The sequence below is a fragment of the Neoarius graeffei genome, chromosome 16, assembly GCF_027579695.1.
Source record: "Neoarius graeffei isolate fNeoGra1 chromosome 16, fNeoGra1.pri, whole genome shotgun sequence".
NCBI lineage: Eukaryota > Metazoa > Chordata > Actinopteri > Siluriformes > Ariidae > Neoarius > Neoarius graeffei.
In genome coordinates, this window is record NC_083584.1 from 35,333,396 (window position 1) to 35,477,574 (window position 144,179).

General features: G+C 40.7%; 1 protein-coding gene across 6 annotated transcripts; it reads left to right on the top strand.

Moving 5' to 3' along the window:
• Positions 1–45,547: 45,547 nt before the first annotated feature.
• On the top strand, positions 45,548–111,224 carry fam49al (family with sequence similarity 49 member A, like). 6 transcript variants are annotated; one of them, XM_060942830.1, is made up of 12 exons: positions 45,548–45,779; positions 81,058–81,150; positions 90,800–90,879; positions 94,354–94,475; positions 94,818–94,923; positions 95,795–95,931; positions 96,084–96,161; positions 96,264–96,380; positions 96,519–96,598; positions 98,452–98,578; positions 108,948–109,018; positions 109,272–111,224. In XM_060942830.1, the coding sequence occupies exons 3-12, from the start codon at positions 90,807–90,809 to the stop codon at positions 109,333–109,335; spliced, it is 975 nt and encodes a 324-aa protein (XP_060798813.1). In that variant the 5' UTR covers positions 45,548–45,779; positions 81,058–81,150; positions 90,800–90,806; the 3' UTR covers positions 109,336–111,224. The 6 variants fall into 6 exon arrangements, with proteins under 6 accessions (XP_060798813.1, XP_060798815.1, XP_060798814.1 ...); XM_060942832.1 differs by lacking the exons at positions 45,548–45,779; positions 81,058–81,150; positions 90,800–90,879 and adding exons at positions 83,468–83,693; positions 90,373–90,453; XM_060942829.1 differs by lacking the exons at positions 45,548–45,779; positions 81,058–81,150 and adding an exon at positions 83,470–83,675.
• The last annotated feature ends 32,955 nt before the right edge of the window (positions 111,225–144,179 follow it).

The window sequence follows — 144,179 nt, forward strand, 5'->3', positions numbered from 1 at the left end:
GATGCCTCCTGGGCAGTATAATCTAATATGACAAAACAAACAGAAATCCAAATCATTGCACAGGCTTGGGTGGCACAGTGGTGTAGTGGTTAGCACTGTCACCTCACAGCAAGAAGGTCCTGGGTTCGAGCCCAGTGGTCGAGGGGGGCCTTTCTGTGTGGAGTTTGCATGTTCTCCCCGTGTCCACGTGGGTTTCCTCCGGGTGCTCTGGTTTCCCCCACAGTCCAAAGACATGCAGGTTAGGGCTAATTGGTGGCTCTAAATTGACCGTAGGTGTGAATGGTTGTTTGTCTCTATGTGTCAGCCCTGTGATTACCTGGCGACTTGTCCAGGGTGTACCTCGCCTCTTGCCCATAGTCAGCTGGGATAGGCTCCAGCTTGCCTGCGACCATGCACAGGAAATGGATGGATGGATGCACAGGCTTGACTTTCTCACGTATGTTTTCCTCCAGATAGTGTATGAATATGTAACAGAAAAGGTAATGTGTTGTGACAGCACTAGAGGGCGGTAGAGATCAGTGTTTAAACTGTATTCTCTCATTTTCTACTGACAGTGCTATTTTGTGTTGTGAAAAATAAGGTCAAATCTAGAACTACAGTATATGGTTGCCTTAAAGATTATATGTGTAACTCTACAGTAGAGTGTTTCAGAGTAGAAGAACTTTAGGAAACTAAGAATCCTTAATTGTCTAAAGACACCTTGAAGAACCTGAGATAATCCCTATTAGTGTATAGAGATATTATTTGTCTCATTCCTGAAGTTTCTCTTAAAGCACCTGAACTTTCGACTTTGTCTAGACCTAATCAAATAATGATGTGTATTTCATTAACTTTTATTTCACTCAATTTGTATTTCATCAAATTCATCCCCAGATGCACTGACAGATCTGATGATCAGGATCAATTTTTTTTCTTTCTTTTTTTTGTCACTGTGTGCAGCACAAAACCTCATGAATGAAAACCAGCATAATAAAAGGTCACATGGGGACTTCACTTAACTGTATTAGCTACAGTGACAGCAACAGCAAAAAAAATGGCAGGCACTAAACTCCATCTGTTGTCATGTTTAAAACTGTCACTGTACATTGTTTTAATATGAAACATAATTCATGGTGAAGTTTCCATGTTCATATTGGTCTCATGTGGGTCGAGCTAGCGAGCTGTGATGTTACTGTCCTGGACTACTTGGCATTGTGTTGTTGCCATAACAACCAAGCATACAGGAATATAGTTCAAACAAATAAATAGAATTTGGTCACTTGTAATTTTCAAAATGAAAAAAATGTCATTTATTTTGATATATTTTTAGCCATCCCTTTGTAGTGCCCTGCTGGCAAATTTTCCGGTTGCATCTGTTGCACTGAACTGTGCCCAGTAGCATGTGGATGTTTCTCAAGGGCTGTTTGTTTTGCCGTCTGGCCTGCTAAAGACTCAGCTGTAGGGTAGAGAGCAAAACTCAGCTTGGTTAACTGAATAGAGACATCTGCATGCAAGGACAGAACAAGAGTAAGAGAGAAAAAGAGCATGGATCTCTGGGTGAAGACACTATGTGATGTTTTTGTGAGAAAGAAAGGATGGACCGAGTGTGCCACATGGAGATGAGAGGGGAAATGAAGAGCAGTGGCTACTGCCATGTCTGGGGGAGGAGAAGCTGGCAACCGTAACCCTTTCCCTCTTTCCAGACATACAGGCACACTAGTGGAAGGTTGCCAGCCTCCTGCAGGGAAGCAGGGTGTGTGTGTGTGTGTGTGTGTGTGTGTGTGTGTGTGTGTGTGTTAACTGCCCATTCAAATATTATCTGTAAAAAAAAAAAAAGCAGGCTGCAAATTTAGTTCTGCCATGTTTTGTGTCTAAGTGTAAAAGGATTGTGGAATTTGTGGGTCTTAATTCATGCTCATTAGCATTTTTTAAATTTGTATAATAGCTCACATCCAGAAGGACATGCCCTGAGGATCAACATAGTCAAAGAAATGCAGACCATCTTATTCTCTGGTCATCTGTTTCCTGTCCTGTCCCACCTTATGCTTGTCTGCCTTCACTTCCATACAGTATTCACATGCACATGCAGCTTGGGTGGGAATATATTTACTATATACTTTAAATTGGGGAAATCGAAAAATGTCTTTTTTTTTTTAAAGTGGTATTAATATGATAGGACAATAAAGTCAGACCGTGATACTATGGATAAATCTAGAACCAGTTTTACAAAATCACCATAACATTATTTATTTATTTATTTATTTATTTTTATATACAGTATACATACAAGGACAGACTACAGACCAGGCCACTGAGGCCTTGGATAACAATTTATTATAATACAACCCCAATTCCAAAAAAGTTGGGACACTGTAAAACATAAATAAAAACAGAATGTGAAGATTTGCAAATCATGGAAACCCTGTGTTTCATTGAAATAGTACATACATATAGTACAACATATCAAATGTTGAAATTGAAAAATTGTATCATTTTTTGAAAAATATGCGCTCATTTTGAATTTGATGTCAGCAACACGTTTCAGAAAAATTGGGACAGGGGCAACAAAAGACTGAAAAAGTTGTGTAATGCTTAAAAAAAAACCTATTTCGTTAATTCGCAACAGGTCAGTAACATGATTGGGTATAAAAAGAGCATCCCAGAGAGGCGGAGTCTCTCAGAAGTAAAGATGGGGAGGGGTTCAACACTGTGCAAGACTGCGTGGGCAAACAGTGCAACAATTTAAGAACAATGTTCCTCAATGTAAAATTGCAAGGAGTTTGGGGATCACATCATCTATGGTACATAATATTCTGAAAAGATTCAGAGAATCTGGAGAAATCCCTGTATGCAAGAGACAAGGCTGAAAACTGATATTGGATGCCTGTGATCTTCAGGCCTTCAGGAGGCACTGCATTAAAAGCAGACACGTGTTTGTTATGGAAATCACTGTATGGGCTCAGGAACACTTCAGAAAACCATTGTCTGTGAAAAAAGTTCATTACTGCATCCACAAATGCAAGTTAAAACCAGATATAAACAATATCCAGAAACACTGCCACCTTCTCTGGGCCTGAGCTCTTTTACAATGGACTGAGGCCAAGTGGAAAACTGTCCTGAGGTCTGATGAATCAAAAGTAGAAATTCTTTATAGAAATCATGGACACCACGTCCTCCAGGCTAAAGAGGAGAGGGACCATCCGGCTTATCAGTGCACAATTCAAAAGCCAGCATCTGTGATGGTATGAGGGTGCATTAGTGCACATGACATGGATAGCTTGTACATCATGGGAAGCCTCCATTAATGCTGAATGATATATACATGTTTCAGAGCAATATGCTGCCATCCAGCCAAAATCTTTTTCAGAGAAGGCCTTCTTTCTTTCAGCAAGACAATGCCAAACTGCTTTCTGTATGTATTAAAACTGCATGGCTCTGTCGTAAGAGTCCAGGTGTTAAACTGGCCTGCTTGCAGTCCAGACCTGTCTCCCATTTAAAACATTTGGCGCATCAAAAGTAGAAGCACAAAATGTGACAAAGGAGACCCTGAACTGTTGAGGAACTGAAATTGTTTTTCAGGCAAGAATAGGACAACATTTCTCTTTCCAAACCACAGTAACTGGTCTCCTCAGTTCCCAAACATTTATATAGTGTTGTTAAAAGTAGAGGTGATGCAACACAGTGGGAAACATGCCCCTGTCCCAACTTTTTTGAAACGTGTTGCTGACATCAAATTCAAAATGAGCATATATTTTTCCAAAAAAAAATTTTCTCAGTTTCAGCATTTGATTTGTTGTCTTTGTACTATTTTCACTGAAATATAGGGTTTCCATGATTTGCAAATTATCACATTCTGTGTTTTATTTGCAGTTTACACAGTGTCCCAACTTTTTTGGAATTCGGGTTGTATTAGAACCTATTCAGCCAGTATTCGTTATCATTTAATTATAATATAAATGAATAATTTAATCAACTACAGATGCTACTCTGTGAGTTTCTTACCATCTGTATCAACATTGTCAGTTTATTTTCTCTCAACAAACCTTAAAACCACAATATGTACTGTTTTCAAAGGAATCGATATGGGGTGATAATTTAGCCTTTTGTGGATGGATGTCTCTGCCATTTTACAGGCAGATGCTTCATCTTTTGTTAGAAAATGTTTCTTCACTGTCATCACATCCCCTTTGTTTTAAGTTGCTGGGGAAAATGTACAGATTTCAGCACACTAGGTGAATGAATAAAAAAAAAATACATCAGTGATCTGAGCATGCACACACACACACACACACACACACACACCTTTACATATATTTAGTTTACATGAAGGACACCCTAATTTATTCTATCCACATTCACTGAATATGAGCAATTGCACACTCTGATTGGCTACTCTACTACTAGGCTATCAGCTCATATACCATGAGTAGAGAAAAACAAAATGGTGGAACGCATCAAGTCAGATATATCACTTTATTATCAAGTATTTAAAAGAAACAGAAATAGCTAAAAGAATATATATATATATATATATATATATATATATATATATATATATATATATATATATATAGTTGCCCCCCAATAGCTCCCGTTCCACACTCCAGCCCAGTCGGTGGTGGTAATGCACCTTTAGGTTTGTTTGCCAACTGCCAAAAAAAAAACCCTAAAGAAAAGAAGAAGAAGAAAATGGTGGAGTGTGTTACTGAACCAACCAAGTACGAAATAAAAACTCTACTTCAGGGGTCACCAAACTTTCTTCTCTGGGGGCCACATTGTCGTTCCTGACTGTGATGGGGGGGCGGGTCAGCTATATAACATAGAATTGTATGACCCAGACAAATATGACCACCAGCATGCCTCATTGTGTAGTAGAGATTACTAGCCTGGCCAGCCATCCCCACTACTATATCCCCACTACTATATCAACACTTGATTCCTGGCACATATTTGTTTATCTTTACTAGTGGTTTGCAAAAGTAGTAATCGAGTCTTCACACTTTGTTTTAATTTCATACATGTCAACCTATACGGAATGTCCGTATTTTATACGGATTTGATTCAATAAACGTAGTATACGGGCGTATAAATAAAGTTATACGGATTCTTTAAAAAAAACCTTCAATATTTATTTAGAGTCATAATCAATTCCCACGATCATAAAAGAGCGCATAACATTTACAAACATACTGTACATCACAGACAGCCAATAAAGAGTCTTATGAAATCGCGCGTTATCTTGTGGTAGCGAGACTTCGTTCCACTTTTGATCATGCACACACCGCATTGTGAGAATCCTGCCAACCGGGAAGTCATAGACGCCGGCTTCTGCGTAGGATCATACGTCATCCTCGCCCGAGAATAAAGATGCCTCATTCATGTGCTGCGTTTAACTGTACCAACAGGTTTACCGTCCAAACGAGATCACATGGGATTACCTTTCACAGGTGAGACTGGAAAAATACTTTTCATTGTATTTGGTCATTATAACGTAATTTTATGAACAGATTTTCCTGACTTTGTGGCTAATATGAAGTCTCGCGCATAATAGCCGCTCGGTGAAACCTGTCTCCAAGCAACGAAGTATTTCCTTCATAACTACGCTGATAACACTTTGTGTTTTTGTCAAACATTGGAGCTTTGTATTCATTCTGAAGGTTTATTGTTGTTAATATTGAATAAAAAGTAACTGGGATATATCATTGTTAATTATCATTCAAATTTTAGGTAAATTATTTTAATTTGCATCTTATACGGATTTTATAAGGGAAATATGGATTTTGGAGGTTGGTTATACAGGTTTGATTGACCAAAGGTTGACATGTATGTAACTTGAAATACCACAGATTTTCCATTTATTTATTTTCTAATAAAAATAACATCAAAGCTGTCAAGGTAAGAAACATCTGCCTAGTTGAGGTGATTGACACTGGCAAAGGTGAGTGGAAAATTATAAATTGTAGGTAGGCCTGTTGATATTATTAATAATGTTAATAATAATTGTGTGCAGCACTTAATAAAGGTCAAATAAATAGGCCTATAAAATAAATACATTTAAAAAAACAGTGAAATTATAATAATATGAGCAATAGATCAATAGATCACAGCAGTTGTGCTGTGTCCTGCACGTCATTGCTCTCATCCATGGCCAAAGCAAAAAACTCGAATTCTGACGCTTTCTCATTCAGCTGGTCATACACGTTGTTCCCCAAATCTTCGGTTCTCCTGGTCATAGTAGGTGCGGAGAGACTCACCGCGCTGAGCGCATCCTTCTTGTTGGGACACACCTCCTAGGCCACAGCAAGCATGCATACTTTAACAAAGTCCCCATCAGTAAACGGCTTTCCATGGGTAGCTAGTAGGTGAGCTACCTTTATAGCTAGCTCGGACAGCAGTCTGGTTGATCTGGGTTTGGCGAAGGAATACATTCTGTTGTGCAGCCAGTCCGCATTTCATCCTCCGAATCCTGTCTTCTCTTGTTTGCCCTCGCAAACTAGCATACTCTTTGTGGCAGGTTTCGTAGTGACGACGCAGATTATATTCTTTGAAAACCGACACACTTTCTTTACATACAAGACAAACTGCACGGTCCTTACACTGAACGAAAAAATAATCGGTGGTCCACTGTTCTTTAAAAACTCTGCACTCTCTGTCAACTTTTCGCTGACCGCTAGCCATTTTGCTGTCCTGAACACTGACAGTTCTCTGCGCGTGCGCTGCCTATCATTGCTTGATCGCAAGCATATGACAAAAATTCGGAAAATATGAACAGTTCATTTTATAACTAAATATCAATTTTAATTGATAAAAATCAACAAAATACAAGATGCAGACATGTTATTATTTGCCAAAAAGCAATTAAAAAAAAATAGGCCATGACCACTTTTGGGGATTGCCTCATAGGGCCGGTTCAAGTGGTGGGGGGCAGATGGACTGGGGGGCCGGTCAAAGGGGGGTGGCGGGCCGGAGTCGGCCCGCGGGCCGTAGTTTGATGACCCCTGCTCTACTTGAAAACAAAACCCCCAAAAATACAAAAAAGCAACAAAATATGGAATGAAGGTATTTCATGGTAAAAACGTATCTTTTTTTATTTTTCAAGAATTATTATTATTATAGCATTTTTCACAAATTGTTACTGTCATTTCACCAGTTTGTTTACATTCTAAGCAGAAATTATTTTGCCGGATGTTTTGTACAAAGTTTTATTTAACAAATTTGCAAAAAAATTTAAATAAAAATGCTCTGCTTCTGAAACTCCAGTGAATGTGGATAGAATAAAACAGTTACCGTATTCCACTCAATCTCGTTGTACATGGCTTATAGCCGACTCGGCGCTACGTGCCTCATTGGCTCATGTACGATTCGATTTTGTGGAATAACTATCTCACTATCACATTATGCAGGTAATGTGATAGTGAGATAGTGAACCAATAAAAGGATGGCAGTCTGTAGTCAGATGCAAGGAAAACAGTAAATGAATATATTTCAGTAAAGCCAGGTTAGAAGTGTTTAGGTCAGAGATTTGTAAAAAAGAAAGAAGGTATTTTTATTATCATCAAAATTGGCATTAAATGTGCAAACAAAATAAAAACTTGAAATACAACAGAACATTATTTACATACTGTATGTAACTGTGCTACTATTAACTCCCCAATAATTGCCTTGAGCAGTGAGAATCACCTGGATTCCTGCTTGTGCTTGTGTGAAGCTCTCTGTGCACAATAAAGCCATCTTTCCCTGGAATTTTCTTGCCAAGTTACTGATGTTTCAGCATGACTACTGTTTTATTTCACCCCTCATGGCCAGGAGTGGGGAACATCACCTTGATACTGTATGCCAGAAAGTCATGAGGAACCAAAACACTTTAGGACTAACTGAAAGGGTATTCAGAAATGAACATAAAACTCGGGACACTGGTAGGGGTAATGTTATTTGACAGAATCTGAAGGTTTTACAAGGTATGTAGGAGCAACATCCATCCATCCATCCATCCATCCATCCATTATCCATAACTGCAGGGTCGCAGGCAAGCTGGAATCTATCCCAGCTGACTATGGGCGAGAGGTGGGGTACACCCTGGACAAGTCGCCAGGTCATCACAGTGCTGACACATAGAAACAAACAACCATTCACACTCACATTCACACCTACAGTCAATTTAGAGTCACCAGTTAACCTAACCTGCATGTCTTTGGACTGTGGGGGAAACCAGAGCACCCGGAGGAAACCCACACAGACACAGGGAGAACATGCAAACTCCACACAGAAAGGCCCCGTCAGCCACTGGGCTTGAACCCAGAACCTTCTTGCTGTAAGGCGACAGTGCTAACCACTACACCACCGTGCCGCCTGGTAGGAGCAACATGCCTCTAAGTAATGCTCATGAGAAGGAGATGTACTTTGCCAGGTCAGGATAGGGGCTGGGGGTCCACCCTGCCTTTAGGGCATAATAATGCTGTCCAACACCCAGTGGGCCAGCCACTCTTTCAACAAAGGATAACATTATGTCCTTCCTTTGTGACAGATGAATAATTGGTCTGAGGATCAAATAGCTGCCATCTGGTTTAAATAGTATTCTATGGTACAACATGGACTGCTTTCATGGAATGTAACATGATCAACTGATTAATTTACAAAATTAGGTGATATGAGGTTGGCAATAAGAAATGCTACGTTCAACTACATTGTCACCCAGAGTTCTCCCACTTTGTCACTGAAGTGATCACTAGCAAAAAGACACTTTTTAGGGACACCCATTTCAGTTCAGCCTTCATAGGCTCTTATGGAGAGAACTTAAGGGACTCCAGCCTTCCAAGTAATGTTCAGGAATCAGACACAGTCTCAGCATTTAAGTCTAGGCTGAAAACATACTGTATCTGTTTAGTCAAGCATTGTGTTAATGGTGTTTATGAGGTAAAGGTGTAAATCTGGAGGGTCCTCAGACATAGAGTGTTTTGGTAAACTGGGATGTATGGATGCTGTCAGTCCCCCACTCGCTTGCTCACTCGAGTTTGTTGACGGTGTAGTGGCTGGCTGCTTTATGTCCCGGGGCTCCCTCATGCCTGTGTTAGCTTCTGGTTCTCACCTTTTAGTTATGCTGTCATAGTTAGTTGCCGGAGTCCCTGCTTGTACTCAGTGCAATATGTAAACTGTTCCTACTTATTCAGGTGAAATTGGGCATACCTAACAACCTATGTTTTCTCTCCCCCCCCCCCCCAAATCTGTCCCTCTGAGTTACATGTCAATCCTGAGATCGAGATGCTGACCTCTTCTGCTCCTCGGACCTGCCTGATCCATCCTGGTGCCCTGTGTCTGGTTGGAGTCTCATCGCATCGCTCCTGTGGAGGACGGCCCCATGTGGACAGTTGAAAGTCACACCTGGAGGACGCTCTGGACACTTACAGTAATGCTTTTATGGCTGAGGACTGACTTGCTAACTTTAGGACTGCAGTTGTCATGAACAGTTTTGCACTCAAGTTTCCATCAATGAAGAGTTATAACATCAACGAAACTGACTTCATGTTAAAACAGTTAATGTTATAGTCATGTTGTCTGTTGTTGCCCAAATGAGGATGGGTTCCCTTTTGAGTCTGGTTCCTCTCAAGGTTTCTTCCTCATGTCGTCTGAGGGAGTTTTTCCTTGCCACCGTCGCCACAGGCTTGCTCATTGGGGATAGATTAGGGATAAAATTAGCTCATGTTTTAAGTAATTCAAAGTCTGTAAAGCTGCTTTGCGACAATGTTTATTGTTAAAAGTGCTATACAAATAAACTTGACTTGACTCCAGCACAAGGGAAGATCCCATGCCAAACTCTTAAGGAACCATGGTGAATGGAAGCACCTCACCCTTTCCAGAAAGGTCATAAAGTCCCAAGAGAGATCTGTGATGCACTGCAATGGCCACAACATACACCATTAGTGTAGATGGGGCATGCTGCTGTCGAGCAGTCCTTGAATAAAAGTTAGTATTTTGTGACTTGAGCCATGCACTGAATCCAGTCAATGAAGTACATACCATCCATGGAACAGTTGTGTTCAGGAATGTTTCATGGACTGCTAGGTCAGAGTCCTCAAGTCATGATTCAGTATGAGGGGCCAAACCAACAGACTTAAGTGACCTGGCAGAGGGTGCAGAATATCTCTATCCGTTTGGAGAGTAATTCTGCTTGGGGAGGAAGCCAGCAGTGGAAATCAACGTCTTGCCATGCTGGTTGCAGTGTGCACAGATTGTAGGAAAGTTACACAAAAGGGAATGTTGATGAATTGAACTTTTTGTGAATAGTAGTGTGTAATCATTTCAGTAGCACACCACACAGAAAACACTGTTCAAGGAGAGTGGGAGAGTGATCGAATAAACATACAGGAGTAACTGGGTTCAGGTGTGCCACAAAAGTTATTACCCCTCTAGCTCATCCCCATATGAGCTAAACCACCCAGATATGCTACACACTGTGTTCCAAAAAAGTATACAATACCAGAAATAAAGACAGAACCCTCAGAGCTTGATTGTAAAACGTCTAATAAATCAACTAAAATCAACTATATCTTTCTTAATCAACAGTACTAGGGCAACAATTTATCCTCTGTTTTAGGTATATTATTATTATTATTATTATTATTATTGCACCCATATTTTTACCTGCCCATGATGGTGCCCCCTGCTGACTATGGTGTCCTGAGCAGCAACATAATTTGCTTTTATATTTTCATGTCTTTTATCTTTAAGCCCCTGTTCTCTTTTTCTGTCAGAACTCTTTGTGCTGAAGCTAACAGATGGGCATAGATCAGAGTTCAGCCACATGAAATTTCTGGCAAAGCTTTCATATAAAAGCACCTAGGTCATGTATATATAGAGAAAGCATCATTCAGGATCATATCACACACTGCTAGGAATGTTATAAATATAAAATAGAAAAACTGTGTGCATTATGTTTGGATTGTGTGCATGAGCAGAGCTGTGTACAGAGTATGTGTGTATATGTGTGAGAAGGTAAATGTTCTATACAAAGCAGCATACAGACAAGTGTAAGGAAAGACATGAAAACTCGCTTCACTGCTAATCCTAATCTACAGTGTCTTGCAAAGGCATTCATCCCCCTTTGTGTTTCTTCTGTTTTGTTGCATTACAAACTGGAATTAAAATGGATTTTGGAGGGTTAGCACCATTTGATTTACACAATATGCCTTCCACTGTAAAGATGAAAATTGTTGTTTAATTGTGACACAAACAATAATTAAGATGAAAAAACAGAAATCTGAAGTGTGCAGAGGTATTCACTCCCCCCAAAAAGTCAATACTTTGTAGAGCCGCCTTTTGCTGCAATTACAGCTACAAGTCTCTTGGGGTATGTCTCTATTAGCTTAGCACATCGAGCCACTGGGATTTTTGCCCATTCCTCGAGGCAAAACTGCTCCAACTCCTTCAAGTTAGATGGGTTGCGTTGGTGTACAGCAATCTTCAAGTTACGCCACAGATTCTCAATTGGATTGAGATCCGGGCTTTGATTAGGCCATTCCAAGACAGTTAAATGTTTCCCTTTAAACCACTCCAGTGTAGCTTTAGCAGTATGTTTTGGGTCATTGTCCTGCTAGAATGTGAACCTTCGTCCCAGTCTCAAACCTCTGGCTGACTCAAACAGGGTTTCCTGCAGAATTGCCCTGTGTTTAGTGCCATCCATCTTTCCTTCAGTCCTGACCAGCTTTCCTGTCCCTGCAGATGAAAAATATCCCCACAGCATGATGCTGCCACTACCACACTTCACTGTAGGAATGGTGTTCTCAGGGTGATGGGTTTGTGCCACACATGGCATTTTCCATGATGGCCAAAAAGATCAATTTTAGTCTCATTTGAACAGAGAATCTTCTTCCATGTGTTTGGGGAGTCTGACACATGCTGTTGGCCAAACTCCAAATGTGTTTTCTTAAGTAATGGCTTTTTTTTTTGGCCACTCTTCCATAAAGCCCCACTCTGTGGAGTGTACACTGTAAATGCAAATATTCAAATTAATTAGAAATGATTAGTGAATCAAACTTAGAAATCATCAACCTGTTGTCAACACTAATATTAAATAAATAACTGCTAATTTCAAGTTGGAGAACACGCTTAACTTAGTGTACTCCACTTCAGTTAAATTAGAAAATATAATTTATTGTCCCAGAGTCCTTTGGGCGTTGTGTTTAGACATGCGCAGACCTGCCCCATCTACGCGCGGTCTTTTCAGCACATGCACCAGGATTAACAAAAGTGGAACATGTTTCCAGAGCCTTAAATGATGCGTTGTTTAGCATTTAAAATAAATGTTAATTGCAAAGTAAATCCAATGTGTTCACCATTCATTTTGTTTGGGGGCTCATTACCTTGTATTGTGTGTTTTTTTTTTTTTTTATTAAATTAGCATGTGTCCTATTGTCTTTCGCAAAACTCTTTGGTCAAGAAAATTAAAGTTAAATTGGCCTCAATATGAAGGATGAGTAAAACTAGAGAATTAAGCTTTCACAATTCATGAATATTAAGTTAAATTTATGAAAAAAGATATCTGAAAGCCATTGATTTGAGTACTGTAAACTTAAAATAAATAAGTTAATGTAATCAAAATTATATAAGATGAGTACTGCAAACTCACAATAAATAAGTTAATGTAATCAAACTAATCTAAGTTAATTTGAGTACTGCAAACTCACAAAAAATAAGTTAACCCAATCTAATTTATCTAAATCAACATAAATGACTTTTTTTGAGGCAACGACTTTGCATATTTTTTTTAAGTAAAGTCAACTTATTATATTTTACAGTGTACGGCTTAAAGTGGTCCTATGGACAGATACTCCCATCTCCACTGTGGATCTTTGCAGCTCCTTCAGTGTTATCTTTGGTGTCTTTGTTGACCTCTGATTAATGCCCTTCTTGCCTGTTCTGTGAGTTTTTGTGGGCGGCCTTCTTTTGTCAGGTTTGTAGTGGTGCGATATTCTTTCCATTTTGCTATAATGGATTTAATGGTGCTCCCTGAGATATTCAAAGTTTGGGATATTTTTTTGTAACCCAACCCTGATCCATACTTCTCCACAACTTTGTCTCTGACCTGTTTGGAGGCTCCTTGGTTCTCATGTTGCTTGCTTAGTCGTGTTGCAGAGTCATGGTCCTTCCAGAACAGGTTGAGTTATACAGACATCATGTGACAGATCATGTGACACTTTGATTGCACACAGGTGGATCTTAATCAACTAATGATGTGACTTATGAAGTGAATTGGTTGAACCAGGCCTTATCTGGGGGTTTCATATGAAAGGGAGTGAAATGCACACTCCAGATTTCAGTTTTTTTCATCTTATAATTATTGTTTGTGCCACAATAAAACAACAATTTGCCCCTTTAAAGTGGTAGGCATGTTGTGTAAATCAAATGGTGCTAACCCTTCAAAAATCAATTTTAATTCCATCTTGTAATGCGACAAAACAGGACAAACACCAAGGCGGATGAATACTGTTGTAAGACACTGTATTTCCATAATAGCTTTACAGAGAAACTTTTGTTATTATGATATCAGCAGACTGTTGATTTTCATACTGCAGTGCTGCCTTTTATTATTGCCAGTAGAAATCTAATTAAATGAATTATTTCCAGGGAAGAGGGTCAGCTAATGGTTTATAGCAATATAAGTGTGGCACTACAGAAAAAAAAGAAATATTATGGGAGTGCCTGAGCTATGGGTCCATATGGAGTATACAGCTTCGGAGCATCTGCTTTCTGCTAAGAGTGTGCCAAGCCTAATTCAGCCAGCTAACACACACACACACACACACACACACACACACACACACACACACACACACCTAGATACAGTCAGACAACTCAAATGAACACTCACACACCCCAAATATAATGTGAGCTCAGAATAGTAATGACTCCATTTCAGCGTCTACCTTTATTATATTCCAAACACAGACTGCATGTTCCCTGTTTTGTGTGTGTGTGTGTGTGTGTGTGTGTGTGTGTGTGTTTTAATGGACATAATTTCTAGATATCCATGACAAAACTACTTTATAGTTTGTTTGTGAACCTGACCTCACACCAAATATAAATGAATGAGGAGGATATGGTAGGATATTATTTGAAACATAGCATGGTGAAAACGTGAACATGTACTAACCATAAATTTACCATAAATTTTCATATGAGCTGATACATGCTCATGAACATCTTACATTTCTGGTTGGCTCATTTTCTAAATACATTCCAAGTAGAAGATAATTCTAGGACAAATATGGCTGAGCTGTGAATTATTCTGGAAATATGGTTTCCTCAAAGTTGTGCTGTTTCCCTGGAAGGCCAAGTTTCCAAGTGCATTACCATAATTTCATGGTGGTATGTGGGCCAGAAGAAAGTGGTCAGCACTGGGCCATCATTTGTTTGCTACCAGGGATTTGTTAGAAGACAGGAGGAATAGTGGCGCAGTGGGTAACATTGCCACCTCACAGCTCTGGGGTTCTGGGTTTTATCCTGAGCTCAGGTTACAGTCTGTGTGGTGTTTTGCCTGTTCTCCTTGTGTTCCTGTGGATTAGGTCCATTTGAGAGAGAGAGAGAGTGTGTGTGTGTGTGTGTGTGTGTGTGTGTGTGTGTGTGTGTGTGTGTGTGTGTGTGTGCGTGCGTGCACGGTGAGTTGGGATGGACTGGTGTCCCATCAAAGGTAAATTCTCCAGCTTTGTGCCCCTGGGATTGGCTCTGGTTCTACTGTGACCCAGACCAGGATAAAGAAATTACTGAAGATTAATGAATGATAGAAGATATGAATTTGCACCTACTTACAGAGAGATGTAGAGACACGCTGGAAGGTTGTGAGTTCACTGTCATGCTCATTGGCCATTAAGCCACCACTTCTAATCTCTATGCCAAGTTTGGATTCTATGCCACTTTAGATAAACTCTCCCAAATTAAAGTGGCACTTCCTGGTTCATGTATAAGCACAGATGTCTTTCATAGTCTTTACTCTGCATTCTGTCCAAGAATAGTTTCAAGCCTCCAATCTCTCTCTCTCTCTCTCTCTCTCTCTCTCTCTCATCACACTAACATTTCATATTTTACATATGTAATATGTACATATGTATTTCAGTAATTCATTCCAACTAGGAAACTAAGCTTTGGTTCAATTTCAAGAGGAAACCATCCATCCATCCATCCATCCATCCATCCATCCATCCATTATCTGTAGCCACTTATCTACAGGGTCGTAGGCAAGAGGAAACTAATCAAGCACATTCTGCAAAGCAGAGGTTTTGGTAAGATACCAAGCTGCTTGGAGACTCTCAAGTGGGGCAACAGAAAAGTGTTCGCCCTATCATCTGGACATCGCAAGTTCCTAATGATGCCACAGCCATCAGGTGTGGCATAATCTCTCTCCCTGTCAGTCATAGTAACACTAGCCAATCGTTTGAGCTCATGTATGTAGAAGTGGGTGGATAGACCTTTCCTCCAATTGTGTTATGCTGCCCCCTGACGTTGGAAAACAAACGGTCAGCTGGCTTCCTGTGCCTCAGAGGAAGTACATGATACCTGGTTGGTAACTTTAGTGTGATAGAGGAGAGCTGCCTGGTGGAAGGGAACTGGCCATGACTAAATTAAAATAAAAATAATAATAATAAAAAAAAAGCTGCCATTGATTTTTCCAAGGATACTCTCTCTCTCTCTCTCTCTCTCTCTCTCTCTCTCTCACACACACACACACACACACACTTTTGTCTGAAGTAATACTTAGTAATACATATTACAGCCCACATATTTCAATCTGTATACTGTACTTCCTTCCTGACATCTCTTTTAAGAATTTCGTGGTGAGAGATCTGAATCACAAAGAAACCACAAATATCATACACAGACATCCTCAGGGACCCAAACAGCAACAGTCATTTGCTCACCATCCTTTTTTTTGTCACTCTTGAAGTTAAGAAGACAAAAAACAGCTTGTCATATTACTGAGAAGCCAGAAATGTCTTCCATCCTGAAGACTTTCCCATGATGGAAAGTTGAAGTTATAGCTTTAATTCTGACTATTACAAACATTCTGTTACACCTGGTACTCCTTCATCCATCCATTATCCGTAACCGCTTATCCTGTGCAGGTTCGTGGGCAAGCTGGAGCCTGTCCCAGCTGACTATGGGTGAGAGGCGGGGTACACCCTGGACAAGTCGCCAGGTCATCGCAGGGCTGACACATAGAGACAAACAACCATTCACACTCACATTCACACCTACAGTCAATTTAGAGCCACCAATTAGCCTAACCTGCATGTCTTTGGACTGTGGGGGAAACCGGAGCACCCAGAGGAAACCCACGCAGACACGGGGAGAACATGCAAACTCCACACAGAAAGGCCCCCATTGGCTGCTGGGCTCAAACCCAGAACATTCTTGCTGTGAGGCGACAGTGCTAACCACTACACCACCGTGCTGCCAATACTCCTTCAATAAATGCAAAATAAATGTCTCCACACATATCAATGATTTTATATATAATTGGATTAGGAATCTCTGAGCTGCTATGGAAAATTAATAAACACCTTCTGACCAATTGGAATCAAGAATTCAGCATTGTAGTATTATGTAGATCCTCAGACCTCTGCTGATGTGTGAGAACAGTATTTGAGGCTTAATTAATAAGCACACGGGTATCATACTGAGCAGTGTTCCTCTCATTATCCTCTGCAATAGCTGTTTGTGTAGTGTAAGCCAAGCCTGTGGTGTGCACTGAAATCTGATTTAAAGCGGTCAAAGCCAAAGCAGAATGAGTTACTGTGACACCATTCCAGTGATTTAGCTGTGTAATAAAAAACCAGCATTGTAAACACACACACAAAACATACAAACACTATGTATACCCATAATACCCATAAACACAATTAGAGCATGATACTGGTTGCATAATAGAATTATGAAAATAACCCAAATGTGTAATTTTAAACTATTATAATAATCAACTAGAAAAGCACTCGGAGAGCGCAGACCTCCGCCAAGAATCCTTTAAAAAAATCCGGGCTCCAGAAGCTGATCCGGATCACCGCCAAAATTTAATGGATTGTTACTTGTGCCTAGTCACACCTCTGGAAAAAAATTTCAGAGCAATCTGTTCATAACTTTTTCCATAATGTTGCTAACAGACAAACCAACAAACAAACAAACCAACGCTACCGAAAACATAACCTCCTTGGCAGAGGTAACTATGTTGAAAAATAATCATAATAATATTTAATGTTAATTTTAAAGCCTAAGTACACCTTCTTGTTTACCTATATAAACAAAATGCACAGATTTATTATAATGTATGACATGTTAATGAGAAACAGCCTCCTGCCCTTCCCCTTATTATAAACAAAGATAAGCGGCAATGTAACAGTGTCTGTGTGAAATGGGGACTTGCATACAAATTAAGGTGTACCATAGTCCATCTGTACCATCCATCCATCCATTATCTGTAGCCGCTTATCCTGTTCTACAGGGTCACAGGCAAGCTGGAGCCTATCCCAGCTGACTATGGGTGAGAGGCGGGGTACACCCTGGACAAGTCGCCAGGTTATCACAGGTCTGACACAAAGACAAACAGCCATTCACACTCACATTCACACCTACGGTCAATTTAGAGCCACCAGTTAGCCTAACCTGCATGTCTCTGGACTGTGGGGGAAACCGGAGCACCCGGAGGAAACCCACACAGACACGGGGAGAACATGCAAACTCTACACAGAAAGGCCCCCGTCAGCTACTGGGCTCGAACCCAGAACCTTCTCACTGTGAGAAGTTGATTGATTTTTGAAGGCCCACTATTCCTTTAAATATCCATCCATCCATTATCCGTAACCGCTTTTCCTGTGCAGGGTCACAGGCAAGCTGGAGCCTATCCCAGCTGGCTATGGGTGAGAGGTGGGATACACCCTGGACAAGTCGCCAGGTCATCGCAGGACTGACACACAGAGACAAACAACCATTCACGCTCATATTCACACCTACGGTCAATTTAGAGTCACCAATTAGCCTAACCTGCATGCCTTTGGACTGTGGGGGAAACCGGAGCACCCAGAGGAAACCCACACAGACACGGAGAACATGCAAACTCCACACAGAAAGGCCCTCGCTGGCCACTGGGCTCGAACCCAGGACTTTCTTGCTGTGAGGTGATAGTGCTAACCACTACACCACCGTGCCGCCCCCCATCTGTACCATTTTCTTTTAAACCAAAGTCAGGACAAGTGTTAATTTTATCAAGTGTCAATGTAGCAGAATGGTAAGTTCAGTTATCATATATTTCCTCACACTGTTCTGTCCTCTTGTAATACAAGTGTACTTTACTGCAGACAAAATTAGCACATAGCTGCCCATCTAGCTAACTGTTCATTAAATAGCTTAGCTATTTCCATATACGAACATGACTGAGGCATGATCTGCATTGTCATATCTTCAGTAGTTTGTATAACATTAGCCAAACAAGTCAAAACAGACTTGAACAAACACAAATTATATTCACTACTAAACTTGTCTACATTGGCTAGCTCGGTAGTTTTGTGTGCAGGCTTTGTGGATGAAACATTTTTGGTTACCATCTTGTTATCCTTGAATAATCTGCATATCCTATGTGATAGGTTCAAATCAATGGAGCATATTTTGTGACGTCACAAAGCTCATAAGCTCATATGTAATTCTCCTCAATCTGTTCTCACTAAAGTAATCTAATAGAAAACTAGAAAAGCACTTGGAGAGCGTAGACCTCTGCCAAGAATCCTTTAAAAAAATCTGGGATCCAGAAGCTGATCCGGATCACCACCAAAATTTAATGGATTATTACTTGTGCCCAGTCACACCTCTGGAAAAAATTTCAGAGCAATCCGTTTATTACTTTTTCCGTAATGTTGCTAACAGACAAACCAACAAACAAACCAACGCTACCGAAAACATAACCTCCTTGGCGGAGGTAAAAAAAAAAAAAGCTTCATTAAAGGTCCTTTGTTTGGACAGTTGAGGGATGTTTGCTTTGTAAAAAAAAAAATAATAATAATAAGAAAAGTTTTTTGGGGTATAGTGACAGTCTCTGATGTAGGGTTCTACCCAGAACCTGTCCTTGTTAAGGTTCTAGATTTGACTATTTACTGATTCTATTGAAAAAAAAAGTCTGTTGTCAATGAAACATGCTTTGAAAATAAGAAATTTACCTAAACACAATTAACCTTTAGTTTATGTGTGTGTGTGTGTGTGTGTGTGTGTGTGTGTGTGTGTGTGTGTGTGTGTGTGTGTAAGGCTATGTTAGGTGAAAACAGGATCTGTGGATATGTAGGTTAATACAAACCGGCTGCAGGCAATGTTCACTCATTATTTTTGATTCAGTTTGTACTCCTTGTGGTGGGAGCATTGGTCTATCCACGTGCACACTCATTGACTTTAGAGCTTAGAGCAGTGCATTTATTATGAATTTTATTATATATGTATATATTGTAACTCTTATTTGCAGCTTAAACATTACAATGTGCATGATCCAATGTGTTCCTAATGTTAATCCCACATACTCTCCACTGCACATCATTCTCTCTCGCGTTACAGTGGGAATCTCTGGGCGCTGTCCTTTCAGGACCAGCTTCTCTTTCTCTCTCTTGTTCCCTCTTTCTCTGTACTTGATAGAGCTGCTGCACCCCTACCTGCCTGTATAAGCTGGTACAGCCCCTGTTCCCTGTCTTTCTCAATGCATTTTGCCCTTATAAGGAGAGAGTGAGAGCAGTGAGCGGGGGCGAGAGAGCGTGCAGTTGGACTATACTATCTGCAAACACGTTGCAGGGGTGTGTAGAAGAGCTGGAGGAGGCAAGTGATGGTGAGTAACACAGCTTCTTTTGAGGCTGCAAATGAAGGGCCAAAAATAGGCTATTGGGGTGAACTGAGCAAGAGCGTGGGAGGAGGAGAGAGGGAAAAGGAAGAAGGGAAGAAAAAGAGAAAGACAGAGAGAGAGAGAGAGGACACAGTAGAGTAAGCAGATCTCTGTGGGATGATGGCACATTATAGAATGTTACACAGGGTTATTTTCAGACACGCACTTACAGTGTCAGTGCAGAAATGAATACATCAGTGACTGAAAAGGGCTACATCAGATTGTTCCACATACTATAATAGCCGAGAACAATAATTCCAGAGAATCACTGATTTGCATATTTTTTCAGTCTTTCTTGCTCTCATACACCCTATTCAAGCAAATCACTAATTAAAAAAATGCGCCTGAAATATGCAAGGCCAGGGCACAAGCAGAGACAAACTCCTCTCCAACCCCTCTAGCTGAATACAAAATGAGCAAGGGAGTGAGTTTACAATTATGACTAAAGTCTTCATCATGACCAGGCCATTTAAATTACAATTCACACCACAATCAATCAGAGAAACACCCTGAACTGTAGTTCTGCAATAGTTTTCTCCCACTGCACAGCTGCCATCATGCTTAAAAACACTGAGCTTAGTTCAGTAGAAGCCATGACCTAATGGTTAGAGAAGCAGCTTTGGGACCAAAAGGTTGCCAGTTCAATTCCCTGGACCAGCAGGAATGGCTGAAGTGCCCTTGAGCAAGGCACCTCACCCCCAGTTGCTCCCCAGTCTTTTCTGGGTACAATACGTTGTATTTCACTCTGGCTAAGAGCATCTGCTAAATGCCATTAATGTCATGTAATACAGTAGGTGGGTGTGAATTTTTATTGCAAATACCCTCACACGGTGCTTACTATTTCTTTGGTGCTCATTTCACACATTTTTGGGAAAGATGAAAGACCAGTGGACCTCTACTGTTATGTTATAGAGCTGCACACAGGGTTGGACAACTCATCTCATCTCATCTCATTATCTCTAGCCGCTTTATCCTGTTCTACAGGGTCGCAGGCAAGCTGGAGCCTATCCCAGCTGACTACGGGCGAAAGGTGGGGTACACCCTGGACAAGTCGCCAGGTCATCACAGGGCTGACACATAGACAACCATTCACACTCACATTCACACCTACGGTCAATTTAGAGTCACCAGTTAACCTAACCTGCATGTCTTTGGACTGTGGGGGAAACCGGAGCACCCGGAGGAAACCCACGCGGACACGGGGAGAACATGCAAACTCCGCACAGAAAGGCCCTCGCCGGCCACGGGGCTCGAACCCAGACCTTCTTGCTGTGAGGCGACAGCACTAACCACTACACCACCGTGCCGCCCGGGTTGGACAACTGACCCAATAAAATAATGGATAGAACATTAATTATGAATGGCTCACAAAAATTCCCTGAAAGAAATATTTGAACAAATAGACCAGATTACACTCTGTATACAAATGTATAACTGTTACCAAAAACCATGATGCAGTGTTGCATTATAACTAATGAAATTTCTTCTACTACTTGATGGATTTGATCGCTGTACATAATAGTTGAACCGTGCAGTCCTTCAGGGTGAAATTAATGCAAATCTTCACACTACAGTACCTACCATGCATAGAATTTTATTGCTCCCTTATCAAGCATTAAGAGCTACTTACAAAATGCTCTTATCATCATAAAGTCTGTGATGCTCATAGTGAGCATCCTTTTGTAGAGTAGTGATTTATAATCTCACTATCTAGTATCACCCAGAAGAAGATGGGGTCCCTTCAACTCTGGTTCCTCTCAAGGTTTTGTCCTTATGTCATCTCAGGGAGTTCTTTTTCACATCTTGCTTGCTCATTAGAGATCTAAATAAAAAGCTACATATGGATTTATTTAAAGCTGCTTCGTGATAGTGTCTACAGATTACCATGATCTTCCAGATAGTCAAGTTTATCCAAACCAGAGCTGGCTCAGCTTCTCTCTTGCTTGCTGAGAGGAGATTAGATGGCAGAGGTTCATGCTGTCTCTTGGGTTCACTGGGAGGTCACTGATTGAAAAGACCACGCTCAGATAGCTGTGCTTTTGCAGTTTAACTGGCCATGGTAATATTCAGGTCACTGGAATAATAAGATAAGTGATGGGGTAGAGCATTAATCTGATGAGTAGGCCTGTTGTTTTAAAACAATGTTCAGATGGAAATAATGTTATATGATGCTTAACGTTAATTGGGTCTGTCTCTAACTGTCAGAGTGATAACACATGTTTACTATATGTATTTTTGGAGTCATTTTTCATTCTGAAACTGATGAAAATAGCCAAATCACTGACAAATCCATGTGTTCACGCATCAGTTTCAGCTATTAACAACTGAGGTAACTTTCAATACAACAAAAACGAGTGGCATGATAATCATGAGTGGTTAAAAGAGTGCTAGAAAGAGTTGTGAAAAATCATACTCAAGTAAGAGTACTGTCACTTATCAAAAAAAAAGTGTATTGTGAGTAGATTAAGCGTGCCCATTCTAATAGATAGCTTATTTTTAAAAATAAGGGCTTTTTTGTGAGTGCTATTACTATTATAGCTCAAACTAACCTATTTAGCATAAAACCCAATCTTACCTGTCAATTAGAGGTCTGAATTATTCCACAGCGGGCTTTAGAACACATAGCAAACATGACATGAGGACACTTTTGCCCTTCATGGTCTTGACTTTGAAAAGCTCTTGCAGGTGCAGCCATGCACATTATGGTGTTTGAAAGTTTATACTGCTTGAGGTATCCTCCACATCTCCTCCCACAACCTCCGTAATTATTAGCAGATGGCATCAGTTGTACTGTTGAAACACACATTTTCTATGTGATTTGATATGATTGCCTAGGAAGAAGAATAATAAGAGGAAGGGTCTAGTCACTGTCAGTGTAGTCTAAAGAAGTGGAAAAAATAAACAAATGTATAAAATAAGGAGAGGGAAGTAGCATGTACACTTGAAGGAAAAATGGTCAAGTGAACGTACTGTTAAATTGTACTCAAGTAAAATTAGACCCATTTTATATTAAAGTACAATTCCTGAGAAAACCATTTAATTACAGGAGCAAATGTATTTGTAATTCGTTAGTTTAGACCCCTGATTTTTTAAAAAGGTGAAAGCGAAAGTGTGTAATGCCAGTGTTTTCTTTGTGGTAGGTAAAAAAAAAAGTGATATTTGTGCTTAACCACCCATATTTCACTTCCTATCAGACATGTTATCTGCCCAGCATGGCTCAAATGTGTCAGAAGAAGAAAAAGAAGCCTTTATTTGTCACATGCACACTCAAGTACAGTGAAATTCATCCTCTGCATTTAACCCATCTGAAGCAGTGAACACGCACACACACATACCCAGATCAGTGGGCAGCCATACTACAGCACCCGGGGAGCAGTTAGGGGTTAGATACATTGCTCAAAGGCACGTCAGCCCAAGGTCGCCCCATGTTAACCTAACCTGCATGTCTTGGACTGTTGTGGAAACTGGACCACCCGGAGGAAACCCACGCAGATATGGGGAGAACATGCAAACTCCACACAGAAAGGCCCCCTGTCAGCCACTGGGCTCGAACCCAGAACCTTCTTGCTGTGAGATGACAGTGCTAACCACTACACCACTGTGCTGCCCATAAAGTATATACAGTGGTGCTTGAAAGTTTGTGAACCCTTTAGAATTTTCTATATTTTTGCATAAATATGACCTAAAACATCATCAGATTTTCACACAAGTCCTAAAAGTAGATAAAGAGAATTCAGTTAAACAAATGAGACAAAAATATTATACTTGGTCATTTATTTATTGAAGAAAATGATCCAATATTGCATGTCTGTGAGTGGCAAAAGTATGTGAACCTTTGATTTCAGTATCGGGTGTGACCCCCTTGTGCAGCAATAACTGCAACTAAATGTTTCCGGTAACTGTTGATCAGTTCTGCACACCGGCTTGGAGGAATTTGAGCCCATTCCTCCATACAGAACAGCTTCAACTCTGGGATGTTGGTGGGTTTCCTCACATGAACTGCTCACTTCAGGTCCTTCCACAACATTTCGATTGGATTAAGGTCAGGACTTTGACTTGGCCATTCCAAAACATTAACTTTATTCTTCTTTAACCATTCTTTGGTAGAACGACTTGTGTGCTTAGGGTCGTTGTCTTACTGCATTGCCCACCTTCTCTTGAGATTCAGTTCATGGACAGATGTCCTGACATTTTCCTTTAGAATTCACTGGTATAATTCAGAATTCATTGTTCCATCAATGATGGCAAGCCGTCCTGGTCCAGATGCAGCAAAACAGGCCCAAACCATGATACTACCACCACCATGTTTCACAGATGGGATAAGGTTCTTAAGCTGGAATGCAGTGTTTTCCTTTCTCCAAACATAACGCTTCTCATTTAAACCAAAAAGGTCTATTTTGGTCTCATCCATCCCAAAACATTTTTCCAATAGCCTTCTGGCTTGTCCACATGATCTTTAGCAAACTGCAGACCAGCAGCAATGTTCTTTTTGGAGAGCAGTGGCTTACTCTTTGCAACCCTGCCATGCACACCATTGTTGTTCAGTGTTCTCCTGATGGTGGACTCATGAACATTAACATTAGCCAATGTGAGAGAGGCCTTCAGTTGCTTAGAAGTTACCCTGGGGTCCTTTGTGACCTTGCCAACTATTACACGCCTTGCTCTTGGGATGATCTTTGTTGGTCAACCAATCCTGAGGAGGGTAACAATGGTCTTGAATTTCCTCCATTTGTATACAATCTGTCTGACTGTGGATTGGTGGAGTCCAAACTCTTTAGAGATGGTTTTGTAACCTTTTCCAGCCTGATGAGCATCAACAACACTTTTTCTGAGGTTCTCAGAAATCTCCTTTGTTTGTGCCATGATACACTTCTACAAACATGTGTTGTGAAGATCAGACTTTGATAGATCCCTGTTCTTTAAATAAAACAGGGCGCCCACTCACACCTGATTGTCATCCCATTGATTGAAAACACCTGACTCGAATTTCACCTTCAAATTAACTGCTAATCCTAGAGGTTCACATACTTTTGCCACTCACAGATATGTAATATTGGATCATTTTCCTCAATAAATAAATGACCAAGTATAATATTTTTGTCTCAGTTGTTTAACTGGGTTCTCTTTATCTACTGTTAGGACTTGTGTGAAAATCTGATGATGTTTTAAGTCATATTTATGTGGAAATATAGAAAATTCTAAGGGGTTCACAAACTTTCAAGCACCACTGTAGCAGATAAAAGAATAGCCCAGGCAGTCAGCAAATTACTGGGTTTTATCACACTTCACTTCTTGATTGATCTCATAAGCTGGACCATCAGGTGATATATAGGGGTTTCCTATGATTCCTCAATATTGTGGCCATAAGACAAGCTGGTCCATGTATTTTCATTTTTGTAGAAACTGAAACTGAACTTCTGTTTGTTTACACCCATAAATAATTTCCACAAAAAGCAATAACAACAATAGTCACAGGACAAGCCATGACTCAAAATAAACTGCTGTAAGCATGCATTTCGAATGAAATTCATTACATTCCTATGTATAACAGTGTATGCGATCTTAGCAGTGAGATAAGCAGTGGCAAACAGCAAAAAACACTGTTATAATTAGATACATTAAAAGCATTTGTCATGCACATCTCCCCGTAAAGTCTGTGGGAGTTACCCTCTCGGACAATTTGAGGCATTTTCTGCAGTTGTAAAAATGACTTATGATTCAGTCGAAATGATTCATTGTGTTTCAATACCAGCTTTCGAGATCTCACATTAGTGAGGTTTTAAAACCATTGGGAGTACACACTGACTCATTCACAGTGGTGGTCAAACTTTTCATTAATTACCCACCCATTTTAAAAGTCTGTATGCTCCATCACAGTATGTTCTGGCTAACAGAAGGGCAAAAACTTACACTGTGTCGGAAATCACTCACTACTCACGATGTAGTGGACTATTGCTGGGTTTCACGTGACATCACATCCGCCTCATTAGTTATTCAAAACTTTAGCTGGTGGTCTACCAACGCTCAGTTGACAAAGCGTTTCTACGGAGAAGGTGCATCGCTCGCATGAAAAATGCTTTACGCTTGCATTGTTTTAGGTTGTTTGAATCGATCAAACCGTGAAACTGATAAAAGTTTCTTCAGGGTTCCTCATGAGCTAATAAGAAAAGGGTGAATGAACACAGGATTTCACAAAAAGACATCGAGAAAGGTGGCTTTTGAACCTCTCACTGAAATCGAAAGGAGCGGAGTTGAAGTATGCTCGAGTTTGCAGTGATCACTTGGTGAAAGGTTTGTATCTCCCTCTCAGTGATGTCCTTAGTGATTTCCAAGTACTGTTCTTGCTATGTGTCGTTATTTTATGGTACTTTTTTTCATCACGAAGCGCTTAAGTCCCCAGCTGTTTCTTTGTTTACTCCTCACAAAGTCCATATGCATGAAGGTGACGACAAAATTCTTCCCCAGCCGTACAGTTACAATGCGCCGTGATCACTTCTCCGTCTTGTTTAACTAAGATCCAGGTCTATAAAGGGGTTTCTGATGATCTTTGTGAATGATTTACCTGAGAGATAAGAGCCAACACAAGTGAGAATCAAGCGAACTGTTGTTTGTTTACACTTCAACTTGCAGTGCTTTGTTGTAAAGACATGAACGAAAAGCTTTATAAAAACATACTTACCGGTACACGAGCAAAAACAATACAGGATTCATTCGGCAGTGACTCGATACTGAGGTCCTTTACCCAGCCATGTACAAAAAAGTTGTAAGCCTCCATACTCTTCCACGCTTTCATCTGTTTTGCGGTGTAGAAGGACGTCTGCAACACCAGATAGTTTGAGATGTCGGGGAACTCGACTGAAGGGTAGTTTTCGAGATCGTATGACAAATCCTTCTTTCCCAGACTGTAGGGGTCGATTCCATTGCACATAGCAATCTGCTGAATATATCTAAAGTGAGCAGTGGCTTCTAGATTACGAGCGTACTCTGATAAGTTATCGCTAGTTGTTTGCATTGCAGCAGCTGTTTCAACCACCAGCTATTTCACTTCCGGTAAAACCGCTAAGAAAAGTCACGTGACTGAAACCCAGCAATATAGTGAGTTGTCTGAATGTATAGTGAGAATTATTACACCCTATATAGTGGACTCATAGTGTCCCACAATGCATCATGAAAAGTAGTGTACTAACCAAGCAATATATACCATCATGCATTGCGGTCATGCTGAAAGAAAAGCTGTAAAAGCTGTTTCATAAGGAGCATTAAGTATTTTAGATCGAGTATAGCAGTAGTTTGTTTTTCTTTATGACAACAGGCACGAGACAAATTTATAAGTTGTGGCACAAAAATACCATGTAGCAGTTCGTATGGGTGGGTGGAGCACAGAAGGACGGCATGCCAGAACTGAGTTCACAAAACTCTTTTATTTTCACTTTTCAGTGCAAATTTCACTCTCTCAGCCACACATGCACGCACACACTCAGGTCGTCTGGTTGGGGAGACAGCTCCCTCTGCTCTCGCTCTCTCTCCTTAAATAGGGGGCAGTCACTGGGAAGACACACACAAACAGGTTAATTCATGTCAGGTGTAGTGATTCTGCCACTTACCTTCCCTGACTCTGCCCTTTTGTCACAGACCGGCGCTTGACCACACCCCCGCTGCCACATACCCCCACCACCCGACTCAGGCCGGGCAGCCGTCCGGCCTGCAGCCAACTCCCCCCCCCTTGACGGGAGAGGAAGTCCGCCACGACCATCTGCGCCCCCGGCCTGTGGACCACCTTGAAATTAAAGGGTTGGAGTGCCAGATACCAACGGGTGAGCCACGCGTTGACATCCTTCATGCGGTGGAGCCACTGGAGGGGCGCGTGGTCCGAACAGAGGGTGAAAGGGCGCCCCAGTAGGTAGTAACGGAGGGCGAGGACCGCCCACTTGATGGCCAGACACTCTTTTTCTATTGTGCTGTAGCGCCCCTCATGCACCGACAGCTTCCTGTTGATGTACAGGACGGGGCGGTCCTCCCCCTCCACCTCCTGGGACAAAACAGCCCCCAGCCCTCTGTCCGACGCATCGGTCTGCAACACAAAGGGGAGAGAAAAGTCAGGGGAGTGTAAAAGTGGCCCCCCACACAATGCAGCCTTTACCTCAGAAAAAGCCCGCTGGCATTGCTCTGTCCACTGGACCGGATCTGGTGCCCCCTTTTTAGTGAGATCAGTCAGCGGGCTGGTGACTTCCGAATAATTAGGTATAAACCTACGATAATAGCCAGCCAGCCCCAGGAACTGTCTCACCCCCTTTTTGGTCTTGGGCCTCGGGCAGGCTGCAACTGCTGCAGTCTTATTAATTTGGGGACGCACCTGCCCGTTGCCCAAGTGGAATCCCAGATACCGTACTTCCACCCGCCCAATCGCACACTTCTTCGGGTTGGCTGTGAGACCCGCTCGCCTCAGCAACCTAAGGACGGCCCTTAGGTGTTCAAGGTGCCTCACCCAGTCATTACTATATATGATGATGTCGTCGAGATAGGCGGCCGCATAGGTGGCGTGGGGGCGGAGGACCCTGTCCATCAGCCGCTGTAATGTAGCAGGCGCCCCAAACAGCCCAAACGGAAGTGTGACGAATTGGTGTAAACCAAACGGTGTGGAAAAGGCCATTTTTTCTCGGGATAGTGGAGTCAAGGGGATCTGCCAATATCCCTTCGTCAAATCCAGTGTCGAATAAAAGCGAGCCGTGCCGAGTCAATCGAGCAACTCATCAATACGAGGCATTGGGTACGCGTCAAATTTAGACACCTCGTTGACTTTTCTATAGTCCACACAGAACCGGACCGACCCATCGGCCTTGGGTACCAAGACCACCAGGCTGCTCCAGTCACTGTGGGACTCCTCGACGATGCCCATTTCGAGCATGGTCTCAAGTTCTTCCCGAACCACCTTTTTTTTGTGTTCGGGTAGCCTGTAAGGGTGGCTACGCACTACCACCCCGGGGGGCGTCTCTATGTGGTGCTCTATGAGGTTAGTGTGACCGGGCAGGGGTGAGAACACATCCGAAAACTCGGTCTGCAACTGGGCGACCTCCGCGAGTTGGGTCGGGGAGAGGTGGTCTCCACAGGGGACTGGAGAGGTACGGGATGCCAATGCCCCTTTTTGAACCTCCGGCCCCAGCTCCGCCTTCTCCGGAACCACCGACACCAACGCCACGGGGACCTCCTCGTTCCAGAGTTTAAGCAGATTGAGGTGGTAAATTTGTAGCGCCCCACCCCTGTCCGTTCGCCTCACCTTGTAGTTGACGTCCCCGACTCGCTGTGTGACCGCAAAGGGACCTTGCCACTTGGCGATCAATTTGGAGCTCGACGTGGGCAACAGTACGAGTACTTTATCTCCCTGGGTGAACTCCCTACGGCGCGTACCCTTGTTGTACAGGCGGGCTTGCCGTTCCTGGGCCTGCCGCAAATTCTCCTGAGTTAGGTGGGTGAGCGTGTGGAGTTTTGCGCACAGGTCCATAACGTATTGAATTTCGTTCTTGCTTTGTGAAGGTCCCTCCTCCCAATTTTCCCGCAGCACGTCTAGGATGCCGCGCGGCTTACACCCATATAATAATTCGAACAGGGAGAACCCTGTGGAGGCTTGGGGAACCTCTCGCACGGAGAACAACAAGGGTTCGAGCCACTTATCCCAATTACGTGCGTCCTCACTTACAAATTTTTTTTTTAAACTTTATTTTGCAATTTTTCTTTAACAAACAACAACTTACAAAAATAAACAATAAACTCACACAGAAAAAAATAAAAATAAAAATAATGTATCCCCACCCCCACCCTCAACCCCAAGACTCTTAAACAGAAATAAAATTAAATAAACAGAAAAATACAGGGACAAATACGATGTATCATTGAAAGGAAAAATCTTCTACAAATTCTACAAAGGGACTCCAGGTCAGGATGAAGTTTTTGCGGGCCTTACATATCTTGTATCTCAGTTTCTCTAATGGTAGAAAAGATAGTACATCCCTTAACCACTGCAGAAATGATGGGGCTGAATTTGATTTCCAATTAAAAAGTATGAGTCTACGTGCAAGCAGGGAAGCAAATGCTAACGCATTTGTTTGTAAGTTTGAGACTTTGCAGCCTGGAGGTGGTACACCAAAGATGGCCGTGTGGTAATCAGGAGTCTGACCACAGATTTTAGAAAAAACATCAAATATCTGTCTCCAATAGTCGTTAAGGGAGGTGCATGACCAGAACATATGTCCTGCTGTGGCTGGTACATAATTACATCTCGGACAACCCAAATCTGTAATGGGAAAGAGTTTAGACAATTTATCTCTTGAATAGTGCAGACGATGGAGTACTTTAAATTGAGTAAAACAATGTCGTTTACACAATGACGAGGTATGTATACGTTTTAGACAATGTTGCCACGTATCTTCAGAAAGCTCAACCCCCAAATCTTTTTCCCATGCCATTTTAGTTTTATCCCATGATATTGGTTTCAAGCCTCTTATCATATTGTAAATTACAGATACACGTTTCTTCTCATAGGGATCCAGTGCTAAAATTTCATCTAAAAGGTTCTTAGGTGGTGTGGAAGGAAATGAGGGGAACTTTTCTCTGGTAAAGCTACGTATCTGAAGAAACCTAAAAAAATGCGATCTGGGTATATTATGGTCCTTTTCAAGTGTTTCAAATGAAATAAACATGTTATCAGGGTACAAATCGCCGAAGAATATCAACCCATTTCTATGCCAATATTGAAATGCATTGTCGAACCTAGATGGAAGAAAGAAATGGTTATTTGCTACTGGAAAGTAACTGCTATACTGCTCCAAATCAAAATGTCTTCTAAACTGTAACCATATCCTTAGTGAAGCTTTGACAACTGGGTTTGTGAACTGTATATTACTGTTGTGTGGTAGCGATGTTGTGAGTGTTGGTAGAGGATTAGATAATAGTTCCATGTGGACCCAGTCTGGACCCTGCTTATTCTCATAAGTGTAAATCCAATGGGTAAGTTTTACTATGTTTGCTGCCCAATAGTACCAGAGAAAATTGGGTAATCCTAACCCACCAGCATCTTTAGGAACCTCCAGGTATTTCTTTCCCATTCTAGGATTAGATTTGTTCCATATAAATTAAGAGATTAGTCTATCTAACTGTTTAAATGTTTTCAGAGGGGTAAATACGGGGATCATCTGAAACAAATACAGAAATCTAGGTAGAACTATCATTTTAACTATATTAATACGACCTGCCAGCGAAGTCGGTAATGTTGACCATTTCCCAAGATCCTGTTTTGTTTGTTCTAATAATGGCCTGAAATTTTGTTTCTCCAAATTTTCCATCTTGTGGGTGATTTTAATTCCTAGATATGTAAACATATTGTGTTCTATTTTAAATGGAAATTTGGAATATTCTCCTTTTGTACCATTGATTGGAAAGAGCAGGCTCTTTTTATAATTCAATTTATAACCTGAGAGGTGACTAAAGTTTTCTAGCATCAGCAATAGCTTTGGTATCGACGCTGTCGGGTTGGATATATACAAAAGCAGATCATCTGCATATAGCGCCACCTTATGGACTTTACCACCGCGAGAGATACCTGTAATATCTTCCTCTGCTCTAAGGGCTATAGCAAGGGGTTCGACGGCCAGATCAAACAAATATGGGGAGAGGCTGCAACCCTGCCTGCAAGATCTGTAAAGAGGGAAACAGTCAGAGATGTTGTTATTGGTCCGTACAGCTGCAGTAGGTGCATCATATATTATTTTAATCCATGTCAAGAATGATGATCCAAAGCCAAATTTTCCTAAGACAGCAAACAGGTACCGCCATTCAACACGGTCAAAAGCTTTTTCGGCATCCAAAGAGATCACCACTTCTGTGATCCCCCCAGATGCCACATGCGGGGTATACAGGACATTGAACAATCTACGCATGTTATAAAATGATTGTCTACCTGGAATGAAACCTGTTCGATCTGGATCAATGACCATTGAAATTACACTATCTATACGGGTGGCTAATATTTTTGTGAGAATTTTATAGTCGCAGTTTAAAAGGCTTATTGGGCGGTATGAGCCACATAATAAGGGGTCTTTGTCCTTTTTGTGCAGCACTGAAATTATGGCCTGAGTCATGGTTTGTGGCAATCTCTGTTGTTCAAAAATGCACCGGTACAACTGGCTAAGTATTGGCACAAGCTTATCAGCAAATTCTTTGTATATCTCGATTGAAAACCCATCAGGCCCCCCAGCCTTACCACTCTGCATTGATTTTATTGCTTGCATTATTTCATCTGCTGTGATCTCTCTATCTATCTGTAAACTGTCCTCTGGGGTGATCACTGGAATGGTCAGTCCCTCTAAAAATTTAGTGATATCTGTCGGGTCGTCTGGTGGTTCTGACCTGTAGAGAGTCATATAGAATTGTTTAAACTCATCATTTATTGCAATCGGGTTAGTGGTTTTCTCTCCCAGTTTTGTTAGGATCTCAGGAATTGTGTTAACAGCTGCGGACTGTCTAACTTGGTGGGCTAAAAGCTTTCCAGCTTTCTCCCCATGTTCATAAAATTTTTGTTTTGATTTAAAAAATAACCGTTCAATTTGTTGAATAGAGAGGTTATCGAATTCAGTTTTTAACAGTAATTTTTCTCTGTAGAGCTCAGGCGTTGGGGAGTCAGCGTATTTACGATCCATCTCTGCTATATCGTGAGACAGGTCGCTTAAGCGTTGTTTGCGCTCCTTTCTCTCATATGCTGTATAAGAGATTATCTGGCCCCTAATATGGGCCTTGAAAGCCTCCCATACAGTAGTTAATGGTATTTCTGGTGTAAGATTGAATTCCAAAAAAATATCAATTTGTTGAGAGATGAATTTCTTAAAAGAGTCCTTAGATAACAACAGAGGATCAAACCGCCACGTACGGCATGGTCTGGTACACTCTGGAAAACATATGTCCAGTTGCACTGGGCCATGGTCAGAAATAACAATACTATTATACTGGCTATCCTTGACCATAGGTAAAGTTCTACTATCTACAAGAAAAAAGTCGATCCTGGAAAAAGACTGGTGAACTGGGGAGAAGAAGGAATATTGTCTAGTAGTTGGGTTGTCTCTCCTCCAGGGGTCAAAAAGTGCATATGTGTCTATAAATGACTGGATAACCGCTCCAGAGTTTGAAATCTTGCTATTAGGTCTGGGGTTTGATTTGTCTAGTTTTGGGTGTAAAACACAGTTAAAATCACCCCCCAGTATCAACTGGTTATTACTGAGGTCTGGTAGTGCTGCTATGAAATTAATAAAAAAAAGTGGGTCATCCCAATTGGGTCCATATACATTGGCTAATGTTACTTGGGTGCTATACAGTTTGCCGGTCACTATAACATATCTACCCCTGGGATCACACACAGTCTGTGATGGGATGAATGGGATGCCTTTTCTAATCAAAATAGCTGTACCACGCACTCTATCCTCATTTTTTGAACAAAATAATTGCCCTATCCAAGCTTTCTTTAGCTTTGTGTATTCACTTGCTCGTAAATGAGTCTCCTGTAAAAACATGACATCACTTCCTAATGTTTTTAAATGTGCAAAGACCCTACTTTGCTTGACTGGGTTATGGAGTCCCTTTACATTCCAACTCAAAAAGCGAATATGGCCTGACTTTTGAATATCAGATATTGTGCTTCTAGACTAAATAAATAAGATAAAAAGGCGCGAAAAAGTCCCTGTCTAACTACAAAACTAAAACTGAGTCTTAAATCCCTATGCTGATCTACTGAACCTGTCGAGATCGCACACCCCTCTTCTAGCATTGTGCTGCAGTTAACCTTCTAACCTATCCTCCTAACAGGCCCCAACCGGGGCAAACCATGGTATATATAAATTGTATAAAACTTAGGATGAAAATTATTTACACATAGCCAACAACAGAAAACAAACCAAAGTGCTTTTATATGACCCACCTCTCCCCTTTAAATTGTTTTTCATGTACCTTTCACACTTGGACCCAACAGTTCATTATTAACATCTAGTCTCCATTGTCCATTTGGTTAAATCAACCTACAGTGTCCTTAGGCTTCAAGTTCTCTTTAATATATTCCACCGCTGTCGCTGGATCCTCAAACTGCCTCTCCCGACCAGCTGAGTCGGTAACGCGGAGCACCGCTGGGAACCGGACACCGAACTTGACATTCTGGGAGCTCCGGAGTAAACGCTTAGCCTCGGCGAAGGCTGCTCTCTTCCTCGCCACCATCACCGTGTAGTCTGGAAAAATGCTCACTCTCTTGTCGTGCAGGGTCAGCGGCGCCAAACGAGCTGCTGTACGGAAAACCTCATCCCGTTCCCGTAGGTAGTGAAATCTGATCACAATGACTCTGGGAGGGCCCCCTTCGTTAGCACGTCGGGCGCCGCGATATGCTGCATCCAGGTTTGGGATGAAGTTTAAACTCAACAGCTCCTGCAATAGTTCAGCGATACTCGCAGTTGGCCGCCGCCCCTCGCTCGATTCAAAACCTTCTTTTATTCCGATTAAACGCGCATTGAATCGGCGCTGTCCCCCGTCGATTTCTTCCATTTTTTGGCGGAGTGAGGTGACTTCCGCTTTTAACATGGCTACCTCGTTTTCAGTGGTAGCCGTCCTGTCCGAGTATGTATTCAGGCCGGACTCCAACTCGTTGAGACGGACCTCCTGCTTCGCCGTATCCTCCCGGAGCGCGTCTATTTTAGTGTTCAAGTCAGCTATGCTTGAGTCTATTCGTGCCAAAATCTTGTTTTCGCTGCTTGCAATAGCAGCCATGACGGCAGATAGGTCTATAGTTTCCTCGTCTGAAGATTCCTCATATACGGACGAGGTTTCAGCGGTGTCCGAGGCTTTAGCGAAGGCCTCCTTCTTGCAGCATTTTCCCTTAGGCATTTTGTCGTCTAGTTGTATGTTGCGAAAAAATGAAGCTATTTATATGATGCACTGCTATTACTCAGTTATCAGGGATAAACATGGTCTGTCTAAAGTTGTTTTATAAAACTATTATTTTTAAAAAAAGGTTCGCCCCGGTCGGGAGCCCCGTACAAACACGTCCTCACATATCACTGCTCGCTAGCGCTCCCCACAAATTTTTTAATGATATTTTTGAGGGTGCGATTGAACCGTTCCACTAAACCGTCTGTTTGTGGGTGATACACACTGGTGCGGATCGGCTTAATCCCCAATAACCCATACAGTTCGCGCAGTGTTCGTGACATAAACGTGGTGCCTTGATCAGTCAGAATCTCTTTCGGGATTCCGACTCGGGAGATAACGCGGAAGAGCGCCTCTGCAATACTGCGTGCTGAGATATTGCGCAGAGGCACTGCTTCCGGGTATCGCGTTGCATAGTCCACCAGAACTAATATAAAGCGGTACCCTCGTGCTGACTGATCTAATGGCCTGACGAGATCCATCCCAATTCTCTCAAACGGGGTCTCGATCAATGGAAGAGGGCGCAAAGGCACTTTTGGAATGGCCACTGGATTTACTAACTGGCATTCGCGGCATGCCATACACCACCTACGAACATCGCCGCGAATCCCCGGCCAATAGAATTGGGCCATTATTCGGGCTAGTGTCTTATCCTGTCCTAAGTGTCCAGCCATGGGATTAAAGTGAGCTGCCTGGAATACCAATTCCCGGTGGCTCTTCAGAATCAAAAGCTGCGTGACTCGCTCTTTAGTTTGAGTGTCCTGCGTCACTCGGTATAACCTATCCTTCGTAATTGCGAAGTAGGGGAAGGACGGGGTGGCGTTCGGCTGGAGCGTTTGACCATCGATTACTCTCACTTGGTCAAACGCATGTCGCAGAGTCTCGTCTCGCGATTGTTCTAATGGGAAATCCGCGAGAGATTCCCCAATAGAGAGAGGAGGAGCCGGCGGCTCCTCACTCTGACGCGGAGATGACGTAGACGGCTCTGTGACAGCTGCTCCCGCCAAAGCGACACCGGGACCTCCCCCTGTCAAATGGCAGGACCCACTCTTTACTAAGCGTGTCATTAAACCCTGAAATCCCGGCCAATCAGTCCCCAAAATTAAAGAGTGGGTAAGGCGAGGATTAACCGCCGCCTTCACTATACATTTTTCCCCTCTGAAAAAAATGTGGACCGACACCAAAGGGTAGCTGTGAACATCCCCGTGCACAGACAACACCTTCACCCCCTGTGCTCCCCCCAATGCCTCATTTTGCACCAGGCTTTGGTGAATTGAGGTCTGGTTACAACCAGAATCCACCAACGCCTGGTATGTATCCCCTTGGATACTCACCGGTATGCGATACGCTCAAGCCCGATCGAGGGCAGCCTCTGGCGCGTCGGGGATCCGAACCACCGCGCCCACTTCCATCGCCGTGCACTGCTGTTGAAGGTGGCCCGGCTCCCCACAGAGCCAGCAAACCGGCCCGGGCTTTCCCTCTGCACCGGTGATCTGGGGCTCACTCACCTGAGGTGGGGGAGAGACAGACACAGAAGGGAGAAACGGGAGGGCACCGCGGGTGCGGCGGGCTGGCTGGGGTGGTGCCGGCCCCCACCTCCGCAGTGGGGGAATGGGGCGAGGACGGGACACAGGAGGATGGGGAGAGAGAGAGAGAAGAGAGAAGAGATGCCATCTGCTGTCCTGCCGCCGGGACAGCTGCCAAATGGTCCTCCGCCAGCTCGACTGCCTGATCCAGCGACGCCGGGCGGTGGCACTGGACCCACTCCGCAGTTCCTGCTGGCAAGCGAGCGATGAACTGTTCCAGCACCACCTGGTCGATGATTCCCTTGGCGTCGCGGTTGTCGGCCCTCAACCACCGCCAGCAGGCGTCCTGGAGCTGCTGGCCAAACGCGAACGGCCGGCCGACTTCCTCCAAGCGCAACGCGCGGAAGCGCTGGCGCTGCTGCTCTGGGGTGCGCCCCACGCGCTGGAGGACGGCCCGGCGGAGGCCCGCGTAGGCCAGCCGGCGGTTGGCGGGGAGCTGTAGCGCAGCCAGCTGTGCCTCTCCCGTTAGCAGGGGGAGGAGGCGCACCGCGCGCTGCTCCATCGGCCACCCCGAGGCTTCGGCAACTTGCGCGAAGAGTGTGATGAACGCCTCGGGGTCGTCCTGTGGGCCCATCTTGGTGACGATGAGGGGAGACGGGCCTGCGGTAGGAGCGCTGGTGGACCCCGCCGACACGAGGAGGTGCCGGAACGCCTCCCGATCTTCTTGTTGGGCCAGCACCAGGGCCTCGAAGCGTCGCTCTTGCTCCTTCCGGAGGGTGACGAGCGCCTGGTGCTGGCTTTGCTGGGCCATGGCGAGGGCGTGAACCAGGTCGGCGAACAGGGAGGACTCCATGGGGCTGCTCGGCTGGTGCCCCACTTTCCCGGGTTTCGGCACCACTGTAGCAGTTCATATGGGTGGGTGGAGCACAGAAGGACGGCAGGCCAGAACTGAGTTCACAAAACTCTTTTATTTTCACTTTTCAGTGCAAATTTCACTCTCTCAGCCACACACGCACGCACACACTCAGGTCGTCTGGTTGGGGAGAGAGCTCCCTCTGCTCTCGCTCTCCTTAAATAGGGCGCGGTCACTGGGAAGACACACACAAACAGGTTAATTCATGTCAGGTGTAGTGATTCTGCCACTTACCTTCCCTGACTCCGCCCTCCTGTCACAGACCGGCGCTTGACCATGCCCCCGCTGCCACATACCAATAATACTGTAGTGTGTTGGGGTAAATGGATGGAAGGAAGAAGCACATTATAAATGGACATTCAAGTACAATTAAAAATAGTAAGAAAATAAGCTAAAATAGAATAAGATGGATAAAATACAAGAATAAAAGTAACAGTGCAGAGCAAGGAATTAAACTTATACCACCGTGCCATGGTGGTGTAACTTTTATTCTTGCATTTTAAGGGTGGTGGGTGGCACGGTGGTGTAGTGGTTAGCACGGTCGCCTCACAGCAAGAAGGTTCTGGGTTCAAGCCCAGCAGCCAGTGGGGGCCTTTCTGTGTCGAGGTTGCATGTTCTCCCCATGTCTGCGTGGGTTTCCTCCAGGTGCTCCGGTTTCCCCCACAGTCCAAAGACATGCGGTTAGGTTAACATGGGACGGCCTTGGGCTGAGGTGCCCTTGAGCAAGGCACCTAACTCCCAACTGCTCCCCGGGTGCTGTTAGCATGGCTGCCCACTGCTCTGGGTATATTGTGTGCTCATTGCTCATGTGTGTGTGCATGTGTGTGTTCACTGCTTCAGATGGGTTAAATACAGAGAGGAATTTCACAAGCGTGTGATGAATAAAGCTGTTCTTCTTCTTCTTAAACAAAAGCCTCAAATTTGATTTAATAAAAGGCAAAGAAGAAAGTATTCAGCCTTGATTTAAAAGAACTGAAAGATACAGTAGACACAAAGTACTTTGTATTTATTAATGTGGGAAATACACTCAGTATAATATATATTTATCACAACAAATACATGCATGTATTTATTATTTTGAAAACCCACCAGCCGACTGATCTGGCACGTTTTAATTGTGTGACAGTAATGACGTAAATAACGGCACGGCGGAGTAGTGTCTGAAAGTTTTTGTTTTGCTTTGTTTTTTCATTTTACCAATGAGCTCACTATATACTCCTCTATATAGAATTCCATACATGTCAAGTTATACGGTTTCCCCATATTTTGTAAGGGAAAATGCAATTTTTTGGCTAATATGGCGTACACTGATTTTCATACGGGAAAATTACATTTTGTATCAGAGATTTTTTCCGTTACTCTGAGAATTTTCTTAGCATCCACCATTTATTTTTTCAAACACGCATGCCCAATGAAACATAATTTTTTGATTTATCTGGTTTTATAGTTGCACGTGGTTTTCTCGGTCATTTAAGTACATCGGCTCGGACTGCCCAGACTTCTGTGACGGCTGCAGAAGTTATGTTCTGCCAATTTCTCGTGGAACACAACATCCCCCTGACTGTAGCAGACCATTTTTCGCAGCTAGTGAAAAAAAATGTTTCCCAATTCAAAGACTGCACAGGTAAGCATTTTTTTTTTAAGTTCTTACTGTTTGCATGTAGGAAAGCTTCCTCCATTATCATGACAATTTAGGAAGGTGATACTGGGAGTCACCATTTATACAGTGGCAACTGTAGTTACCCGGCGATTTCAGGTTTCGCTTCCCTAAATATTTTAATTGCTGATAGACATTATATGTAGACACAGATGACCAACACCCGTTACTACCATCAGTCGTCAGTAAACTGGAAAAGTATTGAATGAAGAGTAATGGTGGTAACGATTGTTGGTAACCTGTATCTAAAATGTGTAGTAGGGGATGGAAGCAATTTAACACCATCTACATGTTTGCCGTGCTCTGATTTTATTTTATTGACCAGAAAAATAATAGATGTATATTGGGGAAAGGTCTTCGATGTATAAACTGCTCTGGGTGTTGCCAGGTTTCCAATGCTGAAACAACGTTTTACTGCTTTGCTGTGCCTCCCACATAGCAATGCAGATAGTGAGAGGGCTTTTTCATTGGTTAGGAAAATTCATACTGAGGACAGAAAAAATATGGCTGCAGACACATTAACTGCATATCTGCAAATTAAAATGAACTGTGATGAGGAGCTACAACTGCCACCCAAGCAGTGATATTATAGCTTGTGCCAAATCTGCAGCATCTTTGTACAGCAAAGAACACTCCAAAAAGGAATAAGATTTAAATTCTTGTTATAAATTACTGGGAAGATTTTCAAATTAACTTCATAATTTATTAATATTTTCACTTATCCTTGTTTACATAATAGACGATGTGGTTCAATCATTAGTTGGATCTAACACTGCTTGCGGTGTCAACACTTTTTTTCTCAAATGGAACTTTTACTAACCTTCTTTTACTGTTTGACATGATTATATATAATTCATTACATGTAACCTACTATTTTAATTAACATACCTACTTAGTACTGCTGTTATATTTCAAGTAATTTTCTTTGGTGGAATGTAATATTGTAGGTGATGTCAACACTTGTCAAATAGAACTTTGGGTAATTTCTATGAATTATTTAATATTAATACATTTTATTTGCAAAATTTACATCAATAATTCTGGTATTACTGATACAATATATATTAAATAATTAAGTTTATAGTTCAGTCATTCTCTTTAGTAGATAATTGTTTACTTGACTGTACATATAGTCCTTTTTAATTCAGTTGTTTTCTCTGGGATCTAAAATTTCTTTGGTAACACTTTAGAATAACTGTCACTTATAAAGCATTAGTAACACTTAGTAAATAATTAACTACTTACATATGAACAAGACATTAACAAATGTTTGTAGATGAGTAAGAAATACTCATAAATAGTGTGGTAAAGTATTGATAAGACTTATAACAGTCACTTATAAAGCATTACCTTTAACTTGATGCAGTGTGGTAAATATGCCTATTACAATAGGAGTGTATAATGTGGAATAAAACAATCGGTGCTTTGGATTATATATTGGAATTTTTTCTCGTGTATAAGGGCTCATGGGTGTATGTAAGGGAAAAGTACAGATTTTGTAAGGGCATGGGTAACTAAAGGTTGACATGTATGGAATTCCCTAATTAATGAGTAGAGAGTAGTGAATGAACGAGTGATTTCAGACACAGTTCATAGCCTCCATGGTAGATCTGATCAAGTTGAAGAGAATCTAGAGCAGTCCTTTCCTGTCATGAACCAATGATCACATACCCAAACTGGTATAAGTACTGTACTGTAGTCTTATGCTGAGACGTGGCATATAATAGGTGGCAGATGTCTGTCTTTGTAAAAAATAACAGGTATATTTGAATCAGGAAAAATTCTCTCTCACAAAGGTATCACAAATATCTCAGAAATGTGACAGCGAGGCATCGAGGACCATTCGAAACTGGTCAAATTCTCACTTCCTGTCTTGTAAGATGCCTTCAAACTGCCCCCAGAACATTCCTTTTTGAAGGGATATATAGGCATTCATATAAAAATGTCGCTTTTTTTTTAGCATTTTCACTTAAATTTTTTGAAAAGTTATCGAGAAATAAAAACTGTACTATCTTATAACCCCATGACTGTAACAAAAGTAAATTTGTTTGATATAATTTGTGAGGCATCTGTTAGCCAATTAGCTAATGTTAGCTAGCTTTATACAGTATGCTAACATCACACATTACTATAAATGATATCCTAAAAGTTCCTTCAAAACAAACGTTGTTAGAAGATGGCTGTTGTGCTGCCTGTCAGTGGAGCAACAAGGCAGCAACCTCTGTTTGGAACGGACCCAATTTCTCTGTGATACTAAGTCTTCTGAAAATCATACACATGCATTAAATACTGCGCCACTTACTAGTATCTAGTTAGTTATACTATGCAGGTGGGTGTGTGAGGGTGTGTAGGCGTCTTCCGGAGAATGTTTTAATCTTTCTCTGTTTCAGTTTTTCTTCTGCACTGATTCACTTGGATCAAAGAAGGCTTTCCCCTGCCAGCCCCAAATGCTGATTGAACATGCTCAGTTGGAGTTGAAAACTACAGGCAATGAGCAACCGACAGCTGATGATAACGGACAACTCATGGCCAACAGTTGCCTTGGTGTGTCAGGGACCTAAATTTTTAGACTAACGTCATGAACGTGCATGCTTTGTGATACCTTGCAATATTGTATGGACCACCTGAACATAATGACATGGTTTTTTTTCCCTTTCCTTGGCTCACAGGGACTAAGGGCCCGGTCCTACAACACAGATAACTATACCTTCCAGTCTGGAGCAGTCACACCACAACTATAATCCCGACTATAATATCACTTGGTCCTGACACTCAGGTAAATAAATGCATGCAACTTCGGAATAGTCATGGAAGTTTTTTCCAAGTAGTAGCACATTATTCCAGGTCATACTGTACAGCTTGGACTTCAGAACAACCCATGTACATACTCCGGTGGCTGATAAAAAATGGATAGGTCAGGGACTATGGAAATATAATAAAAAAGGATACAAAATACGGAGTGGTTACAGACGTTTCAGTATATTACAGATTGGTTACCGATTTCATATAGATGATGCATCACGGATAAAAAATTAAGAAGTCTAAAACAATTAAATGTTTGGACTGCTGAACTTCATAATTAAAATATCTTACCTGCATTTATATGTTTACTTTGAATTTTTTTTCCGTGAATCTGTATTCCCTGACTTCATGATGCAACAAGGATGCCTGGGGAAAATAGTACAGTGGGGCAAAAAAGTATTTAGTCAGCCACCAATTGTGCAAGTTCTCCCACTTAAAAAGATGAGAGAAGCCTGTAATTTTCATCATAGGTACACTTCAACTATGAGAGACAGAATGGGGGGAAAGAATCCAGGAAATCACATTGTCTGATTTTTAATGAATTAATTGGTAAATTCCTCGGTAAAATAAGTATTTGGTCACCTACAAACAAGCAAGATTTCTGGCTCTCACAGACCTGTAACAACTTCTTTAAGAGGCTCCTCTGTCCTCCACTCGTTACCTGTATTAATGGCACCTGTTTGAACTCGTTATCAGTATAAAAGACACCTGTCCACAACCTCAAACAGTCACACTCCAAACTCCACTATGGCCAAGACCAAAGAGCTGTCAAAGGACACCAGAAACAAAATTGTAGACCTGCATCAGGCTGGGAAGACTGAATCTGCAATAGGTAAGCAGCTTGGTGTGAAGAAATCAACTGTGGGAGCAATTATTAGAAAATGGAAGACATACAAGACCACTGATAATCTTCCTCGATCTGGGGCTCCACGCAAGATCTCACCCCGTGGGGTCAAAATGATCACAAGAATGGTGAGCAAAAATCCCAGAACCACACAGGGGGACCTAGTGAATGACCTGCAGAGAGCTGGGACCAAAGTAACAAAGGCTACCATCAGTAACACACTACGCCTCCAGGGACTCAAATCCTGCAGTGCCAGACGTGTCCCCCTGCTTAAGCCAGTACATGCCCAGGCCCATCTGAAGTTTGCTAGAGAGCATTTGGATGATCCAGAAGAGGATTGGGAGAATGTCATATGGTCAGATGAAACCAAAATAGAACTTTTTGGTAAAAACTCAACTTTTTGTGTTTGGAGGAGAAAGAATGCTGAGTTGCATCCAAAGAACACCATACCTACTGTGAAGCATGGGGGTGGAAACATCATGCTTTGGGGCTGTTTTTCTGCAAAGGGACCAGGACGACTGATCCATGTAAAGGAAAAAATGAATGGGGCCATGTATCGTGAGATTTTGAGTGAAAACCTCCTTCCATCAGCAAGGGCATTGAAGATGAAACGTGGCTGGGTCTTTCAGCATGACAATGATCCCAAACACACCGCCCGGGCAACAAAGGAGTGGCTTCGTAAGAAGCATTTCAAGGTCCTGGAGTGGCCTAGCCAGTCTCCAGATCTCAACCCCACAGAAAATCTTTGGAGGGAGTTGAAAGTCCATGTTGCCCAGCGACAGCCCCAAAACATCCCTGCTCTAGAGGAGATCTGCATGGAGGAATGGGCCAAAATACCAGCAACAGTGTGTGAAAACCTTGTGAAGACTTACAGAAAATGTTTGACCTCTGTCATTGCCAACAAAGGGTATATAACAAAGTATTGAGATGAACTTTTGTTATTGACCAAATACTTATTTTCCACCATAATTTGCAAAAAAAATATTTAAAAATCAGACAATGTGATTTTCTGGATTTTTTTTTCTCATTTTGTCTCTCATAGTTGAAGTGTACCTATGATGAAAATTACAGGCCTCTCTCATCTTTTTAAGTGGGAGAACTTGCACAATTGGTGACTGACTAAATACTTTTTTTGCCCCACTGTATGTGCTCAGACAATGTCACATGTAAACAATTACCTGATTGATCAGATCTTTTATTGGATCAGGTCCAGGCCTGGAAAAATCGCTCCAGAAGCGACCTCACCGATACGGATAAACCCAGGCCTGGGCTATAGGTATCGTTATTGTATGTAGTGGATGTTCATTATGTCTAACTATTACAGATATTTTAAGTTCGTTTCTTAGACAAGGATTTTTTTTAAGCTTGTTACCTCGTTAACAGTTTCGGCGAGAATCTCCCCGAATTTTAGAGGCAGTGGAGATACGTAAGCGGGCGCAGAGGACGATGAACCGGGATGAGGGAGCGTACGCGCTGTTGCACACCTGGAGCGCCATCCTGGAGGAGCGACCTGACAGTAGGAGGCGTGAACTACCTGTCAAATTGGGCGGGACGTTCACGCCTCCATAACGCAACATCAGCTGATAAGGCACGTCACCACTCGACATCTGGTGACTGTTTCTGAAGAAGGCGGGAGATTCTCGCCGAAACTGTTAACAAGGTAACAAGCTTTAAAAAAATCCTTGTTTAAGAAACGAACTTAAAATATCTGGTATCGTTATTGGTCTGGTGTGACCACCAACCACATAAACTGCAGGGGACCGATTTATTTATAGTTATCAGTATTGTGGGACCATGCCTTAATACTTCTGATTTATTATTATAAGTCTAACTTATTATTTTCTGTCCAAAGACTGGAAAGTGTTGAATGTTTAGACCCTGTTTCCTGGCCACCGATAAGTCCTCTGCTCCTGTTATACAATGTCATCTTTTTTGCCATTTGATCCTTAAAACTAACATGGATCTTCGAACAAACTCTACACTAAGAACACAAGACTATATAAGATTCAAAACTAATGATCAGTCAAACACTGTGAAGCAATCACTGCTGTTGACAATAATAAATAGTGCTACATCATCTAATGTTAAAAATCGTTGATCACACAAAGTTGTCATGTTCAAAGTTGTCATGTTCAAAAGACAAGTCAAATTTAACAACATGCAGTCATTCAGTATGAGTAAGATAGATGATAGCACTGCAGGAGACCACTGTAAATAACTAGCATAGTCCCAGCGCATTCTGGAGGCATAATGCAGAGATGATAATGATGAAGCCATGAATCATATATGAGCTGAATGCAAATACACATCTAATACATGAGCTAATGAACTACCCGTACGAGCATGCCTTTAAAGTAGGCCAAGTGCTACATCGTACCAAATACTCCAGCTTCAGAGGTGTTGAGATACCACTGTGGTCCATGCTAGGGTGTGTGTTGACCCCAGGCTGGGAAGAATGAAGTGAGGAGGGGTGCAAAGAGACAGAATGAGTATGAGGTAGGCTGGTGAGTACAAACAATGGCCATTTTGTTCACACACCCCAAGCAAGACACAGATCGTTTGGACGGTGACATCATTACAGAGACCAGTCTTGGGAGACGGCTCACACACACCTGCTATGAGGGAAGGCAAATTGCATGGCAAAGGGTTAAATAACACCATAAATGCATAAAGCGCACATACTCACACACTCCCCCACTCATGCTTGTAGGCTTTGGAGATGTCAGTTGTTAGTCAGGGGGAGGGGGTGTGAATGGGATAGGCTGGTGGGGGTCTTTGTAAGAGTGAGAGACAGAGAAAAGAATATGAGAGAAAGAGAGGGAGGGAGGATGGAACGGAGCGTACTATTTCTCAGCTGCTAAGCAGAGAGTAGAGTCTTGAGTGCAGAGACAGTCAGAGCAAGAGAGATCATTTGGTAACTGAGCAGGAGGAGCGCATGAGCAAGCCAGAGGCAGACAGGGAAAGGAACTGACACACACACACACACACAGAGTGTGAGGTTGACTCTAGTCGTGCATTCAGGGAAGTACACACAGCAGCTCACAGGGGAAGTGAAAGGAGTGCTGTTTTTTCACCCCTCATACTCTTCCTTTGTATTCTCCAAACAGGGGTCTGCTTTGATCCTTTAGCTTCTCTATTTTCTCTTTTTGTCACCTATTTCTTTTTCCTGAAGACAGAGCAGGAGCACCACTGCCTCCCTGTAACCCTTCTTGCCGGTAAGCATCATCACGAATGCTCTTTCTCCATGTTTTCAGTTCCTCTATCTGTCCCTTCCTCATTTGTGTCTCTTTCTTTAATTCAGTTGGTAACATTTTAGTTGCAGCACTGCTGTAGATGAGGGTAGAAGGTAGCACATGGCAAGTGATGGCAGCCGCTCTTGTTGCCATGCCGGCAACCTCTTCAGCCGGACTGTAGAGAATTGCACCGGTGGAAAGAGAGAGGGAGGAAGAGACAGAGAGCAAAACTGAGAGGTGTGCTGCTTTCCTAGGGCTCGTCCTCTTTCTCAGCAGTGCATTGTAGTGTTGCAAATAGACACATTCTCACACACACACACACACACACACACACACACACACACACACACGCTCAGCAAAGTCTGGGATGTACCTACCATATCCTGCACAATACAACTTACACTACACACACATTCTTTATGGTGCTGTAAAATTATAGCACAAAAAGACACCTAAGAGTGAAGTGAAAAAGGTGTTTCCGGCTTTCTTCTTCTTCTTCTTTTTTTGTTAAAACCAGCAGTTCCCATAACAACAGACAGTCTGTGCTGCATGTCAGCTATTTCCTTTTTCAAATGCAACCATTTCACCCTGCACACCAGGTATTGAGTGAGTACCCCATCCTAGCTTTCTTAGACATTTTATGGCTCATGTGACATTTAGATTGGCATGCAGAGCATGTAGAGCTAATTAGCTTGTGTGTGGGTGTGCATGTGTTTTAATCCCATATATTCTCACACCTACCTAAAACCAGCATCCTTGCAAAAAGGGAGGAAACAAATAGGGAGAAAAGAACGAGAGAGAGAGAGAGAGAGGGAGGGAAAAATGAATGAGATGGTCAGTGGAGGAATGAACCACTCCTTTTTCCACTCATTTCCCTGGTAGCTGTGGTTTATTCAAACCACAAAAAAGAAAAAGACTAGATGTGTTAATGAAGTGGCACAACAAGAGAATATGATGGGTTTTGCCTGGATGTCTCAAAAGCAGGCCTTTCAGGATGTGCAAATGATGTGTGCTTTTCCCTTAAGCCTCATGATCAGATTCCCAGAAGTGTAATAAATGTGATGGAGAATTTATATTGAATATTTTATCCCCCTAATATTAATGTAGATGTACAGAAATTCACATAATCACTTGGCATAACACTGGTAACCTTATCAACTGCATCCAAATATTGGACAGTATAGTGAAGAGATAGCTAGGAAATATCTATCAATATCTGTTACTTAATGATATTTGAAGGAAAAAAAAACATGCCTTTATTCTGTATCTAAATACTCTGGATAGCTGAACCTCGGGCAACAAATAGATACTAACAAGAAATATGTAATCCTATGAAGCAAACTGTCTCAGGAGAACATTCCCCCAAATATACAAAATGAAAAGAGCCAGAACAGATATTTACTCGTCTGTTGCTAGGACACTCCCTTTGAACATTTTATAAGAGCGTCCGGATTGGCTGATGCAGATGATGTAGCTTTCTTACCCCAAATCTCTCCCCTTCGCCCATGGAAACATGTCTGCCTGCGCTTCTCCTTCCATTCCTCTCATTTTTCTGCTAGTGTCCATCTGTCTGTCTGCTTCTCATCTCCATCCTCTCTTCAATGTATCTGTCTATCTGGTCATCTTCAAGCTGTCTCATTGTCATTATCACACTCCTGTTAGAGACACAGAACTGTTTTGGGTTTTTTTAAATGCATTTTTAATAAGGTATGTCTGTTCAATTCAGAAGTCATGAATAATAGCTCATATTTTACTTTTTGTGGAAAAAACCCCGTCTTGGTTTGACATGATGTAAAATGCACATTATATACATCTTCCCTCCTTTCTGCCTTATTACTATTTATCAGTCTTTGACTCAGACCTGTGTAAGCTAAGAGGTGCGGTGACAGAGCATGGGACAATAGATACCATACTGTATACAATGAGGAACAATTTATAATGAAGAAAAAGCGACACACAAAACATATACCATCATAGAAGTCTGTACTGTGTGTACATATAGTATGTACTTAAATAGAGTCAAGTTAATAACAACTGCAAAAAGATGTAGCAATGATGAATGTCCAGTAAATCCATCCATCCATCCGTTATCCATAACCACTTATCCTGTACAGGGTCGCAGGCAAGCTGGAGCCTATCCCAGCTGACTATGGGTGAGAGGTGGGGTACACCCTAGACAAGTCACCAAATCATCGCAGGGCTAACACAGAGACAAACAACCATTCACACTCACATTCACATGTACGGTCAATTTAGATCCACCAATTAGCCTAATCTGCGTGTCTTTGGACTGTAGGGGAAACCAGAGCACCCAGAAGAAACCCACGGAGACACAGGGAGAACATGATGTCCAGTAAATTGTCCAGTAAATTGCAACTGAATGTGGAGAGGACAGAAGCACAAAAGTGCTGGTTCTGATGCTATATATTGCAAAATTTAAAAAAATCCCAAGCATTGATTTCAAAGGGAGGGTATGAAGGCTATCATTATTCTGTATTTGTTTAGAATGCGTCATAGGCATCATTGTTAGAGCAAACCTCACCTCATATAGCATGATCCTGTTGGAGGAGGAAGACGCAGAGCCAAATTAGACCGTGGTCGATGTCATAAGACATTCATTTATAACTTTGGAAGAAAAGTGGGTACTAAGGTACTTATGCAGTACTTTTCCACTGCATAAGTTACTGGAACCTTTTGCCCCAGAAACCTGGAACTAATGGTGCACAAGAATGAGATAAGCAGAACTGGGGTGGGTTTCCCAAAAGCCTCTTAATGCTAAGAGCATCTTAACTAGGAGAGAGAGTGTTCATTGTGATGCTCGCTCTACCATTTAATGATGATCTTTGGGCTACAATGCTTTTTGGGAAACCCACCCCTGTTAATTGTTGATTGACTATGCAAATTTTGTCACAATGACTGACTCCATATACACAAATGAACAGAAAATTTAAAAAAAACAAAGTGTATATCCTTTTTCACTTCCCAACTGACAAACAAGAATTTTTATGAGATAAACACAGCATGGATTTAAAAAAAAAATACTTTTGTTTTCTGATCACATGCCATGGATGCCAAACATGTGGTGTAGTGGTTAGGACTGTTGCCTCACAGCAAGAAGGTTCTGGGTTCGAGGCCAGTGGCTGACGGGGGCCTTTCTGTATGGAGTTTGCATGTTCTTCCCGTGTCTGCGTGGGTTTCCTCTGGGTGCTCTAGTTTCCTCCACAGTCCAAAGACATGCGGTTAGATTAACATGGGGCAGCCTTGGGCTGAAGTGCCCTTGAGCAAGGTACCGAACCCCCAACTGCTCCCCGGGTGCTGTAGCATAGCTGCCCACTGCTCTGGGTGTATGTTTGTGCTCATTGCTCACTTGTGGGTGTACATGCATGTGTTCACTGCTTCAGATGGGTTAAATGCAGAGGACGAATTTCACTGTGCTTGAGTGTGCATGTGACAAATAAAGGCTTCTTCTTCTTCTTCTTCTTCTTCTTCATGGAGGTTTTTAATTGATTGAAAAACATCGTGGAAGCACAAATAGTATTCATACTTCCAATCTCCAGGATTTGATACTAAATGAGTTTCTGTGTGGGCTTTCACATGGTTGTTCTGCATCATGTTGGTTTACACTGGTTTCTTCTCACTTCCCAAATACATGCCAGGAGATGGACAGGCAAAATTTCAATTGCCCCATAGGTATGAAAGTATGTGTAGGTGTACATATGTGTGTGTATTCTCGCCTTGCACCCAGTTTTCCTTGGATCCACTGTTCCACCATGACCCTGACTAAGATAAAGCAGTTGCTGAAGATGAATGAGTGCCAACATCCTAATAATGTCATTTTCATTTTCACTCTGATATCAACAGTCATTTCAAACCTCTTTAATTTCATCACCAAGCAGATTTTAAATCTTGTTATTATTCATTCATCCATTGATTTTCAGTGACTACTTTATCTTAGTCAGGGTGGCAGTGAATCTCAGGAATATTGAACATCGCAGAGCACTATGAACACACACACACACACACACGTACCTAGGTGCAGTTTAGTGTAGACAATCAATTTACTGGCATGTTTTCAGGAGATGGGAGGAAACCAGAGAACCCAGATGAAACCCATGCAGACACAAAAAAACCAGTTCCACACTGACAGTAATCTGAGCTCAGGATTGAACTAGAGCTATGAGGCAGCAGTGCAACCTGCTATATCACCATCATGTCTTCTTGGCATTACTATAGGCAAAATAAATAAATAAATAAAAACACTAGAGGCAAAAATCAACTTCGCGAAAAGAAAAAAGAGAGTCTGAACTCTCTGCTGTTCATATTAAAGTGTTCAACTCCTATGCCATTGAAGAAGTATTGTAGATGATCTGGATTACTGAGTTTGGTTGAAAGGGATTGTTTTAGAGGGCGTCTGAAAGAACAGGCCCAGTGGGCTTTGTAGAGCTGGACTAAGATGGATTTTAAGTGCTCTGTTTCCTGCACAAAGGACATGTACTGCTGTGTGTACTCAGTTGAGAGAAGATGTACTGAGCAGTGGTTGCTGGTCCCATGAACTACCCCTGTGCAGAGAGCATAAGCTTAGCAGGTGTGGAGGGTGAGAATCTAGAGAGCAAGTTGGGGGTGGATGCAGTGGGGCATGTCAAGGGGTCTGTAGTAACCTTGAGATCAGCTTTGACTGTCACTGCTGCAGTGTGTGTGTGTGTGTGTGTGTGTGTGTGTGTGTGTGTTTGCATTGCTAGCTATAAGAAGGGCCATGTAGAGAACATGCAATGGAAAGCACATACATTCCAGATGCTCAAAATCTTGTGATGAGATGTAGTACAAGACACACATCATACTATTAAAGAACAATAGATCTAAAAAAAAAAAAGAAGTAACATAAAACACATCATAGTAAATTTCCCTCAGGGTCAATAAAGTATGTATGTATGTATGTATGTATGTATGTATGTATGTATGTATGTATGTATGTTTGTATCTATCTATCTATCTATCTATCTATCTATCTATCTATCTATCTATCTATCTATCTATCTATCATACAAATAGTAAAATGGGAAAATGGTAATTGAAACATAAACCCATAAAAGAAACTCAAATTCATCATTAACATGCTCCAACAATACATTTCTGCCACTAGCCTTAGTTCACATACAGTGGTGCTTGAAAGTTTGTGAACCCTTTAAAATTTTCTATATTTCTGTATAAATATGACCTAAAACATCATCAAATTTTCACACAAGTCCTAAAGGTAGATAAAGAGAACCCAATTAAATAAATGAGACAAAAATATTATACTTGGTCATTTATTTATTGAGGAAAATGAGCCAATATTACATATCTGTGAGTGGCAAAAGTATGTGAACCTTTGCTTTCAGTATCTGGTGTGACCCCCTTGTGCAGCAATAACTGCAAATAACATTTCCGGTAACTGTTGATCAGTCCTGCACACCGGCTTGGAGGAATTTTAGCCCGTTCCTCCATACAGAACAGCTTCAACTCTGGGATGTTGGTGGGTTTCCTCACATGAACTGCTCGCTTCAGGTCCTTCCACAACATTTCCATTGGATTAAGGTCAGGACTTTGACTTGGCCATTCCAGAACATTAACTTTATTCTTCTTTAACCATTCTTTGGTAGAACGACTTGTGTGCTTAGGGTCATTGTCTTGCTGCATGACCCACCTTCTCTTGAGATTCAATTCATGGACAGATGTCCTGACATTTTCCTTTAGAATTCGCTGGTATAATTCAGAATTCATTGTTCCATCAATGATGGCAAGCTGTCCTGGCTCAGCTGCAGCAAAACAGGCCCAAACCATGATACTACCGCCACCATGTTTCACAGATGGGATAAGGTTCTTCTGCTGGAATGCAGTGTTTTCCTTTCTCCAAACATAACACTTCTCATTTAAACCAAAAAGTTCTATTTTGGTCTCATCCATCCACAAAACATTTTTCCAATTGCCTTCTGGCTTGTCCACGTGATCTTTAGCAAACTGCAGACGAGCAGCAATGTTCTTTTTGGAGAGCAGTGGCTTTCTCCTTGCAACCCTGCCATGCACACCATTGTTGTTCAGTGTTCTCCTGATGGTGGACTCATGAACATTAACATTAGCCAATGTGAGAGAGGCCTTCAGTTGCTTAGAAGTTACCCTGGGGTCCTTTGTGACCTCACCGACTATTACACGCCTTGTTCTTGGAGTGATCTTTGTTGGTCTACCACTCCTGGGGAGGGTAACAATGGTCTTGAATTTCCTCCATTTGTACACAGTCTCTCTGACTGTGGATTGGTGGAGTCCAAACTCTTTAGAGATGCTTTTATAACCTTTTTCAGCCTGATGAGCATCAACAACACTTTTTTCTGAGGTCCTCAGAAATCTCCTTTGTTCGTGCCATAATACACTTCCACAAACATGTGTTGTGAAGATCAGACTTTGATAGATCCCTGTTCTTTAAATAAAACAGGGTGCCCACTCACTCCTCATTGTCATCCCATTGATTGAAAACACCTGACTTTAATTTCACCTTCAAATTAACTGCTAATCCTAGAGGTTCACATACTTTTGCCACTCACAGATATGTAACACTGGATGATTTTCCTCAATAAATAAATGACCAAGTATAATATTTTTGTCTCATTTGTTTAACTGGGTTCTCTTTATCTACTTTTAGGACTTGTGTGAAAATCTGATGATGTTTTAGGTCATATTTATGCAGAAATATAGAAAATTCTAAAGGGTTCACAAACTTTCAAGCACCACTGTAGGTGAATACTGTCACAGACAGGCTGTGGAAGAGAGCGACCATGTCAGCAGTGTGTATAAAGTTTCTGTATTCACAGCTGGATGCTTAAAATAACAGATCATAAAGCTGTCCAGAGTAAAAGCATATCTGTCAGTAGAAATGTATTCACTATTCTCTGGTGTCAATCATGCATTCAAATCTTTAAACAGATTAAATATAAAACTAAAAGTAGGCATTTGACTATTAATGGGCTTACAATCAAAATAACATATTCAAGCTAGTATTGCATTTTTCAATTCCTTTGTATAGTTCTAATTGTTTTGATGGCTGTCTATTTTTTTTTCTTTCCAACATCATATTGGGGCCATTATACCATAGGTTAAAAAATAAAAATAAAAAGACAGAGCTTGGTGTGTGCGTGTGTGTGTGTAATATTCCATGAAAAAACTCAGAATTTCTGAGATTAAAGTTATAAATTTATGAGGGGGGAAAAACACGGATATTCTCTCAGATTATAGTCATAAATTTAAAAAACTCAGAAATTCCAAGAATAAAAAGTCATACTTTCCAAGAAAATAATTTCAGAAAAATAAAGTTTTGTGTATATTATGGAGCTGAGGGAGGGGATAATATTCTGAGGAATTTTTTTTTTAATTCTAAAAGTTTAAAAAGTCACAAATTTATGAGGGAAAAAAACCACAAGGTTTTTTTTGTTTGTTTGTTTTTTTTGTGTATGTCAAGGGACCACACTGCTTCACTTTGCAAGTTTGGATCAACCTCATCACACCACAGACACCACAGCTGAGACGAGAGTTATATGAAATGCAGTCTCTCCTCCTCAATCACACAGTATAGAAGAATAAAGTGCTAAGAAAGTTACAGCTACATTTCACAGACTGTACTGCAGCCCAGAAGCCACTATGCATGTGATTACAGTGGGATTATTGGATACAATGGGAAATTAATGTATAAACCACACAGCTTTGTTTATCCATGTCGTTTTTTTTTTATCTTGGCTGTTTATAAATTCACCCCTTTCTCACATCCCACAATCTACTGCACAGTTGGGAACTTCTGGTGGCCAGGCCCAGGCTGCTAATAATGGTACAAAAACCAATATTGGGCTATATAATCAGTTTCAATGTTCAAATATCAGATGCAAGCTGAAATGTGATGTTATTAAATTGCTTTTATTTGTCTAGTTATTGGTTCCATGGTATTTTTCGTCAGCACAGAAGCTTTTAATCGGTCATCCTTATATTATCGCCCATCCAGCCCTTTCATTTTCACTCTCCACACTGTTTACACGAAATACATGTTCCAACTACTCAGCACTATAACTCTGGCCTGCAACATTAACCGTGTACATTTACACTGATGACAGATTGTAAATGTGCAATCATTTGGAGCAGTATTAATCTTGAAAAAATCTGAGAGACCATGTAAACCTGTAATAATATTTGAACATCTGATATCTGAACATCGAAACTGATTATACAGCCCAATATTGGTTGCTGTACCATTATCAGCAGCCTGGACCTGGCCACCGGAAGTTCCCAACCCTGTACTAGATTGTTGGATTGTGGGAAATGTGTAAGGGAAGAATGTAAAATTACTGTGCAAGAGCAGTTTCCCGTTACTTTCAGTGAATGAATTCTTCTCATCTGCCCAAAACTCTGTCATGTTGAAACGGCTGAGCCGAGAGTTATAGGAAATGCAGTCTTTCCTCCTCGATCATGCAATATAAAAGTATAAAGGCTAAGAGATTTTCTCCTACATTTCCCAGAATGCACTGCAGCCAGGAAGAATGTGATTGTTTCTTCAGAGAATGTCTGTTGTCGCTGGGGGTTTTTTCCTCTCACAAATTTATGACTTTATAAACTCAGAGACTATTCAAGTTTTTTTTTTTCTTGTAAATGTCTCATCTCATCTCATTATCTCTAGCCGCTTTATCCTGTTCTACAGGGTTGCAGGCAAGCTGGAGCCTATCCCAGCTGACTACGGGCGAAAGGCGGGGTACACCCTGGACAAGTCGCCAGGTCATCACAGGGCTGACACATAGACACAGACAACCATTCACACTCACATTCACACCTACGGTCAATTTAGAGTCACCAGTTAACCTAACCTGCATGTCTTTGGACTGTGGGGGAAACTGGAGCACCCGGAGGAAACCCACGCGGACACGGGGAGAACATGCAAACTCCACACAGAAAGGCCCTCGCCGGCCACGGGGCTCGAACCCGGACTTTCTTGCTGTGAGGCGACAGCACTAACCACTACACCACTGTGCCACCTCTTGTAAATGTATGACTTTAAATTTAGATTTGGAGATTTTTCTCGGAAGATTACCCCCCCCCCAGCTCTGGTGGTTTGTTTGTTTGTTTGTTTGTTTGTTTGTTTTTAACCTATAATGGCCCTAATACACCATTGTATTAGTATATGATTGGGAAGAAAAAAAAACAAACAACATCTTGAATTTGCTAATCGTCAGTATCTAAGCATTTTGCTAATCCTAACTTGGCAGTTTCCCATAGCTTACTTATCATTAATATTAAATAAGTTGAATTAAATTGCTAAAAAATATAACTGAACCATTAGCACATTTCACACCACACTAAGCCTAATTACACTGACAGAAATGGCCAATTATTGTTCATGCTTATACAGTATTACGCAGTATAAAACCACATAAGTAAAGCGTTTACAGTTTTAGTTGGCCATCGGCCTGATACACAGCTGATCCACTTGAAGCAGCTTGTGGTCGTCATGCAACGGTCTCTTCTATTAATATGGAAATAATTTTTAAAAACTGTTTTTATTACCTGCGAATAATCAATTATTTAACCGTAAATTCTACTGCAGTGATGCAACAAAGGTTAATTGCAAAGATATGTGACCTTCTAGTTTTTAACTCCTGACACTGAGTGGTCAAGACAGAGAGCTACTCCACAAGCTTTGAGCTGTCAGTCTTTGGCAAGAAGCTCTGTTTCTGAGTCCAACACACTTGGACAAAGCAGAAAGAGCAGGTCTGAGAAGAGAGACACTTCTACAGGAAGGGCTAAAAATGGCCATGTCTGATAGAGACAGAGCCAGAATGCAGCATGCTGAGGACACACATTTCCCAAGAGCTAGTGATGATACAGGATACTGCACATTATCACAAACAGTGTCTTCAACCTTATATGATCTTCAGGTCTATCAGCAAACACATTTTAGGCTTATCAGCATATTGTGTAGTGACTACTGTATATAGAAAACAAATAATAATAATGAATTTAATACAATGTAATGCAAGGCTGACACTTGCACGATTCCGTGGCACGCACTGGCACGACTTGAGTCATGCCAGTGCGCAAACTAGTTGTAAACTGGCGTGAAGTGTGCGTAAACCCGTCGTGACTGCGTGCCATGTTGGGACGAGAATTTTGAAATGTTCAAAATTTTGGTCACGACAAAATTTCGCAACCGGGTCGTGAACTATGCGCAAACTGTTCGTGATCTCGTCGTGAACTCGTCGGGACGATGCGGGAGGATGCGTGCCAGTGCGTGGAAGTGCGCGCCATGCCACGACTGTCACGAACTGCCACGAATAGTTCACGAACAGCTCACGTCAAGTTCACGAGTAGTTCACGACATGTTCACGAATTGGTGCGCGTCGCAGCGTGGCCGTGCCTTCCCACTGACACGGTCACGCATTGATGGCACGAGCAGTTCATGACTAGTTTACGCACTTCACGAACAGTTTGCGCATGGCACAAGCAGTTCACGACGAGTTCACGAGCAGTTCACGACGAGTTCATGAGCAGTTCACGAGCAGTTCACGACTACTGCGCGACAGTGGCGCTCGCGTCGGTGCGGGGGTATATATAGGGCTTCCCGGACACTTCTCGCCATTCCAGAGATCACCAGCGAGGAGACAACTTATATCACAGAGACAACATGCCTAAAAAAACAAAGCAGACACGTAGCCCCTTTGATCTTCCTTGTGGAGTTCAGTCAGTAGACTGTCATACTGTCCAAACTCGTGCCTTCTGGTCAACCATTCCCGGACCCACACTTTCCTTTGTGTCTTTCTTCGAGGTGGGGTTGCCTTTTCTTGCTCTTCTGCCTCTTCCAGCCTTTTCTGCTGCTCTTCAACAATGGCTAGAGCAGCTGCCAGGTATAGGCATCTTCTCTTCTCTGCAATGATTGTGTCTCTGGTATTCAGCATGTTGTCTCTTCCACAGCCAATTCAAAAATGACCAGGGGTTGGGGAGGCCCCCTTTTTATATGGCGTGCCCAAGTCGGCACGACGCCGTCCGAATTGCGCAAACTCGTCGTGCCAATGCGGGAAGTGCGTAAACTATGCGCAAACTATGCGTGAACTCATCGTGCCAGTTCGTGAATGTGGACAGGCAAGCATTCGTGAACTCGTTGTGAACTATGCGTGAACAAGTCGTGAACAGTGCGGGAGCCTCCCAGTTCGTGCCCCAAAATGGCACGACTTGCCATGACAAAATCGTGGCCAAAAGTCGTGCAAGTGTCAGCCTTGCATAAGAGTGAGGAGAGGAAATGTGGAATTTAAGGAGACTAATAATTGTTTCATGCACCACCAGCTATATAAAATAATTCATTTATTGCTGTACGGTTGTCAATACTGAATGATAAGAGATATGCACATATAACCCTGTAATGCTATTATAAGGATTTTAAAAAATAGTAAAGAAGTGAGGGAGAAAACCGATTATTATGCAAATTCAAACACTTTCAACCAGCTCGATAGTAACAGCACATTCAATCATTTGAATGAGCTGTTACTCCAGAAAGTATAGCATATTACAACGAGCGCATAAATGTAAACATATCATTTGCCTTACAGCCAGAATCATCATCATCATCAAATTTCCCCATATGACACGTGGTCAGAAGCATGATCAGAGCTGCTGTAATAAAATATTAACTAATACAGTCTGACCAATCAGATCAATTTGATCATATTTACATACTTTCCATATACTGTACATACTACCCTCTAATGTTATTATAAGTACAATTTAAAAAATAACAAAAAAAGGGACGGAGACAACCAAATATTATACAAATTCGAACACATTCATAGAAAAGTCATACATGTGAGGAGGAAAAATTGATTGTGCAGCTAAATTTAATCCAAAACTTCAGAATGAAACCATTTCTATCATTCAGATTTTAGTCAAGCAACCTAAAGGCAACAGCACAAACCAATTTGCATGTTATTTTAAACAATCTGGTCTGCCCATATTAACATATTTATTATCTCCTTCATTGCTCAAGGGGTAGATGAAACTAATCTGAAGTGCTTTGACTGTCTGAAAACATTTTGTTGGAGGGAATTTTAGAGCACAAGTCCCAGCAGCACTGCCTAGCACAAAGCTGCTCAGCTCCTCTCATCTCTCCTCATCTGTCTCCCTCTGTGGCCCAGGGCAGCCGAGCAACGGGCACAGGGGGCAGCCTGGCAGCCGTGACACCTCAGTATCAGATAAGTGTGCAGTGGATTAAGGAACAACTGCTGGCACAGATCCAAACAAGACTCTGAGACATCAACAAACTCAAAGATGTACTTCGAGATTAATGGGCATGCTTTATGTGGCTCATGGTAGTATGCCAATAACAAATTTTATAGATATCAGTGTTCTTTCCCTCTCTTATCCACTTGCATACAAAAACTATTAAATAATACCCATTCTCTTCATTTCCAGACTCAGTAATGAGTCAGGTTAAACCAGCACCTTAATCAAAGGGACAAGGACAGAAGCTTTTGTCAATGTGATGTAAGATGTGTTGCTATATATATTGGTTGGTGATTTACGGTAACTGATGACCTTGAGCTACTGTGCTTCCTCAAAAGTGAGGGAAGAAAATAAAATTTGGTTCAGATGGGAGATGAGATAGAAATACTGTATACTCAGGGTTGGTAACATTTTTAGTAATTATAATTATTACTTTTAAAAAACAGTGATGAAATAATAAAGGAGGAAATGACAAATAATAGAACTCTCACCCTCATGTTATTTTACAGCAAATTTCAGAACAGAGTGTTGCAATTTAGGCATATCGTGGTCCTTGATATTTTGATTGAAATTCATTGTTCAAGTAACAAATAAAACATGATGAGGTATGCTTTTATCGGAAAGTAAATAAAACACAAGGGTGGTGTGATGCAGCCTGATGTGAAGTGGACTTATTGTCCCAAAGTGTTGTTTTTCTCTTATTCCACAGCAATTTGTGAATTTATTATTAAATGACACATGGTACTTTTAGCTTTTAATAGTTACATTTCACATTGTGGATCATCCACAACACAAGTTAGTTCCTGTTGTTCCTTATTAAGGGAAATATAAAGTCATTTCCAGAAAAAAAAAAAAGTCTTTTTTTCCCCTCTTGGAAAAAAACCCCAACAAAACACAGCCATGTCGTGTGTGTGTGTGTATAGATAGATAGATAGATAGATAGATAGATAGATAGATAGATAGATAGATAGATAGATAGATAGATAGATAGATAGAGAAAGATCCCTCCATCCTGAAGATGCAGTAAAAAAGTATAGACATGCAAGACGCTTTCCATTAATGTGAAATAAATGCCCTTACAGAAAACCTGATTATACATATTTCTTTGTTAACTAAAAACAATCAAACAATTTTAATCTGTTTGAACAGCTCATTCAAGCAGCTTTATAATAACAGCACATTCATTTCTACAACCCCCATTCCAAAAAAGTTGGGACAAAGTACAAACTGTAAATAAAAACAGAATGCAATAATTTACAAAACTCAAAAACTGATATTGTATTCACAATAGAACATAGACAACATATCAAATGTCGAAAGTGAGACATTTTGAAATTTCATGGCAAATATTGGCTCATTTGAAATTTCATGACAGCAACACATCTCAAAAAAGTTGGGACAGGGGCAATAAGAGGCTGGAAAAGTTAAAGGTACAAAAAAGGAACAGCTGGAGGACCAAATTGCAGCTAGGTCAATTGGCAATAGGTCATTAACATGACTGGGTATAAAAAGAGCATCTCAGATGGCAGCGGCTCTCAGAAGTAAAGATGGGAAGAGGATCACCAATCCCCCTAATTCTGTGCCGACAAATAGTGGAGCAATATCAGAAAGGAGTTCGACAGTGTAAAATTGCAAAGAGTTTGAACATATCATCATCTACAGTGCATAATATCATCAAAAGATTCAGAGAATCTGGAAGAATCTCTGTGTGTAAGGGTCAAGGCCGGAAAACCATACTGGGTGCCCGTGATCTTCGGGCCCTTAGACGGCACTGCATCACATACAGGCATGCTTCTGTATTGAAAATCACAAAATGGGCTCAGGAATATTTCCAGAGAACATTATCTGTGAACACAATTCACCGTGCCATCCGCCGTTGCCAGCTAAAACTCTATAGTTCAAAGAAGAAGCCGTATCTAAACATGATCCAGAAGCGCAGACGTCTTCTCTGGGCCAAGGCTCATTTAAAATGGACTGTGGCAAAGTGGAAAACTGTTCTGTGGTCAGACGAATCAAAATTTGAAGTTCTTTATGGAAATCAGGGACGCCGTGTCATTCGGACTAAAGAGGAGAAGGACGACCCAAGTTATCAGCGCTCAGTTCAGAAGCCTGCATCTCTGATGGTATGGGGCTGCATTAGTGCGTGTGGCATGGGCAGATTACACATCTGGAAAGACACCATCAATGCTGAAAGGTATATCCAGGTTCTAGAGCAACATATGCTCCCATCCAGACGACATCTCTTTCAGGGAAGACCTTGCATTTTCCAACATGACAATGCCAAACCACATACTGCATCAATGACAGCATCATGGCTGCGTAGAAGAAGGGTCCGGGTACTGAACTGGCCAGCCTGCAGTCCAGATCTTTCACCCATAGAAAACATTTGGTGCATCATAAAACAGAAGATACGACAATAAAGACCTAAGACAGTTGAGCAACGAGAATCCTACATTAGACAAGAATGGGTTAACATTCCTATCCCTAAACTTGAGCAACTTGTCTCTTCAGTCCCCAGACGTTTACAGACTGCTGTAAAGAGAAAAGGGGATGTCTCACAGTGGTAAACATGGCCTTGTCCCAACTTTTTTGAGATGTGTTGTTGTCATGAAATTTAAAATCACCTAATTTTTCTCTTTAAATGATACATTTTCTCAGTTTAAACATTTGATATGTCATCTATGTTCTATTCTGAATAAAATATGGAATTTTGAAACTTCCACATCATTGCATTCCGTTTTTATTTACAATTTGTACTTTGTCCCAACTTTTTTGGAATCGGGGTTGTACTATGGAAAGAATAATATATTGCAAGGAGTGCATTAATATAAACCTGTGATTTGCTTTTCAGCCAGAATGAAAGTCAGAGCTGCTGCTTTAATAATAATAATTTAAAAATAATAATCAATACCTTCTGAGCAGGGGCGGCACGGTGGTGTAGTGGTTAGCGCTGTCGCCTCACAGCAAGAAGGTCCGGGTTCGAGCCCCGTGGCCGGCGAGGGCCTTTCTGTGCGATGTTTGCATGTTCTCCCCGTGTCCGCATGGGTTTCCTCCGGGTGCTCCGGTTTCCCCCACAGTCCAAAGACATGCAGGTTAGGTTAACTGGTGACTCTAAATTGACCGTAGGTGTGAATGTGAGTGTGAATGGTTGTCTGTGTCTATGTGTCAGCCCTGTGATGACCTGGCGACTTGTCCAGGGTGTACCCCGCCTTTCGCCCGTAGTCAGCTGGGATAGGCTCCAGCTTGCCTGCGACCCTGTAGAACAGGATAAAATCGGCTAGAGATAATGAGATGAGACCTTCTGAGCAATCAAATCAATTTGACCCTATTTACATTTTTCTTTAATTTAATGACACTTTCCTTACATTGTTGTCAACAAAAATCGATCCTCACCAAAAAAAATAAAACTCGGCAGACACAATTTGAACTTTAAAAATGCAAAACTGTAGCAGAAGAAAGCTGTGAGCTTTCATCACACTCTTTCATCAGCTAACACATACGGTGTGAAAATCATGTATACGAGTGACACCGTTTCAGTAACCTACTGAAGCAAAACAAACCGTCTCATTATGCATTCTGGTAACAATCATTTTCCATCAAAAGAAAAGTAAATGTTGCATTAATACTTTGAACTATTCCAAAAATCTACCAACCGTGAAACTTGAATAAATGAAATGAGTCAAAACATCAAACGAGATTTTTAAAAAATGGTCACATCATACACATTTGTCTCTCTGTCATTCTTTGTCAGCCTTCGAGACTAATCCTTAATGCTGATCAGCAACTGGCTTTTTCATACAGCACCATTCTCTCATCACAGATACTGTGGATGGAGAGAATGTGGGGGAAGGGTGGCACAGTAGAAGCTCCCCCTACTTCCCTGTCTCTCTCACACAATTCTTCCTTGTGTTAGCATTCACTGAGGATGATGGCTGGGCGTCTCAGCCCCATAGCATCACATTACCAGTCAGTCTAGTCCTGATCTTGCTACTTCCCATCAGGTGCAGAGCTAAGCTCTTTGTCTGCACTAACCTCCCTCCCACTGTGCTAAGCTTATGTTCCAGCCACATCACATCGACCATGCTAATGTCCAGGGGAAATATGCTCACCTTATACCAGAAAGATGATGGGAATCGGAGAAAGACAAATGATGAGCACCTGTTTCACTTGCAGAAAACGAAAGATGCCTCATTCACTGACAAGAATTAATGCGCGAACATATTTGAAAGAAAAAACAAGCAGCTGGATGGTGTTCGCTCCTGATTTTCCATCATTCTGTTTCATTATTTTCTCAAAAAAGGAAACAATTTAAAAAGCAAGAGAGGCAAATATAACATGACTTGTTACGTTACCAAATTGTATCTTTTTCTTTTTTTTTGATATAGCAAGTGGATAGAGCTTTTACATATCTGTCATATGTTACTGTTTCAGATTTTCAAATAAAGATTAATATAAGGCAAAGACAACCTGAGTAAACACAAAATATAATTTTAAATAATTATTTCATTTATTGAAGGACAAAAGTAATTCAACACCAACTGTCCCTGTGTGAAAAAGTAATTGCCTCCTTAGTTACTCAAACAATTAACCAAATTTTAACAGCTAATTGTGGCGGCATGGTGGTGTAGTGGTTAGTACTGTCGCCTCACAGCAAGAAGGTTCTGGGTTCAAGCCCAGTGGCCGACAGGGGCCTTTCTGTATGGTGTTTGCATGTTCTCCCTGTGCTGCATGGGTTTCCTCCGGGTGCTCCGGTTTCCCCCACAGTCCAAAGACATGCAGGTTAGGTTAATTGGTGGCTCTAAATTGACCGTAGGTGTGAATGTGAGTGTGAATGGTTGTCTGTGTCTATGTGTCAGCCCTGTGATGACCTGGTGACTTGTCCAGGGTGTAACCTGCCTCTCACCCATAGTCAGCTGGGATAGGCTCCAGCTTGCCCACGACCTTGCACAGGATAAGCAGTTACAGATAATGGATGGAATGGATAACTGATAACTGGGTTGAGTTAGACTAGACACGCAAACACACACACAGGCTGAATTACTGCCTGCCCTGTTGAATGTAAATATAACAGAACATTTCCAGCAAGGTTCTGGGTTTGAACCTTGTGGCTGACTGGGGCCTCCCTTTGTGGAGTTTGCATGTTCTCATCGTGCCTGTGTGGTTTTCTTCCGAGTGCTCCAGTTTCCTCCCACAGTCCAAAGACATGTGGATTATGTCAACTGGCTACTCTAAATTGGACAGAGATGTGAGTGTGAATGGTTGTTCATCTCTGTGTTAACCCTGCGATAGACTGGCGACCTGTCCAGGGTGTGCCCTAAGTCAGCTGGGTTTGGCTCCAGCTCACCCACGACCCTGATGGATAAGTGGTATAGCTAATGGATGGATGGATGGATATGGCACACTATGCTGCAATTGAGAGATTTCTGATGAGAGGAGAAAGAAATTTATTGAATTATATCAGTCTGGAAAGGGTAAAAAAGCCATTTCTTAGGCTCTGGTTCTAGAGCAAAAGGTGAGAGACTTTATCTCCAAACGGAGAAAAGATGGAACAGTGGGAAATCATCCCTGAAGTAGTCCAGCCTACCAAAATTCCTCTAAGAGTATGCTGACAACTCATCTAAGAAGTCCCAAAAGAAAACAGAGGAACATCTAAGGAACTGCAGGCCTGACTTGTCTCAGATAAGATCAGAATTCATTATTCCATCATTAGAAAAAAAAAAACCTCAACAAAAAATAACTTCCAATGGAGGGTTGCAAGGTGAAAACCACTGGTAACCAAGAGGAACGCAAAAGCTTATCTCTCATTTGCCAAAAAAACACCTTGATGACCCAAAATCCTTTTGCATAATGTTCCATGGACTTTTTGCAAGGCATTGGTCCCCTTAAGCCTCACTCACAACCCGCCGTAAGTGTTTTGGACATGCACGGGTCGCAGGGTTTGGTAGCCCGCAGCTGTGCTGCAGGGTCGCGGTGAACCCGGGGGAAAGTTTGGGGGAGGAGTACGGGCAAAGTACTTGTCAAGTACAGGTTGCACACATGACTTCCTCGAGGCATGGGAAAAATTGCGCCGTTAGCCTGTGGAAAGCATATGTCTGACGCGTGTGATCAGTGTGTATTCAGTGACAGGACAGCAGCACATCGCAAGTGTGTGTGACTTGCATTTTACCAGTTTCCTGCGCTATGAGTTCGGGCCGCACTTGTGAAACGTGTGTGATGCATGTGATTAGCACATTACAATCATTCATCACTTGAGTGTGACGCAAGCCAGGAGTGGGTATAAAACCAGTGTGTCTGCAGCATTCTGCATCTGTCTTTCGACTGAAGAACATTGGATATTTTGTAGGAAAATTTTTTTAAAATTTCAGTTTAAAGTTTAGAAAATGGGACCCAAGAAGAAGTGAGCAAAAGTGAAGTAACCCAGCCTGAAACAGCAGAGGGGGAGGAGGAGGAGGAAGAATTTGATGATGATGGTAGCAGCACCGGCGAGCCCTGCACGGACAGGGAGAAGTATGCCTTCAAGCCGGCAGAAGGCACAGCACCCCACCAGAGGTATTTTCACAGGTAAATACACAGGCTTTAAACATTCATTTCAGTATCTATATGCTTATGTAATTAATATTATATATGCCGATTTTCATGTATGTTTCAGCTAACGACGCCCAGAAGTGAGGACACTGCAATCCCATCATCGCTGTCAGGGCATTGTGCCATGCTCAGTGATGAGGACAAGGGCATCCCAACACCCCGTCCCACCACTCAGCTGGAGTAGGAGCAGGACAGCAGCTCGGAGTCAAAGTGTGTTTCAGTGCTCAAACTGTTGGGCTATTTAGTTGGGATTTTTTACAATGTAATAAAATGCGTTATTCCCTTATATTCATGTTTTATTAATTGACATTTGCATGGTAAATTAAACATATACTCAAATAAAAACAGCAAATGAGGTGGCCTTCTTCCTTTCTACAATGCTACACGCTACATGATCGGTTCCTTGGTTCCTCCCCAATATATATACCCAGAGTCTTGCCCTTTGTGTTGCGTGTGGGTTGCATGCGCTGCGTGCAGATCGCATGCACTGCATGCACGCCACACATAGGTGTAGAAAGTCAGATGTACTTCTGTCTTGCGGGCCACACAAACAGCAAGTGTGGAATACTTGTGTAGTGCTTCTGAGGCACGTCACTCATATAATGACCGTGCGTCACTCATGCATCTTACTGTCATCACAAAAAGCCCCTACTAGCCGTGCTGCTGACTTGGTTCAGGTGTACAAAAGGAGTACGGGTCCTGTACGTAGTGTATGCGTTCTTGATTGGTCGCAAGACCCGTAGAATTTGCATATGTAGGACCAAAAGTCTCCACGGGCAGTCTGCGACCTTTTACGGTGCTGAACACACGCAAGTGTAGCGCAAGTCTCAAGCAAGGTGTTGCCAAATATTTTACTGTAGACTACCCGTAGTAGCATGTACGGCGGGTTGTGAGTGAGACTTTACATCAGGTTTAAAGCTAACATAGCATTCCATAATACGAACATATCAACAGTCAAACATGGTGGTGGTAGTGTGATGGTGTGGGGATGCTTTGCTGCTTCAGCACCTGGGCAAGTTGCCATAATTGATGAAAGCATGAATTCTGTTGTCTACCAGAAAATCCTGAAGGAAAATGTCCAGTTCATGATCTGAAGCTCAAGCACAATTGGGTTATGCAGCAAGACAATGATCTGAAACACAAGCGCAAGTCCACCTCTGAGTGCTCAAAAGAAACAAAATTAAGGTTTTGGGTGGCCTGGTCAAAGTCCTGAATTGAACCCCACTGAGATGCTGTGGCAAGACTTTACATCGACATTTCATGTTTGAAAGTAGCTCCAGTGTGAATGAATCAAAGCAATTCTGCAAAAATAAGTGGGCCAAAATTCTTTCCCACTGATGTGAAGTGTTTGGCTGCAGTTGTTCCTGCTAAAAATAGAAAACCTAGTTATTAAGTTTGGGGGCAATTACTTTTTCACATAGGTGTTGCATAACTTTCAATAAATGAAATGATCATTTAAAAGCTGTGTTTTGTGTTTCCTTATGTCTTCCTTGGCTTATATTATTTATTGCATGAGGATCTGAAACCATTTGCTGTGACACGTTTGCAAAAATAGAGGAACTCAGGAGGGGGAAAATACATTTTCACAGCACTGTAGATGCCCCACTACTATTTTTAAAAAAACAGTATTTATAAACATTAAATATAGAAAAAAATAAGAATGAGAGTTCTGTTGAAATTGGCTGCTTTTCCTTAATAATATTACTGAACAAGTCAAGACTGAAAGTCAATTATATATTTCTCAGTAGAAGAGTGTACTATATTAGAACATGCTTCAGCACTAGACTGCTGCACAAACATCAGATGCACATTTTCTTTTCATATTGTAACATTCGATTATGTTCATTATGTTCACGATGGCTACAAAAAGATTCCATATAAACGCCTCACTCTTGTGGTATTCACTGTTTCAGAAATTACTGAATTTTGTAATGTTGCCATTTGGTTTAAAGTGAAGGTGCTAGTTACAGTGCCCTCCATGATTACTGGCACCCCCTGTAAAGATTAGTAAAAAGGGTTAGAAAAAAATCTACCTTTTGGTGAACTAGCTTCATCTCACACTGAAAAAAAAATTGAGAAAAAAATCCAACCTTTAATTGAAATAAATTTATTCAGGAAAAAACAAATCCTTCATCAAGAAATAATTATTTTCAACAAAAACACGTGGCGCTATTATCAGCACCCCTGAAAATTATAGTGAACACAATGTACTTAAAGCATGTTTCCCATTTAAATTGTACAATTTTGAGTTGATTGGAGTGTGTAGGAACTTTCAAGCTGTAATCCACGACTTCCTGATTAACTGGGGTACAAATATGAGGTGACACAGAGGCCAAATTCCCTTACCCTGTGTCCAAAATCGCTCACTCGTTCACTACTCCCTACTCCCTATATAGGGAATTACTATATAAACGACTATATAGTGAGCTCATTGGTCAAATGAAAAAACGCTTTCGGACAAAAGTCTGTCGCGCTGGTATTTACGTCATTACCGTCGTACAAATAAAACGTGCCAGATCAGTCGGCTGGTGGGTTTTCAAAAAAGGCTGAATACTTTCTTCTTTGCCACTGCCTTTTATTAAATCAAATTTGAGACTTTTAATTTGATTTCTTTCAGTGCAACCACAATGCATGATGGGATATATTGCTTTGGTTAGTGACCATGTTGTACACTACTTTTTGTGATATATTGTGGGATACTTTGAGTGCACTATATAAGGTGTAAATAATCCTCACTAAGGTTTTAGACAGCACTACAAAATGGCGTCCCTGCTATATAGTGAGTAGGGAGTGATTTCGGACACAGGGTTAGTCATCCATCAACATGGGAAAGATAAGTGTGTTGAGCTCAATAAGTCAGGGAATGGTTTTGAAAAAGAGCTACTCACCTGAAAATGTTAATTTCTACTATTAGAGCAATAATAATAATAATTAAAGCCGCTAGCGGCCTTGACGGGCCCTCGCACATGTGGTTCCGCAACCCAGGACATTCCACCACCCAACAAAACAGTCACATGTCATATATTCATCAAATGTTCAAAGGTGATGTGCATGTTGCAAATGCCATGACTGCTTGACGGATGAGAGATAGACAGACAAAGACTGTAAGTGTGTGTGTGTGTGTGTGTGTTTCTGTGGTGTGAAAATGTACATTTATATATGTACAAAACTATACATGTGTCTCCTCCTTATCTCTATCTCATGCTGTAATCTTAAGTCATCTTAGCTTTCCTGTGTCTGCAGTGTGTGTGTGTACATGGAGAGTTTTCATATGTCTGCAATAAAATGCACAATGATGGCAGGTCACTAATATATAGATTTAGGCACTGCCTAAAAGCGGAGCTCCCATCTGTTTCTGGGTTGTAGAATTTTCTTATATCATAGCCAGTCTCTTTTGTTTTATTTCTTTACTGGCTAGCACTAGCCACTTGGCGGTGTGTCTCATCTCATCTCATCTCATCTCATCTCATTATCTCTAGCCACTTTATCCTGTCCTACAGGGTCGCAGGCAACCTGGAGCCTATCCCAGCTGACTACGGGCGAAAGGCGGGGTACACCCTGGACAAGTTGCCAGGTCATCACAGGGCTGACACATAGACACAGACAACCATTCACACTCACATTCACACCTACGGTCAATTTAGAGTCACCAGTTAACCTAACCTGCATGTCTTTGGACTGTGGGGGAAACCGGAGCACCCGGAGGAAACCCACGCGGACACAGGGAGAACATGCAAACTCCACACAGAAAGGCCCTCGCCGGCCACGGGGCTCGAACCCGGACCTTCTTGCTGTGTGGCGACAGCGCTAACCACTACATAGGCAGTGTGTATAACTGGTAATTACTAACACTGACCACTAGGCGGTGTGTGAGAGACTGGTAATTACTAGCACTGGCCACTAGGTGGTGTGTATGACTGGTAATTACTAACACTGACCACTAGGCGGTGTGTGTGACTGATAATTACTAACACTGACCACTAGGCGGTGTGTATGACTGGTAATTACTAACACTGGCCACTAGGCGGCGTGTGAGACTGGTAATTACTAACACTGACCACTAGGCGGTGTGTATGACTGGTAATTACTAACACTGACCACTAAGCGGTGTGTATGACTGGTGGTACACGTACAGTACACGGACAAACCACAAAAAATCGACTCGATGGGTTTACCATTTTTTCTCAGGTATGGTGCTCCACTGGAGCTCCGCTATGATTGTGTGTGTGTGCGTGTGTGTCTGTTTGTCAGAGGGAGAGAGAAAGTGTGTGTGTGAAAGAGTGTGCTCATAGATGTTGCGTGTGCATGTGAGTGCATACTTGTGAGAGAGTGTGTGTATACATAAATATGCATATGACTGTGTGTGTATGAGTGTGCACAGAATTGTATATGTTATATCATCAGACTCATGATATCCAATATTTTGTAAAGTTTCAGATCAATCCATCAATAAATTGAACATTTTTCCCCATTTCCTGCTTGGCCAGATGGTGGTGCTGTGCTAGGCATCTGAATTACGCATGTGAATATCATCACAATCATAATACACAATATTTTGTAAAGTGTCAGATCAATCAGTTAAGGCATTGCCAATTTCTGGCACATTTCCTGCTTGGCCAGGTGGTGGCGCTATAACAGGCAGGCCCATTGGGCATCAGGTTATCATAAAAATCATAATATCTATTGAAGTAAGAAGTGTCCAACCATACAGTCAATGCACTGTGGCTTTCTGACACGTTTCCTGTTTATGTGGCAAGATATTAAAATCATAAGGCCATTTCAACATATTACAAGATATCAAAAATCCCTTCGCAATTTAATATCAGCGACATCTTGGCATCACGTATAACAAATTTCACATGAATCTCATGAACCGTCTAGGAGGAGCATGTTAAATTTCATCATGTGTCAAAACACACATATTCAAAACCCTATTCTTTCCTTGGCCAGTTGGTGGCACTATACCAGACAGGCCCATAACAGCTAAAGAGTATCAGAATCAGAATCATATTACATATCAAGTTCAACATTCAGCAATATCTTGGTATATGTTATAATATTTCAACATATTACAACATATCAAAAATCCCTTAGCAATTCAACTTCAGCAATATCTTGGCATCATGTTTGCCAAGTTTGACATGAATCTGATGAACTGTCTAGGAGGAGTACCGTACGTTAAAAATGACCATGTGGAATTTCACTCCAAATGGCCTTATGACATCGTCATTCCAAAGTTCTACCCATTCATTTCAATGGGAAATGGAAAAAGGGGCGCTATGAAGTCCCTGGGCCATGCCTGGGGCCAAAAGTCTGTGGCTGAGTAGTAAGGACAATGACTGATGTGTGTATCAAATTTCATGAGTTTTTGTGCATGGGAAATGCCTCAAATAAGGCCAAACACGGCAGAATAATAATAATAATAATAATAATAATCCTTCGAAAAACAATAGGGTCTCGCACCGAACGGTGCTCGGGCCCTAATAATAATAAAAAGTGGACATCAACTTGAACTGTTACAAACTTGCCTGGAAAAGGACCCAAGTTTATTTTGCCCCCATGTACAGTGAAGAGGATAATAAGAGAGACAAAAAAATCCCCAAGGATCACTGTTTGTAAATTACAAGAAAAAGTTATATCATGGGGTTTCCACATGTCCAAAACCTCCATCAGACTCCACCTCCATGCCAACAGATTATTTGGAAGGCATGCAAGAAGGAAAAAAAAAAGCCTTTTCTGTCAGTTAACCACATGTAAGCACTTGAAGTTTGTGAAATGCTACTACAACTTTGACTTTGACTGGTATTCTATGATCTGATGAAACAAAAGTGGAGCTTTTTGGCAATAAACACTCAAAGAGGGTTTGCTGTTAAAAGAAGAATGGATATAATGAAAAGAACCTGATCCCAACTGTAAAATATGGTGGAAGTTCTGTGATGTTTTGGGGCTGTTTTTCCTCTAACCACCCTGTAAACCTTGTTAGGGTACATGGCATCATGGACTCCATGAGATACCAGGAAATTTTAAATCAAAATCTGGCTGCTTCTGCCAGGAAACTAAAACTGGGTCGTCATTGCATCTTCCAGCAGGACAATCAACTGAAGAATATGTCCTAATCAATAGAAAAATGTTTAGCTGACCAAAGAATCAAGCTTCTGCTATGGCCATCTCCATTCCCTGACCTGAACCCCATTGAAAACCTGTGTGGTGAGGTGAAGAGGAGAGAGCACTAAAGAGGGCCCAGGACCCTGGATGATCTGGAGAGATTGAGTAAAGAGGAATAGTCTCCGATGCCCTGCTTTTTATCTCCAACCTTATAAAATGTTATAGGAGAAGACTCAGCGCTGTTTTACTGGCAAAGAGAGGTTGTACAAATTATTCAATGCAAGGGTGCCAATAATAGTGGCACATGTGTTTTTTATTTATTGATGAGGGATTTGTTCTTCTCTGAATAAATGTATTTCAATTAAAGGTTGGATTTTTCTCATATTTTTCAGTGTGAGATGAAGTGACTTCACCAAAAGGTGGATTTTTTTCTAACCATTTTTACTCATCTTTACAAGGGGTGCCAATAATTGTGGAGGGCACTGTAAATCGATAGCCTTAGTCTTTATAAGGTTAATGCTTGGTGTCCATATTTGCAACAGCGTTCTCATGATGTGAGCTACAAGTGGCATGTGTATCTCCAGCAGTTGCCATTTCACATTAATAGAGCCCTTGAATTCCTTATGAATGCAGCATTCTCTCCAGAGATAAAATCATCATATACAGTGGTGCTTGAAAGTTTGTGAACCCTTTAGAATTTTCTATATTTCTGCATAAATATGACCTAAAACATCATCAGATTTTCACACAAGTCCTAAAAGTAGATAAAGAGAACCCAGTTAAACAAATGAGACAAAAATATTATACTTGGTCATTTATTTATTGAGAAAAATGATCCAATATTATATATCTGTGAGTGGCAAAAGTATGTGAACCTCTAGGACTAGCAGTTAATTTGAAGGTGAAATTAGAGCCAGGTGTTTTCAATCAATGGGATGACAATAAGGTGTGAGTGGGCACCCTGTTTTATTTAAAGAACAGGGATCTATCAAAGTCTGATCTTCACAACACGTTTGTGGAAGTGTATCATGGCACGGACAAAGAAGATTTCTGAGGACCTTGGTTACAAAACCATCTCTAAAAAGAGTTTGGACTCCACCAATCCACAGCCAGACAGATTGTGTACAAATGGAGAAAATTCAAGACCGTTGTTCCCCTCCCCAGGAGTGGTCGACCAACAAAGATCACTCCAAGAGCAATGTGTGTAATAGTCGGCGAGGTCACAAAGGACCCCAGGGTAACTTCTAAGCAACCGAAGGCCTCTCTCACATTGGCTAATGTTAATGTTCATGAGTCCACCATCAGGAGAACACTGAACAACAATGGTGTGCATGGCAGGGTTGCAAAGAGAAAGCCACTGCTCTCCAAAAAGAACATTGCTGCTCGTCTGCAATTTGCTAAAGATCACGTGGACAAGCCAGAAGGCTATTGGAAAAATGTTTTGTGGATGGATGAGACCAAAATAGAACTTTTTGGTTTAAATGAGAAGCGTTATGTTTGGAGAAAGGAAAACACTGCATTCCAGCATAAGAACCTTATCCCATCTGTGAAACATGATGGTGGTAATATCATGGTTTGGGCCTGTTTTGCTGCATCTGGGCCAGGACGGCTTGCCATCATTGATGGAAAAATGAATTCTGAATTATACCAGCGAATTCTAAAGGAAAATGTCAGGACATCTGTCCATGAACTGAATCTCAAGAGAAGGTGGGTCATGCAGCAAGACAATGACCCTAAGCACACAAGTCATTCTCCCAAAGAATGGTTAAAGAAGAATAAAGTTCATATTTTGGAATGGCCAAGTCAAAATCCTGACCTTAATCCAATCGAAATGTTGTGGAAGGACCTGAAGCGAGCAGTTCATGTGAGGAAACCCACCAACATCCCAGAGTTGAAGCTGTTCTGTACGGAGGAACGGGCTAAAATTCCTCCAAGCCAGTGTGCAGGACTGATCAACAGTTACCGGAAATGTTTAGTTGCAGTTATTACTGCACAAACGGGTCACACCAGATACTGAAAGCAAAGGTTCACGTACTTTTGCCACTCACAATTATGTTAAATTTAAAGTCCTTCCCGCGCCGTGTGGCGCAGATCTCCGTTTCCGCAGCCCTCTGCCTCTCACCTATTACATAGATAGGGTTACAGTGGGGAGCTAGTCCTCTGGTAACCACGAGAGTTTAACTCCCCACTCACATCTGTATTGCAGCATGCCTTACCAGATGGTAGTAAGTACCATTTTTATGATGGTCTTTGGTATGACCCGACCGTGAATAGAACTCATGATCTCCCGATCGAGAGGCAGACATGCTACCACTAGGCCACTAGCCGGTTCTCACAATTATGTAATATTGGATTATTTTCCTCAACAAATAAATGACCAAGTATAATATTTTTGTCTCATTTGTTTAACTGGGTTCTCTTAATCTACTTTTAGGACGTGTGAAAAATCTGATGATGTTTTAGGTCATATTTATGCAGAAATATAGAAAATTCTAAAGGGTTCACAAACTTTCAAGCACCACTGTACATTTTATAGTAAATTTCCTGTGTCTCTCTCCAGGTGGCGCTAAATGATAAATCAGAGACAAGGGGACTGTCGCTCTCTGCTTGAAAAAACAAAAGAAATCAAATTAAAGCTGAGGGCTGCACATTTCACAGAAGGATGGTCATTATAGTGCTTGTCTCGTCGATCTAACTTTAATGCTATGACCAGAATTTATTGGAATATTGTCAGAGTGTCAATATCAGAGGTAAAAAGACTGACCTTGCTGTGTCATGCATACCATATCATTAAAAAAAAAAAAACTACCCAGTATATCATATTTAAGCATTTGTGGCTCTGATCTATTAAGCAATTCACTGTTAATATCCATAACATTTGATCCACATACAACTCAGGAGAGAACTCAAAAGCATCTTTTGACCTCTGATGACCCTGTATGGCCCTTGAATTATATTAACAATGCAGCCCAGTCAATACACTTACTGTAACTTCATCAGCAAATAGAGAAACTCTTCCCAGTCTGGCATTTCAAACACCACTTAGAAAAGGACGAGTGAGACATAAACAGAAGAGGCGATTTTACATCCAGTCAAAATACAGTACATCTCCCATCATCCCAAAACACACTGCTCTAGTTCTGTCACTTGTGGTGTCGTGATAATGGTTCATGTTAGCATGACGTTGAATCTGGACTATGGCTCATGTGGAGCAGTTGTGTGAGCACGGTGCACAGTAGGACAGCAGGTTGCTCATAAGCCATAGCAACAAGCAGAGCTCTTTGTGTGCTATGATGAATATTCTTTTGAATTTATGAAGTGGACACTGCTGCATTATGCATCAAGCTTACTGGCTGCTGCTGGTGATGATTTGGAGACTGAGCGTGTGCATACGTGCAGGCGGGCGTCTGTGTGTGCACATATATTTAATTTCGATGTGATAAGAAATTTATAGACCTCAAAGTATGTCATAAAGCCATGATGCCTATTAATGTATGTTTACAGTTAATACATACTTTATGTTAGGGATGTACAGTAATGGAAAATTAATACATTATTAACAATGAACAAATGATGTGTTCTATACGAATATATGAATAGTTGGTTCACATGGTCTGGATAACACTAGATGTATAGTGTCTTGCGAAAGTACAAGTACTCCTTGGTGTTTGTCCTGTTTTGTCACAAGATGGAATTAAAATGGATTTTTTGGGGATTAGCACCATTTGATTTACACAACATGCATACCACTTTAAAGGTGAAAATTATTGTTTGATTGTGACACAAACAATAATTAAAATGAAAAAAGAGAAATCTGGAGTGTGCATAGGTACTGACCCTCCCAAAGTCAATACTTTGTAGCGCCACCTTTTGCTGCAATTACAGCTGCAAGTCTCTTGGGGTATGTCTCTATTAGCTTAACACATCTAGCCACTGGGATTTTTGCCCATTCCTCAAGGAAAACTGCTCCGACTCCAGACTCAGAGCTTTTTTATTTTATTTTTATTTTCTTTCTTTTTCTATTTTCATTTATTTATTTCTTTTTTTCTGTGTGTTTGTGTAGTTTGATGTTCGTTTGAGTGTTTTGTCCGCCGGTTGTGGTGTAGCTCCAGCCCCAGTTTTGGGCGTCGGTTCCCTCCAGGCCTTGGTTAGCTGTGGGTGATGCCTGTGCTCCCAGCTATGGACTGCAGTGAGCCTGTTGCTCATTTTACATCGTGGTTGTCCAGCGCTCTGTGCTTTAATGCTTGGCGTGATGTTCCGAGCGATGTTGCTCGGTGGCGTCGCAGTGGCTGTGCAGGCGGTTTGGTACACACCAGCACTCTGCGTGGCGGAGCTTCTGTGCTCGCTTTGTGGACCCATGGCGTGGTGTTGAGCGATGTTGCTGACGGCGTCACGGCGGCAGTGCTGGAGATGTGGGACTCATTTTCGTGCGCCTTTTGGTGGGACTGTGGCTGCTACACCACGGGAATTACATTCTGACCCCTACTCGGTGGACTTTTTACTTTTTATTTATTTTTTATTTTTCATTATTATTTTTTTTTTCTTTGTCTATAATTGTAAAGCGTCCTTGGGTTTCTTGAAAGGCGCTATATAAATTTAACTTATTATTATTATTCCTTCAAGTTAGATAGGTTGCGTTGATGTACAGCAATCTTCAAGTTATGCCACAGATTCTCAATTGGGTTGAGGTCTGGGCTTTGATTAGGCCATTCCAAGACATTTAAATGTTTCACTTTAAACCACTCCAGTGTAGCTTTAGCAGTATGTTTCGGGTCATTGTGAACCTTCGTCCCAGTCTCAAACCTCTGGCTGACTCAAACAGGTTTTCCTCCAGAATTGCCCTGTATTTAGTGCCATCCATCTTTCCTTCAGTCCTGACCAGCTTTCCTGTCCCTGCAGATGAAAAATATCCCCACAGCATGATGCTGCCACCACCATGCTTCACTGTAGGAATGGTGTTCTCAGGGTGTTGGATTTGCACCACACATGGCATTTCCCCTGATGGCCAAAAAGATCAATTTTAGTCTCAGTTGACCAGAGAATCTTCTTCCATGTGTTTGGGGAGTCTGCCACATGCTGTTGGGCAAACTCCAAATGTGTTTTCTTAAGCAGTGACTTTTTTCTGTCCACTCTTCCATAAAGCCCCACTCTGTGGAGTGTACGGTATGGCTTAAAGTGGTCCTATGGACAGATATTCCCATCGCCGCTGTGGCTCTTTGCAGCTCCTTCAGTGTTATCTTTGGTGTCTTTGTCTCTGATTAATGCCCTCCTTGCCTGTTCTGTGAGTTTTGGTGAGCAGCCTTCTCTTGTCAGGTTTGTAGTGGTGACATATTCTTTCCATTTTGCTATAATGGATTTAATGGTGCTCCGTGGGATATTCAAAGTTTGGGATTTTTTTTATAATCCAACCCTGATCTATACTTCTTCACAACTTTGTCTCTGACCTGTTTGGAGGCTCCTTGGTTCTTATGTTGCTTGCTTAGTAGTGTTGCAGAGTCAGGGTCCTTCCAGAACAGGTTGAGTTGTACAGACATCATGTGACAGATCATGCGACACTTTGATTGCACACAGGTGGATCTTAATCAACTAATGATGTGACTTATGAAGTGAATTGGTTGGACCAACTCTTATTTAGGGGTTTCATATGAAAGGGGGTGAATACCTGTGCACACTCCAGATTTCTGTTTTTTCATCTTAATTATTGTTTGTGTCACAATAAAACAACAATTTGCACCTTTAAAGTGGTAGGCATGTTGTGTAAATCAAATGGTGCTAACCCTCCAAAAATCCATTTTAATTCCATCTTGTAATGCAACAAAACAGGACAAACACCAAGGGGGATGAATACTTTTGCAAGACACCCGTATGAAGAAAGGGACTTGGGTGTAGCAAAAACGTTTTTACTTTCACGAGTGAGTGAAAGCACATGGTTACAAGCAAGCAGTCAGATATGGAACTCAGGACACAGAAAGAGTGCATTCATTAATGTGAATGTACATAAGTCATTCTGCAATGAATTTACAAGGTTTTATCATTCCTCCTTAGTAACTGCTTGGTCCTCATCATGGTGGTTTAACTTACATCGCTAGTTTGTGTATATTTTGGGAAATAGAACCAACTAAATTTGTTACAGGCCTAATGGTTAGAGAAGCAGCTTTGGGACCAAAAGGTCACTGGTTCAATTCCTTGGACCAGCAGGACTGGCTGAAGTGCCCTTGAGCAAGGCACCTCACCCCCAACTGCTCCAGCAAGAGTGGTGGTGTACCTTATGTCTGATTAGCCAAAGAAAACTGATGATGTCATTATCAGTTTGGGTGGTGCCCGACCGAAAGAAAAATGTTAGAAAATATTAAGGACGCGTATAAACAATCATAACTGTGCAAGTGGGATTTAAAAAAAAAAAGAGTCCTGTCCACATCTCTGTTTGAAGCCATTTATTAACTTTGCAGTGTTCCTGGGGACACAGTGGTAGGGCTCATATTTAATTTACAATGCCATACCCACTTTAGGTTGAAATTATAATATAAATACAGATACATTAAATACAAGCGCATTAAACAGATACAGATAGTGGAATTGTGTTATACCCCTAGTTTATGTACAGTTGTGCCAGGAGACTTTTGGATGCATATCAATAATGGAAATTGGTGGACAGTCAATAAGGCCTGTTTGCAGATAAGTGACCACAAAAAATTTGTCTTTGAGTCCATATATTGAAGTCCTCAAGCAGAAGGAAGAAAGTAATTGACATTCATATATGCTTATGTAAGTTCCCATATTTTGTTAGTCGGTGACTAGCATTACATAACCTGATAGGATTTCTGAGAGTATTTTTAGTCATATTCATAAATGTTCATAATCTTCACTGATAATGCTAGCTATAGCTATCTAATATACGCTAGCCTGCTAGGCTTCTGACAGGAATTTAAGTGATTTACAATCATGTTCATAATCTATTCTGTAATGCTAGCTGGCTAACAAACTAACTGGATAAATTTTCTTAGAAAATTTAAGTGTTCGTAATCTTCAGAGCAAACACTACCTAATTAATTAACATAAGGATTTTTGAGAGGATTTTAATTCATTCATAAATGTTCATATTGAATGCTGCTAATGCTAGCTGGCTAACATAAATTAACAACAAGATTTCTTAGAAATTTGAAGTGTATATAATCTTCACAAGGCGGCGCACTTATGACAACACGACGGGAAATTGGAGAAGATTTTCAAGTGCTATTCATAAAGTTTATAATATTCACTGCTAATGCTAGCTAGCTTTTAAACATCAATAAATTATAAACTCTTAACCTTTTAGTGCAATCATAAACAACTTCAGACAGCTGTGTGCCTTCTTAGAAAAGTTTGAAGGTCATTTACGTTCATACTATATAGTTTATAGAGGAACATCTGTTTTGCTCAAAAACATATTCACTGACCTGAAGTCTGCAGACAGATCCTCCTCAATAGAGTTGAATTTCTTGTCATTTGAGAATTAATTAGCCCAAGAATTTTCTGGGAATTTTGTTGTGAAGTGTTGTTTTTATGCTGGATTTCCCACTGGAACTACACACTACAGTGATTGCAGACTGTTGAAAGGTTTCCAATGCATCATGCAAGAGTGACATGCAATAATCAATTATAACACTTATATATACTTATATACTATTGGTAGGAGCTACAGAGTTTAGAGAAGATGCTTTTAGTGAGATGTGCCCACAAAATGGCCAGTAAACTAGACACTAGGAAATCTAAGACATTTCTTGCCAACTTTATGTCTCCATTATTAACAAAGTGTTCTGGGCTATAGTCCAGTATCATTTTATTAATTGAGAAGCAAAGTCTTCTTTCAACACAATTAATACACCGTCTGTCTAACAGTAACTGAAAGCTTCTACATGTCAATACTGAATATTCATTTGAGTTTATTACACTGCCCAAATGCCTACAATTAAAAAAAGTCACTTTCCATTTCTACAATAGATGGTCCTAATTATTTACCTTAAAAAAAACCGGATGTACAGCAGGCTTGTAGTACTCAAATCCAGGACTCAGACTTGAGTCCAACTTGTGCCCTAATTTTAAGGACTCATGACTTGACTTGGACTTGAGCACTGATGACTCGCACTTGGACTCGAACTCGTGCATTAACTGCATTTGGATTCATAAATTGGAGACGAGGACTCAGATTTTTTCTTAATTTTTTTGGAACATGCCATAATAATTTGGCAGAAGATATTTATATCTGCATTAATTTGTATACTAATTTCATGCAAGAGAACACACATTCACCTGTTCATACGTCATGTTTAGGAACAAACTAACGTTAATGGCGCTAAAATCCCTGGAGATAACGCCCTTAGGATTGTCTGCTTTGCTTATACAGACTCCTCATGCAGTGGGAAAAAAATGCACTGCTATGTATTCCATATGTAGGAGAACTACCGAGGAGACGACGGGGACAACCTTGAACTTCAGTCATCATTTGGCAAGACTACGTCCAGAGAAGGAAGTGACATGCTATGTTCATTGCTCTGCTGATAGCAGGGCTTGCTGACCGATGAACTAGCGAGTGTTAACCCTCTCTCATGTTATTTGCCCTGTTGATAGTGGGTGGGGCTTGCTGAGTGATGAACAAACTTTTTATCTGTAGCCTGTTAACTAAAATGGGGCAGTCAAGCAGTAACATTACTGGCTAGTGGCAGCATGTCCGCCGGGAGATCGGGAGTTCTATTCACGGTCAGGTCATACCAAAGACCATCATAAAAATGGTACCTACTACCATCTGGCAAGGCATGCTGCAATACAGATGCGAGTGGGGAGTTAAACTCTTGTGGTTACCAGAGGACTAGCTCCCCACTGTAACCGTAGCTATGTAATAGGCGAGAGGCCGAGGGCTGCAGAAACGGAGATCGGCGCCGCCCGATGCGCCACACAGCGCGGAAAGGACTTTAACTTAACTTTAAGCAGTAACATTAGTCCAACACAGTAGCAGAAATGGTTTCACATAAAGGCGGCAACAGCCACCATCAAATGGTGTGGTTGGAGTCTTGTTCTTAGACTCAACTCGGATCAAAAGTGGACTTGACTCAGACTCGACTCGAAATTTTCTTTAATGACTTGGACTTGACTCGGACTTGAACACTGGGGACTTCAGACTGGACTCGGACTCGAGGTTTAGTGACTCGACTACAACACTGATGTACAGTATATCTAGATTAAAAAAATATTCATTGCACTAACAATACACAAATTTGTGTGTGTCAGCATGCATGTATCGTTTTTTATGGACCAAATATCTTCATGATGACAAGAACACATGCAAATTCTGTGGTTGTGTGGCCCTGTGTAGGAAAATAAAAACAACAACTTGTATTTGAAATACTAAAATAGTCAAAAGATTTTTGGTTACTGAAGTTAAGGTTTGCTGTAGGCATATAGGATGTTGGCTGGTCCACATGAGAGAAGCTGATTTTTTTTTTTTTTACCATTTTCTTAACAAACTAAAAGAGTCAAAAGCTGTCCTATTGGATACAGAGGCTAAGGTTATGGTTTGATTAGCTGTGATTATTACCACTGAGATCACAAGCAATGATCTCAGTGGTAGGTCTTCACAAGGAGAGTTAAAGAGAAACCATGAAGATGGCTTTGGACTGCAATTGCCACAAAACGTCTTGCATTCATGTCTCCATCAGTGAACAATTGATAACTTCATCAAAATAATTTCATGTTAAAACTATAATGATTTTAACTTTTTACACGATTGCACTTTTTTTGACTATATAGCACACAGTTATAGAAGCAAATTATTGATAATCACGCTATCTGTTATCACCGAGATGAGGATGGGTTCCTTTTTGAGTCTGGTTCCTCTCAAGGTTTCTTCCTCATGTCATCTCAGGGAGTTTTTCCGTACCACTGTCACCTCTGGGTTGCTCATTATGGATAAATTTATAAATTCATAAGTTTAAAATTTATGTTTGGATACAGTACATGTAGATACATTTCTGCAAAGCTGCTTTGTGATAATGTCCATTGTAACAGTGCTATACAAACAAAATTGAATTGAGACAAAGTGGTGTGTGTGTGTGTGTGTGTGTGTGTGTGTGTGTGTGTGTGTGTGTGTGTGTGTGTGTGTTGCACCTTGGTTGGTCAGTGTTAGCACCCTGTGTCTCTGCAGTAGACAGCTGGCACTCTATCTACTGTATCTCTTTGTTTCTTGCTCACTTGTATATTTTTCCAATCAATTTTTGAAAAGAACACCAGCAAGAACAACATCCTCCTGTGTTTCCTTCAGGTGGTGGATGCTGATGCTGTGATACTGGCAGAGGAGCAGACAAGCCCCCAGTGGATGCAGTAAAGTGCTCTTGGAGGAAAATTGCAAGCAAAGGTATGAAACTAGCCAGCTGTGGACTGTGCAACCTTCTGCATGATACAAAGCCATATGGTACAAAGAATGATGGCACAAGGGTGTTGGATAGACAGATAATAAAACATAAAACCATAGCATTTTTTCATTATATAAACATGTTTTGTCATAAAGAAGCTGCAGAAAGGCCATTGCCACAAATCAAATCAAAGTTAACTTGCTTGAACCAAAGTAATGAATTTAAAAAGAAAAAAAAAACAAAAACAAGCAAACATCTACATAGAAGCAAATGTCTTACACTAAATTCTAGAAACAAATAATCTAACTTCTTTTTTCGGCTGTTCCCGTTAGGGGTCGCCACACCAAATCTGTTCCATATATTTGATTTGGCACAGGTTTTATACCGGCTGCCCTTCCTGATGTAACCCTCCCCAAGCTATCCAGGCTTGGGACTGGCACTAAGTATGCACTGGCTTGTACAACCCCAGTGGCTGGGTATTTTTACGTAATCCACATGTCTTTGAACTGCGGGGGAAACTGGAGCACCCAGAGGAAACCCATGCAGACACAGGGATAACATACAAACTCCACACAGAAAGGCCCCCATCAGCTATGAGGTTCGAACCCGGAACCTTCTTGCTGTGAGACAACAGTGATAACCACTACACCACCGTGCTACCCAAAGAAATGCAAACAAACAAATCTCATCTCATCTCGTTATCTCTAGCCACTTTATCCTTCTACAGGGTCGCAGGCAAGCTGGAGCCTGTCCCAGCTGACTACGGGCGAAAGGCAGGGTACACCCTGGACAAGTTGCCAGGTCATCACAGGGCTGACACATAGACACAGACAACCATTCACACTCACATTCACACCTACGGTCAATTTAGAGTCACCAGTTAACCTAACCTGCATGTCTTTGGACTGTGGGGGAAACCGGAGAACCCGGAGGAAACCCACGCGGACACTGGGAGAACATGCAAACTCCACACAGAAAGGCCCTCGTCGGCCACAGGGCTCGAACCCGGACCTTCTTGCTGTGAGGCGACAGTGCTAACCACTACACCACTGTGCCGCCCCAAACAAACAAACAAACAAACAAACAAACAAACAAATAAATAAATACTCAAACTTAGTTATCTACCAATACAAAACTATTTAAATCTTGAAACTGGTATTGCTTGAAATTGAAATTTAGTTGTCTTATAATTCACTATCAGAAATAGGGGTACAGTAGGAGTCCATTTCTGTCCCCCAGTGTACAATCTACATTAATGTACTCCCGAGGGTTCAGTAACTGTGTGTACCTTTTTAGGGCCAAAAAGTTACATATATGTTCCCAAACAGTATCTAAAGGGTACAAATAAGTACCTTAGAGGGTACTGCCCCAGTGACAAGCTGTTGTACAATAATGCACTTTATTTTCTGAGAGTGTAAGAAATGCTAGATACATTTGACTGTATTCAAAATATATGCATTTTCTAAGATGCAATTCTTTCATAGTGCAGTAACTTCCGTGACCATGCACAGAATATTTATAGCTATATACTGCATGAAAGTGTAAACCGCAGCATGGTGAGATTAATGTGCAGGGGGTTGGGCAAGAGCAAACAATTGGTCTGGTTTCAGCCTTAAACTGTGGTGAGGCAGAAGGTATTTTCATTCTCACACGAGTTAGACAAACCTTTGACTGCTAGTCTAACTTCCTCTTTACTAGCATGGACCTTTCTCTTTGCACCTCACGACTAAATCTATTTAAATGCAGCTATGAAGTAGCAACCATTTATATTTATTCATTTAGCAAATGCTATATATGAGCCAATCATATAAGAGGTTTAGAGTCTTTCTTAAGAGCCCACTAGCACAAAACTTAACCACAGAGCTCTCAGTTACTACTAGCTTCCACTGGATGTCATACATATGGTCCCTGACATGAATGATTTATCCTTTCTGAACACTGTATACATACCAAGCATAAAAATCTAAAGAGAAAGATAAAACATTTAAAGAAAAAGAAGGAACAAAATGTACCATTGGGAGCTTTCAGAGGTTTTTTTTTCTTTGCGGAAGCTAAATCAATGGCAACGTTAGACAGAATTATGTTTAGTGGGCTTTCTGTCCACAGGAAGCTTCCGTTAAGTTAAAGGTGTTGTTCATATTGTTACTAAACCCCAGGCCTAGTTTAGGGCATCCTCTGTAGCCCACACTATTTTTTCATACAGGACCAAAAAGTAGCACACCTATATGCACACACACACACACACACACACACACACACACACACACAGACAGAGTGTGTGCCTTCAAATAGCAGTCCGAAAAAGAGAAGTGTGAAAAGAACAGTGTCATGCTGAGTGCAGAGCCGCTTCTGCACAAGTGCACAGCTCGTGTAAGGCTACACAACACACAGCCTGACTGTTGCTAAGCCCATGGTTCTGCTGATTTGAGGAACATCTCAGTGTCCAGCGGAGAGAGAGAGTGAGGAGGACGAAGCACAGCACTTTTACAGGAGAGAAGTAGAAAAAAACAAAGAAAGGTGGGAGAAGGCAAGTGTATGTTGGCTGGTAGGTGATAACAACAATAGATGTCATGATGTGTGAGTTATGTTGCAGTGTGAGCTGCAGAGCAATAATTAACAGCTGTTGGTTTGCTGAGAAATTGTCGTTGATGGCACAGAAGCAACAGAGTTGATATTGAACTATTTCTCAGTCTCGGTTTGAATGGTGCACCTTTAAGTGAAGAGATAACTGAAAATTATTTTGCCGCTTTGTGTTCTGGCTAAATTTCTCTAAAGAACATGAAAAATAATTGGAACACACAGTCTGACTGTTGCTAAGCTCATGGTTCTGCTGATTTGAGGAACACCTCACTGTCCAGTGAGTAATTCATGTGAATATAAGATATATTAGGTATTTCCAGGTAAAATTTCATATCAAATGCTATAGGATCAAATGATTTGAACAACAAAGATTCAAGGGGTATCCATTAAATAAGCAGCGACCAGAGTATATGGCTTATTTGGTGTCTTCTCATCCTATTTGTTTTTCAATTTGGGAAGCAAAATGACATCCATCATGTAGCGCCAGCCAAGTACACTGTAGCTCATGTGCCCTTTCCTTGTAATAAGTACAGGTGAAAATGAGGAAACGTGAGGCTGATGAAAGTCCCAGCTAGCAAAAAGGGAGGGTTAGAAAACTGAGCGATCCAGCCATGGAAACAGAGCTATACGGCTAGTTGCCAGGAGACGGGCAGTGATAAACCGGCTGGGAAATGCTATCTCTGTACTGCGTGCGTGTGTGTGTGCGCACGAGTGTGCCTTTAACCACACACTGCATCACCATTTGATGCAGAACGTACGGCTAGCTGCCATTTCAGATAACATTTGTGAAAGGAGTCTCTTAACACATCAAGCATTTATTTTCAGTCTTTCCTTTTTTATGTGGCTGCAGTATGGAGATATGGTATTAAATCTCTGTATGCTAATGATGTTTATATACACGTGGGATGCTAATAGGAAAAAGAAGCAAGGGTTTTCATGGTTTCATGTCAACTGAAAACCCCTGTATCTATTTATTATCTTCTTGAGAACCCTGAGCCTTCTACATGTTAAATAGCCACGGAAATTACACATAGTGATGAAGTGTAAAGTACAAGTGGCTGTTTTGCAGTAGACTGAGAATCCAGTGAATTCATGGAGTCTTCATGACTACTGTTTTTTTAGATTATATTTTCACAGCACAGTTGATGAGGGTTTTTAAATGTTTTATGATATACTGCATAGGGGTGCAAACCAGTGGCGGCTGGTAGTCTTTCAAACAGGGGAGGCTGGTCGGTTACGATATTTCCAGATTTTAAAAGAAAAAAGAAAAAACATCAATTTTGCCCATACTCTTGCCTCTGATCTGGCTGATTGTTGGCAGGGTCACAAACTGTGAAATAACAGGTTCTTTTGGCCCATTAGCCTACTGTCCAATATACATGATGGTGGTGTTGGGGGGGAGGGGTATATTTTAACATTTTATATCTTAAAATTGTGGCATGTTGTTTAAAAATTGATAATTATTGAAAGCAGCTCGGGGCGGCACGGTGGTGTAGTGGTTAGCGCTGTCGCCTCACAGCAAGAAGGTCCGGGTTCGAGCCCCATGGCCGGCGAGGGCCTTTCTGTGCGGAGTTTGCATGTTCTCCCCGTGTCCGTGTGGGTTTCCTCCGGGTGCTCCGGTTTCCCCCACAGTCCAAAGACATGCAGGTTAGGTTAACTGGTGACTCTAAATTGACCGTAGGTGTGAATGTGAGTGTGAATGGTTGTCTGTGTCTATGTGTCAGCCCTGTGATGACCTGGCGACTTGTCCAGGGTGTACCCCGCCTTTCGCCCGTAGTCAGCTGGGATAGGCTCCAGCTTGCCTGCGACCCTGTAGAAGGATAAAGCGGCTAGAGATAATGAGATGAAAGCAGCTCTTTGTCAGGAACCTCAGCAGTAACAGCAGAGTGTTCTGGAATAGGCACAAGCACTGACCTTGGGGAGCCAAACATAGAGCTGGGTGCCACACATTTCATTCAATGACACTTTCCCTATATTTTACTTATTTTGACTGAGAGATGTTTTATTGACAATTTTGATAACCCTTCACTTTTAATCCAGGTCTGTAGTGTGAAATGTTCTCGGCTGTGTTTTTGTTTAAAAATGTTTTCCAAATTGTAGCTGTGTTTAATTCATATCCAGAGAAATATATATTCCAATATAATATACTCAGCATAAACATTTTAAATAGATTCTATATTTTTGGTCCATCCATAACATATTACTAAAGTAGCCTATTTACTGTTGTTGATGTGGGTCACTTGCTGTTAGCCAATTCACTTTCTCGTACCAGGAGAGCTGAAAGGAACGAGTATTATTCCCTACCTTTTTCACCAAGTCAGTTTGAGGCGTTGGTCTACCCTGCTCTTTAATTTTAATTTTTTCCTCGAAAGGAAGACTGGCAAATGGCTTCACCAAAATTAAATCAGCAATGCTTGGCATCCGTGAGCAGCTTTCTTGCTAGCTGACTAGCCCCCTCAAGTTCAAGTTCAGTCACTCAAACGAAATTTCTGGAACTAAGATAGCAAACTTGACAACACTATATTTACACTTTATTTACAATGAAAATATATACAAACTAAAAAAGCTGGTAGAAACCGTATGTAATGAATGAAATCGAAATGTAAGCTGATCTCTTACAATACACCACAGCACTTGCGAATCCGCATGGGACTAAACTGAAATTCACTGCTGCCTGTCTACATTTGAAACGAGCTGTCAATCAAAGAAAATATCCGGCCGCTTTCACCAATCACCAGTCTCCTGGCGGAAACTGCCATGTCCCTCCCACTGTGAGGCTAGGAGTCCGTGGGGCGGGCGTTTTCGCAGTATTTGTCCAATAACCATCTTGCACTTTGAGATTGAAAAGCGCATCGCTCCCAAATGCCATTGAAGTCCACTGAGGCTGGGCTGCATCGCGCTGTCACGAAGGGGAAAAACTCACGCACACATTAGGCAAAGTGGGGAAAGTTATAACGGAATGATTTTGCACTGTAGTTGGGTTGAGCACACATATTTCTATGATTCTGGATCTGAAATAGCAATGTTATAAGGTCGGCTATAACATAAGCCTAGCGCAATTCATCCTACATGATGTTCGTCATTTTTAGAGGAGGCTGAGCCTCCCTCGTTGTCTTAGAACAATCGCCCGTGGTGCAAACCACAGGCTTCTACACAACACTGTATCATCAATTCTTAGGGTAATGATTCAATATACTGTACTGTGCAAAAGTCTTAGGCACCCTGTTTTTTTTGTTTGTTTTGTTTTTCATATAAACTTTGTTATAGATTTCTATTTTATGACTTCTAGTCAGTACAAAAACATTTTAAAGTTCCAAATGTTTGTTTTCCAGCACAAAATTAAATGTTACAGGGGAAAAAATGCTTGTATCTGAGCAGCATATCACAGAAGCGATCACTTTTTAGATTAAAAAAAGAAAACATAATGAAGGCTACTGGGTTTTACTGCAAAATTAAGAAGCAAGTTTGACAAAGTGTCCAGAAGAACTGTGGCTGCTTCTGTAAGATGCTCAGTAAAACCTACAGCACATTTCCTAATAAAACTGCACTCATTGTACCTGAGACTACTAATTTTTTTTTAAAACAAAGGGTCGTCTCACGCCAAAATACTGACGTTGTTTCATTTATTATGGCTTACTGCTGTTTATACGTTGTTTATGTTGAAACATTTCATTTCATTATTTTTTAAGCCATTTTTGTTCTACAGCATTTCTTTACATGTGCCTATGACTTCTGCACAGTACTGTATATGACCATTGAATACCACTGAATCTGATACAATATGACATGATTCAATTTACCAAAATATGTTCAGAATCAGGGCGGCACGGTGGTGTAGTGGTTAGCACTGTCGCCTCACAGCAAGAAGGTCCGGGTTTGAGCCCCGTGGCCGGCGAGGGCCTTTCTGTGCAGAGTTTGCATGTTCTCCCCGTGTCCGCGTGGGTTTCCTCCGGGTGCTCCGGTGTCCCCCACAGTCCAAAGACACGCAGGTTAGGTTAACTGGTGACTCTAAATTGACCGTAGGTGTGAATGTGAGTGTGAATGGTTGTCTGTGTCTATGTGTCAGCCCTGTGATGACCTGGCGACTTGTCCAGGGTGTACCCCGCCTTTCGCCCGTAGTCAGCTGGGATAGGCTCCAGCTTGCCTGCGACCCTGTAGAACAGGATAAAGCAGCTAGAGATAATGAGATGAGATGTTCAGAATCGGGAGTAGGCCTACAGTTAGTAAGTTAATAAGGACTATTTTCAAGGTATCAGAGTTACAGAAAAATCACCTTGTTGACCTATTCAATGCTTTACACATCAGTTTAAAATAGAATTAAAATAATAGCTTTTTTTAATGAATGTATTAATCCAAATCATCTGATTTTTACACCCCTAATAGCACATGAACAAACTCATTACTAATCTACTCCCATACTTATTTAGATTAGATTAGATTAGATTAGATTAGATTAGATTAGATTAGATTAGATTAGATTAGATTAGATTAGATAAAACTTTATTGATCCCTTTGGGCGGGTTCCCTCAGGGAAATTAAGATTCCAGCAGCATCATTACAGATAAACAGAGAAAAGAAATAGAGAGAACTTCTAGATAAATTAAACTAAATTAAGTATTTACATATACAAATATAAAAAGAATAAGATATGGGGAAGAGAGGAAGGGGGGAGGGGGAAAAAGGTGGGGAGAAGGGGGGGGGGGTGGCAGGAGAGATACTGCACTTTATATTGCACATTATATTGCACATTGTCCGGTATTGCTTATTGTTAGGCTAGGCTACTGCTAGGCATTATCATATGATATGCTGTAAATTATTATGCACATTAGCATTTTTTGAATAACCTTAAAGGTTTTTAGGTATCTGGTGCTTTTCAGAGCACACACGGGAACCAGTGGGAATAACGAATAGATTCACTTTCATTTCAACTAAGTATTTATGGTGATGTGCTTAGCTTTTGAAATTTAATTTGACCAAATATAAAATGCTATTTGTCTGGAAGTAAGATGGGAATTTTAATGCGAGTAAATGTAAGCTACAGTTATTAGACAGTAGCAAGAATCCATTTCATATGGTGTGTTACTTTCATTTGAGGAAAAAATGGGACGTTTCAATCTCACTCCTTTGTATCTAGATACCTACTAATGCTACTAATGTTGCTCGAAAACAACAGAACATTTTAGCAAGGTAAGGTGTGAGATTTTAGCATAATCTAGAAACACAGGAGACATGCTGGGAACTAAAAGCAAATTATTCTGGAGTGCTAACACAGATTCACCAGCAGTTAAATCAGATTATTTCACGACTTTGTTGAATACTTGATTCTGATTGGTCAACTATGACATTCTACGGTCTGATATTTCTGTAGAACAGACTATTGCTGTAGACCACAACATAAGCATTTCTAAATCAATAAAATCATTTTTAGAATCAATATTTTGTGGCAAATTATTGATGCATTTCGTAATTAGCCATGTAATAAGTGGGATAATGGGATAATGTACAGCGAGCAGGTCATTATTGAAAAATAAATCTCTGTATCACTCTGTCAGGGTTTATTTCACAATAACGACCGGATTGCTGTATGTTATCCCTTACATATCATCACTTCACTGAATGAATGACAAATGGTATTCCACATTTTACACAAAAGCTTTGAGACTTTGCATTTCTAGCATACTTTTATACAATGCCATACATTTGCATCCACATATTGCGAATCAAACCTAACTGGATATTGGATATAAACTGGAAATCTTATTTGATATGTCTTGAGTGACACTAATCTTTTCTGAGACCTTTATGCATTGATTAACAATATAATTTGTGAATGATCGAACAGTGGTGTATATAAATACAGACTGAACTTATTTTGATGTTTTGTGCAGCTAAAGATGCAACATTGCAATGATAGTTCACAGATTCAGCACTGTTTATCTTCTTCTTTCGCCTGCTCCCATTAGGGTTTGCCACAGCAGATCTGTTCCACATATTTGATTTGGCACAGGTTTTACACCGGATGCCCTTCCTGACACCACCCTCCCCAATCTATCCAGGCTTGGGACCGGCACTAATTATGCATTGGCTTGTACAACCCCAGTGGCTGGGTATTTTACCTAAACTTTGAACTGTGGGGGAAACCAGAGCACCCAAAGGAAATCCACACAGACACGGGGAGAACATGCAAACTCCACACAGAAAGGTCCCTGTAGGCCGTAGGGTTCGAACCCGGAACCTTCTTGCTGTGAGGCGACAGAGCTAACCACGACACCAGATTTACACTGAGTATAACCAGATTCAGCACTGTTTATACTCACTGTAAATCAAGTACTGGAAACCGAAAAGGGGACTATCATTAAATTGTGTTAAAATTCACTTTTTTATTTATCACACTCAAAACTGATAACATTTAAAAAGCCAGATCCAGTTTAAAGAGACACATTAATGTGTTGATACAATTCTTTAATGCTTACAGAATTTCCAAACTTACACATATAATATTTGACCAAGTAAAGAGTGCCATTGCTCTTGCATAAGTTATACAACCATAGTACTGAAGTCAAAAGCAAGCTTCTGAACTGCTCTTGTGATCAAACAGGTTATGTTTTCTTGTACTGTATGCATCTGTTGTCTCCCTTGACCAGGTTTGCCAGCCATGGGGAACCTCATTAAGGTCCTTGGCAAGGATTTAGAGAACTGTCCACATTTTTTTCTGGACTTTGAAAGTAAGTGCTTGTTGCTGTGTGGTGTGTAATGTCTCAGTGTGTGTGATGTGCTCAGGGTGGATGTGCTGAGGTTGGAGAATGGATGGATTGGAGGAGGTTCTGTGGGTGCCTGCACTTGTTTTGAGAAATAAGAATGGAGCAGGGAAGAAGAGTTTTATTGCTCCACCATGGCATCGCGACAAACGCCCCAGTCTCCTGGTCTTTTCAGCACTTTTTAATCCATTCCATCCACACCCTGCGCCTTGTATATGCCCCTGATGTCACACATATCTGTATGTGCGCACACACCACACAGATCTCCAGGACCCTCCATCACCCACACACATCTCCCTTCTTTCTGTTCCAGGGGGCTCATGGGGAATCTCCTGAAAGTGCTGACTTGCGCCGAACTTGAGCATGGCCCAATAGTTTTCCTTGACTTTGAACGTGAGCTCATCAGCTTCTTATTTTTTGAGTTTTGTTTCTTTATTTTCTTAGCGCTGCTCATCTCCATTTGCGTCCATCACGGCTTTCATTTCCTCTTTTTCCCTGTCTTCCTCTATTTGTACATAAATCACTGGCATTCAAGAGTTTCAGTGCGCAGGGTCCTCCTGCAGTGAACAATATTTACAAGTCTAGCATGATGCACAAACCTTTGTGCATTCTCAAGAATGCCATGCATATATTGAACGATATGCAATATAAACCCATCTAATGTCATTTCTCCTTCTGTCTTCTCATTATTGGTCTCTGCCTGTGCATATGCCCATGTTAGGTTTTTGTGTGTGTGTGTGTGTGTGTGTGTGTGTGTATGTGTGTGTGTGTGTGCGTGCGTGTGTGGTTGGCAAGGTGTGGTGACTGAATGAGCGAGAGAAGCAAGCATGTTAATGTGTATGAACTGAGGAAGTGGGAATTTCCATGTCTCTGTTCACTTTTTAACTCTTATTCTTCCCAAATAGCTCCTCCTTTTCTGAAACCTCCAGTCCTTTACAAGCTCCACTTTAACATTTCCTCTCTGGTGTTTCACTAACTCCACACACCCAATGAGCTCAGACAGGCTGCTATCCAAACATCACTCCGCAAATGCTCAGTTGTAATGAAGTAATATATGATGACACCACCTAATCCTGAACACAAAAATTACTGTCTAATAGTGTAGGTGAGATAACAGTTTGCATTATGGTTATTTAGAATGCAAATAACCATAAAGCACTTTTAAAGGAGAACATGGACAGCAGCCTGTTCTGCTCTGTATTTTATTGTTTCTGATGCAACAGGGAATGGCCACCTCTGTCACAGTTCTTGGTTTCCTTTCTCACAATCTTAGTGTGCCCAAAGCTCAAGAAATAAAATACAATTCAGTGCTTTCAACTGAAAGCTTCCTACCTCCAGTTTTGACAGCATTCATTTCATTTTACATAAATGGAAAGTTGACACTTGCCATGACCTATTTTAGGTACAGGTAATATATAATTAAATCTATATCTAATGCCTGGGCCACACTACAAAATGCAATCCTAATCGATATTAAAAATATGAAAGACCCCAGATATAATGACAAATTTCACAGATTTTTTTTTTTGCCTTGACTTGTCTTACTCATTAACCTCCTCACACTATAAGTTTTGCCCAGAATACAGCAACACACATTTTCACATTATGCTCACAAAGAGTCCAAACAGAGTCCTGACCAATGATCCCGTCTGTCAGAACCAGGGATCTTCAACAAGCAAAATTAGATCAAAACAAAATGGACAACCGGGGTGGGTTTCCCAAAACCCTCTTAACACTAAGAGCATCTTAACTAGGAGAGAGAGAGAGTTCATTGTGCTGCTCACTCTACACTACAAAATATAACAAGTAAAAATATCTTAAAAATAGTTGAAATGATCTAGCATTTCCTATTAGAAGAATACAAGACACCAAGACTGAGATTATTAAACCTAGTTCTAGATTGCAACCAACTTGTTCTAAGATGTCTTATCAAGTAAAAATATCCGTCCATGCAGCAAGATAATTTCACTAGCATTAAGTAATTTTTTCCTCAAATTCAGTTTTCAATTTTTTGCAGTGTACCATTTAATGATGCTCTTTGTGCTGCGATGCTTTTAGGAAACTCAGGCCTTTCAGTTGTAAATAGTAATCTATTTGATATCTGAAGATGTTTAATATTTAATATTTAAAATCGTGGCTACCATGACTGGACTGTGAGTATATTGGAGTGGTAACGATTGGATTTTCTCACCCGACACCACAGCAAGCTAACTGTTTAAGATCAAACTAAAATCTGGTCACCTTTTGCAATTCTAGTGAGGCAAACTGTCCTCAAAGTTGGCCAAATTATCCTCTTGTGTGGCCAAGAATAAGGAACTTAATGGTTTAATTCAGCAAATTTAGTTCCCTTGTACTAAATATGGCAAAACTATGCAGAAACAAGCTTGGGCAAAAATAGATCAACTGTATTTTGAAAACTAATACAAGGTTAGATGACTAGGATGATCACATTTAGGCCAAGTTTACATTAGACCGTATCTGTCTCGTTTTCTTCGCGGATGCACTGTCCGTTTACATTAAAACGCCTGGAAACGCCGGGAAACGGGAATCCGCCAGGGTCCACATATTCAATCCAGATTGTGTCTGGTCCGGTGCTGTGTAGACATTGAGAATACGCGGATACGCTGTGCTGAGCTCTAGCTGGCGTCGTCATTGGACAACGTCACTGTGACATCCACCTTCCTGATTCGCTGGCGTTGGTCATGTGACGCGACTGCTGAAGAACGTCACGGACTTCCGCCTTGTATCACCTTTCATTAAAGAGTATAAAAGTATGAAAATACTGATGCAAATACTGCCCATTGTGTAGTTATGATTGTCTTTAGGCTTGCCATCCTTCCACTTGCAAGTGGTGACTTGCGCACAGCGGCTCAGTCCCAAATCACTGCTCGTGCACTTCACTCGCGCGCTCTGTGAGCTGCGCAGGGCCGGAGTGCGCACCCTCCAGAGGGCACTCACTGTTCAGGGCGGAGTGATTTGGAGCGCAGCCGCTGAGGAGGAAGCGATGAGCCGCACTGACACATTTCAACTTACGTGCCGAATTAGTCATGTGATTAGCGTATCCGTGTATTGGCGTTGCTGTGTGCACACGAATCGTGTATTGGCGTTGCCGTGTGCACGCTAATCATTTTTAAAAACGTTAATCTGATGATCCGCTGATACGGTCTAATGTAAACCCCACCTTAGTGTGTATGACTAGTTGTGTGTGTATAGGCCTGAGAAAGGAAAATACATGTCAGATACTGTATATCAAATACTTGTTTCTACTTCTTCTTACAAATGAAGAATGAGTAAACTGTAAATAAACTGTATTTGAACCTATGAATAGAGTGCAGAAAAAAAAATGGACAGTGGTGGTACAGTGCTTCCATGAAGTCCTTGTTTAGTCACACCAAGCTCAGAATCTCAAATGCATCTGCTCAATCAATCCCCGAAAGCTATTTCAACCACAACAAATCCTCAAATATACTCTAATAAAATCTAAATCCCCTTAATGTATTTACAGCCGGAAATAACACCACAGTTATTACCAGACTAATCTATGTGGATTATCAATGCCTTTGGACAGAATGCTCTCTCTGAAATGATAAAAAACTAATAATACAACCAAAGTATGGAGTAACTATCTTCCATCAGGGTCAGGAACCGGGTATGGTACTTGGTTTACTACCATTTCTGTGAATCAATAGTAATGTGCCTATTAGGCCAGTTAAACTATTGGCGTCAAAGGAGAAAGGAGCACATACAAGGCTGTGTCTGACAGAGGTGATAAGTAACACAGAAGAACCAGTAAGAACATTGGCTGTGTTTGACTTTAATCTACATTGACGTCCATTAACTGACATTGGGACCATGTTTGATCTACAGATGCCCAGCCTACAGAGGCAGAGACGGCCGTTTGGAATCAAGTCAGTGCCGTTCTGGAGGAGGCTCATGGTATCTTAGCAGAGTTACAGTCCTACAGCGGAGCGGGGCAAGAGATAAGAGAGGTGAGAGCATGTTCAAAGGAGTAAGCAGTTCTCAGCCACACAGCTGGAAATCTACAATTCAGTTCTGCTTTATGAATAAATTTTTTTTCTAATAGGTTGGTTTTATAGGTTTGGGTGCATATGTTTGCATAGTACCAATGGGTACATGGGGTTTATTCAGCTGTGAAAACTCTCAGATCCTGTAGATCAAAGCCTGCAGCCAGTGGAAGCTAATTTGCAGAAAGAAGAAAGGATCAGTGCTGATGTCTTTCATTGTAACTCTGTTTACCCACAGTGGTTTGTCAATTTCTAGCATAACTATTACAGATCTTTGGTCTAAAATTTGTTCATTCTCTTCTTCAGGCTATTCAAAACCCCAATGACCTCCAGCTTCAGGAGAAAGCCTGGAATGCTGTGTGCCCCCTGGTGGCCAAGCTGAAGCGGTTCTATGAATTTTCACTCAGGTTAGGTGAGTGGATGTCCAGGGCTTTTTTTTTTTAAGCAATTTTTTTTAGATGAAAGGATAGGTAGGATTACATGATGTGGCCACCACTTGAGCCAACAAGGCAGCAGTGTGCAAAGACCCTAGCAGCATGTGCTTTCCCTCTGGTGCAGATGAAAGACTTTTCACAGAAGTGTCGCCATGGCTACCACATCCGGCAGAGTGTAAAGGATGCAGAGCTTCCATGTCCCGTGCATGGGAGGATGAGACTTTAGCAGATTCAGGAGCTCATACCACTTCTCCCTTGCCTGTGCTGACAAACCAGTAACGCAGCATTAAATCTGTGCATGGGAATGCATCTGACTCAGGAGAAACTTAACACACCAAGTAAATGAAATGATGACTGCAGGCGAAAAAAGCATACTTCTCAACATATCCATGTCTTCATTTTTTCCATCTCTTGTATCCAGGCACCAGATAACAGTTCAGGAGGTTTCAAGTTTCTCATCAGACCTCCAGATATACATATTGGCTTGTTATTTATAGAAGCACTGCTGCATATTTCATGAGGTGAAAAGGTGGCTTCTCTCGAGACCTGTTAAAGCATGCTAAAGACGTTAATGGACACATCATGTTCCAATATGACAGAAAGTTAGATTTAGGTTCTGTTTTAAAGATTCTGCATCCATTGATGTACTTGCTGACCAACTGACTAATGATCTGAAACGAACACCTTAAACTCCAAGGAATCTCTAGTGTTCCCCGATTCTTATTTATCACCCTCATAAAAATAAACATAAGCTGTTAAAATGCATAAACCTCTTCTAAACCAATTTATCGCAGAGAACAATAAACGTTTGGGGGAAATATTTCTAATTGTGTGATATTGTTGTTCCAGAAAATGCCCTGCGCAGCCTGTTGGAAGCACTGACGAGCCCACCGTACGCTCCCATGCAGCACCTGGAGAGAGAACAGGCTCTGGCTAAACAGTTTGCAGAGATCCTGCATTTCACTCTTAGCTTTGACGAGCTAAAGGTGAGATCAATGCATAGCATACTGTTCATTCTGTGTGCTTTGTCGGTGATGTGAAGTTGTGTAATGTGATGTAATAAACAGCCATTTTTACAGCATCAGAACAGCCTGAATGATTATCAGATGTACTGAACAAGTTGTCTTGTCTCCCCTAGATGACAAATCCAGCCATTCAGAATGACTTCAGTTACTACAGGAGGACCATAAGCAGAAATCGACTGAACAATCAGCAGGTGCTGTGCCAAAATAAACTTTCAATCTGAAGTTTGAACACATTATCATGCACATATGCATATGTTCACTGTCTGAGCAACTAATATTTATCTTTCCTGCAGTTAGAGGCAGAGAATGAAGTCAATAACGAAATGGCCAATCGGATGTCTCTGTTTTACGCTGAAGCAACACCCATGCTGAAAACCTTGAGTAATGCCACAACCAAGTTTGTGTCAGAGGCAAGTATATAGAACTGCTCGAGTAATGGTTTGAACTGTGTAGACAAATTTATCTTTAAAAATATGGTGTATTTAAAAAAAAAAGGCCCTCTGGGGACGTTCATTGGTATTGCCTTACCTATATAATGTATATTGCAGAACAAAACTTTGCCTATTGAAGACACCACAGATTGCCTGAGCACTATGGCCTGCGTGTGTCGGGTCATGCTGGAGACTCCGTAAGTTCTGTCTTTTTAAGAAAACCCACACAGATATTCCCTGGTCCAGACATTGATTTGTTTAGAAAGGACCCAATGTAAGGAAAGATAGACAATTTCAACCATAAAAAGAAGGAAAAATTAAAATGCTAGTAAATGAGATTAGCATGATCAGAATCATGATACAAACCAACAATTATTGGAAATAATTAATGGAATAAATTTGAAGAGCGTCAGATTTTTTTTAATCACAAAATTGAAATGTACAGAGCTTCACAACTCCTTTGGACATTTCCATTTTGTAATGTTACACCCCAATACTAAAATGGACATATTTGGGATTACCATTTGATTAACACAATATACTGTATTGACCAATTATTAGACATGCTAGACATATTAGATGCATTTAATTTTATTGTGACAAAAGTTACTTAAACAAAAAAAACACATATTTGTTGATTGCATGAGTATTCAGACACCCAGAGATCAATACTTGTAGCAGTGCAGCTACTATACTAATAGTAGCTGCAATTACAGCTACATCTAGAATACATCTCTATCAGCTTGCACATCTGGATGCTGGTATGTTTGCCAGTTCTTCTTGCCAAAATATTTCAAGCTCTGCCAGACCGGATGGAGATTTTTAGTGAACAGCAATGTTTACATCTTGCCACATTCTCCTTTGGACTGAGGTCTGAGCTTTAAATGGGCCATTTTAAAACATTCAAGTTCTTGGTTTTCAACTCTTCCAGTGTCGCTTTTATGGTCATTGTCCTGTTGGAACCTACTCTGCAGTCTGAAGTCTCTAGTAGACTATTTTTTTTTCCTATGATAGCCCTGTATTTGGCTCCATGCTTCTTACCCACAACCCTTGACAGGTTTCCCAGGCGATGCTACCACCATCATGCTTCAATGTGAGAATTATTTGTTTATGGTGATGAGCTTTGTTGGTTTTCTGCCAAACATAATGCTTTGTGCCAAGGCCAAAAATCTTGCTCTCATCAGAACAGAGAACATTTTTTTCAATTTCCCCAACATGCCTTATTCAATAGTTCAGTATCTTGGCCTGTTTTGTGTAGACTCATGACATAATCCCAAATTAAGCCCATTTCTGTTCTAGATTGTTATTCAAAGTATGGAAAAGTTTAAGGGGTGAATACTTACTTACTGTAAATACTGTAAAGTATTGAAAGAAATTAAAAGCACCATGCTGTCTGCTCTTCAGAATTCACATTAATTTTACATATGATTTGGTTTAAATAGTTTGATTAATGGATTACACTGAAGTGGAAAACCTTTAAATCTTTCCTCCAGGTTATGAGAGATTGTTTTTCTCCAGCTAGTGTTGGTTAATTGTGGCTAATTAACAGGTACTGCTAACAATTGCTAGCTGCTAGCAATACTTTTTAGCTAGCCACTTAAACAACAATTAACATCTTGTTTATAGCGCCATAACTATATAATACTATAATATTTTGGGACCACAACTGACTTCAACACAGTATAATCCTGAAAACCACATTATTTCTTCTAAGACAAATCTTCCATCATCAGATACAAATGAAACATTTGTAGAACTTATTGTATAGATTCACTTGGACAGAAAGTTTAATTTATCTGATAAAAATCATTCTTACCCACACATTCATTGAGATTAAATTTCAAACTGAGAGCATAGGCACTCACTGAATGTGTTTAGATGAGATTTTGTGCTGGTCAGAAATAAAATAAAATTCAAGGACAATGAAGCACCTTTGCTCTTTTGCCTTACCTTATATTTTGTTGTCTTTATACTTCAGTCTTCATTAGCTAAAATACAGGTCAGTGAGAGTAACAGGAAGATGAATCTCACTGTTGTTCTGTGTATCTAGGGAATACCGGTGCCGTTTCACCAACACGGACACTATGCTGTTCTGCATGCGTGTTATGGTGGGCGTCATTATCCTCTATGATCACGTTCACCCTGTGGGTGCCTTTGCTAAAACCTCCAAGATTGACGTAAGACATGGCTTATTATTATTATTATTATTATTATTATTATTGATCTGCAAACACATTATGGTTCTGTTTCTACAATCATCCATTCACTTACTCTACACTAGATTAAAAATTGTTCAATCTAGAAGCCTAAAGAGTTTTTCAGTTTGGGGAAACCAATACAGGAACCCTAGAACAAAGGATTTTAGAGAAGATTCCAGGTAAAACACTTTTACAGCCCTTTTCCACTGCATGGTACTGGGGTGGTTGACAAAATGTGGATGGGTCATGGATTCCAGATTACGTCAATATAATAAAAAAAGGATATAAAATATGGAGTGGTTACAGATTTTAATATGGATGCATCACAGATGCTAGTAATTTACAGATTGGTCATGGACATTTCAGTATATTACAGATTGGTTACAGATTTCATACATATGATGCATCACAGATGGTTAATTTTATGGCCATTGCTACGAGTCTATGGAACAATGACACGGATGTCACAAAGACTCTCCATGGTGAGGTTATCTGCTGATGGTAGCTACATGATGGAGGTAGAAGCACCAGATAAAGTCAAGCCAATACTAACTAATCGGTAGACGAGTCTTTCGATAAGAGATGTGGAACATCTAAAAATGCACAGAGAACACAATTCTGAAATGCCATTTTTGCCAAAAGGGGGTGAAGTTTACGTATTTCACCCAAAGACTGATGTAGATAAAGTTTGAAAAGAAGTTTACGTCCCGTTGTCACCAAACTTTAAGAACACTGCAGTGTTACATAACATCAGTGATGAATCTGTATCTAAACTGAAGGCACACAGAAATTTCATAAAGCAAACAAAAATATCCATAAGCTTTGTGTCATTAAAAAGATGGAGGAGACGTTAAAAAGCAGCGCAGACCGAAGTGCCCATAAATTATACAAAGAGTCCATAGCCACAGAAAAGAGTTCGGAAATCACGGACATGCCATGAAATGTCCGTCAAATCCATTACCTCAAAGAGAAAAACAAAACCAAAGAAAGGCCAACTAAATATGCCCTAATAAATTTGCAAGCAATTGCATATGAAGACAAAGGATTTGTTTATTTCCTTGCAACTTTTCTGGATCTTATTGTAATTTCAGACATGGAAGACATATTGAACAAATTAAACCAAAGTCTTCAATTTCAACTTCTTAAAACAAATTAATAAGTCTTAATCAATTAAATGTTTGGACTGCTGAAGTTCATAATTAAAATATCTTACTTGCATTTATATGTTTCATTTATTACATTACTATTGATATTTCATGGAAAATATCATGTATCAATGAATAAAGGAGCCGTACTTTGCATTATATTTTTTATTTTCTGTGAATCCATATTCCATGACTCATCCATATTTTGTAAACAGTGTAGTACCAACTCAACTCAGCTCTACTCTACTTGCTTTTGCTATCAGGAACTTCATTTTCCACTTCAGATAGACATAGCTGGTCATCATGGTAACACTGCATGAAACTGCCATGATGTCACCTTCAGCACAACTCACACAAGAACAATGGAGGGATGCTGATTCTCAGAATTGTGTCTGTGTCGTCTCTGCCAGTCATTCAGTTGGTGTGGAATAAAACAAATATATAACCTAAACAGAGCTAAAAACTCATAATTCTTCACTGTTCCTTCAAATCTTAATAATGTTTAGTAATGTTTGTTAGCTAATGGGCTAGGTTTACAGTTATTTAGCACAAAATCTCTTAGCACAAGTTCTAAAGTCTCTTAGCACAATGCTAAGTTCTTTAGCACAAGACCCAAGAACATTTAATTTTTATTATGAATACTTACTGATCATGTTTAAAGATGTTTGATGGATTTTTTTTATGAAAGTTGCCGAGATTCTGATAGAAAACGAGCGATTGTATTTCCCCACTCCACCATCTTGAAACCGCCATGTTTGATGTCGTCCGTATGTTAGTCACCAATCCTCCCTCCAAATTATTTAACACAGCACACACCCTGACACAGTACACCGCTACAGCCAAATTCCAGGTTTGTTTTGTCTTTATTAAAGTGCTAAGCCTAAATTATATCATATTTATTACTTATAATTTGCTAATTTGATAAAGAATGAAAAGTCAAGCGAAATTTACAAGATGATAAGAGTTTAAAGAAAGCTTTTTGTTTGTTCTTTGTTTTAATTCATTGAAATTGGGCTTTATTTCGGTTAAAGACTTTGTAGCTTTATTAGTCAAATACATATGAAACATAGTCAGCAAAACACGTTGTCAAACAGGGAAAGAGACATAATCCCCTGGTTAATTAATTCAGCAAACGCGCAATTATTGACAGTCAGTTGAATTTGTGATATGATCAGAAGTGACTGAAGTTATCTATGAAGGTGCCCACAATTCAGGGTTTATTATGGCTTAACTACAAATATCCAAAGACACCAAAGAATCAGATTTTCAGTCCATGTTTCAGGGATCAACAACTGATCCTTAAAGCTCATAGGCAACGGTTTTCAATTTATGCACATTTGAAACTTTATATGTTAAAAAACCCTCTGTAATTTTCTTCTGGTCCCAAGAAGTATTGTTAATAAGTAATAATTAAAATAAGTTAGCGCAGATCGCGGCGAATTTCTGTTCGGTGATTTTCGTGACCACTTGGCGCGTGACGTCATTCAAGACAAACAAACCACTTGAGTTGAGTCCACTTCCGTTTACTTGCATTGCCGTTCAGCTTGAGTGCAGATGTGTGTTCTGGAATTTCCAAAGAAAAACCATGCCTTATTGTTGTGCAGTGAACTGTAACAACGGGACTGGTTCAGGAAGAAGTTTTTACCTTTTTCCAAGAGAGGAGAAGAGGCAGAGAGAGTGGATTGGCTTTTTCCGGAAGAGGAGAAGAGGCGAAGCGAGAGGATTGTCCTTTTCCGAAAAAGGAGAAGAGGCGGAGTGAGTGGGTTGGCTTTTTCCGAAAGAGGAGAAGAGGCGGAGCAAGAGGGTTGGCTTTTTCCAAAAAAAGTGAAGAGGCAGAGCGAGAGGGTTGGCTTTTTCCAAAAAAGGAGAAGAGGCGGAGCGAGTGGGTTGGCTTTTTCTGAAAGAGGAGACAAGGCGGAAAGAGTGGATTGTGCGTGTGACACCAGAGGGTTGTTTTTTTTTCCGGAAGAGGCAACGAGGCGGAGAGAGTGGATTGTGCGTGTGACACCAGAGGGTTGTTTTTTTCTGGAAGAGGCAACGAGGCGGAGAGAGTGGATTGTGCGTGTGACACCAGAGGGTTGTTTTTTTCCGGAAGAGGCAACGAGGCGGAGACAGTGGATTGTGCGTGTGAAACAAAATCAAGCAGTCAAAGAAGAAATGGACCAGGAACACTCAAGCAAAAAGGAGAAGACTGGAGGTAAACATTTTTACTTTTGCTTGCAATTGACAAGTCAAGAATCCTGAGGAATCCTGTACAATCATTGTGGAAATGAGACAAAGGGATATTTCTTTGCTTTGAGTAGGCTATAAATAGTATAATGCCGCGGATGGCAGGCTAATGTGGCCTACCGGCGCACTGTCAAGTAATCGTTACCTATATCCACTAGGGAGGGCGGTTTAATTATTCTTCAAAAGGGCTCTTATTTAGTATTACGACGAAAGTAGGAATTTATCATAACTACCAGGATAAATCGTTTGGGCGCGAGTCTTGTTGAGGTCCGGGGTCACCGCGATCAGAGTTGGCCGAGTCGCTGTCCGATTCCGAGGCCGCACGGTCAAACCAGTGAGCCACATTCACCGATTGCTTCGCAACGGCCATAGGTTCATACATATATGGTTTCACCTCTTGATATTTAATTTGGAGAGTTCCTACTTCAAAATCGCTATCGCTTTCAGACATTTTACACAACCTCTCACGACCAAAGTCCGTACACGTGTGCTCGGTTCGCAGGTAAACACAGAGCTGCTCCCAGTCTGTTTGCCTTGAATGACATCACGACGACGGTCCCCTGGCGGTGAAAGTGTGCATAAGTGAGATGTAAACAAACCTTCGGAAATTGGGCAAAACAGTATATTTTAACCATTTTATTCAATCTTAGGGTGCAAATTAGACACTAGGAAGATTGAATTCGCTTTTTGGGTCGTTCTTCTAGACAATAAAGTTGATATTCTACGTTTCACCTCCAACCATTGCCTATGACCTTTAACATGCACAGCAGCAGAAATTCCAGCTTCCAGTACCGAAGCAATCATAATAAACCCCTTCCTATATCAAGATGAGTATTTTTTTTTTCAATTATTGTGACCATAATCCAGAGTTGTGCTAAAGAACATAGAGTTGTGCTAAGAGACTTTAGAACTTGTGCTAAAAGACTTTGGATTTGTGCTAAAAGACTTTTGTGCTAAATAACTGGATACCATGAACTAGGAGATGCTAACTATAGGAGACTATTCAGCACAACAGATCAGAGCACTGAAGTGCACAAGGAGTTTAACAACCAACAAACGCATTAAAAAAAATTGAAATACCTACAGTCTACAGAAGTTTCAATACATTTATCTCAAAAGTTTCTCCAGAATGCAGAACTATTTTGAACAATGTTGTTTGTATTAGCATGCTAAATACATCCAACTGCTGTCCTGTAGAACACAACAAACAATCAAGGAATGACCCTGATGTTGTCTGCTGTTCAGAAGGTTGCATTGCATTCCAAATGAAACTGTTTTAGCAATCAAGATCTCTGTGAAGATCCCTTGAATTCTATACCTTTTGCAGTGCATAAGGATAAGGGGATACAGCTTAGGGACCCTCACTATCAGAATGCAACAGTTAGCTTGTTCAGGATATTCCACTTTGCACAATGATGATGGAGCGATAGTGACTATTCACTCTGACCGATCAGTAGTCTGCAGTGTTTTCATGTCACCTTTTAGTATCACCGCAGCTTGCTTGGAACCTTGATGGAGGTGATACAAAAAAAGGTCCCAGGTACTATCAACAACTTTAGCCTGATGGAAAACCAAATAAGACAAGTAGAGCTGAATCAAGTCGAGCCGGTACCATGCAGTGGAACAGGGCTATGGAGAAGCCAAGAACACTTCACTGTCCAAATTTGCTTTTCCTAAGAGTATATTTTCATAGCAGTGTGGCCTAACAGATTGTGTGTGTGTGTGTGTGTGTGTGTGTGTGTGTGTGTGTGTGTACTTGTACTTGCTACATATTGAGGACCGGAATACATTTTTTACCAACAGAGTTAGGACATTTTGGCTGGTCTTCACATTTTCAAAGGGCTGTTTAAGGGTAAGGACTTAGTTTTAGAGTTCAGGTTAGAATTAGGTTTAGGTTAGGGGTGGGGTTAGGCATTTGGTTATGATGGTTAAGGATAGGGTAAGGGGCAAGGGAATTGGGAATGCATTATGTCAATGAATGTCCCCACAAAGATAGAAGTACACGCACACAAATAAATAAATAAATAAATGTGTGCGTGTGTGTGTGGAGGACTTTCACATGACGTCATCACAACTGTGGATTTGTTTATTTGACCATATTGCCAAACAGTGTACGCGAGTGACTGTAAGACCAATTCAGTAAACATCTACAGATAAATGTGTAGAAGTGACATCTAAAAGAATGATGCCAGAGACCTGTAGTGCTTTTTTGGACTTTAGCAAAGCTTTCGATTTAGTTGATCATACTGCAGCAATAAATCACCTCCTGGAGCTAGGCGTTCGACCAGAAATAGTTCTATGGATTGCCAACTTTCACACTGACCGGAGACAAAAAACAAGGTACAAGGGACATACTCTAATATAGAAACACTCACCTGTGGCCTAGCTCAGGGCACAAAGCTTGGTCTAATTGTCTTCATCGCCCACGTCAATGCGGTAGCTGACAACATGAGGTCTCAGTCATGGGCTTTTGTTGATGATCTGAATCTCATCGAGTCAAGGCTTATACCCGACCCATCCAAACTTCAAGATGACCTTAATGACCTTACTACATGGACCACTAACAAGAAGATGAGACTCAACCCTGGGAAGTGTAAGGCCATGCATGTCTGCTTCGCCCACAACCCTCCACCACCTCTTCCTCTCACCATTGACGGTCATGAGCTGGAAGTTGTCAGTGTTGCAAAGTGCCTAGGAGTGGCATTCCAGGTGGACCTGAGATGGGAAGCACATGTTACTGAAATAACCAAGAAGGGGAATCAGAGGCTTTATCTCCTCTGCCGACTACGGCAATTTCATCTACCTGTACATGACCTGGTGACTGTCTACACGTTTTGTATGCCCAGTCCTGGAGTACGCTACACCTCTGTGGCGTCCAGGCTTAACTACTATCCAACGAAAAAAGACAGAAAACATCCAAGTACAAGCTACAAAAATCATCCTAGGCAACAATTTTACCAGTTCCTCTGCGGCTTGTGAAATTCTCCATCTCCAAGAACTTGAAGATCGATGCATCACTTTGTGTCTGAACTTTGCCAAGAAGTTGTGTAAGTCTGAACTGTACAAACACTGGTTACCTCGACTAAGGGGTGAGGTGAGCGGCAGGATCACCAGACAAAACAAAAAACTTGACCAATTGCCAGCACGCACCGCTCATTATGCTAAAAGCCCACTACCCTACCTCGCTAAACTTTTAAATAATTTAATGTAGTTAGACCTGCCTATTGATATGTGTTTACTGAAGATTATTCCCACAGTACTCGTAGTTACCTAATTCAGTGTGTAAATTTCACCTATGGATTTTCTACTATAATAGAAAGGTTTTTAAGTGGCAGTTATTTTAAACAATTGTAAATGTTGATATATTGTAAATGTTTGATGTCACCTTTTACTCTTTTTATACGTGTATAATTGCTGTATGGAACATGTAATTCAGCCCTTGGACTGCGAGTTGTTCTTAAGAATAAAACCCAGTTACAAAAACAGACATGGAAATGAGCCTGGTTTAACTTTTCACCGCTTCCTGGCGAATTCAGAAAAACAAGAAAAATGGCGAGCTGAAGGTAAATGGGAAGCCTTGATGCCAACAAAGCATTCCCGTGTGTGTGGAGAACATTTTATATCAGGTTAATGTTTAAGCTCTGTGCAACGTTAAAATGTAGATCTGGATGTGGGCTTTGGATGTGATTTATTTTATTAGACCTAAAGCTTGGCTCGACTAGCAGGATATTTATTATGTACTGATAATATAGACTCAGCTAAATACCATAAAATATGCTAGATCTAGGAGGCACAGTGGTGCAAGTGGTTAGCACTGTCGCCTCACAGTAAGAAGGTTCTGGGTTCAAGTCTAGTGGCCGATGAGGGCCTTTCTGTATGGAGTTGGCATGTTCTCCCCGTGTGTTTCTGTGTGGGTTTCCTCCGGGTGCTCCGGTTTCCCCCACAGTCTAAAGACATGCAGCTTAGACTAATTGGTGGCTCTAAATTGACCGTGAATGTGAGTGTGAATGGTTGTTTGTCTCTGATTTAGCCATGCGATGATCTGGCAACTTGCCTGAGGCGTACTCCGCCTCTCGCCCATAGTCAGTTGGGCTAGGCTCCAGCTTGCCTGCAACCCTGTACAGGATAAGCGGCTACAGATAATGGATGAATGCTAGATCTAGGCCCTGGCTTGTTTATTACTACAACCCCGATTCCAAAAAAGTTGGGACAAAGTACAAATTGTAAATAAAAACGGAATGCAATGATGTGGAAGTTTCAAAATTCCATATTTTATTCAAAATAGAACACAGATGACATATCAAATGTTTAAACTGAGAAAATGTATCATTTAAAGAGAAAAATTAGGTGATTTTAAATTTCATGACAACAACACATCTCAAAAAAGTTGGGACCAGGCCATGTTTACCACTGTGAGACATCCCCTTTTCTCTTTACAACAGTCTGTAAATGTCTGGGGACTGAGGAGACAAGTTGCTCAAGTTTAGGGATAGGAATATTAACCCATTCTTGTCTCATGTAGGATTCTAGTTGCTCAACTGTCTTAGGTCTTTATTGTCGTATCTTCCGTATTATAATGCGCCAAATGGGTGAAAGATCTGGACTGCAGGCTGGCCAGTTCAGTACCTGGACCCTTCTTCTATGCAGCCATGATGCTGGTATTGATGCAGTATGTGGTTTGGCATTGTCATGTTGGAAAATGCAAGGTCTTCCCTGAAAGAGATGTCATCTGGATGGGAGCATATGTTGCTCTAGAACCTGTATATACCTTTCAGCATTGATGGTGTCTTTCCAGATGTGTAAGCTGCCCATGCCACACGCACTAATGCAACCACATACCATCAGAGATGCAGGCTTCTGAACTGAGCGCTGATAACAACTTGGGTCATCCTTCTCCTCTTTAGTCCGAATGACACGGCGTCCCTGATTTCCATAAAGAACTTCAAATTTTGATTCGTCTGACCACAGAACAGTTTTCCACTTTGCCACAGTCCATTTTAAATGAGCCTTGGCCCAGAGAAGATGTCTGTGCTTCTGGATCATGTTTAGATACGGCTTCTTCTTTGAACTATAGAGTTTTAGCTGCCAACGGCGGATGGCACGGTGAATTGTGTTCACAGATAATGTTCTCTGGAAATATTCCTGAGCCCATTTTGTGATTTCCAATACAGAAGCATGCCTGTATGTGATGCAGTGCCGTCTAAGGGCCCAAAGATCACGGGCACCCAGTATGGTTTTCCGGCCTTGACCCTTACGCACAGAGATTCTTCCAGATTCTCTGAATCCTTTGATGATATTATGCACTGTAGATGATGATATGTTCAAACTCTTTGCAATTTTACACTGTCGAACTCCTTTCTGATATTGCTCCACTATTTGTCGGCGCAGAATTAGGGGGATTGGTGATCCTCTTCCCATCTTTACTTCTGAGAGCCGCTGCCACTCCAAGATGCTCTTTTTATACCCAGTCATGTTAATGACCTATTGCCAATTGACCTAATGAGTTGCAATTTGGTCCTCCAGCTGTTCCTTTTTTGTACCTTTAACTTTTCCAGCCTCTTATTGCCCCTGTCCCAACTTTTTTGAGATGTGTTGCTGTCATGAAATTTCAAATGAGCCAATATTTGGCATGAAATTTCAAAATGTCTCACTTTCGACATTTGATATGTTGTCCATGTTCTATTGTGAATACAATATCAGTTTTTGAGATATGTAAATTATTGCATTCCGTTTTTAGCTACAATTTGTACTTTGTCCCAACTTTTTTGGAATTGGGGTTGTATTAGAAGTCCACATTTGAGCTTACCTTTGTCATAATAAATATTTTTTCTTTATAACATTCTGGCATGCATGAAACCTGCCTTCAAATATTGTTAGGCATCTGTACTTTTGTCTGCCCTTTAGCATCTCCGTTTTATTTAGAAGTCCCAAAGACTAAACAGTTCAGGATGTCGTAGTGCCCCAAATCCGGTAGCTGGTTTGCCGAACACTTTTCAAGTGGAATAAATACATTTGTGGGTAAATTAAGAAAAAGAAGAAGCCTTTATTTTTGTCACATGTACATTCAAGCACAGCAAAATTCCTCCTCTGCATTTAAAGCATATGAAGCGGTGAACGTGCACACGCGCGCACACACACACACAAAGAGAGAGAGAGAGAGAGAGAGAGAGAGAGAGTCAGAGAGAGAGAGCACAGTGGGAAGAATAAATAAATACATTTTTGGGTAAATTATATTAGGTCTGTGATGCCTGCATGTTTCAGCTTTTAGATGTAACATGATCTGCTAGTATAAAATAAATTTTTAATAATTTTAGAGAGATTGTACTGACTGCAGTTGTCTCAATTTTCATTATTAACTGTCATGGCTGTTTCTTTGTTTGCCTGACAATATGGCGGACACTGCATGAAAAACAAAAAATTATGACATCAGTGAAAGGCGCATATATATATATATATATTATATATAATCCTCCTGAGAACCAACCCATAGACTTGTGTCCTCTGTAGTTGACATTTTACGTGCACACCCTCTTACTCTTTCAAGCTATTCACTTGAATCCTGGTGTCTTGTAAAAAGTACATCCTGGGCTTTCCAATGATATACCGTATGTGACTAGGAGGGTTGCTGGGAAATTCCTAGTAAGGAAATCACAACAAAAGAGAAATTGAGAGACTTTTTTTTCTTGGTTTCTAGGAGAGTGTATGTGTGTGTATATATACAGTATATATAAGATTATATATATATATATATATATATATATATATATATATATATATATATATATATATATATATATATATATAAAATGTATGTACGTGTGTGTGACAGACTTGGTCATTTGGGAGCAGATGTGTGTGTTCACTGTCACAGTAGGAGTGAGGATCAGAAGGAGGTGACCTTTCTTTAACACAGCGTGTGTGTGTGTGTGTGTGTGTGTGTGTGTGTGTGTGTGTGTGTGTGTGTGTGTGTATAGATGAAGGGCTGCATTAAAGTGTTGAAAGAGCAGCCTTCAAACAGTGTGGAGGGATTGCTGAATGCACTGAGGTGAGTAGGACTGCCTGGATCGTGTGTAAACAATATTATTTTTTAGTTGATACAAAGAGTAATGAGAATAACAGACACATGCTTTTCAAATATTATTGTGAGATTACATTATTTTCCATAAATAATGCTGTTTCTAAAATGAAATAGGATATATATATATATATATATATATATATATATATATATATATATATATATATATATATATGTGTGTGTGTGTGTGTGTGACATTTAACTCTCTGTTTCTCTTAAGGTATACAACAAGACATCTAAATGATGACAGCACCTCGAAACAAATCCGTGCTCTACTTCAATGAGGGGACATGCCTAGAGAGAGAGGGATGAAATTGAACGAGTATGAAAAGGGAGAGAGAAATAGATGAAGACGGAAGTTGCTGACACAAAACAAAATATGAAAGCTGGAAGTTTTTGGGTGACGCGCCCTCAGAAACCTGTTTGTTTACATGAAAGAAATGCAAACGTCAATTTCAAAAACCTAAATAAGCATAAAATGGAAAAAAGTATATATAATATATTGTCAGTTGTTCATCATGTCTTTGATTTTGTAAAAAAAAAAACATGAAGAGATTATAGAAATATATATATGTAGGTATATTAAAATAAAAAAGCTGAAACAGAACCATGGCTTACCAGATGAGAACATTTAAGAAAAAAAGCATATACTGTATTAAAGCCCTATGATCAGAAACAAAAACAACAAATAAGGTCCATATAACTATGTACTTCTGCAGATTATTTTTGCACATAGATAATCCCCTTACTAATTATAAAGATTTTGAAAATGGCTTCACATTGTATAGTGTATAGTGTGTATAGTGCAGATCGGTCTCCGTGCATTGAAATGCCATTTGATTTTTCATACACTCACCTCTTCATCTACACCATGCTTCTTCCATTGCATTCTGCAGGAGTATTTTAATACTACACTTCCTTTCCCAGTTTCAGCTACAGAATCAATTTGTGAATCATGCCATTCTGCATTTCTATAGAACTCAGTATCTATAAAACAAGAGACTTGCATTGCTGTATATACTCGAAAAGCACAGGTTAAGGATTTTGTGTTTGACTTATTCACTAGTGCTGTACAGCAATACTGAAATACAAATACAACTGCAAAAGCAGTTCCAAATAAGCTGTTTTGTGCCAATATAGAATGAACAATTCATGAACAAAACAAAGGCCTTAGTGAGACGTGCATGTAAGGCACTAAGTTAGGAATTGTTCTGCTTCAGGAAACTGCGCGAGAAGGAATTCTCAGAAAGCCATGAAACTATTTCAGAAGCTACTCACATTTCCATCAGCACTGTAGCTACTTTCTCTGCAACCATCCGATACCATTTTGAGGACCTGTAGTTTATTACATATTACATATTGAGTGAACTATAGGTCCCAAATCATCAGAAGCTTAACACCGTAGTATACCATTAAAACACACCCTTAGGGTAAATTAAATCTACTGATCAGAAATACTGACAAATTTCAACATGACATTGCCTATTACTGGACTCAAGTTCAAGTTCTGGGCACATTTATTCTTATAGAAAACTGGAAATATCAATCATTCTTACTTACACACACGCACAAAGGGCGTATAGCTGAAAAATTTCAGAAGGTTTTGGTGTAAATAAGTGAATAAGCGGAGGATTTTCCACCAGCCGTCTAAAAGGCCATGGAACTGATGCGCTTAACGTCAACTAGAGAATGTTTCTTTTAGTATGATGCAATTTTAAAAATAATAATAATAATGTCATAAATGAGTATTTAAAAAATAAATTATTTAATAAAATTAAGATGCAACAAATGCAGTGTTGTATTTCGATGTCTATAGCCCTTAGTTTCACTTAATTTGATCTGACAGTATATTTTTTTATACAGGGGTATGTTCACAAGCATATTCTGTATAAATAAATAGATGGCATGCTGTACAACTTCAGAAGAAATTGTGTAAATACGGTGTTTTTATTCATTTTCCAATGTTCAGTGACTGAATTGGGTGTGTTGTGTCTAAGAAACCTTGCATTTGGCTTGGACTATTGGACTTGCCATAGTCATAGGTTCCAGCTCTTCAACTTCATACTGGTGAAGAAAGTAATGGGCAAGTCGGATGGGGGAGGGAGGGGACTGTCCATTTGCTTGTTATTTTGTACATTTTGTGCAACAATAAACTTGTCATTTATTAAGTTCAGTTTTGTTTGTGATCTTCGGCTCACTTCCTCTGGACTACAGACAGAATTACGAAACCACTGTAGAACTGTTATCCATAAACATTGCATCGCTCTGCTGCATTACGAATGGCGCTGATGTGGAACTAATCACTATTTGAACACTCACCTTAGATTTACACTCGAAATCGTCAGAATGACAGGCGCCCAATTTTTCTATATACATGTGCAAGACGTAGTCACCATTTCAGCGACAAAGCCGAAGCTCGTCAAACAACATTTCCATTCAGAGTTTCTTAATTCTACACAGACTGATGGTAAAATAACTAATTGTTTGATGACTGTATTATTTATATTACGTATAGCATTTGCAGCCATGAATAGTTACTACCATTTCTCTTCAGAACTAAAGAAATGCTGGACAGTAGAGCAGTAGCAGATCGTTCATGGGGGGGGGGGGGGGGGGGGGGGGTGTTCCTACCTTATATATCAGCCATACAACAAATGTCAGCATCCTTAAAGTTGAAATACTAATTACCACTTTTGGGTAACCAATGATATTTTATTATTATTTGACAGATATAAACCGATGTTCCTTTGATTTGCTTGCCTTTCTAGATGTTGCACAGTTGTGGTGCACTAGTTTATAACTTTCCATATAGTTATTATTTTACCAAGTGATCAACACTACAACAAGTGCTAATCAGAGGTGGACAAAGAACCCAACCTCATTACTTAAGTCAAAGTACAGATCCCACTGGTCAAATGTTACTCTGATACAAGTGAAAGTTGTAGTCAAATCTTTACTCAAGTTAAAGTCCTGAAGTACTTGCTTTTAAAAATACTTAAGTATTAAAAGTACATTTTCTGTCAGTGCATCATTGTATTATTGCCACAACGCTTACAAAACCTAATGCCATTACCAAAAACAGAAATGTAAATTCATAAAATGAACGCATGCCGTGCAATTGTGGTGGTTTAACGTTAAGCTAGCTAGTCAGTGAAACTCCACCTGACATGCTAGCAAACTCTTTTCAAACTCAAAATCATATTGGGTAGCTAATGCGACTAGAAAAGAAAGATTTCTACATTCTGTTTATTTGGCAAGATTACGCTAAAACATATTTCTGAAAGGACTTCAGATAAGTTAATGTTATTCATGTTAGTGTAACTCCGTTTTTACATGCTAACTAACCGTGTGCAAGTTAACTAGCTATGTGTCAACATTAGCTGTGGACAAGGCGATGGCAACTTGGCAGGCAAATCCATAGAAAGTCATTTGACTAACCAGACTGCATAGCTATTGCAACGTTATCGCTAGCTCTAAAAGCAGACAACTTCATTACAAGTTTCTCTTGGAATAAAATGTTTACATCCCTCAATATGCTTCCGCAGGTTGGACGGCGAGTTTTTATAGGCCGTGATGTGGTTCGTTTTTGGCAAACAAAGCAAACATTTGAAATGAAACGAATCTTTATTCCTTTCAGAAAACTGAAACATGGGTTCTAGGTATAGCCATGGGTGCGTGCATTCTCCAGAAGAACCGCCTCCTTCCATTCTGCCATCAACTGATAGTGTTCAAATAACGCTGCTGAGAAATCATTGAACTTGATTTTATAGTCTATGGATGTGACATGACCCTAGTGATTACTGATCAGCTGTCTCAGTGTCACCTGCAAAAAAACCAATCATGTTTTAGAAAAGAAAAAAACATCCACTTTCAAAGCTGCTCCATAGTAACGAGGGCCTTGATAGAAATGTAGTGGAGTAAAAAGTATGATATTTGTCTTTCAAATGTAGTGAAGTTAAAGTCATAAGTTTCCAAAAAAAAAAAAAACTCAAGTAAAGTACAGACACTCAAAAAGTGTACTTAAGTACAGTACTCAAGTAAATGCACTTTGTTACTGTCCACCTCTGGTGCTAATAGATGTCCACTGGGGCAGGAATCACTCTGCCCCATGATCAGGGTAGGGGCATCAGACAGAGCAGTTGTTACCATATTAGGCTACTTTAAAAATTCCCCTGGGGAGCCAAGCTCCTTCTTTATAGCAAATAAGCAGAATTAAATCTAATAAATTTCCACAAACAAAGTGTTACTAGACTGTCAGCAACACAACAAAGCAATTCATTGTCAGAAAGAGCAAGCATTTTTCAGCAAAGCTACCATTAGCGACATTAACAGGGTACAGTGAATTGCAGGTAGGACCTAAAGTTTTGAGTAGTGATCTGAAGAAACAGACTGCACAGCTCAGTGGTTTGGAGTTGTTGCTTTACTGCACGATATGAAATTTGCATCAAATTGGAAAATCTCAAATCTTGCCATGTTGTCCCTTGGACTTGTACCACTGTAGGTGAAATGCTGGCTTGGTGTCGTGCATATAGGCTGCATCACTTTGTTTTTAATGCTCAACTCTTTATCTTTCGAAGGGAGCACAAATTAATTAAAAGTGGGTACAATTGTATAAAGTACTCAATATACAAAAGTTGAGCTCAAGAATAAAGTAAATCACCCACCTATTATACTTTCGTGATCTGGATTTTCTGTCTTGTGGCCATAGACCCCTTCGCAGTAAACGTCATTCATACGAAAGCGGAAATTGCGCGCGCAGCCTGGACCCAAAAAAGACTCAGAAATGCCTAGTTGTTGTGTTGTCGGGTGTCAGAATCGTAGCAGTGATGGGGTTAAAATGTTCAGAATTCCAGCAGGATCTCACCCATTCCAAAAAAATCGCCGACGTCTATGACTACAAGCCATGAAACGTGTAGACTGTGATGAAAGCACTATCAAAAATGCGCGGGTTTGCAGCGCCCACTTCATCACAGGTAAGATCAGGCTATTTATTAAATCTTTCTTTTTTATTCTTTCTAGTCTTCGTTTATTGATGTAGCAAAATACTTTGGTAACGTCTGTCTGATTAGCTGGGTCATAGTTACACAATGTAATGAATATTGTTAGCATGTTAACTTAGCTTTGCATGCAATTTTGTTTGTAGGAGAGGTCTCGCTTGACTCAAGCAGTCCAGATTTTGTGCCATCATTATTTGTGTCTGCCGAAAATCACAATTTTAAAGCAAGGATGGAAAGGTAAAATTGTGTGCCCTCACTCTAAATGCCAACTTACGTTGACTGCTCTAACCTAGCTCCCGCCCCGTTCAGTTTCATTTCTGCTCTCTGCCTCTCGCTTTTTACGCAGCTCTGATTTCTCTTAGCTGCACTCTTTACACTATCATTCCTTTCATGCCATTACCTCCTGCAAATTGCTGTTTAGTGTTGGGATTTGCTGTTGTAGCTAAAGCCACATTGCCATCACATCACTGGCATAATTTGATTAAAACAAAATGAATATGAATGTCCCATTGTTAATCAAGTTGTACATGCCCGCACATAACATAATCATATGCGTCTAAAGACTTGTAGGCACGAAGTTTTCCGTGGGTGTACACTGAAGTCTTGTCAATAAGGTACGAGTATATATCTGGCCATTGTATACCAGGGAACTTACTGACATCGCCCGTCCACTCTTTAATTAAATACGGATCCGGTAGGCGATGTCCACTTGTTAGAGTTAACTTATTTATGTAGCATTCTCGATCTTGTAAGGACAATTGTTTTGCATAATCTGACAGCTCATAATGTCGGTCTATGGGCAGTGCCATTGTTTCTGGGTCCAGGCTGCGCGCGCATCCTGGCAACGGTCGGTTTGTTTACAAACATGCGAAGGGGTCTATACCATACTGAAAAAGAAAAGAGTACATCGTACACATGAACTAAAAAAAAAAGGTGCTTTTGTGGCCATTCCAAAAGCCCGTAATAATTTGTTGGAACATAAAATGTTTTGAAAACTGCACAGCTGTCTCTAACTTCACTCTGTATCACTAGAGGACAGAACAATTCATGTGTTGCATGGGCAAACACAAGTTCATGTCATACACATCATATGGTTACATTTATATGAACAAAATTACTGTATTGATTTTCACACTGATGCTGTATTGTAATATCTGTTGTGCTTTGTTCATGCACATGGTCAAACAATGACAACAACAACAAAACCCACATTTTTAATATGCAGCCTAGCCCAGAAATTGACACGTTGGAACAAGTGAAATAGTCTCTATACTCACAAGGGGGCAGTAGAGAATTAAGAAACCATGCGAATATGATGCTATAGCCAAGCATTAACTCTTAAGACTGTTCAACATTCAATACACATGGTAAATTTGATAAGCCTATTAAGCTATTATTTCATTCCTTAGTTTTATGTCACCATATGGTATGTGTTGTCTAGACATAGGGACTGGACCTGAGATCTGCAAGTAGCCTAGAGGAAAAATAAACCAGAGGAAAGAAACAGTGTCTGTATAGTTATTACAAGAACTCCTCCAGGGGAAGCTTATAAAAGGGACTCCATCTGGAAATGATTTGAGAGACTACAATCAATACTTCTGGAAATTAGTTCTGTTCTGGAAGGTAAAGGTTGCACAGTCATACCATAGTAAACTGACAACTTCAGCCTCTTTATTCGCTTTTTGATAAACATCAGCAGAGCGTTTACCTTTCCGAACACATGATGTTTACAGATTCTGCAGATATACAGAACAGAAAACACCTCCAGGAAGGAAAAGTCACTGCATATCAGTGCAAAGTTATTCACCTTTACCCTAGAATGAAGCATTTCTACCCTGATGATAGTGATAACCCCGCTCCCATACACAGCACAGAGATCACTGGTTTGACAAATATGTCAAATTATGTCAGTCATATGCTATGGCCTTCATTGTCCCAGATTTAAACCCAACTGAACACCTATGAGATTCTGGATCTTTTAGAAGAATGTTGTTCATCCTCCAGTACAGTTCCAGAGACATATAGACTCTGTACCACGGTGCATTAAAGTGGTTCTAGCAACTCGAGGAGCCCAACACATTACACGGTTTATGTTGGGTTTTCCTTTGTCACCCATCTGTACATTTTCCCCAATATACAGTATGTACAGTATTTAAACATACACTCACAAAACACTTTAATAGGAACTTGTTCTTGATTCTAAGATTCCTGTTCTTGGCTGGCAGGAGTGGAACCCAATGTGGTCTTCTGCTGTTGCATGCTGAGATGCTTTTCTGCTCACGACGGTTGTAAAGAGTCGCTATACCCTTCCTGGCAGCTCGAACCAATCTGGCCATTTCCCTCTGACCTCTCTTATCAACAAGGCGTTTGTTTCTGCCCACAGAACTGTCATTCACTCAGTGTTTTTTTTTTTTTCGCACCATTCTGTGTAAACTCTAGAGACTGTTGTGTGTGAAAACCCCAGGAGATCAGCAGTTTCTGAAATACTCAAACTAGTCCATCTGGCACCAACACCCATGCCACAATGAAAGTCACACTTTGAGATCACAATTTTTCCCATTCTGATGTTTGAAGTGAACATTAACTGAAGCTCTTGATTTGTATCTGCATGATGATTTTATGCATTGTGCTGCTGTCAAGGGATTGGCTGATTTAGATAACTACATAAAAGAGCAGGTGTACAGGTGTACCTAATAAAATGGCCAATGACTAGTGTTAAATATCTCACCTCATCTCATCCTCATATCCTTCTACAGGGGCGCAGGCAAGCTGGAGCCTATCCCAGCTGACTACAGGCGAAAGGCGGGGTACACCTGGACAAGTCGCCAGGTCATCACAGGGCTGACACATAGACACAGACAACAATTCACACTCACACCTACGGTCAATTTAGAGTCACCAGTTAACCTAACCTGCATGTCTTTGGACTGTGGGGGAAACCGGAGCACCCGGAGGAAACCCACGCGGACACGGGGAGAACATGCAAACTCCACACAGAAAGGCCCTCGCCGGCCACGGGGCTCGAACCCAGGACCTTCTTGCTGTGAGGCGACAGCGCTAACCACTACACCACCGTGCCGCCCCTGTGAAATATATGAAAAACTCATATCATCTCTAGCCGCTTTATCCTGTTCTACAGGATCGCAGGCAAGCTGGAGCCTATCCCAGCTGACTACGGGCGAAAGGCGGGGTACACCCTGGACAAGTCGCCAGGTCATCACAGGGCTGACACATAGACACAGACAACCATTCACACTCACATTCACACCTACGGTCAATTTAGAGTCACTAGTTAACCTAACCTGCATGTCTTTGTACTGTGGGGGAAACCGGAGCACCCGGAGGAAACCCACGCGGACACGGGGAGAACATGCAAACTCCACACAGAAAGGCCCTCGCCGGCCACGGGGCTCGAACCCGGACCTTCTTGCTGTGAGGCGACAGCGCTAACCACTACACCACTGTGCCGCCCTATATGAAAAACTGTGCAAGTAAATTAAAAAAAGGAAACAAAAACTTTCTATATCCTGCTAATGCTCTTTTAATGCAGAAAAACTAAAATCTTGGCAGTTTTCATCCATTTAAAAAGGGTTCATGTTGTACACATTTTCACATCTCATGTTTGTCTGAATATAATGTCTGAATTTTGACATGAACATTTTCCAAACTTCGTCATTCATGTTCAGGGTCACCGTGGAGCTCAAAGCCTGAGCATGAGGCATCCTGGATGGAACAGAACGTCCATTTAGGTCATCACAAACACACACACGCATATGCTCATTCGTGTCATTTCTGTAGATAACCTTGAGGACCTGAGGTCCTTTTTTTTTAAATAAGTAAATACATAAACGGCCAAATGCCGTGTTGTTTTGTGAATCTCAAGCCATTTGCAGAAATGGAACAGTCAGCAACAGTGAGTGAGTCAACTAATGTGGTTTTTATAAATATTGAACAGCTGTTGGTCAGATTTATTCAAATTTATCTCCAATCAGGACCATTTTAAACAAAACATTATCTGTTTGAGTTGTTCAGGTTGTTCAGAACAAGAAACCTTACGAGTAATACGTTAAGTATTTTAGATGATGCCATTTTTTAATATATGGTTAACTTTGGGATCAAACTGACCTAGTTACCCACAACAGGAGGAGATATGATTACAGCAGTAATGACTGCTAACACATTTTACACTGCATTAGAAGAGAGAGGTAATATAATGTAAAATTTATTAACATTTTGACTCTGTGTGGAAACAAATCAGGAACAAATCTATGAACAAATGGTTTATATTATTCCAGAAAATAATCATTTTAGGACCAGTCTGAACTGTTTTTATTCATGAGTGAATGAGCAGCTTGGTTTCCATACTGTCTAGTGGCATCCGTTTAGTGGTCCAGTCAGCTGATACGCTTGTAAATGACAAGATCCAAGGAAAAGCCCAGCATATCCATGATCAGATCATGCATTAAATAATCAAATAATACATTTAGCCTGGGTGAAGTGTTGTTATAAGCATCCAATAAGTGTTTTTTAAAAAGGTAATCTGACACAATTGCATTATAAAATCTAATTATGAATTTTTTTTTTTACAATGAAGTATCTGAAGGAAGAATAATAATAGATTATACAGCTTAACCAAAGCAAAAAATATTATTATTATTATTATTATTGGTGGTGGTGGTCATTATATTAAACTTTCAAGAAGTTACACGTGAACAGTCTCCTGCAACAAGATACCAATCCACACCGCATGGCAAAATCATCCAAACAATATTTTGAAAAGTAAAAAGTCAAAGTTTTGTGAAAACCCTTTGAGAATCCAAATGTGATTTAAATAATACAGTATGAATTATAACAATGGTAAGAAGATGACTCATGTGTGTGTGTGGGGGGGTCAACATTTACACTTAACGCTATTTGTATTAAGGTACAGTGCTGTGCAAAAGTCTGAGGCGCCCTTTTTTTTCATACAAACTCTGTTATAGATTTCTATTTTATGGCTTCTACATTATTGAGTCAGTACAAAAACATTCCAAACGTTCATTTTCCAGCACAAAATTAAATGTTACAAGAAAAAAAAGTTTGTGTCTGAGCAGCATATTACATAAAAGACCACTTTTCAGATTAAAAATGAAAACAATGAAGGCTACTGGGTTTTGGTGCAAAATGAAGAAGCGAGTGTGACAAAAGTGTCCAGAAGAACGGTGGCCGGTTCTGTAAGATGCTCAGTAAAACCTACAGTTCATTTCCTTATGGTGGCCGGTTCTGTAAGATGCTCAGTAAAACCTACAGTTCATTTCCTTATAAAACTGCACTCATTGTACGTGAGACTACCTTTTTTTTTTAAGCAAATGCTCGTCTCACACCAAATATTGACTTTGTTTCATTTATTATGGCTTACTGCTCTTTATAGTATTTTTTTTTTAAATGTTGAAACATTTCATTTATTTTTTAAGCCATTTTTGGTCTACAGCATTTCTTTACACGTGCCTAAGACTTTTGCACAGTACTGTATACCATTTGAACATTTTCTTTCTTGTGATAATGAAGGAATATTTGTGAAATACAGCTCACACTAGATGTCTAGTTGGTGTAAATTAAATGTCTTTGTCTTCTTCATTTTGTCTTCAGGGTTGGCAATGTTGGGCACCCAGCTGTAGAGTAGAAAAAATAAATCCAGTTTCCCATGAAATTGACCCTTAAACATTATAAACTAAATGAACATGTATGGACCTGTCCAGTCTTCCCAGTTAATATATAAGTATTATATAAGGAAGAAACAAAGTGAGTGCTGACTGCAGCTGTTTATCACTAATGGGAAGCCCCTAGGCACTGCACTTGGGAAGTTTCCAGGTAAATGCAGGAGCAGTGGGTCCGTTGACAAGAGCAGAGCCAAAATAAACACACACGCTGAAATGTGAGAGCAGACCGTTAGCAGCCCCACACCAGAGGGAAGTACCAAAGAAAACTAGCAGGAAGCTAGCGGTGGTTCGTCAAACCCCAAACAGTTACTGTCTCATTTGCCTGCTGATCTGTTTCACAACAGCAGCTCAGTAATTTTGGAGCAGTTGGCATGTAGTATGCACTTTCTGTTCTTTTTTTTTTCTTTCTTTTTGGCAGAGCAGGCCAAGTATCCATTACCAGGTATTCGCCTGACTGATGAGCATGCATGCTTTGCACACCTGTATGCCACCTTTGGCCGCTTTGACTCTATTGTTGCAGGTAAATCCAGGCAATGTGGCAGCAGCTTTATGGCAGTACCACCTGCGGTTATGTTATCAACAGCCTGTACTGGACCTCTATACCCCACACACACATTCACCAAAAAGAGCAGGTGTGTTTATATCTCAAACCACCCATGAGGGTTGGAGATGGTAGTGGTGGTACACATTTCCTCATACAAACACACACACACACACACACACACACACACCTACCTTCACCTGTATTCAGACACAAAAGCTAATTACTCTTTCACAGGCAAGAAAATAGTGAGCAAAGACCGAGGATAATTTCCTTAAACCTAACATCAGATTAGCACATTTACTGAACATATTATATTTCCAGCCGACATAAGCAGCAGTTAAGACTGTAGGCCACTGATCAGAAGGTTGACAGTTTAAATATTTGCACTGCCAAACTGCCACAGTTGGGCCCTTGAGCTCAACTGCTCACCATTAATTCTAATGCCATGTACACACGTAGCCGGGTATTTTTAAAACCGAACATTTTCCCCCCCTCCGTTTATAAAAATGTTTTATCCACACCACCTTGTCTTCGAAAAAAATCCCTTCCACACATAACCGAACATCTGCGTTTTCAATCACATTCATAAGCATTCCCAACCTGTAGATGGTTATTTCCCCAAATCCTACCCCCTAATCACATCGCCTGTGCTCTTGGAGCAGTAGTTGGGCTTCTAAAATTAAACATGTAAATAGCACCTGCACAATAATTAACGCTTTCAAGGCACTACTCCGATCCATTACTCTTTAGCTAGCCGCACACTACGCCGATTTTCAGCGTACCGAGCCAACTGAAGTCGCGAGTCAGGCGTAAAGACTAGTTTTCGATGGTACCGACTCATCTCACAGCCGATTCGAAAAACTAATCGGGAGCCAGACTGATCGGCGAGAGTCGCTAGCAATAGCCAATCATATCTTTCGCATATAACACGTGACATCATTAAACACAATTTCTAGCGCGAGAAATGCGTGTTGGTAGCACCTAATGCAGGTATATACTGTAATTCCATAGACTGAAGCTTTATCCATAGACACAGTGGGCTGGAAAGCCACTCTGCTCAAGTTGTGTGGCTGAATTCCAAATCGCTTTAACTCCCCTATATAAGTGCACTATTTAAGGTTGGGAATAATAGCTCATGCAGCCTAGATAGTGCGCTACATATTCCATGTTGTGTCATTTGTAATTCAGCCTGTAGCATCTTCAAGTGTTGGATTTAACAGTAACTATATCCAATTGCCAATCACAAAGCTATTGTCACGTGTCGCTTCAATCACGACTGCACTCGTCAACAGTCGGGGGATATGTGCGTGCCCTGTCGGGAGTCGGCTCTGAAATGGGTCGGTTCGGTACCGCGTGGATCTCCGTGGTGTGCGGCTAGCTTAAGTCCATGCTTAATCTGGCTTCTGCAGTAAACAAAGGTCGCACGTTTGACGTCAGGGCAGATTTGTTGTCATTTTTTTGGCGCAGATTGTGACGTTCTAAAACGCAAACCTCCGGTTATCTCTGTCTACACGAAAAGGCATACACGGAGTTTTCAAAAATCTTCACTTTGCCCGGAGTTTTTTTAAATATTCGTTTTTGATGTGTTTTCATGTGGATGACAGGCCAAAACGTAGAAAAATATCTTCGATTTAGCAGATACCCGGCTACGTGTGGACGGGGTCTGAGTCAGTTTCGAAAATAGTGTTTCACAAATACATAAATTATGTGTCAAGTGTAGGAAAAAATTGTGTGGCAATCTTTCTTGAAAAACTGTTAGGGTTAGACATTAAGCACAAAATTGTGGCATAACATTATTTGACACACACACACAAAATTTATATATATATATATATATATATATATATATATATATATATATACTGTATATATATATAAAATGAGAGAGAGAGAGAAAGGATATTACATGGTTGCGTGAAGATATGCAGTTTATCTTCAAGTGGTGATTGTTTATTTCACGAGTGAGCGAAGTGAAGAAGTGAAAATATTTTCAACGAGAGAAGATAAACTTATATTCATGTTCATATCTTCATGTCACTGTGTAACATTCTTTATATTGTATAGACACAGCCACAAAAAAAATATGCAAGTTAATCAAAAGAATTTAAATTTTGAACTGGTTTGCCATTTTGACAACACGTCTAGTCAGCGAGAAACACTGGGAGTGACATCATGAGAGTGAAATATTGGGAATTATTATATATACAGGACACTTTTTTGATGGAATAAAAACATGTATTCTTTTCCCTTCTAGCGGGTTTCATTCATTTGGTTTGATAGCATGCAATATTATTTGTATATCGCTGATCTTATATGTATTGTCACTCTATCCAATGGAGAATGAGCGCTGAATATGGTTTATGATATTGCATGGTTGTCAAGACAACATGATGTCACACGTCGGAGACGTAAAACTTCCATGCTAGCGAGCGACTGTGACCATTTGTTAACATGGCCGCCAGGTTTGCTTCATTAAAAACTGAAGATTTTGAGAGAATTTTGGTTGCCAGGTTGCTCCGTTGTGTGTAGTTGTCGATGTTAATTTTTAAAGTAACTAAGTAAATTACACAGAGAAAATAATAATATTCGGCTTGACTGCACTAGCGTTGGCCTTCGCTAACACTACACTGGCTGGTAAACAAACATGGCTGCCAGGTTTGCTTCGTTAAATACAGAAGATTTTGAGAGAATTTTGAAAGAGAAAGATGCGTTGAACACCCGAAAGGAATGTTGAACTCGTCTTCAACTCACTCAATATCATGCTAGCTGAATGGAATATATCTGATAGACCACTCAAAGCCAGTCAATATTATTTAAATGTGTCACTCAGATCTGCAATGTATTTTGTATGAAAAATACAAGTTTTTCAACACGAGAAGATAAACATATCTTCAAGCAAACGTGTGATTTTCTTTTTATTATACAGACACATTCACAAACAAAAAGGACCCAAATTTATCAAAACAATTCATCGATTTCCTCATGAGTGACATGTAGAGATTTATGTCATGGTTTTGGGTTTCCATGTCCCAGATGTAGGTCGTATGAAAAATATGAGTGGTGTATTTCCCAGTAAAACACTTGTGTCCATATACATAGATATGAAAGAAAAGAAAGCTTTATTTGTCACATGCACACATCAAGCACAGTGAGATTCATCCTCTGCATTTAACCCATCTGAAGCAGTGAACACACACACACACACACACCCAGAGCAATGGGCAGCCACACTATAGCGCCCGGAGAGCAGTCAGGAACCTTGCCCATGGCAAGGTACCTGACCCCTGACACTTCAGCCCAAGGCCATCCTACGTTAACCTAACTGCATGTCTTTGGGGGACATGCAGTTACATGACCGTGGGGGAAACCAAAGCACCCAGAGGAAACCCATGCTGACATGGGGAGAACATGCAAACTCCACACAGAAAGGCCCTCGCCGACCACTGGGCTCGAACCCAGAACCTTCTTGCTGTGAGGCGACAGCGCTAACCACTACACCACCGTGCCGCCCTGCATGTATTTTTGTTGAAAATAATTATTTCTTGTTGAGGGATTTGTTTTTCTCTGAATAAATTTATTTCAATTATAGATTGGATTTTTCTCTCTTTTTTTTTTCAGTGTGAGATGAAACGACTTCACCAAAAGGTGGATTTTTTTCTAACCCTTTTTACTAATCTTTACAGGAGGTGCCAATAATTTTATAGTGTTTGATGGACGCCTGATTGTCCCGGATGTATGACAAGTTTAAGAAATATGAATCACAAACTCAAATCAGACTCATCAATAAAAGAAAAGATTAGATGGGTTCAAAATTGATTTGTTGATGTGAAACCAGTAAACAAGCTCGTTGCTAACTGTGTGTGTAAGGTATACTAAAGAGGGCAACTACAGAGACAATTGTTCCTCTTGCAGCTCCAGTTACAGGAGATTAAGGTTGTTTTGTCCATCATATAAACCACCCGTTAAGTGCATGCTTGCTTGAGGAGTGTGGCGATGAAAGAGTTAACGCTGCGGCGCGCTCTGCCGTTAGCCCCGCCCACCAATTTGCATGTTGTGCATTTGGCGGGAAAAGCCATACTCGGCTATGTCTTTGTTGCCGGAGCCCCGCCCATGCGCTTGGCTCGAGTGGCGGGAAAACTGCAGCGCGCGCTAAAACTGCAGAGAGAGTGCGGCAGGCCGAGCGCGCGGATCAGACCACGCCCATCCTCTGTTTCCCGCGGCGACTGAATAGTGAGAAGCCGGCCGAGCACAGCTGTAGCTAAGAAACGAGTAAACACACGCTTTGCTTGGCGTGAGGGGGGAAACACACACACACACACCTCACAAACAATTAAGATATAATTAATGAGAGGAAGATTACACACACAGAGTGAAACATGAGCGCGTTAAAAGGAACTGGATAAGTAGAGTGAGCGCGGGAAAACCGCCAAGTGGACAAAGCGGGAGGGAACGCCCAGGTTTCTCCGGGTTTGGGCGCAAGACTGCTGTCAGCAAGCCTGAGCTAACCCTTACCTGGCCATAAGGGGTTCTACTACAAACAAAAACTTGTGCCAAACCTGGAGTAATACACCACAGTCACATTGTGTGTCTCTGAAATAATAATCATCAGAGAGGCTTTTATATGTTATTATTATTATTATTGTTGTTGTTGTTTATCTGTCTGGGGGGTAATTTAGAACAAATGTCAGACTGTAAACCATCAAACCAGTTTGGTACAGGAAAGAGAAACATGCATGGAAGGCCACAAGAGCAAACTCCAAGAGCACTTATCTAAAAATGTTAGGTAAACACTGCACTACCATCTCGCTCTCTCTCATACACACAAACAGACTCATACACATAAAAGTACACCATGTTCTCTGATTGCATAATAGTCATGCACATTGCAGACACTACTTTCAAATACCTCAGACAAGGCTGTTGAGTGAGACACTGAATTAAAACCTGAATAACGTTAATTATTCTGGTTATTCAGCTACATGGGTTTCCCATCTCATCTCATTATCTCTAGCCGCTTTATCCTGTTCTACAGGGTTGCAGGCAAGCTGGAGCCTATCCCAGCTGACTACAGGCGAAAGGCGGGGTACACCCTGGACAAGTCGCCAGGTCATCACAGGGCTGACACATAGACAACCATTCACACTCACATTCACACCTACGGTCAATTTAGAGTCACCAGTTAACCTAACCTGCATGTCTTTGGACTGTGGGGGAAACCGGAGCACCCGGAGGAAACCCACGCGGACAACAAGCAAACTCTGCACAGAAAGGCCCTCGCCAGCCACGGGGCTCGAACCCGGACCTTCTTGCTGTGAGGCGACAGTGCTAACCACTACACCACCGTGCCGCCCCTACATGGGTTTTTCAAATTAAAAATGTTCATTCTTTTGCAAACCTCCTTCATCTATCTGTAGTAACCGCTTTATCCCGATCAGAGTCATGGTGGATCCGGAGCCATTACTGGGAACACTGGGCACAAGGTAGGAATACACCTGAACAGAATACCAGTCTAGTGGACCATAGACACACCTTCCTTCACACTCTCATTCACACAGATGGGCAATTTAGATGAAGCAATTTCATTTAGACAGTACAATTCCAGGCATATTTCTGGGCCGTACTATATGAGGAAACCAATGAGAACAACATGCAAAACTCTGCACAGACGGGAAACTTAAAACCAGTCATACTTAAAACACTGGCAGTGTTTTCATTATAATCCTCATTATAAATTATTTTATTCAGGAATTCAGGTATGCAGTATCCATTATGAATTAGTGTTCTTTTTATAATAGTCAGGGTTATGCTGCAACACGTCCTTCATTTTGTTTACACATGTGAGCACTGGCTTTCTTGTTCTCGTCCTCTCACTCTCTCTCACACACACACACACACACACACACACACACACACACACACACACACACACACGTGTTTGTTTTGCTATCCTTGTGAGAAGCTTCCACTGATATACTTGTTAATGCAGCCAATTTATAATAATAGTTCTGTTCTAGGGGCACTAGATCATGCCTGACCCTCCATTCTAACCCCAACTTCCTACCAAGCTTGGAAATGTACAGTTTCCAAGTTTCACTGTACTGTAATATACACACACCAATCTGCCATAACATTATGACAAGTGAATGACATTGATTATTTCATTACAATGGCACCTGTCAAGGGGTGGGATATATTAGGCAGCATGTAAACAGTCAGTTCTTGAAGCTGATGTGTTGAAAGCAGGAAAAATGGCCAAGCGTAAGGATCTGACCTACTTTGACAAGGGCTAAATTGTGATAGCTAGATGACTGGGTCTGAGCATCTTCAAAATGGCACATCTTGTGGGGTGTTCCTGGTATGCAGTGGTTAGTACCTACCAAAAGTGGTCCAAGGAAGGATAACCGGTGATAGGGTCATGGGTGTCGAAGGCTCATTGATTCGCATGGGGCATGAAGGCTAGCCCATATGGTCCAATCCCACAGAAGAGCTACTGTAGCACAAACTGCTGAAAAAGTTAATGGTGGCTAAAACAGAAAGGTGTCAGCATTAAGTTTTTCAGCAGTTTGTGCTACAGTAGCTCTTCTGTGGGATTGGACCTTATATTGAAAAATCTAAAATATGAAACATTAACACTTTTTTTTATTTACAACATAATTCCATATATGTTCCATGTGTTATTTCATAGTTATTTCACTGGTGTCTTTAGTATTCTTCTACAATATAGAAAATGGTCAAACTACAGAATGAGTAGGTGTGTCCAAACTTTTGACTGGTACTGTATGTTGGATACTTAAAACAAGAAAAATTTAATTGCATGAAAAATAAAAACACCAATTGGTACGAATGTCTTAAGAAATGCTATAACTGTTAGCCCTGGCTCAGCCCTGTCCTTCAAAGTTTTGATAGCTCCAAAATATAAAGTGTGAAGCATGAAACCATGTGACACAAAAAGACTCCACTTACACAAGAGTGTATACATGTCTAAACATCTTATTACAACAGCTGTGTTCTGCATAAAACATCATTAAAAAGTTTTAATCTTATAGACCTTAGACCATCAGGAATGATGCAAGACCATAAAGTCAGGTGAAGGCCGCAGGTAAACTGAAGTTTAAATCCCTTTTGGTATATGAGGTGGTGCTTCCATACAGCTGAGTGGCTGCCTGCTCCTCCACTTCCTGTCCATAGAAAGGTCTCAGTGGGCCACTGGGAAAACAGGAAGTCAAACAGGAAGAACGGCAGAACAGGGAAGAAAACAGAAAAACGAAAAAGCGGAGCGTGGCCCACACATTTCATAATCAAACAGGAAATCTGCAGGGCTGTGACAATCTCTGAGAGACACACACACACACACACACACACACACACACCAAAAACTCTGTATACAATGCAAACAAACCGTTTACCAAATACAAAGGCAAACAATAGACTTATTCACAGTTTAACAGATGGCATGTATACGATCAATCATAATCATGGGCACAACAGGGTTTTTTTTTCTTCCTACACGTTTACTCACACACACACTAAACATGAAGCCAGATCAGTCTCTCTTAAGGTATTAGATCTGGTGTGTGTTTGTGCCAGCTGTATTAAGAAATCAGCCACATGGTCTTGCCACTGCTCTCACGGGAGATATTTATCCCTAGGTATTATGGCTGTGAAGTATCTTTGGGAAAAAAAAATCACATTAAATGTTTAATTTAAAAAAAATAGTATGTAAATACATTCAGGTAGGAATTAACCTATCATTTCAAACTGCAACAGACAGAATAAACAGGAACTTGTGAAAATTGTCTCAATTTTTAATCAAAGGAAATCAGAGTGAGCATTATTACTAATAGCTATATACAGTGGCTCTTTCACCAACTTCTCTATTTCCCTTCTTTTGAAGTTAATAAGAAAAAAATATGCAGCTTGACACACTACCACAACACTGCTAGGTATAATATCCTCTTTCTGAAATACTTTCCTGTGGTGGAAAAATGTAAAGAAACATTTTTATGTTTGTTGACAGAATTCACAACATACACGCTGTATAGTGTGGCATAATACCGTAGTTATAATGCTGGGTTGGTTGGTTGGTTAATGATTGATTGATTGATTGATTGATGTCTGTGATTTATAGGTCAAACTGTTCTCCATTTTTTTTCCAAAATAATCTCTTCTCTGCATACTTTTTTGTTCAAGCAGATGTCACACACTATCTTTTAAGGAGCTGAATCATCTGATGATGACAGCATGTCAGATGACGGAGTAAATGTACTGTACAGAGAAAACAAATGGATATTGGTTTTCATAACAATCAAAACAAGTAGCTGCTGGAAAGAAGAACAATGACGTATTTTAAGAGAGACAAGGAGAAGGTTCGAAATAGAAGATGACAAAAAAACTTTAAGAATTTTGAGTTCTGTTTCAGAAAACATCTCATTTTACGTTTTGGTGTAAGACCTGGACTTTTTTGAACGGTTACAAAACATACTGTGAAAAAGTTGGAAAGAGAAAAAAAATTGTTAAAACAGTTCCGATGTAGTGTGATCTTTCTAAATGAATCATTAAGTGTCATAATGAAAGAATCAAATATTTTTGGGGCTGCACAAGGTTAATAATCTTCATTCATTCAATTTCTATATTGCTTATCCATTGCGGGTTGCAGGGGAAGCTGGAGAAAATCCCAGTTGACATTGGGTGAGAGGCGGGGTACTATCACTGGGCTAACACAGAGAGACAGACAGCCATTCACACTCACATTCATACAACCCCGATTCCAAAAAAGTTGGGATAAAGAACAAATTGTAACTAAAAACGGAATGCAATAATTTACAAATCTCATCTCATCATCTCTAGCCACTTTATCCTGTCCTACAGGGTCGCAGGCAAGCTGGAGCCTATCCCAGCTGACTACGGGCGAAAGGCGGGGTACACCCTGGACAAGTGGCCAGATCATCACAGGGCTGACACATAGACACAGACAACCATTCACACACACATTCACACCTACGGTCAATTTAGAGTCACCAGTTAACCTAACCTGCATGTCTTTGGACTGTGGGGGAAACCGGAGCACCCGGAGGAAACCCACGCGGACACGGGGAGAACATGCAAACTCCGCACAGAAAGGCCCTCAGGGCAATTCCATGTAAATGTCAACCTCACCATGCAAAAATAAAGCAACATGTAATACATCAAAACCACTCCCAGAGATATCACCTAGGCCTGTATTTTACAGATGTGAATAAGTTGAACCAATTTGTAACCAACCTAATATGTCACAGTCAGTCTTTCTTTCTTATAATGTAAAACCCAAGCTAAAATCAACTTTGATCATGTACAATTCTATATTATTGCCACAAGCCACAGAAATGTATGCTAAAATCCACAAAACAGCAAAACAATAGCCATCCTAAGTATTATTTAAGAACTTTGATAGTTTTAGCTGATATTTAGAGAGCTTTTCAAAGGGTTATGGTGGTTAAATTGCTGATTTTCTAAACATATGCCATGTCTATTTCAGACGCGTCACATCCATAACGGAATTTCGTCACATCCATAACGCTGACTTTTCCTTCCGAAACTCTGCATGAAATACAAAATATTTTAAACAAAGATTTTTTAATATTCACCTTGGACCCCTCTATCAAATGGATATCTCCATTTCGACATTAGGTTTACAATTTCACAGAGTTTGATAAAAATGTACAGTCACCCAAGAAAAGTGATACTTTTTCTGTCACATCCATAACGCATCTTTTATTGGCATTTTCTGGCATGCCCTAGATGTACTATGGGAATTGTTCTTGTTCTATCACTTCTCCAGTATGGTACAGCCTTAAAATATGCAACACCTGTTTAAATACTGGGAGACAATAAAACATGCACTGGGTCATTTGTTGCCATTTTGAGTTCAAGTGTCACGTCCATAACGCTGGAATTGCCCCTCACGGGCCACAGGGCTCGAACCCGGACCTTCTTGCTGTGAGGCGACAGCGCTAACCACTACACCACCATGCCGCCCCATTTACAAATCTCAAAAACTGATATTGTATTCACAATAGAACATAGACAACATATCAAATGTCGAAAGTGAGACATTTTGAAATTTCATGCCAAATATTGGCTCATTTGAAATTTCATGACAGCACCACATCTCAAAAAAGTTGGGACAGGGGCAATAAGAGGCTGGAAAAGTTAAAGGTACAAAAAAGGAACAGCTGGAGGACCAAATTGCAACTCATTAGGTCAATTGGCAATAGGTCATTAACATGACTGGGTATAAAAAGAGCATCTTGGAGTGGCAGCGGCTCTCAGAAGTAAAGATGGGAAGAGGATCACTAATCCCCCTAATTCTGCGCCGACAAATAGTGGAGCAATATCAGAAAGGAGTTCGACAGTGTAAAATTGCAAAGAGTTTGAACATATCATCATCTACAGTGCATAATATCATCAAAAGATTCAGAGAATCTGGAAGAATCTCTGTGCGTAAGGGTCAAGGCCGGAAAACCATACTGGGTGCCCATGATCTTTGGGCCCTTAGACGGCACTGCATCACATACAGGCATGCTTCTGTATTGGAAATCACAAAATGGGCTCAGGAATATTTCCAGAGAACATTATTTGTGAACACAATTCACCGTGCCATCCGCCGTTGCCAGCTAAAACTCTATAGTTCAAAGAAGAAGCTGTATCTAAACATGATCCAGAAGTGCAGACTGTGTCAAAGTGGAAAACTGTTCTGTGGTCAGACGAATCAAAATTTGAAGTTCTTTATGGAAATCAGGGACGCCGTGTCATTTGGACTAAAGAGGAGAAGGATGACCCAAGTTGTTATCAGCGCTCAGTTCAGAAGCCTGCATCTCTGATGGTATGGGGTTGCATTAGTGCGTGTGGCATGGGCAGCTTACACATCTGGAAAGACACCATCAATGCTGAAAGGTATATCCAGGTTCTAGAGCAACATATGCTCCCATCCAGACGACGTCTCTTTCAGGGAAGACCTTGCATTTTCCAACATGACAATGCCAAACCACATACTGCATCAATTACAGCATCATGGCTGCGTAGAAGAAGGGTCCGGGTACTGAACTGGCCAGCCTGCAGTCCAGATCTTTCACCCACAGAAAACATTTGGCGCATCATAAAACGGAAGATACGACAAAAAAGACCCAAGACAGTTGAGCAACTAGAATCCTACATTCGACAAGAATGGGTTAACATTCCTATCCCTAAACTTGAGCAACTTGTTTCCTCAGTCCCCAGACGTTTATAGACTGCTGTAAAGAGAAAAGGGTATGTCTCACAGTGGTAAACATGGCCTTGTCCCAATTTTTTTGAGATGTGTTGTTGTCATGAAATTTAAAATCACCTAATTTTTCTCTTTAAATGATACATTTTCTCAGTTTAAACATTTTATATGTCATCTATGTTCTATTCTGAATAAAATATGGAATTTTGAAACTTCCACATTATTGCATTCCGTTTTTATTTACAATTTGTACTTTGTCCCAACTTTTTTGGAATCGGGGTTGTACTAATGGACAATTTAGAGTAGCTAGTTGACGTAATCCGCATGTCTCTGAACTGTGGGAGGAAACTGGAGCACCTGGAAGAAACTCATGCAGGCGTGAGGAGAACATGCAAATGCCACAGAGAAAGGCCCTGGTTGACCGGCAGGTTCGAACCCAGAGCCTTCTTGCTGTGAGGTGACAAGGTTAACCACTGCACCACCATGCCATCTTTAATCATCATAATCTTCAATTTAATTCTTATGGAAACTTGAAGAGCCAGCTGGACTGTTTCTATTAATTTATTAAAAAAAAAAAAAACTCCAACAACCATGTAAACTCTTTAAATACTATTTGATTTGGTCATTCATAACTGTTCTGGACCCATACAACAAAGTCATCTATTCATCATCTTATTTGAGCTAATGAACACCATTCAAACAGTTCTAGGTCAAGGAAAGTGAATTTGGTTTGTTAAGGGTTTAAATGCGGACAAATAAAATACATGCACATTGAGTAACATGGATCTGAGGTCATTTTGGGGGGAAAAAGGCATACAAAATGAAGGTTGAAACAAATGATTATGCTTACTACAGGTGTGATTATGTTATTGTACTATTATTAAACTCTTACATAAAACCACCCACCTTTTCTTATGGTCAGCTTCCTACAGAAATAGTACAATGTCCTATTCATTACAAACAAAGAAATCACAGGAAGAGTTGCCATTTTATTTGCATTCTGTTGCCATTCTTTCACTGAATATGTTTGCATGTAAGTGTTTGTTAAATGGTTTGAAAAAAGGTTCAAGGCACCTTAAGTGTCCTGGAAGACAGAAAGCCATTACACACACACACACACACACACACACACACACACACACACACACACACACACACACGTCAACCGTTGCTCTGTACCTGTAATCAGAGCCAACCCGATAAATGATTAGAGAATAAAACACAACACTGTGATACTGCCAGTGAGCAACAATGACTGTAGACTAAAGGCCAGTTTGCACTCAAAAACATTTCTGGAAGTGTTACTCATCTGCCTCAAGGAACCGACACACTTCTATTTTAACCAATGTTTTACTGATGCTGTTAGGCGTTCAATGGGGATATCACCCCCTCCTCCATTCTAAAAAAATTTAGACCCACTAGTATGCAAAGCATAAAGAGAAATCCATTCATTCAAATCATACACTCCAACCTTCTATACGCTGTGACATTTATTACAAATTAAAATCTATACCAATTAGGATTTTGGGGTCTGTAGTCAAAGAGCAAAAGGTTTATAAAATATTGGTCCTCCAACTTGGAGAAACATAATAAACGCATATGCTGTCCATTTATTGTATCCCACTGTGCATTTTCCTGTACTATCAAATGATTTAACACTCGATAATACATACGGTATATCAACTGAAACATGAGGGATTATATATGATGTGTGCTCAAGAAGTTGTGAACAAGCAGAGTGCACATTGTCACCAAAATGTGTGTAACCATTGTCAGTAGTTAATTAGTGGAATTTCTTACCTTCTTAATGTGTTTGAAATCAAACAGCAAAAAATAAAAATACAGTAAATAGTCCTATTCCACAACTGTAGTAATCCATATTATGTCAAGAAACCGCTCAACTAAGTAAACAGAAATGACATCCATTATTACTTTAAGGACACACCTACTGCTTCTGTGTGTATTTTGTATATATACAGTTAGGTCCATAAATATTTGGACAGAGGCAACATTTTTCTAATTTTGGTTCTGTACATTACCACAATGAATTGTGAACAAAACAATTCAGATGCAGTTGAAGTTCAGACTTTCAGCTTTAATTCAGTGGGTTGAACAAAATGATTGCATAAAAATGTGAGGAACTAAAGCATTTTTTAAACACAATCCCTTCATTTCAGGGGCTCAAAAGTAATTGGACAAATTAAATAATTGTAAATAAAATGTTCATTTCTAATACTTGGTTGAAAACCCTTTGTTGGCAATGACTGCCTGAAGTCTTGAACTCATGAACATCACCAGATGCTGTTTCCTCCTTTTTAATGCTCTGCCAGGCCTTTACTGAAGCGGTTTTCAGTTGCTGTCTGTTTGTGGGCCTTTCTGTCTGAAGTTTAGTCTTTAACAAGTGAAATGCATGCTCAATTGGGTTGAGATCAGGTGACTGACTTGGCCATTCAAGAATATTCCACTTCTTTGCTTTAATAAACTCCTGGGTTGCTTTGGCTTTATGTTTTGGGTCATTGTCCATCTGTATTATGAAACGCCGACCAATCAATTTGGCACACAGTATGTCTCTGAATACCTCAGAATTCATCCGGCTGCTTCTGTCCTGTGTCACATCATCAATAAACACTAGTGACCCAGTGCCACTGGCAGCCATGCATGCCCAAGCCATCACACTGCCTCCACCGTGTTTTACAGATGATGTGGTATGCTTTGGATCATGAGCTGTACCACGCCTTCGCCATACTTTTTTCTTTCCATCATTCTGGTAGAGGTTGATCTTGGTTTCATCTGTCCAAAGAATGTTCTTCCAGAACTGTGCTGGCTTTTTTTTAGATGTTTTTTAGCAAAGTCCAATCTAGCCTTTTTATTCTTGAGGCTTATGAGTGGCTTGCACCGTGCAGTGAACCCTCTGTATTTACTTTCATGCAGTCTTCTCTTTATGGTAGATTTGGATATTGATACGCCTACCTCCTGGAGAGTGTTGTTCACTTGGTTGGCTGTTGTGAAGGGGTTTTTCTTCACCATGGAAATTATTCTGCGATCATCCACCACTGTTGTCTTCTGTGGGCGTCCAGGTCTTTTTGCATTGATGAGTTCACCAGTGCTTTCTTTCTTTCTCAGGATGTACCAAACTGTAGATTTTGCCACTCCTAATATTGTAGCAATTTCTCAGATGGGTTTTTTTCTGTTTTCGCAGTTTAAGGATGGCTTGTTTCACCTGCATGGAGAGCTCCTTTGACCACATGTTTTCTTCACAGCAAAATCTTCCAAATGCAAGCACCACACCTCAAATCAACTCCAGGCCTTTTATCTGCTTAATTGAGAATGACATAACGAAGGAATTTCCCACACCTGCTCATGAAATAGCCTTTGAGTCAATTGTCCAATTACTTTTGGTCCCTTTAAAAATGGGGTGGCACAGGTTAAGGAGCTGAAACTCCTAAACCCTTCATCCAATTTTAATGTAGATACCCTCAAATGAAAGCTGAAAGTCTGGACTTTATGTCCATGTCCATTATATAACTATAACTTGAATATGTTTCAGTAAACAGGTAAAAAAAAAATGTGTCAGTGTCTAAATATATATGGACCTAACTGTGTGTGTATACACACACACACCCACACCCACCCACACACACACATTATATATATATATATATATATATATATATATATATATATATATATATATATATATATATAAACACATTAGTGCATCTCAAACAATTAGAATACTGAAAAAGTTCATTTGTTTGGTAATTTAATTCAAAAAAGTAAACTTTCATATATTCTATATTCAGTACACATAAAGTGAAATATTTCAAGCCTTTTTTGTTTTAATTTTGATGATTATGGCTTATAGCTCATGAAAATCAGAAATCCAGTGTCTCAACTTATTAGTATATTTCCTAAGATCAATCAAAAAGGATTTACACGACAGAAGTGTCCAACTACTGGAAAAAGTATGTTCATTTATACACTCAATACTTGGTTGGGGCTCACTTACCACGAATTAGTGCATCTGTGTGGTGTGGCATAGAGGCGATCAGCCTGTGGCACTGCTGAGGCATTACTGAAGTCCAGGTTGCTTTGATAGCGACCTTCAGCTCATCTGTATTTTTGGGTTGGTTGTTTCTCATCTTCTTCTTGAAAATACTCCAGAGATGCTCTATGAGGTTCAGGTTAGGCGAGTTGGCTGGCCAATCAAGCACAGAACTATGAAGGTCAGCAGACCATTTGGTAGTAGTTTTAGCACTGTGGGCAGGTGCTAAGTCCTGCTGGAAAAATAAATCAGCATCTCCATAAAACTTGTCAGCAGGTGGAAGCATGAAGTGCTCTAAAAGCTCCTGGTAGATGACCGCGTTGACTCTGGACTTGATAAAACACAGTGGACCAACACCAGCAGATGACATGGCACCCCAAATCATCACAGACAGCGGGAACTTTACACTGGACTTCAAACACCTTGGATTATGTTCCTCTCCACTCTTCCTCCAGACTCTCGGACCTTGATTTCCAAATGAAATGCAAAATTTACTTTCATCTGAAAAGAGGACTTTGGACCACTGAGCAACAGTCCAGGACTTTCTCTTTGAAGAATCTAAAATACAAACCATTTTGTTTATTTAACTTTTTTGTTTACCACATAATTCCATATATGATCCATATATTATTTTGTAGTTTTGATGTCTTCAGTATTGTTCTACAATGTAGAAAATGGTCAAAATACTGAAAAACCTATCAAAGAGTATGTGTGTCCAAACTTTTGACTGGTACTGTATATATAATGCATAAACCCATGCAGATACAGGTCAAGTACTTCAGATAATATTTAAATCAAACATAAGAATGGGGAGAAATGTGATCTCAGTGACTTTGACTGTGGCATGGTTGTTCGTGCCAGAAAGGCTGGTGTAAGTATTTCACAAACTGCTGATCTCCTAGGATTTTACTGCACAACAGTTTTTAGATTTTACACAGAATGGTGTGAAAAACAAAATAACAACAAAAAAATGTCTAATGAGCAGCAGTCCTGTGGGTGGACACGGCTTGTTGAGAGGTCAGAGAAGAATGGCCAGACTGCTTCAAGCAGAAAAAATGATTATGGTAACTCAATCACTCTTTACAACCATGGTGAGCAGAAAAGCATCTCAGAATGCGTAACATGCCTACATGAGTAATGAACAGATATTAGGTTGAAGAATCAAAAGTATTCCTTTCAAGTGATAACCGTTCTACTAAGAACACAAACTCGGCCTAAATTCCAGGTTCTGGGAAAGAGGCTCATTGTGTGTGTACTGTTCCACTGCTGCAGGAAACTAGTGATCAGTCACCACAAAACGATGCTGCTAAGAAGAATGATAGAGAGAAAGCAAGTGTGAGGTTTGCAGGGGATCAAAGCTGTGAGCACTCTGCTCCTGCACCAATGGCCTTGCATTTCTCACAAAGAGTACAGCGAGTCTTTATAAACTGCGAGCTTTTAAAAATGTAAGAACATGATGTTGCAGACTGTCAACAATCTGACCTTGTTTAAGGAAGAGACCGAGAAGAAGAAGAAGAAGAAAGGGTGTGAGAAAGAGAATGCATGCAGACAGAGAAAAAGAACACCATGCTCCTGAGTTACACTCTGAATTCAGATGCACAGTTTACAAATGTGACACTGGTAAAAAGGTTTCTTCTGGATGGGTTGAGCCATTATCAAATCAGCCTTATGCTTGTATGTGGATGGGGGAAGATTTATTCCTGTGTGGGCTATCAGCTGTTGCTGAGACATCACTCTACATGGTCTCATATTACCAAAACTTGAATTTGTTGTTGATTAATTTAACCAACCTGAAATTAAAACTGACCTTTAAAGACAAACAAAAAAGAACATTTGACTAAATACATAAGACGTAATTAAGACATTATTCTCTATATCAGTAATCCTCCACTAAAGTACAGACTTCTGCCTGTTTCTAAATGGTATCTGATCGATGATCTTAACATGTACTCGGACACTAACACAAGAAAAATGTGTTTGGATTTCCATTTCATATTGTCTTTTAACAGCTAAAAGGCTCTATGGCTGAGACAGACAGGCAGACAGACAAGCAGGCAGACAGACAAGCAGACAGACTGTTGTTGAATGTAATCAAGCTGCAACGTCACTGACCCTGAACAAGCCTTCTGCTTTGTAAAGCTTCAGATTTGGCAAGAAGAATGAGCAAATGTTGGTAAAGTTTGAATACAACCAAATAGAATAATCAAGTAGAAGATCCAAAAAAAAAAAAAAACCCACTTGAGTCGGCCATATACGGTAGCTTGAAACTGTGATGTCAGTTCACTCACACCATATCCTTTTTTTTTTTTTTTTAATTTTTGACATCACAAGATACATTCCTTAACCAATGGTGGAACTATTTTATGTCATGTGAGCCATCCTTGGCCAGTCACTGCACAGGAATTTTCTGAGAATTGATATAAAAAGGAATATTCAGGAGTAGTGACTGATTTGAGTATCATTTAGTAACATTCATAAATGGTTCATTAATAATTATAATAATGTTAATAATTGTTAATAATAATTTCATCAAAAGGCATAATACACAGTAAGTGAACTGTTAATTACAATGCTAATTACAGCAGTTAATGGCAGTTAGCGAATTATAAACTAGCTCACTCACTCACTCACATCCCTATCCTTTTAATGGCATCGTTATTGCTGTAGCTAATTCATGCTATGCTTACACATAAACCTAACCTTAACCTAACAAAAAAATGTTCAAAAATGTTTTGTCTCGGTTTCTTTAAATAAATGCCACTGTTTTTGTACAAAAGTAGTTTTTAGGGCTCCCAAATGGTGCAACAGAAGCGCATTCCCCCCATCATCGGGAGGCTGCAAGTTCCATTACCACAGTCTTTCTATTTCTGGGAACCAGGCTGAATACTCTATCCCCTGCCAATCACAGCAACACTAGCCAAATCATATCATGGGTGTCTCTGAGCTAATATATGCAGAAGAGGGTAGATAGCACTTTTCTCTGAGCATGGGCATTAATTTTTTTGGGGGGGAGGGTTGGCCGACTTCACACGTCTCAAAGGAGGCACATGTTAGCCTTCGTCCTCCCAGATTGGTAGCTGACATGATGGAGGACAACTGACTGGTGGGTGGGATTTACAATGTAACCAAATTGCAAATAAAGGGGAGGAATGGAAAAAAAAAAAGGTCATGAGTATAGAGTATATTAAAATGCACTTACAGCAATATATTTACAGTATATTCTTGTTTCAGTGTATTTCATTTTTGTACATATGAGGTGGTAGCAATAAAATGACCAGAAACAAATGACCAGATACACCGCCAGCCCTCGTATTTACAAACCGTGATTTCCCTGAAGGGCGTCATACAAAATATTCACACTTTAAATGAGGGGAAATTGTGTGGAAAAAGTATGATCAAGATTATATACATTTAAAAAAAAATGAACGCTGTATGATTTTTCCATCATCACAGCAGATTTTCATCATATTAAACAATGCATTTGTAAACGCCACATCTAGAAGTATTCTATGACGTATCGACTTTGAAAGAGACCAAGTGCTGTGGGATAGATTTATAAATTGAAAAACGTACATAATTTACAATGTCAATTTTGAAGTAACACTTAGTCTTCATCGACCCGTGACTGACATTCCATGTACAACATATTTATTATGATGGTGATTAAACTTCAAAGTTCACCCAGGGCCATGGAGAGGAGCAGGCAGGCTGGCAGCCAACTCAGGAAACACATCACCCAGTCACCCTGCCAAACACACTCTATCTTCCTGCTATACAAACACACACACACACACACACACACACACACACACACACACTAAAAGGAAAAGAGCTGGGTGTGGAAATCAGAGCCCACACAAATCCATTTCTCAGTGCTGGTGCTGATGAAGTCAAGTGCTTATGCACGTCTTGATGTTGAGGAGGAAATGGTGTATGAGCTTCTGTTAGCGCACACTAGACATTTTATACAGTGGTATGCAAAAGTTTGGGCACCCCTGGTCAAAATTGCTGGTCACTGTGAACAGTTAAGCAAGTTGAAGATGAAATGATCTCCAAAAGGCATAAAGTTAAAGATGACTCATTCCCTTTATATTTTAAGCAAAAACAATTTTTAATTTTCATCTTTTACATTTTCAAAATGACAAAAAAGGAAAAGGGCCCGAAGCTAAAATTTGGGCACCCTGCATGGTTAGTACCTAGTAACACCCCCTTTGGCAAGTATCACAGCTTGTAAACACTTTTTGTAGCCAGCTAATAATCTTTCAGTTCTTACCTGGGGGATTTTCACACATTCGTCCTTGCAAAAGGCTTCCAGTTCTACAAGTTTCTTGGGCTGTCTTGCATGCACTGCTCTTTTGAGATCTATCCACAGATTTTCAATGATGTTTAGGTCAGGAGACTGTGAGGGCCAGGGCAAAACCTTCAGCTTGTGCCTCTTGAGGTGTTCCATTGTAGATTTTGAGGTGTGTTTTGGATCATCGTCTTATTGTAGGACCCGTCCTCTTTTTAACTTCAACTTTTTTTTTTTTTACAGATGGTGTGATGTTTGCTTCCAGAATTTGCTGGTATTTATTCGAATCCATGCTTCCCTCAACCAATGAAATGTGCCCTGTGCCACTGGCTGCAACACAACCCCAAAGCATGATCGATCCACACCCATGCTTCAGAGTTGGAGAGGTGTTATTTTCCTGGAATTCGGCACCCTTTTTTCTCCAAACATACCTTTGCACATTGTGGCCAAAAAGTTCTATTTTGATTTCATCAGTCCACAGGACTTGTTTCCAAAATGCATCAGGCTTATTTAGATGTTCATTTGCAAACTTCAGATGCTGAATTTTGTGGCTAGGATGCAGGAACTTTTTTTTTTTCTGATGACTCTTCCATGAAGGTCATATTTGTTCAGGTGTCGCTGCATAGTAGAACAGTGCACCACCACTCCAGGGTCTGCTAAATCTTTCTGAAGGTCTTTTGCAGTCAAACAGGGTTTTTTATTTGCTTTTCTAGCAATCCAACAAGCAGTTCTTTCAGAAAGTTTTCTTCATCTTCCAGACCTCACCTTGATCTCCACTGTTTCTGTTAACTGCCATTTCTTAATAACATTACAATCTGAGGAAACAGCTACCTGAAAACACTTTGCTACGTTCTTGTAGCCTTCTCCTGCTTTGTGAGCATCAATTATTTTATTATTCAGAATGCGAGGGAGTTGCTTAGAGGAGCCCATGGCTGTTGATTTTAGGGACAAATTTGAGGAGTCAGAGAATTTATACAGCTTTGAAATCTGCATCATCTGACCTTTCCTAATGAAGACTTTGAACAAGCCACAGCTCAATAAGTTAATTAAGGTCTGCAACCTTGGTAAAAGGTACCTGAGAACTCAAATGTACTGGGGTGCCCAAACTTTCGCATGGTGTTCCTTTTCTTTTCTCACTCTCCAATTGTACAAAACAAAAATAATACACAAATCTTGCAGAAAACGCTGAAAAGAAATGCGTCATCGTTACCTTTATGTCTTTTGGTGATCAGTTCATCTTCTGCTCACTTAACTATTCACAGTAACAGACATTATCAGTAAGGGTGCCCAAACTTTTGCATGCCACTGTATGTCTAGATGAATGGAGAAAGATACAAAGGACAAAACCATGATTAATCCGCTGCATGTCTATGTATCCCACTAGGCTGTAGCATACATGATTAGTGACAGAAAGCGTCCATCATCTATTAGCATCAACACTGCCAGAGCTTACAAATACAGTCCACTCTCGCGTACTGAAACCACTGACTCTGGGAAAGTTCTGCCTCAGCACTGCTCTGTTCTATGCAACACTCACAAACCCAAAACAAATCGAAAAGTACAAACCATCAGGCCAGACTAAACATGTGTGTGTATGCCGGGAATTTCATCATTTTCTAAGTTTTGCAGACTAAAGAATGTCTCAAATTCTAGCCTTGGGATTGTGAAGGCAGACAGATAACTATGCCAACCTTCATGGTTAAGAGTTCACAGATAAAGCTCGAGTGGAGTCAAATAGATGCAAACATTTCACTGACTCGTGAATAACATGGATAAGTAAACAAACACAGATTTGTCTCATGTATGCGCCTTCAACTAAACCAACTGTGATGACTGTTCCTGAGACTGCTTTCATCAAAGTCTTTAGCTTTAATTAGATCTTTTCTCAACTTACAGTCTCTTAAATAAGGGATAAAACATGATAGGGCATGCTGTTATAGGAAAATAATCAACAACACGGAGGTGTGATGTGGTCTGATGAGGTACTGGCAGCTCATTGTTTTCCTATAACGGCATTTTTTTAAATAAAGAACAATTATTAAAGAATAACACATTGTGCTTTTCGTCAATTTATATCTGCATTTAAAGTTGTCCAAGAAATATGATACTGTTTACATTATAGTAGCTTTAAACAGTCATTCCCTTTTCATTCACCGGAAGTTAATAAGGGAAAAAAAATGTCCTGAAGTCTTTTCCATGAAGGAATAACTTACAGGTACAGCTTTACCTTTGACTGTTTCACTGTTAACTCATCCCAAAAATACTCAATGGGCTGTTTCACAGTCATGGTTGTCTTTTTGAATAACACCAATTAACTCCCGCACCTAGGTTATATATACACACGTGTGTGTGTGTGTGTGTGTGTGTGTGTGTATACAGGGTGTTTCAAAAAATGTGATATTATTTGAGATGTAAATATCCCAGAAACTACATAGTCTAAGCAAATGAAAGTGAACAGGTTTAATGTTGAGCAATATAAGATTTATTCCTCAAAATTTGAATGAGAAATTCTAAGGTATGTGGATTCCATGAACGATTTCACAAATTTTCAATATGCACGCTGCCTGAGACACGGCACACGTCGAGCTGGTAGTCCAGCTCCTACCAAACACGCTGCAGCATGTCTCTGGCAACAGTCTTTTCTGGTAACAGTACATTTTTAGAGAATTCTCTCATAAATGCACGCTGTACAGTCTTGTTCGACTGTGTTCGAGTGTACTCTCGCACACAAAATGTCTTTTCTTTTCCAGTGAATGGCATTTCTATACCTAATAAGATAAAAGCAAAAAAACATTAAACATAAAATTCTGACCTGTTTCCACACATGCTGTTAAAATTTGAGGCCAATTGAACAAGAATTGGCAAAGTTATTAGATTGTGGAATGATGTCAAATTTTTTGAAACACCTTGTGTGTGTGTGTGTGTGTGTGTGTATGCATGTATGTGCTGGAGTTTCTTATCCCTTATTTTACAGGAACACACCAGCCCTACCTACAGCAGTAATATCTCTTATAAGGCCTTATAAATATGTAAGAGTCAGATGCGGACTTATAAAAATGTAAGAGTCAGATGCGGACTCAGTTTTGACTTTGTGGTCATTTCATTTAATTCTACTTTAATTATTACACTTAGATTTTATTTTAGCACTAACTAGCTTTTACTTTGGTATGTATACTTTCAGGGCGGCATGGTGGTGTAGTGGTTAGCGCTGTCGCCTCACAGCAAGAAGGTCTGGGTTCGAGCCCCGTGGCTGGCGAGGGCCTTTCTGTGTGGAGTTTGCATGCTCTCCCTGTGTCTGCGTGGGTTTCCTCCGGGTGCTTCGGTTTCCCCCACAGTCCAAAGACATGCAGGTTAGGTTAACTGGTGACTCTAAATTGACCGTAGGTGTGAATGTGAGTGTGAATGGTTGTCTGTGTCTATGTGTCAGCCCTGTGGTGACCTGGCGACTTGTCCAGGGTGTACCCCGCCTTTCGCCCGTAGTCAGCTGGGATAGGCTCCAGCTTGCCTGCGACCCTGTAGAACAGGATAAAGTGGCTAGAGATGAATGAGATTTGTCTCTTAAAGCAGAATATTCTGTTGTTGCACAGTTTATTAACCCCGCCGACAGTAGTCGGAGGGGTTATTATTTTCACCTGCGTCAGTCTGTGTGTGTGTGTGTGTGTGTGTGTGTGTGTGTGTGTGTGTATCTGTCTGTCTGTCTGTCTGTCTGTGTGTCTGCAAGATATCTCAAGAACCAATGGATCGATTTGGACCAAATTTTGTACATGTGTTGCCAATCACCCAGGAAGGAAACCATTAAATTTTGGAGGTCAAAGGTCAAGGTCATGGCAGAACTTCGAAATTTTCGTCCAATGTATTTTAATAGGGAAAAGGCGGGGTTTGCACTCGTTAGAGTGTCCCTGTCTAGTATTTATTAAAAAATAAAAATAAAAAAAGGACCTGAAAGAGATGCGAGACACATTTGCAACAGAGCTTCACATGTGTCTGACAAAAAGTGTCCTCTCTGGAAAACTACAAGGATCGTCACCACTTCAGTTGTTATTACACCACCATGTACACACATGGCTGCACAGTACATGAAAAATGAACTTAAAATCACATCCATTTCAACAGTTTTTCACTTTGTATACCTTACTCGTGTGGACTATAAGAAAGTGAATCAGTTTTAGAAATACACTATATGCCGTCTTCTCCACAAGTAACAGGCCGAGTATATGACCTGCAGCTCTGAAATTCTGTGCAGTTCTCAAACAATAATTTTTGGCAGCAGAGAAGCACAAAAATCTGAGGTTTTATTTTTGCACTACTGT

Coding starts and splice junctions, on each gene's coding strand:
- fam49al (XM_060942832.1), top strand. Junction 90,454..94,353: donor TTTTTTTCTGGACTTTGAAA/GTAAGTGCTTGT, acceptor TTTGATCTACAG/ATGCCCAGCCTACAGAGGCA. Junction 96,599..98,451: donor CGGGTCATGCTGGAGACTCC/GTAAGTTCTGTC, acceptor CTGTGTATCTAG/GGAATACCGGTGCCGTTTCA.